At 46.6% G+C, this 144179-nt stretch overlaps 1 protein-coding gene across 1 annotated transcript; it reads right to left on the reverse strand.

Annotated features, from left to right (window-relative positions):
• Positions 1-3147: 3147 nt before the first annotated feature.
• Positions 3148-84227, reverse strand: LOC147730901 (kelch-like protein 31). Its single transcript, XM_086955793.1, has 3 exons — positions 84083-84227; positions 43742-44937; positions 3148-5316 (listed from the first exon to the last, which is right to left on the reverse strand). The coding sequence occupies exons 2-3, from the start codon at positions 44917-44919 to the stop codon at positions 4584-4586; spliced, it is 1911 nt and encodes a 636-aa protein (XP_086811919.1). The 5' UTR covers positions 44920-44937; positions 84083-84227; the 3' UTR covers positions 3148-4583.
• Between the last annotated feature and the right edge of the window lie 59952 nt (positions 84228-144179).

A 144179-nucleotide genomic window follows, 5' to 3' on the forward strand; every position in this document is an offset into this window, starting at 1 on the left:
CTAAAAGCATGTAACACATTGATTCTTTGCACAGCATTGGGGCCTTACAGTCACCTGCATCCACTGGCTCCATTAACTAAACTGCACATGATCCAACTAGCTCCAATCTCTCTCACAAGTTCCTTGGGAGGTAATATTCCTGTGGGAACTTTTTCTACTATGGACTTATTCTGCTTCCATACCCAGAGGCTGGTATGACAACAGATTATTTGGAGTATAGTTGTAAGCACTACATTGGGTACCTTGGCCATTTAATGGCTTTGGGCATCTGAGGAACTGTCCGTTATATCAGTGTTTGGTGGTCAACTCGACGTCCAGGACCTTGAAATCCTTCCACCAATTTTAGCAATTATGATCTGATTTACACAGGCAGTGCAACTGCTATGTCCTGCTTGGCCATACCAACATTTGGTACCACCTGGTTAAAGATGCTGGCCGCTGGAAAGGTGTATCTCTTTTTCAGCTACTTGCCTGTCATTAAAAATGAAGTGGAATAAAATGTGTGAAGGTTACATTACACCCATCGGAGTGGACTACTGATGATGTGGCGACGAACAACTTCAAATGTTAGTCAATTTTAAATGTATCTCCATGCTTACCAAGATAATTGTAAAATGTCAAAATACCCAGCTTTGAGCCAAGTTGTCTGGTGGATACTCTGCTTCCTCCAGGTCTGCGGAAGTTTTTGTACTTTTTTCACAGTGAATAATTATCCTGTCCCTCTGCCTCAGTTCATTGGTGAATTACTGAGCAGTTCCTTTTGCACAGTAAGGGCTAGATGTAGGTAAATGAAATTTACCGATTCGAAAATACCGAATTTTATCGATTCGGTATTTTCGAATCGGTAAATGCTATGTACCTAAAAAATCAGTCAAAATTACCGAAACGTGGAGGCCCATAGGAATGAATGGCAATTACCGAATCGGTAAATACCGATTCTGTAAAATGGGGAAAGAGTCAAGGGTGGCACCCTGTTGCACCCCTGAATAGTGCTTGTGTGCACATGTGGCACACATAAATGCCCTAAGGGCATGTATGTCTGCCACATGGCACTGGTGTAAATGCACATATTTGCATTTACAGAGGTATTCGTTATTTACCACCAACCAATAGTTGGTGGTAAATAACGAATCCTTAAAGCACAGAAGCACTCTTCAAAGTGCTTCCTACATGTCATTTAGAGATTCGGTAAATACCGAATCGGTAAATGATAATTCGGTACATACCGAATCGGTAAATACCGATTCGGTATTTACCGAATCTGTAAATTGGCCACCTACATCAGAAAAGCCTATTACCGGTCGGTAACGGCTGAAATTCGTTAATTTCGGCCGTTACTGACCGGTAATAGCCTTCCTACATCTGGCCCTGAGTGTGGTAATCTCCAAGGTGCCCAACACAATCTGGTTCATGGATTCAGGGATTGGAAAAGTAGACTTTTTGCACATGCTTTGTGAATTTGAAAACTGAGGCCTTAATCCCTGCCTCACTTTACGAGCTTGCGGCAAGGTGCTTGTTTCATTTAAATAGTGTACACACTGTTCCGGCTTTCAGAAGCGAATGTGGAAAGCTTCAATCATCAGGGCTCCTAGGTAAGAACCTTAAAGGGAACCAACTGGAAGAATTGGCTTACCATTGCATCTGCACATCTGAAATGCAGGTCAATCCACAATAGTGCCTCACAATTGTGTTTCATTTAGTTTTGTTTCAGTCCTGGATAGTCTTTTTTACAGCAAGATGTTAAGATTCTTAGTTGAAGAGCCATGCATATTGCTTCTAAGATAAAGTGCTTCTTCTGCTTAATTCACTTTTTATTGCCGCTGTTTATCAGACATGAACCTGAATGATTGGTCTTCCTAGATACATTTCTACGCCCTCGTCAGGAGTTGGCAGGGCTGTCCTTAACATGGATGTAGGGAGTGTGCTGCTTCTCTAGAGCTAACCAGTGGTGTGCATTCCCCAGGCAGATAGTTTATCACAAACATTGACTCGAACCCTGGCGAAGAGAGGACAAGTGTTTATAGTGGCTGTTGAATTGCAGTCTACTAAGTGTTATTTGCTTAAAGTGAACCACCATCTTTGGGCTACAAACGCACGCCCACTCAAGGTTAGGTACAAGGGAGCCATCTTGCGTACACCCACCTTTTCTTTACCCATGCCATTTTGTTTCCTACAGTACATGAGGAAAGAATACTTTCAAACACTTCATTTCTGGATGGCATTGCCTGCCTCCCAAGAGTTCTTATATGGTCTTATGAGTGTGAAGCGAGGGTTGATGGGACGAAAGAGGCTGAACAAGTAAAATACCTGATCGACTCTTTCATATCCTTGCTTCAAAACTACCTGCCCCCGTTCCTTAAAGCAATCTGGTCGCTGGTGCGTGTTCCTCTTGTTGGGGTCTGGCCCAACTGCTGTCTTTGGAATTGAGGCGCACCTTGTGGTTGATGTGTGTGGGATACTTCCATTGCCGAGGTGTGCAACACTTTTTTTTCTCACATGCTACCAGTGCAATATTTTACCAGCTCGCCTGTAGCTTTCTTTACATTTCATTTTCGAAGAGCTAGGAAAGATATCTGGTTATAAATCTCCAGGACGTTCACCCATCCTTCCATGCCCCCCTCCCCACACATACACACACAATTTTCCCTTTAACATAAACCGAGTCCGGCTGGAGTACAAGCAGCAGTTTTGTTCTGCGACTCTCGCATGCACAAAGGATCGTAGTTGAGGGCTCTGCGCTCCTCTGGGGGTCGTGCTGTATCGGTGTCTGCTATAAATACAGCGCTCTGCTTTCACAGTGCGCTACCTTGGTAACTCAAGTCCCTTGGCGTAAGGGGAGCTTGGCATAATGATATGCCCCCCTGACTCGGCAGCACGCTTGGTAATGTTTTCAGGTCCTTATTAATTGTGGTGTGTGCAGCTGGTGCGACTCTGCGCTGCCGTCCCCGGGGTGTACAGCAGGCGTCAGAGGATTCTTTCACACTGCAGCTGTGCTGCTCTCTTGGCCTATGCGATAAAAAACTCACACAACCATAAACAAGGGCCTTTTTGCCGAACTCAACCTAACTTCGACTGACGTCAATGCTGGAGCTGATATACATATATACTGCCACGAGGGGTGCTTAAGAAAGTATTCAAGACAAGGCATGAATTTGAATCCAATTTAATCAACTGCAGATCATCGCAGCCTCCTCTCCGACCATCTGGTTTAAATATGCGCAATGCATCCGAGTTTTTTTTCCACATAAAATTCAGATTTCTAGAGTTTCTTTGCTCTTGTTTACAGCGCACACTCCTTCCGCAGGACGTTTACTGTCACGAACTCCTGAGTCCTGACGCTGTATGGCAACGATGTCACTTCCGGGATGTGTTCTCTGTGACGTAAGGGGTGGCGTTGCTAGAACATACAGGAAGCTACCTTCTTGCTGTTGGCGAGTGGCTTTTAGGCTTGTCGTTGAAGAAGTTGACGTGGGCAGTGTCTCTTTATTAGGACGTGGGCCCTTTCTTGAGAGATATGCTGAGGATTGGTGAAAGGCCAGAGGTGGACTGTTCATTTCTGCTGGGAGAGATGGTCCCTTCTGTTGGAAGTCGTAGGCTACCTGTTGCTTTGTATTATGGTTAGGGTAAAAGTGTACTGATTTGGAGGTGTGCTGGGAGAATATATCTTGTAAGAAATGCTTCTCTCTTTGCTCTTTACTACTTGGGTAGTGTCCAGCCCTATTTTTTCAGATGAGTCATGTCGGGATGTACTTCCTCCTTTCATGGGTGGTGTATAATTTTCAAGGTGCCACAGGATCTACAGGTTGAGAAGGTACCCACTATTCTTGAGACGGTTTATGTAATAGGAATTTCCCTTCATTTTTGCAAGGCAGTCTAGATAATGGGTAGTGTCCCTTTGTCGTGATATCTTCATAAATTTAGGAAGTGCGCTCCCCCCTCTTTTTCATGAGAAGATCAAGACACTTAGGATGGTAACGGGGGGAAGTCCTATCCCCTTTTCCCAAAATGTCTCTACATTGGGAAGTTCTCATTCACTCTGTTATGAGACTGTCTATGCTCAAAAATGTTCACATTTTCTTGAGGGATTATATAAGAGGATCCGCCTTTCTTCTGTAGACAGAACATATGTACTTGGAATAAAGCAGACCCATTGTTAGATTTTATATTGGGAAGAACCCACTTTACACATGGGTTTTTATATTGGGAAATCCTACCCTTTAAGACGTGTATGTCTTATTGTGCAGCTCTATTTTCTTAGCTGGTCATTATATTTGGGAGTTGAACTTCTGGTTTGTGGATAATTTGGATAAGAACAGATTCTGAAGGTGAGCCCATTACAAGTAGCCAGGGCTTTGAGTGAATAAGGGCAGCAGGTTCTGTGAGACACCAGGTTTATTATTGTAGGCACCATAAAGCTGTTTGTTTGTGGTGCATCTTCCCTGGGTGAATATCCTCTCAGTGAAATGGTATCTACTAGGATTTCCGTGGTCCTGCTGGGTCTCAAAGTGCCTTTAGACATGCCTTTCAGCCTGCTTTGTAGTTATGGTGGCAGGCCTTTGAGTTGCTCTAGTGCTCAGCCCTCATTATAAGCTGACAGCCACAGACACCAGGGAACTGGCCCTGGAGTCCCCCTTGTGAAGGCGGGGAAGAGTGATGGCGCAGCAGGATAGACCTACCGATGCTTCTGGTAACTCTGCTACCTCTGTCCACTCATTCAGATCTGGGTTGTAGCTCTGCACACACTTTGTGTACCTCTTTCCATTTTCATTCCAGCCTCCTACTATATAGAGGCCCCCGCCAAGCACAGCTACTCCGGCGGTGCTTACTCCTGTGGGTAGTGGGGCAACGCAGCTCCACTGACCAGTGGTGGGATTGTAGGATTCCACTAGCATTACACCAATGCTCTCTCCACGGGGGCCCTGCTGGCTGCCCCCCAAGACATAGGCCCGGTCACCAAGAGTAGCTGCGCAGTGCCACCCCCGCGGTGTGCTGAGGCCAGCACGGTCTCGCCACACATCTGTGTCTGGCTCGTAGTTACAGACTGTGCGAGAATAGGTGTTGTTGACGTAACCACCAGTAATGAGGATCTTGCCACCGATGATGGTGCCAGCATGACAGCAGCGGGGAGCATCCATGGCTGCCTTGATCTGCCAGCTATTCACAGAGGGGATGTAGCACTCGGTGGATGCCAAGGGACCTTCTGCATTACGCCCACCACAGGCGAAAAGGAGACCGTTGTAGGCATGGAGGCTGAAGTGTGTCCGCTTCTGTAGCATGTGGGCCAGGTGCAGCCAGCTGTTGAAACGGGGGTCATACCTAGGAGAGGGAAAGAAGGGAAATACTGTTAGTGCCTATAGGACTGTAACCTTGATTTACTGTCATTTTTCAGTATCACAGTTTGTCGGATTCTGAAGGGTGTAACTCCTCCCCTTCCAAATGTTCCCCTTCCAATGTAAGTCATGCTCGACTGCACCCATCTGAACACATTGTTCGTCCCCAATTGATTGCATAGCTCATGGAGAAAGCAGTTGATATCTTTCATCATGAAAACGTCAGGCACCACTCTCTGGGATCTCCCAAGACACCCTGATCCCTGCTTTTAAAGCTGTTGAAATACAGGAAGCCCAGAGGTGGCGGCTGACTGAAGGATCTAGGATCCCGTTTAGGTCTCCAGGCTCTCACTGCTCTGCTATGGTAGCGTGTGGGGACAAGCATTTGGGGTTTTCTCTCCTTTCGGCTAGTGTTCAGCAAAAGCACAAGTTGCTTACCTTTGTTAAGGATGTATCTGGTAGAGACCTTATTAGTTGTAGATTCCTTACCTAAGAATTTACCCCAGGCGCCAGTCTGGGTCCAGAGATTTTTCATCAGCAATACCTTTACACGTCGTTAGGTGGCGTCGGTCGGCTCCTCGTCCGTCGTCGGCATCATGGGCGCTGGGATGACGTCTCAGGACCTATATAGATACTGCCCATGCGCCCTGACGTCTGTTCTTAACACAACTTTTCACGCCTGAAGCGCAGAGCCATGAAAGACACTGACCACTTGTGCATCCAAGCTAGGACCCTGTTGGGAAATCCCTATCCCTAGAAATCAGTTCACAGAGTGGGGAGGATGGGTGGGGCAGTAAGAAATCTACAACTAATATATGTCTCTACCAGATACATCGTTACCGAAGGTAAGTAACTTGTTCATCTGATAGAAACCATTAGTTGTAGATTCCTTACCTTTGAATAGATAACCCAGCAATACCATCCCTGGAGGATGGTCTCCCAACAAAGTTCACACCAGGAAGTCCTGGAGGACCAAACGGGCAAAGTACCTGCCCCTCCAAACTTCGCTATCCAGGCAGTAATGTCTGGTAAACGTGTGCAGAGATACCCATGCCATTGTCTGACAGACACAAAGAAGTGGTACTCCGCATACTAACGCAGTTGTGTCCGATATAGTTCTAGTGGAGTGAGCATGCAACCCCACAGGAGGTTCCTTTGTCACCAATGCATAGCAAATTTAATACAGTGGAGAAGCTATTGAGAGTTGGTCCATTTTTGCACAGCCCGACCTTTCTTGGTACCCACATAACCAATGAAGAGTTGATCATCCACCCAGAAGTCTTTGGTACGATAAAGATAAAAAGACAACGCATGTCCCACGAAAAGGGCGTGGCCACTTTTAGAAGGCACAAAAGTTTTGTTCAAAGCACCACTTTATCTGGATGGACAGACAGGTAAGGAGGCTTGGAAGATAGAGCCTGAAACTCGCAAATTTTACGTGCAGAGGTGAGGGCAATGAGGAAATCAGTTTCGAGAGTCAGCAGCCTGAGAAGACAACTATGAAGAGGTTTGAAGGGAGCACACATAAGAAAGATTAAAACCAAATTTTAATCCCAATGGGCCATTATGAAAGGAGGCAGAGGAAACAAGTGAGAAAGGCCCTTAAAGAATCTACTAACCATGGGTGATTTGAATAAAGAAGGCTGATCTGGCAGTCATGGAAAAACAGAGAAAGGTACAGGATAACCTTTTAGGGTGCCCAAAGCAGAGCCCTGCTGGGCCAAAGAAAGTATGTACAAGAGAACCTCTGACAGAGGGGCAAAAATGTGGTTAACAGCATTTGCTGTGCACCATGCCACAAATTTGTTTAATCTACAGGCGTACATCGTTTTAGTGGAGGGATGCCTAGCTGCCAAGATGACATCACAAACTTCGGGTGGAAGGTTGAAAGCTGTCAACTGCCGCCGCTCAATCTCCATGTAAAGAGGTGGAGACTGGACAGGTTCGGGTGAAGAACCAGCCACTGTTGCTGTGACAGAAGATCCTCCCGAAGGGGCAGTCTGATCGGAGCATCGATGGCCATGCTCAGAAAGTCGGACTACCAGACTCTTTGTGCCCAATCTGGAGCCACAAGAATGACTTGAGCCCTATTGTGCTTGATCTTCTTGAGCACTCTGAGCAGAAGTGGTATAGGCGGAAAGGCGTAGAGGAAGTCTTAGCTCCACTCGCAACGAAAAGCGTCGCAGAGCGAGCGCCACCTTAGAAACTCCAATGCGCAATACTGCTGACAGTCACATCCTCTTCGGAGGTTAACAGATCTAACCAAGGTTCTCCCCACCCCTGAAAGAGTCCTTGCACCACATTCGAATCGAGATGCCATTTCTGATCGACCAGGCGCAGACGGCTGACTTTGTCTGCTATGGCTTTCTAAAAACCCGCCAGGTGTTAAACCACCAGGGATATGTCCTGAAGTTCCAGCCATGTCCAGAGGTGGAGAGCCTCCTGACAAAGAGTCCATGGCCCCACCCTGTCCTGTTTGTTGCAATACCAATGGTGGTAGTGTTGTCCGTGAACACCTGCGCCATTTCCCCTTGAGAGAGGCAATGTAGGAAAGGAGGATCTACTTTCACGGTCACACCCAATTTTGCTGGTGTTATTCTGTTTTCTGACTAGTCTGACCCGGATCCTGCTAATCAGGACCCCAATCACTGTGCTTCCTCCTTAAATGTGACCGTGGTAAGTACTTTGGTACCTTCCCAATTGGCTACTGGTGTACCCCCGTAAGTCCCTAGTATATGGTACTAAGGTACCCAGGGCATAGGCACATCAAGGTTCTTCCATAGGCTGCAGCATGTTTTGTGCCGTCCATAAGAGACCACTCCAACTGTGACTACAAGCCTGCCAATGCAGCCTGTGTAAGTTGGTACTAGCACCACTTATAATGGATATAAGTTTCCTTATATCTGAGGTCACTACACTTAAAACCTATAAGTCACCCCTATGGCAGGCTCTTCAGTCCCGAGAGCAGGGTGCTTGATTACAAGTGTTAGGGTACACCTGCATGAGCAGGGCCCATCTACAAATCCCAAAGTTGATTCTCCATGCTTTGTAAAGTGCAGTCAACCATTTAATACATAAAGTGGACATCAAGTCAATTATGAGATGTCTAACTATATATTGGCAGCACCAAAACCGATCATGTTTGGTATCAGACATGTTCGAATCCTTCCCAACACCGATTCCAGTGTTAGATGTAGGATGCTATGTACTGGGGGGTTCCCTTAGGGTGCCCTCCTGTATTCCCAGTACTAGCCTTTCAGGGTTTAACAGCAAGCTAGTGCTGCTGCTGACCACAGACATGATTCTGCCCTCCTGCTTCTGAGCTGAGCTCGAGCAGGGAAGGCAGAATAATTGGTTTCCTGGCTCAGGGAGGTGTGACCACCTACCAGACAGGACGTACTGTATTGGGCTGGGGTGGGGGCGCTTGCTAGCACCACCAGACTGATTTGAAGGGCATATTTGGTGCTCTCCTTGCATACTCCAGTTTGAGCCAGTTCAGGGATCCATTGGCTCCTGTTCTGGTGCACAACTGAACAAAGGACATGGGAGCAATGTTCCCTCTAATTTGTTTCCTCTGTGTGCGGCAGTGTAGGGTCTCTGTGCACTGCAGCCATGGCTGTGTGCGCCAGGAACCAGACTGCGCTTGTGCACAGCGCCAAATAGCACTCCAAACTTTTGCTTTAAAAAACTGAAAAGATGGTGCATTTCACACATACAACCCACGCCAAGGGGCTTAAGGCAGATTTGCAATTTGGATACACACGCCATGACATGAATTGGTTTCACAGGTAAACTTCAGGTTTAGAAAAGCACAAGACTCCAACGGCTCAGGGTCCATAGACTGCCTGAAGTACGTGCAGTTCTTGAGCTGAAAATGCTATTATAACGGAATGGTCAGAATAAAATTGGGGAGAAGAAATTAGATGGGCGATGGGGAGAGCTTACAAGCTGACAGGGATAACTTACATACTTTAGTTAGACCCTCCTAGGACTTTGTGCAATCTCATAATATCACACATACCCAACAATGGAGACATGTTCTACTGGTGCACCCAATACCAATACGTAGAAAACTGGGTCCATGACTTATCTACACACCACAGTCCCCAATTCTTTAATATCTACTCACCTGGAAGGAATATTGTGGGACGGATTCTGGCTTATATGCAACTCCAATTGCTAAGATCTCCTTGCAAGCCACCTCAAATGCACTTCATAATCGGAGGGAAGTGCAATTACAGACACAATTCTTCAAGGGGGATTCAGAGGAGCTATTAGAAGAACATTATTGAGGGTTAAGGGAGGCCCGTCTGAAAGATAGTTATTTTAAGATACATCAATGGCAGTGGACCCCAAAATACTCTATGCCTCCTTCTAATCCAGCCCTTTTTTCTCTCCTTTTCTCTTTCATGTGTCTTGCTTCTCCTTTTGTCTTTGTCTCCTCCCATTGCTTCCCTCATCCTCTTCTTTTTGCTTTTCTCTTCTTCTGTCCTCACCTCTCATCTCCTTACTTGTTTTTTCTCTTTTCCAACTTTTCCTTCCTTTTCTCTATTTTTTTCTGATCCTTCAATCACACGTGATCTTTGTTTCTATCATCGCCTTGGCAGCCAGAAATACCACTACAACATTGTAGGAGACAGAATTGAAAGGTAGCTCTTGACTCTAACCCCTGATTTTAAACTTGCAGCGAAACTTCAAAACTGTATTATTTTAAATGAAAGCAACTTGCAAACTGCACATACCTGCCTACTTTCACCTGGTGTATCTCTGGTCCGCCACGGCGTGTGCCAATTGTACGGAGGGGCTCAATCACCAGCCAGACACATTTCCGGTCCCTGACACCGGTTAGCGCTCCATACTCACTGCTGCTGCGGTCCCGCCCACTCTGGGATAAAAGAGAGTGCGCCGAGCGGGCGCGCGCAGCCAGAAATACCACTACAACATTGTAGGAGACAGAATTGAAAGGTAGCTCTTGACTCTAACCCCTGATTTTAAACTTGCGGCTAAACTTCAAAACTGTATTATTTTAACTGAAAGCAACTTGCAAACTGCACATACCTGCCTACTTTCACCTGGTGTACCCCTGGTTCGTCACGGCGTGTGCCGATTGTACGGAGGGGCTCAATCACCAGCCAGACACACTTCCGGTCCCTGACACCGGTTAGCGCTCCATACTTACTGCTGCTGCGGTCCCGCCCAGTCTGGGATAAAAGAGAGTGCGCTGAGCGGACGGGGGCAGCCAGAAATACCACTACAACATCGTAGGAGACAGAATTGAAAGGTAGCTCTTGACTCTAACCCCTGATTTTAAACTTGCGGCTAAACTTCAAAACTGTATTATTTTAACTGAAAGCAACTTGCAAACTGCACATACCTGCCTACTTTCACCTGGTGTACCCCTGGTCCGTCACGGCGTGTGCCAATTGTACGGAGGGGCTCAATCACCAGCCAGACTCATTTCCGGTCCCTGACACCGGTTAGCACTTCATACTCACTGCTGCTGCGGTCCCGCCCAGTCTGGGATAAAAGAGAGTGCGCCGAGCGGACGCGTGCACCCAGAAATACCACTACAACATCGTAGGAGACAGAATTGGAAGGTAGCTCTTGACTCTAACCCCTGATTTTAAACTTGCAGCGAAACTTCAAAACTGTATTATTTTAACTGAAAGCAACTTGCAAACTGCACATACCTGCCTAATTTCACCTGGTGTACCCCTGGTCCGTCACGGCGTTAGCCGATTGTACAGAGGGGCTCAATCACCAGCCAGACTCACTTCCGGTCCCTGACACCGGTTAGCGCTCCATACTTACTGCTGCTGCGGTCCCGCCCAGTCTGGGATAAAAGAGAGTGCGCTGAGCGGACGGGCGCAGCCAGAAATACCACTACAACCTCGTAGGAGACAGAATTGAAAGGTAGCTCTTGACTCTAACCCCTGATTTTAAACTTGCAGCGAAACTTCAAAACTGAATTATTTTAACTGAAAGCAACTTGCAAACTGCACATACCTGCCTACTTTCACCTGGTGTACCCCTGGTCCGTCACGCCGTGTGCCGATTGTACAGAGGGGCTCAATCACCAGCCAGACTCACTTCTGGTCCCTGACACCGGTTAGCGCTCCATACTCACTGCTGCTGCGGTACCGCCCACTCTGGGATAAAAGAGAGTGCGCCGAGCGGACGCGCGCAGCCAGAAATACCACTACAACCTCGTAGGAGACAGAATTGAAAGGTAGCTCTTGACTCTAACCCCTGATTTTAAACTTGCGGCTAAACTTCAAAACTGTATTATTTTAACTGAAAGCAACTTGCAAACTGCACATACCTGCCTACTTTCACCTGGTGTACCCCTGGTCCGTCACGGCGTGTGCCAATTGTACAGAGGGGCTCAATCACCAGCCAGACTCACTTCCGGTCCCTGACACCGGTTAGCACTTCATACTCACTGCTGCTGCGGTCCCGCCCAGTCTGGGATAAAAGAGAGTGCGCCGAGCGGACACGTGCACCCAGAAATACCACTACAACATCGTAGGAGACAGAATTGAAAGGTAGCTCTTGACTCTAACCCCTGATTTTAAACTTGCAGCGAAACTTCAAAACTGTATTATTTTAACTGAAAGCAACTTGCAAACTGCACATACCTGCCTACTTTCACCTGGTGTACCCCTGGTCCGTCACGGCGTTAGCCGATTGTACAGAGGGGCTCAATCACCAGCCAGACTCACTTCCGGTCCCTGACACCGGTTAGCGCTCCATACGCACTGCTGCTGCGGTCCCGCCCACTCTGAGATAAAAGAGATTACGCCGAGCGGACGCGCGCAGCCAGAAATACCACTACAACATCGTAGGAGACAGAATTGAAAGGTAGCTCTTGACTCTAACCCCTGATTTTAAACTTGCGGCGAAACTTCAAAACTGTATTATTTTAACTGAAAGCAACTTGCAAACTGCACATACCTGCCTACTTTCACCTGGTGTACCCCTGGTCCATCACGGCGTGTGCCGATTGTACGGAGGGGCTCAATCACCAGCCAGACACACTTCCGGTCCCTGACACAGGTTAGCGCTCCATACTTACTGCTGCTGCGGTCCTGCCCACTCTGGGATAAAAGAGAGTGCGCTGAGCGGACGCGCGCAGCCAGAAATACCACTACAACATCGTAGGAGACAGAATTGAAAGGTAGCTCTTGACTCCAACCCCTGATTTTAAACTTGCGGCGAAACTTCAAAACTGTATTATTTTAACTGAAAGCAACTTGCAAACTGCACATACCTACCTACTTTCAACTGGTGTACCCCTGGTCCGTCGCGGCGTGTGCCGATTGTACTGAGGGGCTCAATCACAAGCCATACTCACTTCCAGTCCCTGACACCGGTTAGCGCTCCGTACTCACTGTTGCTGCGGTCTCGCCCACTCTGGGATAAAAGAGAGTGCGCGAGCGGACACGCGCAGTGGCGCGCCGGTAGCGTGCCAAAGGCAAGCCCGTCTGCGTCTGTCCGCGCCCGACCATCGCCAATCCCCCTGCCAGTTTACAACCAGACCGCCCATTATGCCAACTCTTAGACATACCTGATCAGAGCTCCTCTCATTTAACACTTCTCCACATAATAAAACCAATCAAAACCAGAACCAGACCCTGCTATCCCATCCCAAACAGTTCAATTGCCTGTATGGTAACGCCAGTTCTCTCCCAAAACACTCCCTCGAAATATGGGCACTATTAGATCAAGAAAAGTCCGATCTCTTTTTCATCACAGAAACTTGGCTCCAAGAGACATCCACCCCAGACATAGCTATTGGCCTTCCTGCTGACTACAACATCTCCAGACTAGATAGAACGAGCAAGAAGGGCGGGGGCACAGCAGTTGTCTATAAATCCTCCATGAAACTTCACATGATCGACTCACACATAGTACGTTGGGGCGAAATCCTCATCTTTTCTCTAGACCTAAATAACAAAGAGTCTTAGAAAGGAGCTTTAGTCTACAGACCCCCTGGAAATAAAACTAATTTTGCCGCACAACTATTAGATATCTTAGCTCCTCACGTCCTAGCCTGCAAGAACTTCCTCCTAATGGGGGACTTTAATCACCATGCTGAATTGCGTCAAGATCTACACACCACCGAGTTGATCACAAGTATCAATTCATTAGGCTTGACTCTATTAGAGACCGGTCCTACACATAACGCTGGACATACCCTGGACCTCATATTTACAAATACTTAGGAAATCCAGATCACCGAGCTCTATCCGGTTATATGGTCAGACCACTCTATAATCAAGTTTAACATCGTTGTAAACTCCACCCAACCATCCCATCGAAAGGAAGTGAAAATGAGCCGGCCTTGGAATAAAATTTTCCTGGACTCATTCTCAAGTAATTTTTCCTCCCCCCAAATGACCCAACTTACCGAACCAAATCAGGCGGCCAGTGATCTTGATCTGGCAATCACTGCAGCCCTAGACTCCATTGCCCATAAACAGGCAACCAAAAGTTCCAATAAACGATCCCCCTGGTTTACGCCGAATTTAAAAATAGTTAAAAAGGCCACAAGAACAGCCGAGCGACAATGGCAAAAAACCAAAAATCTATTGGACAAACAAATATACAAAACTCTACATAAAGACTATATGGACCAAATAGCATGGAAAAGCAGAGGACGGACAGTGGATCATCCGGACCAGCTCAAGCATCCTGCTGAGCCCCCATTGAATTTCGCCGCCCGACCCCAGGGTTGCGGGCCGGATGGCTGTGTACGGAACTTACGGTGGGGGGACAGAGGGTTGTGTTCCGCTGATATTGTTTATGATATGATGCTGGTCGATATTGTAACGATTTACTAATTCCTGCAATAAAAATATATTTAAAAAAAAAAAAAATGGACCAAATAGCATCTGCAAAGAAAGCCTATCTTGGAACCAGAATTAATCAAGCTGGAAACTCACATAAAGAACTCTACTCAATAGTAAAAGAGTTCACTAAACCTTCGTCATGTAACCCCCCAAGCACAGAGTCCCAAGAGTGGGCAAATGTCCTTTCCATCTATTTCAGAGATAAAATAAATGATATACCCAAATTATTTCCCACACAAACCACACCTGCCACCGGCAAAAGGTCAATAACCATATCACACAAAGAACAGCAATTATCGAAAAATGTTCTTCAAGAATTTCACACACTCCGAGGTAGAAGTAATGGCCACTATGAGTAAAACCAAATCAGGGTCCCCAGCAGATCCAGCGTCGGCCCAGATCCTGACCAAAATAGCTCCGGACATTATTACTGAAATAACTGCAACTTTGAATCTCTCACTAGCCCAATCCATTTTCGAACAATATGGAAAGAGGCTATAATCAGACCAAGTAAAAAAAAGAATAACGCCGAACCTAAACAACCCCTAAACTACCCCCCTATTGCCCTTTTACCCCTCTTTGGGAAAATCATGGAATCACAAATAAACAAACAGTTAACCTAACACTTGGAAGATAACAAGCTACTGGATACTTCTCAGTCAGGTTTCAGAGCTTTCCATAGCACCGAGACAGCCTTACTTGAAGTAGTAGACAACATTCGTCTGACAATGGACGCTAGACAATCGGCCATCCTGGTACTACTCGATCTGTCGGCAGCCTTCGACACCATCTCACACAGTATTCTGTTAGAGCGTCTGGTGGAGATCGGTGTCGAGGGCTCCGCCTTACGGTGGATCCAAAGCTACCTAACTGGCAGGAAATCAAGGGTTAAAACGTGAGCTTTCACCTCAGCCAGTGTAGACAACGATAAGGGTGTCCCTCAGGGGTCAATACTAAGCCGCACCCTTTTTAACATTTATCTGTGCCCACTGGCTAAGGTGATCAGAGCTTATGGTTTCGATACAGTGTCTTACGAGACGACATTCAGCTCCGAATCACCTTTGGCCCTAACCCCTCAAATACAAAGCTCAGATTCCAACAGTGCATGCTCTCCATAAAAAACTGGATGTCAAACAACTACTCATTGCTTAAAGCAGGGAAGACAGAAATAATGCTATTCGGAAATGCGAATAAATATTGGACAGATGAATGGTGGCCACTGTCCTGCCCCGAAAAACTCAGTAAGGAATTTGGGAGTCACCATTGATGACAAATTATCGATGTCCTCCCTTGTAAACAAAGTAGTGCACGCTAGTGTAGGAATATTGCGTAGCCTTAGAAAGGTTTTTAAATGGATACCCCAGTCGTCCCGCAAACCCCTAGTGCAGGGCTTAATTATAAGCTGACTGGACTATGGAAATGCATTACTAGCGGATATCAAGGAAAGTTCCCTTACCAAACTTCAGACCCTCCAAAATACAGCAGCCAGATTGGACTTAGACCTCCCACCTCGTACTTCATCTGCCCCATGCTTAAAAAATCTGCACTGGCTCCCCTTAAGGAAGCACATCAAATTCAAAATCTGCTGCTTAGTTCACAAATCCATAAATGGCCAGGGACCAAAATACCTGGAAAAAAAAACTTAAGAAGTACTGTCCATCCAGAACCCTCCGATCCTCAGACAAACTCCTGCTAATAGTGCCAAAAGTACGAACGGTCAAAAATGGGGACAGATGTTTTTCAAAGATGGGCCCTGCAATATGGAACACCTTACCATTATCTATCAGAGCCGATACAAACGAGAAAACATTCCATAAGAACCTGAAAACATGGCTCTTTTAAACCTTGGGCAATCTTTCTATCATATCTCTCTCCTTAATTTCTGCAAGCGCTATGAGACCTATCGGTGATTTACGCGCTATACAAATTCAAAATACAAATACAAATACTTGTTTTATCCCCTCTCCCCTTATTCTGCTTTTTATTTTGCCCGATAATTCCAACTCTTGAAATCTATGACCGTCAGGCCCTAAGGCTACTTTGTATAGTGGAGAACTCCGGAGCTCTTGAGCTAACTGATTTATGAGGAGCTTAAATAATCTACCAGTCAGTGCCCCACTTGTCCTTACATGCATTAATAGCATAGCTGGGTTAAAACTGCTGTTGTATTGGCAGAGGCTATGGGTAGTCCCAGAGCTGATACCATTTTGTAGCACCTTAGAAGGTGTTCTGGGGCTGCCTGGGGCCTGTAAGATCACCTTGCTTTGGACTATTGTAAATCGACTGGATAAGATTGCGTATGAGAATCTCTGGTCTTCCCCTAGAGAGACCATCTGTTTTAAAGCCAGAGGTGAAAAGTACCTATTGGTGCTATATTAACAACCTCTTCTAATAAAATGTGGTTTGAATTATATTAGCGTGCTGAGATCTTCACCTGCTTGCACTGTCTATCTTACAGCTGAAGTCTTAGTGTGTGTCTGGTGATCACTTAATTTTCAGCTGCGACATACAACTTAACAAAACTCGAATTGGGCCAGTAGGGGTGAGCGATTGATGGTATTGGTCCAATTTCTTTCAGTGCAGCGGTGTCAGAGCCTGGTGTAACTCTGTGACAGCCCCGCAGGTGATATGATCTGGGCCGCTGGCTGCAGGGCTGGGCTAGTGGCACGCTGACCGGGGCCGACCGCCTAGGGTAATTATTTTTATAGGGTTGCCTGTGTGTTGACTCTTAATTAGGCAGCTCATCTGTGCCACGGGGTGGGCAGGTAGTTGCGCGCTGACTGGGACGGACCGCATTGCTTGGAGTGAATGATTTTTAGGGTTGAGTTGAGTCGTATTTGAAATAAAGATCACCATAGCGTGCATCTTAGCTGTTAACAAAGTTTTATGCCTCATTTTAAGGCTTCAATGCCCGGCTATGGAGTCCGCGAGTCAGCTGATTGTTGACTCTTTAACTTTAATTATTTAGACAGCTGCCTGACGTCCATGTTTTTGGGGCCTCACATCCAGTTTTGTCTGGGTCCCACGTGGGACAGAGCGTCCATTAGTCCACATTTGCTCTGCACCTGATTGATTGGGAGAAGCAAGAAGGGCCCAGTGGGCAAAGGCTGGCTAAAGCAGGATCTGCTAACTGTTTGTCTGCCACTCTGCCAGCCCGCCCGGTGCTGAGGCACACCTGTCCGTTACTCCGTTCACGCTGTGAGCAGGCGTCCCAATACTGTCTTTAAAAGACATCATTGTGCTACTGTACTTGTCTCTGCACCAGAGACCAGCGTTGCAGGCTGTCAGCATTCTGTGCTGTGCACTCTGACTCCTTTGCCCCGAGGTAAAGTAGAATCTCCCTAATAGTTTTCTCCTTTCCTATTATAATGCGTGGGTATACAAATCCCCGAATACAAAGAACACCTAGTTTGAAAAAGAAGACTTTTTGTGATCAAAAGGTACCTTTAATTTCAGGTGCTCTGCAGCAGTTCCAATATCTTTTTAGAGTTTCTCACTGCTCAAAAGGGTATAATTTGTAATATTTAGCCATTCCCATGAACTTCATTGCTTGGTTTGGCGCTCAAGAAATTGTCACTGATGATCGTTGAAATGTCACTCATAATTGCACTGACATTAAACAAATTTCACACATAGCAATCTGAAACCTTGGCAGCTAGGTACTCTGTTACATTTTCTGAGTATGGTTTGGCCCAGGCACTTATTTTACAAATTAAGCACTTGTAAATCGCGGTGCGGGGAAGTCTCTGGGCTTTTGTTTAAGCATTCATGTTAATCACAACTCGTGAAGGGGCTGTGATTAACATGAATACTTAAACAAAAGTCCACAGACTTTCCTGCACCACGCTCTACCAACAAAAGGGTAGAACAAGTTTAAAAACACAGCGTGTACTTACATGCTGCGTATTTAAACGTGCTCTACTCTTCTGTTAGTAGCTCGGTGCGGGGAACACTCTGGGCTTTTGTTTAGGTATTCATGTTAATCACAGCTTGTGAAGGGGCTGTGATTAACATGAATACTTAAACTAAAGCCCAGAGTGTTCCACGCACAGCATGTGCCCCAAACAAACCTGCTTTTCGCGCCGCTCGCGTTTTAAAGCGGCGGTGGAAATTCTCACTTAGGATGCCCTTTGTGTGTGCGCTCCATACACGGGAGTGCGCGCTCACAGGAAGAGAGGTGCGTGCGCGGGCACACGCACCTTATTGGGAACAGTGCATGGGAGAATCCTCCCCTTTGTCCAGCTCTTCCACCGTCTGGGCACTTTGAACTTCATTAGACTTCGCCTAGGAACAGAGACTGCACCAAGGAAGACCCCTGCTGCTGCAGGTCTCATCATCCTGCCAATCTTCTGTATCGTCTGTGCTCCATTCAGGGACATCAAGGACACTCAAAGTACTCTCCCTTGGAGTGAAGTAGTCACCCCTGCATCTGCTGGCGCAAAAATCAAGCTGACCAGTCTGCTGCTCCTGATGCCCTACGGACTCCGAAAGGGTCAGAAAGATAGGTGGTGCTTCTGCATTTTTCAGTTGTATGCAGAAGACGTTGCTGAAGGAGCAGATACGGCCATGTTGGTTTTATCCTGTTAAGCGGATTAAGAAATCACTATAAGGATCCCGCATTATAATGGCTCAGAGTGAAGTTCACTCATGGGCAGAGTGAACAAGAACTAACAACACAGCACATACTTTTCAAATCTTTTGTATTGAGGTCGAGGACGTACAATATATCTAAAAATGTATATAGTGGCACCTCCCATCCATCATTACTAGAGGACGGCAAGCCAGACACGGTATAGACTCTGTTGTCTAGTTCTCCCTTATATCGATTATACATCATAATGAGTTTCAAACTCAATTTTAACTAGTACCCCCTATGTGAATTGTTTTGGCGACACTTTATCCTATTTGGGCGAGGTCCTGATGAAGGTGGTTCATGGTTTTGCTACTCCACCGAAACGCGCGTAGACCACATGCGCCCAGACCTTTTGGTTTCTGTCATCGAATCCATCCATTGAAAACGTGTTACATCTTTGAGTTCCTTATACCCAAATGTGTATAGGTGTCCTGTATGATTGTGAGTGTGTGAGGATTGAATGTGTCTGACCTTGGGTTGAGTTTTCCGTTGAGGGTCGCCATAGTCACCTTATGTTGTATTTTATTAGGTGTATTTATTTGTGTATTATAAAATGTTTTTAAAAAATGAGTCTTCTTAGTGACCAAAAAAATTATAAAATAACATGTATTGACAAACAATAGATTAAACTCAATAAGAATGAGCAATAAAACGAATTTTTATAAAAAGCAGAACATGTATTGTCGTATTAAAATGTCAAAATAATGCTCAGTTTGATTTGTATTTCAACCCATATGAGATTCAATCTCTGACAAAGAAATATAGGTCTTAGGGGAGCTGTTCTAGTGTCAATTGTTTTGTTTTTTCCTCTCCCTCCCTGACCTCATTTACCTTTTAGAGGGGGTCCCTTTATTTACAGGTGCTTCTACAACTCCCTTGAGGCCTGCACTGTCCTCTCAGCAAGTTTTTGGCCAGTATCCCTCGTCCAAACCGCTGGAACAGAACCTCTGAGCACCGTGCTGACTTGCTGTTGCCAAGGATTGTTGACTCTGTACTCCTGAAATCTTCAGGTTACAATAAGCTCCAGCCTTCAGCATCTTTTCCTGCCAAGATCCTCATCCTCCTCGCATCTTCTGCACTGTGGGCCTTCATCTTTCGTGAGCTGTTAGAGGTCCTTTTGCGACTCCTGCGTCTTCGGCCAGTGGGTCCTCTGAAGGGTCTTCTTTGGCTTCATTGGGCACCCCTGCTTGCTTAGGTCCTGCTTTGATACTCCTGCATTTTATGAGTCGCTTGGATCTTGCTTGTCCCAACACTGCACCTTCTTTGTTTACCACGCCTGTTGCTGTTCCAAGGCTTGTTCGTGCTCACGCTGGACACTGAACCCCTTGTTCTCGACTTCTGGCATGTGTGAGAAGGTGGCCTGATATGCAGTGCTCACTATTCTAGTGAACACTATGTATCAGTCCAGCAACCCTTATTGATGATTGGTTGTAAGTCAACCTTATAGACCAGCTATCCTAGTAGCGTGGATACGAGCAGTCTAAGGCTAAAGACTCGAGAGGGCGTGTTAAGCCAGCTGTTTACCACACATATACCCCTTGAACACCATTTATTAAGATTCACAACAGCCCTGTACTCTTTATGAGGACAGGGTACTAAGCACAAAACAAAACTCTTACGAAAATACTTAAGTTAGCACAGTATATACAAATGCCCGAGGGGCACGGAAAACCATATACTCTGAAAGTGGAATGCGAAATTACTAGCAGGTAAGTACAGTACTAATAGGCTTTGGAATCGCTAGATCTTGACTATAGAATCTTCAGATTACTTCTAGGAGACCCAGGGGACTCGGGTGCAGAGTGTGCACTCTCACGCGTGATGCGGGACAAAGTCTATGGTAGCTAGTAAAGACAAAGTTAGTGTTCTCGGGCGAACCCGACCTGGTAGGAGGAAAACGAAAGTGGATTCTGACCCTTGGATAGTGAGGCTATGCTGGGGCAACGAAATGCCGAAGTTACCTAGCCCAGGGGCTGCAGCTGCATAGGTCTCAAAAGACATCGGGAATCCTCGTAGACGGACCAGGAGCCTGGAAGAAAGAAGTTGCTGGCCGGCGACCAGTGAAGAAAGTTCGATGGATCCAAGCCTGGATCAAAGGAAGATGACACCTGAAAGCAGAGGGGACCAAGTTCGAGACTACTAGCCAGTAGTCAGGTGGCACCAGGAGGGCACCGGATGGTAGTCACCTCGACTAGGTGAGTGGGTGACGCTGTGCTCGCAGATCTCACGGACCAGGAGGCGTTGTCGGCGACCAGGATGGAGGAGCGAGCTGTCCCACGAAGATTGAAGCTGTCAGCGTCGCTGGACCCAGGATTGGGCAACAAAGCCTTGGCAAATTCAAGCCCACGCGGTGGACTCAAAATGGTGTCTGGAGTGGACCAGGAGGGTCCGGGGTGCTTCTCTGTTGCAAGGAAGCAAGGGCCAGCCTGGAGCAACCAGACCAGCAGCAGTGATGTCGTCGGGCGTCGTGAAGAAGGCCACAAGCCAGCCGGCTAGTAGCCACACAGCGCGGTGAGCACTCAAAAGCAGAAGGGCCCCACGCAGATCGTGGAGATGCTGGAGGGCTGATCTTCGGTGCTGGAGCTGCTCAGGGTTGGGGATTCTCGGACCCCAAAGCACTCACCAGTGGAGCACACGGTGGGCTTGTTGCAAAGAAGTCGTGCAGTCTTGGCGATCGTCGGTCCCTCGAGGTCTCGTCGCACTCACAGCTTTGCTGTAGAGGTGAGTAGAGGTCAGAGGTGCCAGGGAAGCCGGGTCTCGTTGAGCTGGGTCGTCGGATTCGTGAAGAAGGACTTGCAGCAGACCGCAGTGTTCTTAGGATGGTGCCCGCTTGATGCAGGGTGACTACTCCTTAGCCACAAGGGAGAATCTTGAAGAAGGAAATCTTGATGCCTTTCGCAGAAAGTCGGATCTTGATTCCAAAGATGATCTAATTTGAACAGGGGGCCCGCTCCCATCTTTATACTAAAAAAGGGGGCTGACCCGGTGACTAGGTCCTGCCTATGGGTGGGACTAGGAGGGGGGTGGTTACACCCCTCTGCCATGCCGGACTTTCCCCAGGCCAGGGGCTGGTGTGCCCCTGGAACTGGTTCTGACCGGCCTATGCGTAGTGAGCACCGGGGTGCCTCTCAGCAGTCACCTTCCTGTAAAGCCCTGCCTACCCAGGATACACAAAACCATGTCTGGGACGGTGCTAGCACCGCCCCTGACAGGAAACCCTTTGTCCAGGCTCCCCTCGCTGGAAGGACTCCCAGCTGCAGGGGGTCAGACTCGTGTCTGTGGTGGAAGCATCCATTTTGTGGAGCTGTGGCTTCGTTTAACTTTAACCGGGGTTCACAGTTACATACATGTCGTGTCCCTCTAGAAGGGTGGAATGCTAACCCCGTCACCAGAATTGGCGAGGGGTTAGTATTCCAATTCGTATGACACCTTACTCGACATGTTTTGATAAAGCAATACCAAAGATAGCATTTAACCGCGAGGATTATAATGCACTTAAGAGTATATGGTATGCGATATCATGGAACAGCTATTAGGACTTGATTCCGCAAGCTGCAGACAGGCTCAGCTCATGCCAGAGCACCATCTCACACGATTCCAAGCACTCTGCCTTCAGGATTGTTAAGGCCTGCCATAGGAGTGACTGATAGGAATCTGGGTGTCCATTTTAGGGTTAGATATAGGTATACTATATCTGCAGCAAAGGGTGATTACACGACTTTGCCCCAGCTGTCATGCAGCCAGTTGTGTCAAATTTAGGAGGCCAGCCAGGGGTGGCATAATACATGCTGCAGCCCCTGGCAGCCCTGGGTACACCTATGCCCTGAGTTACAGGGTCTGATAAGGTGGCCCAGTACCAATTGGTAAATGCACCTAGGGTACATGTTGTAATTTAGAGAGAGAACAGCCAGGCTGTGGGTCTGATTGGCAGGCCCACAGCCAGAGAAAGTCGTAAACCAGTGAAACAAAAGCAAAAAATCTGGGTGATCATGGGATTGCAGACCCTACTCTCCTACATGACCCCCCCCCCCCCAAACCTTGGGACAATAAGCTAACCTTGACCAGGTGAGTCTTCTTGTTCTAAGTGGAAATATCTGGAGAGCCCATCGGCATTGCCATGATCAGTACCAGGTCTATGTTCCACTGTAAAGTCCATCCCCTGTAGGGAAATGGACCACCTAAGCAGTTTGGGGTTTTCACCCTTCATCTGATTTAGCCACAAGAGGGGCTTATGGTCAGTCTGAATCTTGAAGTGAGTGCCAAACAAGTATGGCCTCAGCTTCTTCAGGGCCCAAACCACAGCAAAGGCCTCCCTCTCAATAGCTGACCAATTCTTCTCTCTGGGGGTCAGCCTCCTGCTTATAAAAGCAATGGGCTGGTCTTGACCATCAAAATTCAGTTGAGAAAGAACAGCTCCCACACCCAACTCAGAAGCATCTGTTTGGACAATGAATGGTTTGGAGTAGTCTGGACTCTTAAGGATAGGTGCTGTGCACATGGCCTGCTTTAGGTCATCGAATGCTTTTTGACAGCCTGCTGTCCACTGAACCTTTTTTGGCATTTTCTTACTTGTCAGTTCATTTAATGGAGTCACAATTGATCCATAGTTCCTGACAAACTTTCTGTAGTAACCAGTCAGGCCCAAGAAAGCTCGAACCTGAGTCTGGGTGGTTGGAGGAGCCCAGTCCCTGATTGACTGTATTTTACTCTCCAGTGGCTGAACCTGGCCTCCACCTACAAGGTGGCCCAGGTATACAACCTGTGTCTGGCCTATCTGGCACTTGGTGGCCTTGATAGTGAGGCCTGCTGCTTGCAGAGCCTCTAACACTTTCCTCAGGTGGACCAGGTGATCCTCCCAGGTGGAGCTAAAGACAGCAATATCATCTAGATATGCTGCACAGAAGTCATCCAGCCCAGTGAGGACTTGATTCACCAACCTTTGGAAGGTGGCAGGTGCATTTTTCAGACCAAAGGGCATTACCACAAATTGATAATGTCCACCAGGGGTTGAAAATGCTGTCTTGGGCTTGGCATCCTCAGCTAACCTGATTTGCCAATACCCAGCTGTCAGGTCAAATGTACTTAAGTAGTTGGCAGAAGCCAATCTATCTATAAGTTCATCTGCCCTTGGTATTGGGTGGGCATCAGTCTTAGTGACTGCATTGAGACCCCTGTAGTCTACGCAGAACCTCATCTCTCTCTTACCATCCTGGGTGTGAGGTTTTGGCACTAGAACTACTGGACTAGCCCAAGGGCTATCTGAGGGTTCAATAACTCCCAACTCCAACATTTTCTGCACTTCCGTTTTTATGCAGTCTCTAACATGATCAGGCTGCCTGTAGATTTTACTCTTAACTGGCAAGCTGTCACCAGTGTCAACCTCATGGGTACACCAATTGGTCTGACTGGGTGTCAGAGAGAACATATGTCTGAAAGACTGAAGAACCTGTTTACAGTCTTTCTGTTGATGTTCAGAGAGGCTGCCACAAAAGACAACACCATCTACTGACCCATCATCAGGATTCTGAGTGAGCAGGTCTGGGAGAGGGTCACTCTCTTCCTCCTGTCCCTCATCTATGGCCATGAGCAAGCTCATGTCCTTCCTGTCGACATATGCTTTGAGCCTGTTGACATGGAGTACCCTGTGGGGGCTCCTGAGAGTTCCAAGGTCCACCAGGTAGGTGACCTCTCCCTTTTGCTCAAGAATTGTGTGGGGCCCAGACCATTTGTCTTTGAGTGCTGCTGGGGCCACTGGCTCCAACACCCACACCTTCTGTCCAGGCTGGTAAACAGTCAGGACAGCCTTTTGGTCATGCCAAGCTTTTTGAAGTTCTTGACTGGCCTTAAGGTTTTCAGATGCCTTCTCCATATACTCAGCCATCCTGGAGCAGAGACCAAGTACATAGTCCACTATGTTGGTTGCAGGCTTTTTGAGAGGTCTCTCCCATCCTTCCTTCACCAAACACAGGGGGCCTCTCACAGGATGCCCATACAAAAGTTCAAAAGGGCTGTAGCCAACCCCTTTTTGTGGGACCTCTCTGTAAGCAAACAGAAGGCAGGGAATCAGGACATCCCATCTACGCCTGAGCTTTTCAGGTAGTCCATGAATCATCCCTTTTAGGGTCCTGTTGAACCTTTCAACAAGCCCATTGCATTGTGGATGATAGGGTGTAGTGAACTTGTAGTTGACACCATATTCCTTCCACATAGCAGTTAAGTAGCTTGACATGAAGTTTGCACCTCTGTCAGAGACAACCTCCTTGGGGAAGCCCACTCTGGAGAACACTCCAACTAGGGCCCTTGCCACTACAGGTGCTGTAGTGGTCCTAAGTGGAATAGCTTCAGGATACCTGGTGGCATGATCCACTACCACCAGTATAAACTTGTGCCCTGATGCTGTCTGGGGTTCCATTGGACCAACAATGTCAATCCCCACTCTTTCAAAGGGCACCCCCACCACAGGCATTGGTATAAGGGGGGCCTTTGTTGTGCCACCTGACTTACCACTGGCTTGGCAAGTGACACAGGAGCGACAAAACTCCTTGGTATCCTCATTCATGTGAGGCCAGTGAAAGTGTGAGACAAGCCTGTCCCAAGTCTTTGTCTGGCCTAAGTGACCTGCTAAGGGAATCTCATGGGCCAAGGTAAGGAGGAAACCTCTCTGAGACAAGGGTACAACCAGCCTCCTGGTCATGCCAGGCTTGGGGTCTCTTGCTTCAGTGTACAGGAGTCCATCTTCCCAGTATACCTTGTGGGTACCTGTGGCGTTCCCAGCAGCCTCAGCAGCAGCCTGCTGTCTGAGGGGTTCAAGAGAAGGGCAGTCTAACTGGTCCTTCCCCAGGTCTTCCCTTGAGGGTCCCCCTGAACCCAAGAATTCAACTTGATCAAGTTCAAACTCTTTAGGCTCCGTTTCCCTCAATTCCTGTAGGTCAGCCTCCTCTGAGACTTGATCCACAACCTGGGGCAAGGGGGAAGGCACAGCCTTAACCCTACTGCTCTTCTTCTTGGAAGGTGTCTGGTCCATTGTTCCAGGATCCAGCACCTGTTCAGTGGGGCATTTCCTGACCTGTGACCTGGTCACAGCAAACACATGTGCTGGCAAGCCTAACATTTCCATGTGAGTCCTCTGCTCCACTTCTGACCATTGTGATGACTCCAAATCATTGCCCAACAAACAATCCACTGGGAGGTCTGAACTAACTACAACCTTCTTTTGGCCAGTTACCCCTCCCCAGGAGAAAGCTACAATTGCCATACTGTGATTGGTAGTGACATTGCTTGCATTGGTCACCAGGAATTCTGTACCTGGCATGATCTGTCCAGGGTCCACAAAGTTAGGTGTCACCATTGTGACACTGGCACAAGTGTCCCTATAGGCCTGAGCCATTTTTTCATTAATGAAAGGTGTCTGTCTGTATTTGCCCAAAGTATTGGGACTTATATCAGGGGACATATCCACATCCCCTGTACAAACAAGGACAGCCTGAGTGAGGGTGCCAACTAAGTTGTCACTCCCCTCAGAACCCAGGGTTAACCCTACTAAACCCTTGGGAGGTGCACAACCACTGCTGACTGTACTAGGGGGCACAGGTGCCTTAGGGGCTGCAGTGGCAGAAGTCTGCCCTCCTCCTTTCTTGGTGCACTCACTAAACCAGTGAGTTTTACTTTTGCAGTATTGGCACCACCTCTTAGATTGGCCTTCTTTCTTCTTTTGGGGAGCCTGACCCCCACCCTCTTTGGGTTGTTGGGGACCTGTCGAAGACTTCTGGTCATTTTGTTCCCCCTTAGAATCTTTACCCTTCTGGTCTGCTTTCTTCTGACCACCTTGATTCTGGCCCTGGTTCTGTTTAACTCTTGTTCTGACCCATCTGTCTGCCTTCTTTCCCAATTCTTGGGGAGAGGTCAGATCTGAGTCAACAAGATGCTGATGCAACAACTGGTTCTGACAATTGTTTAAAATTTGTTCTCTCATCATCAAATTGTACAATCCTTTATAATCAGTAACCTTACTGCACAGCAACCAGCCCTCAAAAGCCTTAGTGGCACAATCTACAAAGTCAGACCAATCTTGAGACTGAGTTTTCTGGGTATCCCTGAACAGCACCCTGTACTGCTCAGTGGTTAGGCCAAACCCATCAACCAGTGTATTTTTCAAGACTTGGTAATTGTTAGCATCCTCCACTCTTGTAGTGAGGAGCTTATCTCTACCTTTACCTTCAAAGGAGAGCCACAAGATAGCTGCCCACTGACTCTGGGGAACACCTTGCACAGTGCAGGCCCTCTCCAGAGCAGTAATCCATTTGTGGATGTCATCCCCTTGTTTAAAGGGGGGCACTATCTTACCCAGGTGTTTTGTATCAAAACTCCTTTCCCTATTGCTAGGTACAATGCTGCCACCAGTGGGGACTACCCCACTTAACTGTTGCTCTCTAGCAAAGGCAAGCCTCTCTTTGGCCAGGGCAAGTTCTTCCCTTTCAATCCTCAGATTGGCTGCCCTTTCTTTAGCTTCATACACTCTCTTCTGAGGGGATGTCATCCCCTTCTGAGAGGAGTGTTGAGAGCCATTAGTTTGAAGGGATCTGCCAGAGCCTCTGGATAGAGACCTAGCTCGTCCATTCCCAATGTTAAGCTGACCTGAGAGTGGCCCCAGGGGTCCCCCAGTACTCATCTCATGTCTGCTTAAGTTGGACCTGGTTAGTCTGCTGACTTCTACCTGTCCCTTGTCTGTCTCATCCCCAGAGGGATCCTCATCCTCCTCCCCCTCTTCAGTCTCAGCTGAGAGATGGATTAGGTCAGGGTCTCCTCTGGTTCCCTCAAGGGGAGGCATACCTCCATCTGGATTAGAAGAGCTAAGAAGTTTCTCAGCTTTTCTGGCATCATAAGTCTCTAAGAGACCAATCAGAAAGGCAGTTGTGGGGTTAGACCCCTGCTTAATCTTCCTAGAGGTACACACCTGTCGTAACTCATGGAAGCTAAGCACAGTATATCTGGAAGGGAGGACCTGTGGAGGGTCCACTGACACAAGGGGAGACTCAGAGTTTCCTCCTTTGTCTGACATACTGTTTCTAGTGTGGTGTAAGTGATGCACCTACCTACACTATGTGTTTGCCTACTGATCCCTTGCTAAGAGTTGCAGCCAAGGTGTGCTAAGCCTTGAGGAGCTGCAACAGCTGGTTCAGTAGAACTCAGAGTATTCTAAGCTTAGTTATATGTACCTAACAGTACTTATGTGATCTTTCAACAAGATATTCTTAGGATACGTGTGGTAAAACAACAGCAAGCTCAGATCCCAACCGCTGCTCACCAATGTGAGAAGGTGGCCTGATATGCAGTGCTCACTATTCTAGTGAACACTATGTATCAGTCCAGCAACCCTTATTGATGATTGGTTGTAAGTCAACCTTATAGACCAGCTATCCTAGTAGCGTGGATACGAGCAGTCTAAGGCTAAAGACTCGAGAGGGCGTGTTAAGCCAGCTGTTTACCACACATATACCCCTTGAACACCAAGTGAAAGGACACCACACAAGTGTTATGAAAATAAACAAGTTATTTATTAAGATTCACAACAGCCCTGTACTCTTTATGAGGACAGGGTACTAAGCACAAAACAAAACTCTTACGAAAATACTTAAGTTAGCACAGTATATACAAATGCCCGAGGGGCACGGAAAAATATATATTCTGAAAGTGGAATGCGAAATTACTAGCAGGTAAGTACAGTACTAATAGGCTTTCGAATCGCTAGATCTTGACTATAGAATCTTCAGATTACTTCTAGGAGACCCAGGGGACTCGGGTGCAGAGTGTGCACTCTCACGCGTGATGCGGGACAAAGTCTATGGTAGCTAGTAAAGACAAAGTTAGTGTTCTCGGGCGAACCCGACCTGGTAGGAGGAAAACGAAAGTGGATTCTGACCCTTGGATAGTGAGGCTATGCTGGGGCACCCAAATGCCGAAGTTACCTAGCCCAGGGGCTGCAGCTGCATAGGTCTCAAAAGACGTCGGGAATCCTCGTAGACGGACCAGGAGCCTGGAAGAAAGAAGTTGCTGGCAGGCGACCAGTGAAGAAAGTTCGATGGATCCAAGCCTGGATCGAAGGAAGATGACACCTGAAAGCAGAGGGGACCAAGTTCGAGACTACTAGCCAGTAGTCAGGTGGCACCAGGAGGGCACCGGATGGTAGTCACCTCGACTAGGTGAGTGGGTGACGCTGTGCTCGCAGATCTCACGGACCAGGAGGCGTTGTCGGCGACCAGGATGGAGGAGCGAGCTGTCCCACGAAGATTGAAGCTGTCGGCATCGCTGGGCCCAGGATTGGGCAACAAAGCCTTGGCAAATTCAAGCCCACGCGGTGGACTCAAAATGGCGTCTGGAGTGGACCAGGAGGGTCCGGGTGCTTCTCTGTTGCAAGGAAGCAAGGGCCAGCCTGGAGCAACCAGACCAGCAGCAGTGATGTCGTCGGGCGTCGTGAAGAAGGCCACAAGCCAGCCGGCTAGTAGCCACACAGCGCGGTGAGCACGCAAAAGCAGAAGGGCCCCACGCAGATCGTGGAGATGCTGGAGGGCTGATCTTCGGTGCTGGAGCTGCTCAGGGTTGGGGCTTCTCGGACCCCAAAGCACTCACCAGTGGAGCACACGGTGGGCTTGTTGCAAAGAAGTCGTGCAGTCTTGGCGATCGTCGGTCCCTCGAGGTCTCGTCGCACTCACAGTTCTCAGCTTTGCTGTAGAGGTGAGTAGAGGTCAGAGGTGCCAGGGAAGCCGGGTCTCGTCGAGCTGGGTCGTCGGATTCGTGAAGAAGGACTTGCAGCAGACCGCAGTGTTCTTAGGATGGTGCCCACTTGATGCAGGGTGACTACTCCTTAGCCACAAGGGAGAATCTTGAAGAAGGAAATCTTGATGCCTTTCGCAGAAAGTCGGGTCTTGATTCCACAGATGATCTCATTTGAACAGGGGGCCCGCTCCCATCTTTATACTAAAAAAGGGGGCTGACCCGGTGACTAGGTCCTGCCTATGGGTGGGACTAGGAGGGGGGTGGTTACACCCCTCTGCCATGCCGGACTTTCCCCAGGCCAGGGGCTGGTGTGCCCCTGGAACTGGTTCTGACCGGCCTATGCGTAGTGAGCGCCGGGGTGCCACTCAGCAGTCACCTTCCTGTAAAGCCCTGCCTACCCAGGATACACAAAACCATGTCTGGGACGGTGCTAGCACCGCCCCTGACAGGAAACCCTTTGTCCAGGCTCCCCTCGCTGGAAGGACTCCCAGCTGCAGGGGGTCAGACTCGTGTCTGTGGTGGCAGCATCCATTTTGTGGAGCTGAGGCTTCGTTTAACTTTAACCGGGGTTCACAGTTACATACATGTCGTGTCCCTCTAGAAGGGTGGAATGCTAACCCCGTCGCCAGAATTGGCGAGGGGTTAGTATTCCAATTCGTATGACACCTTACTCGACATGTTTTGATAAAGCAATACCAAAGATAGCATTTAACCGCGAGGATTATAATGCACTTAAGAGTATATGGTATGCGATATCATGGAACAGCTATTAGGACTTGATTCCGCAAGCTGCAGACAGGCTCAGCTCATGCCAGAGCACCATCTCACACGATTCCAAGCACTCTGCCTTCAGGATTGTTAAGGCCTGCCATAGGAGTGACTGATAGGAATCTGGGTGTCCATTTTAGGGTTAGATATAGGTATACTATATCTACAGCAAAGGGTGATTACACGACTTTGCCCCAGCTGTCATGCAGCCAGTTGTGTCAAATTTAGGAGGCCAGCCAGGGGTGGCATAATACATGCTGCAGCCCCTGGCAGCCCTGGGTACACCTATGCCCTGAGTTACAGGGTCTGATAAGGTGGCCCAGTACCAATTGGTAAATGCACCTAGGGTACATGTTGTAATTTAGAGAGAGAACAGCCAGGCTGTGGGTCTGATTGGCAGGCCCACAGCCAGAGAAAGTCGTAAACCAGTGAAACAAAAGCAAAAAATCTGGGTGATCATAGGATTGCAGACCCTACTCTCCTACAACATGGAACAGCTAGTGAATGGCTCCTGGTCTTCCACAGCATTGCCTGTTCCTCAGAGCTCCAGCGACAAGGTCACTGTCATCACCCCTGCATCTCCCATCATCAGTGGCCATTGGTCTTCCGTGCCTCCTGGTCACTTCCGAGTGGCATAGGCTCTGTCCCCTTTGCTTGCAGGTACTTCTGTCCACGAATCCCTCCTTGGATTCCACCGGACTCTTTCACCTTCTTCGGCAGCGTCATCTTTTCTGAAGTCCTCCATTGTGGTCTATGGCAGTTTCTTCTCATCTATGCACCCGGCTTCCTTGGTGTGGGTATCCTAGTTCCTGGGGTATTCACTGGAGGGGTGATTCTCGAACCTTTTGCCTTCCACAGGGTTTCTTCAGGGTCCACTGGTAAGGGTCCTTCTTTTTAAAAGCTTCAACTACGACTTTCCCATTGACTTGCATTGAGTATATGCCTGTGTTCCCACTCTGCACATAGCCTCAGTGGGATTCCTGGGTACTTACCTCGGGTGGTTCCTTGTGAACCAATCTCTTCTGAGTCTTCTGGTCTTAGTCCCCACTTTGGTCACAGTTCGCATTCCACTTCTTTATCATGGTTTGGTTGCATCCTGGAGACCACTGAGTATTTGTGCTTACTTACCTATTTTACATTTCAAATATTGTGTTGATATCTCTGGTAGGAGATATACTAATGTGTTAGTGAGTGTGTATAATAAATATAACTATTTTTATAACTACATTTTGTGGTTCTTTTTTATTTAACCTACACTATATGATTAGTTCTGGTAAAACAAGATGCTTAACACTCCTTCTGGACTAAGCCTGAAGGCTGCTCTTCACCACTACCACTTAGAGAGCTTTCTTAGAGAGCTTACTATGGTTGTCTAAGACCCCTAAAATCACCATAAGGGTTGCCTGGATTTCTGCAAGCTGCTTCACTTAAATAAGTGGACACCGTGTGGTAAGTTTGCCTCCTACAGGGAAGGAATGCTTTCAGTGCCAGACTGATAGCCCAGAGCTCCAGAAGGTTGATTTGGATACCAGACCCCTCTGATCTCCATCTCTCCCAGGTGGCCGCCCCATACCAGGAGTGGCGCATCTGTCATCGTCGTTAGAAATGGTTGGGGAAGGGAGAGGGATCTGCCTCTGACCCAATCTGGGTTCATTAGTCACCACTGCAGTTGTTGCGCAGTTCCCTCTGAAATCTGGATGTAGGCAGAAAGATTTCCCTTATGCTGCACCCACCAGAACTTCAGGTCCCACTGCACAGCCAGCATATGCCATCTGGCATGATTCACCAGCAGAATGCAGGAGACCATGAGACCCAGCAGCCTCAGAGTTATTCTCTCCGAAATCTTGAGCACCAGAAAGAACCGAGAATAACAACCACGTCCTACATCTAGCACGCTCTCTATGGCCCCCTTGGACAAGAGAGCTGTAACTTCCTTGCAGAGAAGTACCAAATGATCCTCCAACATTCAATTGTAGGAGGGTGGCATGACAGGTGGGGTAATCTCAACTTGCAGAACCCACCTGCCCAACGTGATGGATTGCCAAGGGAGGAAGTGATGGCGAATCCTGTCTCCAAATGGCCGTTGATGGGTCTGAAACGTTGGAGAAGGAAGGTTTGAAGGCAGTGGCAGGGGGGAAAAGGGTACACTGGCCCGCCATCTGGTCACTAACCCATATCTGCAGCCATGCAGGGCTGGACAGCCTGCATGACTCGGTGGCTGGGCTGGACAGGACGTCCATTGACACCCCTTCCATAGCCACAAAAGGACGAAAGGCAGTGGGGCGATGGCGGTGGGTGATTTCCTTGATGTCCACAGGAGCCCCAGTGCTGGGATTGGTCCGGGTGCCCAGAAGGACATCAGCAAGGGCTTCATTGAATGGCAAAAGGGGTTCGGAAGTGGAAGCAGTAGGCTAAAGCACCTCTATCAGGAGGTTAGTCCTGACTGCCACCGAAGAGAGTTCAAGACCTCGGACCTCGGCTGCCCTCCTCACCACAGCATAGGAAGCTCCCTCCTCCGTAGCCACGTTAGGGGAGAAAGCAAGCCAGTGTCAGGGGGAGTGTCCAGACTACTGGTGTCACCCAGGTCCATCTGCCAGTCTGGTTCCTCAAGCTGATCGGTTAAAGGGTACATCTGCTCCTCCCATTCCTCTTCACCAACTTCTGGCCCAAAAGGAATGCCAGGGATGAACATAGGGACAAACGTCCCTTCCAGCATCAGAACCGATACCTTCAACATCGATCTGGCTCTGTGCCCACTTTGGACGGATCCACGGGGCCCTCTGGAGTCAGGCTGAAGCCACCGACTCGAAGGCCTAGGGCCCCCAACCAACTCCGCGGGGCCTGAAAGCGCACCAGCAGAGCTGCGATGCCCTAAAATGAGGTAGAAGGTCTCGTAGAACTTTTGTATTTGGGCAGGAGACGCTCTGGCTCCTGAAAAAGTGGGGAGGTATGGAGTCATCTCAGAAGGTGACTCCGGGGACGGAGCTTTCAAGCGACGATCCTCTGAGTCCTGTGTCGTCAGCCGACAGACAGGGAGAAGTTGAAGAACTCCTGTGCTTCTTCAACTTCTTCTTGTGTTTGCCTGACTTACCCGACTTCCCTGACGACTTGGAGTGTGACGAGAAATGTGGGCTCGGTGACAGTACTCATGACCTTCCCCTCAAATGAGAATGGGAGCAACGCAGAGCAGAGTGCCTGGCCTCCAACAGCTTTGGGGACAGCTCCCGCAAAGCCTTTGAGTTCATGGCTGGCAAGCGGAGCACAACTTTGGGTCATGGTCACGCTCCAGAGGCACATGAGATGCTGATCCGTCACGGACATCGCCCGATGGCATGAGGCACAGGGCTTGCAGCCAGTCTGACGTTGGGACATCCTTGGTGTACCAGGAGTCCAAGACTCAAGAAAAAAGTTGACAAAAAATGGCTAAGGGGTAGCTCTCTCCTAGCGTTTAGGCTAGCATGGAAAAACAAAGAACTGACATCAGCGCGCATTAGCGGCTTCTATATAGGTCATGAGACGTCATCCTGGAACCCACGATGCCGCCGAAGGACGTGGAGCTGTACAGCGCCACATACCAATGCGCAAGGGTACTGCTGATAAAAAATCTCTGAATCCAGACTGACGCCTGGGGGAAATTCTAAGGTAAGGAATCTGCAACTAATGGTCTCTATCAAATACACAAAAAAACAATGCCACTGCAGGGAACACATAGGCGAGCAGTTTAACATGTCTTTTCTAAGGTTTACACAACAGGCAATGAATAAAAAGGGGATAGTCTTTTCATTCCGAGGAAATGTTTATATATGTATGATTGATAGAGCATTGGAATACTTTTTCATTTACACTCTCCCTGTGTGGATTCTATAGGGAGAAATTGAGAAAAAATTAAGTTCTGGAGAATAGTCACAGTTTTGCTTAAATGCTACTCAGTTAAAAGAGCATCATCTCTCAGTAGTACAAAATAGGCCAGAAAAAGAAAAGGAATCAGCCGTGAAAAGCCAATCCTCTGAACTCACCTGAGTCGAATGTGGGATGCTAGACTTTTGTTTAAGCATCATAAAAGAAAACCAAGGGTTACAAACCACGGGGTAATTCTGTTTCTTTCCAGCCACATCCTGGCAAGGAGCTCGTTTCAATACTTTACCCATTAATGGGTCTTCATAGAAAAAATTCAGGACTCTTCACAAGTAGACCAAGTAAGTTGTCTCTATTAGGAGCCCTCTAGTGTTTATAGATCTTGTCTGTGGGAGTATGCACTAGTGCATGCACTCTTGCTGAGGAGAGATAATCTACTATTTAAGGGGCTTGGAGCCTGCCCAATGCTTAATTATTCGTAGGATTTATTGTCACTCTCATTTGCTGCCTTCAAATTAGGCAGCACCAGCTGGTTTCACTTCCTTTTCTTTCGGCTGGAGCATGGACTAAGTAAAAATTTCTTCATTTCAATTAGAGTCCTACCCCTGCTGGCGATGTGATTAAGGTACTATTATTATTTGCTTGATCCCCCACCCATCTACCTGTCTGTGTTGCTTCTTCCACTCTCCGAGGGCAATGTGACTTCTTCCCCTCCTATCAGGTCCATTTTAACTTGTGTCTAGTCCCTACAGAATGGCCTGCCTTGTTTTCATTTAGTTGAAGTGAATTATTATTTCTCTAATGTAGGATTTCTTGGAGTCGTTGTGTAAGCATTGATACGCTGCAATTGTTGTTGTCTGCTCTTAGAGTGATCTGAGCATCATCCACATAAGATTGAAATCCTAAATTATACTGTCCAATAATCACGGTTTGGAATAGAGGATATAGATTAATGGGGAGGGGACAGTGGGTACTGCTGTGGTATCCACAAGGGAGCATAAATGGTGAGGAGGTGTATGTTCCCATTTGTATAACTCGGTTTCATGCGACTAAAACAGGAAGAGCCGGTTTAAGGCTAGGTCGCAAGCTTCCTTAAAGTAGTTACCCAGGAGCAGCAAGTCCGCAGCATCGAACACACTGAAGAGAGATTCGGTGGCTGACACCCCTATGGGATTGTGAGCGGTCTAGTAGTTGAGTGGGCAGAGTTAGTGGGCTGGGGGGAAGGGGAGGATCCAGGGGATGGGCTAGTCAGTTAGAGTAGGGACGGGGACCTGAGAGCACATGTTGAATAAAGCTCTTAGATACATAAAGAAGTAGTCTGTCGTTATTACGAGGAAGACACGACAACTGGCGACAAGGGTGGGATGCACAGCTTGCTGTCCCTGAACCCGCAAATGACATTCGGTCCCGTTCCTAGAAATTGGGAAGGAAGTCGCTGTTGCGACGCAGGTGCCCCAAGAAAAATTGCCGCCCAGAGAAGAGAGGCCAGCAGTTCGTATCTGTTCCGTGATCGGGAGATCGCGTAGAGCCCCAGCGGAGAAGTGCAGTTGAGCATTGGTGAAGTTTTGAATTTGGCGCCGGTACGCGCCTGAAGAGGTGAGAAGCTAAGAGGCCCGGCGTGGTATGAGGCCTACTGACAAGCTCTAAAGTCACCTAGTACCACCGTGCTACGAAATCGTAAGTGTGAGATCAGGATGAATGCGCGGAAAAGTACTGAACAGATGAGATAGCCGCCACGAGTGACCCTCACCCCAAAAGCGTGCGAAGTGGCATGCGCGCGAAAAGCCGAAGTTTAAATTGCGGCCCAAGCGTACCTGGTGAAGCGGAGTGGCCGGCGAGAGACAAGCAGACGATTGGAGAGATCGTTGTGCCAGCAGTGTGGTGGCGACCGGTGAGTCCCTATTGCAACGGAAGAGTGCATATCGTCGGACGTCGCAGAGTGAAAGCCGTCAGTCAAGCGGCCATTTTGAAGTCAGGCAAGACGGGAAGGACCTCCCTGGTCAATAGTGAAGCAGCCATCTTGGAGTCAGGCATCAGTGCGCGCCATTCTGTTAAAGAAATTCGAGCACAGTAATGATCGAATAACGGCCTGTACCAAGAGCGCCTCGCCCCGAGAGGCAAGACAAAGAAGGACACGAGTGTTTGTAGTGTTGCACAGAATTGCAGACATAAAGTGTCACGAGTACAGTGTACCGACGAGTCACATGAATGAGGTGACCCTGTTGCATGAAGACAAGCCGGAGACATTCCAAGCCACACGGTAATGAACTGATGAAAACATGAATAACATGAGATGATGGCTCAGCGTGAATAAGGGCATCACTTGAAACTGTGAACAGTGAATCACACGACTGCCCAGAGGCAGCGACAGAGTCCTTGAACAAGCACAAGACAATCCAAATGACCACACGTGGTCAAGAGAGATAGAGTGTCACACTAAACAGGAACATTAGATAAATCATTCATCATGTCAATGCACAACTCACCACAAAGAGAAGCCAAGCCAATCCTGGTGGGCATGACCCACCTGAGGCCCCCAGAGCCATTGACTCTGATAGCTGGTGGAAGCATGGGTCCACGGTGGCAGGAGTGGGTTGAAGACTTCGAGGACTACATCAAAGGGTCCAAGGTGACGGTGGATGAAGACCAGTTGATTGCCTTGCGTAATTTAGTTGGAAAAGACATTAGCAAAGTAATAAAAGAACTGCCTCCGGCTGAAACCGGGACGTATGCCAAAGTTCGTGAGGCCTTAAACAAAAAGTTCCTGCACAAGCGTAATGTTGATTACGAGAGATACATGTTTCACCAGGCTCAACAGGACAAAGAAGAGCTGATGAGCACTTACTTAACACGACTGCTCCGACTATCACAATATTGCAATTTTGACACATTTTCCACTGAAGATGCCATACGGCTTCGAATCATTGACGGGTGTCAATCCGAAGCACTTAGAAGGGAGCTGTTAAAGAAAAGTCACAAACTTGATGAAATTGAGGAGATGACAAGGGTGCACGATCAGGCCGAGGAGCACGCCAAGAAGATGGAGTCAGGGTGTGCGGAGAAAAGAGAGCAGGCCAACAGAGTCCAGAATGTCAGATCCCGCATGCGTTCCAGAGAAAGGCCCAGAAGAAACAGGTCATCTGCCTGGCACCAGCAAGCCGGGCACCGGCGCCCTGAAACCCGTCGGCTAGACAAAAGGGCGGATCGTACCAAGAAATGCTATCGTTGTGGTTATGAGCTCCCACATACAGACGCCTGTCCTGTGATGGACCAGCAGTGTCGGAAGTGCAAGCACAAGGACCATTTGGAAGCTCTGCGTGGAGATCCTCGAGGTGAAATGAGGAATGGTGCAGCTCGAACGTCCAGGCCGGGTGCTCGGCATCACCACGTGCGAACCTCACAAGATCACACTCAATCATTGCCTGAGTCCCCAAACTCTAGTAGAGAGTTGAGACGATCTCAGTGGGTCTGCAGATCGTCGTCCCGAGAATTTCGGTCAGCATCTTGGGAACCTAAATACACCAATGAATACGCAAGCATGGTAGCTAACCCGGACCAGTTGAAAAAGTACCCCCGACTCGATATCCTCGTAGGAAACCATAGCACTAAGTTTGTGCTAGACAGCGGAGCATCGCTAAATTATCTCCCAGTGACTGAATATAGAAAGATGAAACCAATGCCCACCTTGAACCCAGCACATGTCCGGGTGTACACATGGATGGCTAAAGAGCCACTGAACTGTCTTGGGCAACTCTCCACGACCCTTAAATATAAGACTAAGTCCATATCAGCTGTCATACATGTTATTGAGGGTCCAGAGGCGGACTGCCTTCTCAGCTTGCCGACCGCTGAACGCCTTCGCCTAGTAGATATTCTGTATCAAGTCAAGAATGATCCTGATATAATTCATAAATTTCCAAAGTTGTTCTCCGGCCTGGGGAAGATGAATAAGTGTCATACTAAACTTCACATAAATGAACAAGTCCGTCCTGTTGCTCAACACCCTCGCAGGGTGCCATTCCAGCTCCAGCAGGCCGTCGAAGATGAACTGCAAGAGTTACTGAAAGCTGACATCATTGAACGTACGCATGGTCCCACGCCCTGGGTGTCACCGGTAGTGATAGTTCCCAAGAAAGGGACGCCCGAGAGAGTGCGCTTGTGCGTGGACATGCGAGTGCCTAACATGGCCATAGAACGGGAGCGCCATCCAGGGCCCCATCTGAGTGACATGATATCTGCCTTAAACGGCGCAAAAGTGTTCTCCAAACTTGATCTAAATAAAGGCTATCATCAGTTAGAATTGCATGACAAGTCGCGATATATCACGACCTTTGTCACACACCTGGGGTTATTTCGCTACAAGCGATTGAGTTTTGGCATATCCTCAGCAGCGGAAATATTTCAGGAAGCCATTCGTCAAACCATTCACCATTTACCCAACACCCTGAACTACAGTGATGATATACTGGTGTATGGGTCTACCACTCAAGAACATGACAAGGCACTAGATCGAGTTTGCCATGCATTGTTGGTTGCCAACCTGACCTTGAATCGAGAGAAATGTGAATTTCACCGGTCCACACTCAAGTTCTTCGGGCACATTCTTTCAGCAGCCGGGATGAAGCCTGACCCTGACAAAGTAGCTGCCATGAATGACGCCAAGAGTCCACAGGACGTTGGAGACATCAGGTCATTCCTGGGCATGGCCAGTTATTGTGCCAGGTATATCAAAGACTATGCTACCATCAGTTATCCTCTTAGAACCCTCACCAAGCAGGGTCAGCCGTTTGAATGGACCCCCCAATGTGAGCGAGCCTTCTGTGAGATCAAAAAGGCAGTAGAGTCTGCCTCCAACCTAGCATATTTTGACCCCAAGCGCAAGACAGAAATCACTGTGGATGCCAGTCCGGTGGGACTAGGTGCCATACTTGCACAATATGATAACAACACTGATCAAAGACACATTGTGGCTTATGCGAGTCGCAGTTTGACAGACCCAGAAAAAGCATACTCACAACCAGAGAAAGAAAGCCTGGCGGTTGTGTGGGCGTGTGAACATTTTCACGTCTTCATATATGGCAAACATTTCACGATGGTGACTGATCACCAGGCCCTTGTAACCATATTTGGAAACCCTCGAGCGAAGATGCCACCTCGCATTGAACGGTGGGGTTTGAGACTACATCTATACCATTGTGCATAAGCCTGGGAAGTCGGCCAATCCTGCTGACTATATATGTCACGCCATCCGCAGCAGTCTCAGATCACTGGGCCATCTATGGCTGAGGAGTATCTTTATTTTGTGGTGGATCAGGCCAGGCCACCAGCAGTTCCCCTCGAGGTCATTCAGAAAGCCACTAGAGATGATGCAGCACTGCAAAAAGTTATGAGCTGTTTGCGAAACAACCGGTGGAGAGACATTGATAAGGAAGGGGAGAGTGAGCCACAGCTTCGGCAAGAACTGCAGGCATTTCAGCACATCAAAGAGGAATTGTCATCCACCTCCGAGGAACTCCTGTTAAGGAATCAGAGAATTGTCATTCCCAAGAAACTATGCCAGGGAGTCATCAATCTGGCGCATGAGGGTCACCGTGGCATTGTAGCAACTAAAAGGGCGTTGAGAGAAAGTGTCTGGTTCCCTCTATTAGATCACATGGTCAAACTCACATTAAGAGATTGCCCTCAATGTCAATTGGTCAAGTCTGGAGATCTGCCGCCGCCACTGCAAATGACTAAATTACCTCAAGGAGTGTGGCAGGAATTGGCCATGGACTTTTATGGCCTGCTGCAATCTGGCAAATATGTCCTTGTAGTGATTGACGAATATTCACGATTCCCAATTGCTCAATTTGTATCGTCCACCAGTGCGTCCAGCACAAATGCAATGCTAGATAAGGTGTTTGCTGCCTGGGGTGTTCCTAAAGAACTGAAAACAGACAATGGTCCCCCATTCACTAGTCAGGAGTTCGAGGACTCTGCAAAGCATTTAAATTTCCACCACCGGAAAGTCACCCTGTTGTGGCCACAGGCTAACGGCACTGTGGAACGATTCATGGCCACTCTCAAGAAGACTTTTCAACAAGCAACTTTGAATAAGCGAGATCTCCAAGTGGCTCTCAATGAAGTGCTGAGGGCCTATAGAACCACCCCACATGCCACCACGGGCAAGTGCCCAGCGAAATTAATGCTGGGTCGACCTATCCGGACCAGAATTCCCACATGGGAAGGCGCGCTGAGACCCGTGTCCCCTGCCCGCATTGATTCCGAAGTCCGAGCTGCCGATGGTGCGAACAAAGAGATCATGAAATCATATGCTGATCGACGCCGGCGAGCCAGACCCTCCTCCCTGCAGGAAGGAGATACTGTTGTGGTAAAACAAGACCAACAAAAGAAAACGACCATTACGCGCCAGAAGGGCACCATGGTGACTGCAGAATCAGACAGCCGGAGAATTACCAGGAATATATCCCATTTACAAAGATGTACTCCAGCTCTGAGAGATGATCTCACTAGAACATTTGAACCAACCAGTGGTGAATGCAGTGAGAGTTGTGACCAAATAAGAGACCCTCCAAATGTGGACGCTCAGCCGGAGAGTGAGACTGCCTATTATGGAGGCTCCCAACGGCCTCGACGAGATGTTCGACGGCCTAAACGACTAATTGAGGAACTATGAATTAACTGGTTACTCCATTTTGTTAAGAAAGGGGGAGATGTGGGACTGTGAGCGGTCTAGTAGTTGGGTGGGTGGAGTTAGTGGGCTGCGGGGAAGAGGAGGATCCAGGGGATGGGCTAGTCAGTTAGAGTAGGGACGGGGACCTGAGAGCACATGTTGAATAAAGCTCTTAGATACATAAAGAAGTAGTCTGTTGTTATTACGAGGAAGACACGACAATCCCTTTGTTCACTGTTTCTAGAAGATTAACTATCATGTCCTAAGAGTTGTCTTGGTTTCCTGTCCTGACCAGCCTGGTCTTCATCAAATAGATTGTATTATTCTATAGGGATTGTAGTTGACTAATGGACACCGATACCAGCCTCTACCAATGAGTGGAAGTCTTTCAATGGGACAGAGATTAGATTTAATTATTTAGGAAGATTTCTCATGAGAGCACTTTTAATTGCTTGGGGAAATTCCTTCCCGAAATGATGAATTTATTGTTGAGGAAATGTTAGTAGTATAGAATTTATGTAAAAGCCACATAAGGGTTTATACATTACAGCTACTTGGAACATGGTCACCGGCTCTTCACACTATGCAAGTGAATGCTTGGCACAGCATGGGTGATGCACCACACCATTCCAAGCTGGATGGAGACATGGTGTCTGACTTTATCAGCTTCTGCAGGTTGAATTGAAATGCTGACTCCTCATTAGGCCTTGGAGCACATATGTCATGGCCTGGCCCTTTTTCTGAGAGAAAAAGAGGGTCTTCGCACAGCAACAGGTCAGAGGAATGTTGGAGCAGAAGGCAGTGTTTCAATTTGATCTGCTTTGGTGGCAGCTCATTTAAACTATGGCAGGAGATCCCAGAGAGCCCGGAAGGCTACTGACATGATGCATAACCCTCAAGCATCCTGTGTATAGCGTGGGCTCTTGGCAAATGACAAATAAGTGGGCTGCGTGATAGATGTAGAAAGGATTTTTTGGTTGCAAATCCTGCAATTCACAATTTCATGCTTTTTGCGACTGCAATTTTTTTTTGTTGTGTACAAAATCCATTTACCCAGTCAGAAAACTTTTCTAGCACGTAAAATGGGTTTATGACCCACACTGAATCGCAATTTGAAAGAGGTGTGAAAGAGAAGGTCCTTCCAAATTGCTGTTCAGTGTGTATGTTTCAGTGCTCTGAGATTGCCATTCCAGTTGCAATCCATTGAAAAGTTACCAACCCCTTTAAAGAGGTGACACATGAGGACAGAAGGGGAAGGGAACCCTTTACCCTTGGGAATCAAGTTGGCAGCTTCAAGGACAATAGGCGATGGTGAAGCAGATAACTGCCTGCTCTCCCTGAAGTTTTCTAAACAAAAAACTTTAAAAAACAGCACTGGTTCCTCTAAGAAACACAGACTGATAAAAAAATAGTTTTGGAATGCAATAACAGGGATGGTAGTCTGCTGTCCCTTGCAGGCCACACTACCCGAGTGATTTCAGCCAATCACAGGGGGTTGCAAATTGTAACCTGTCTAATGAATATTAGTGAGGGAGGTCGGCCTGTGACCCCCTGCGAATGGTGATTTTGCAAACTGACATAATAGTACATATTGGTTTGCAAAATTTGTTTCCATGTGCAAAAAGTTGGTGTGCAATTTGGAAACCAACTTGTGAATGGAATCTTTGTACATCTGACCCTCTATCTTTGTAGAATTATGTTTGAGCAGCAACAGCGCAGTTTAGTCTACATGCACTTGTGGCACAGCAAAGGAAGACAGTCCAGGAACGGCCCGTGCAGGTAAGAGCAGTGGGGCCGGGTAGGGGGGGGGGGGGGGTATTCGACTGACAACCATGAGGGAAAATTAAATAAATAATGAATTTCCTCTCGTCGGCGTCTGTCGAAATCCCCTCCCCCACCCGGCCCCACCGCTCTGACCTGCTAGGGTCGCTGCTGAGACAGTCCTTGCCAGCATTGGCTAGCTGTGCTTGTCTGAGAGTGAGACAATATATATGACAGACCCCATGGATTCAACCACGTTGTTGCACTGTCCAACGAAACCACAAACTGCAGAGATGGCATTACAGACAGTCATCTCTCTCATTCTAACCATGGCCTGCGTCGAATTCCAAAGATGGGTGCTTCTCACCAAGAAAAGTGCTCACAAGGGTAGTGTATTTTGTCTTATCAAAGGAACAAAGAGAAGCTTTTGAGATGGGAGGCTAAATGTACTTTTGTTTTACAAGGTATCCCAATACCACATGTGTATTCGAGTTTTGAAAGATGGGAAATTTGTAAAGGAAACACAAAGCATTACATTTTAGCTTTCAGGAGTCAAAGCCATTGAAGATTTCTGTATGTGACTGACATGTGAAACATGTGATTACGATTAAACATATTGCAGACAGCTTTATCTTCAGCATAGACTAGTGACCGAATGATGTATTTGTTTGCATGATTTACTTGTCACCAGCATTACCTGATGACTGCATTGCTGGTCTGTTAGCGGCATAAACATCTGACTCCAGGAGTTGCTTCTTGCCTACATACTGCTATCACATGCTTCTTCTGTTATATGCACAAACCTCTGACTGCATAACTTACTTGTTATCAGTATCAACTGCTGGACGCATGATCTACTTGTTATCATGAGGAACTTCTTACTGTACCTGCCAAAACCTCTGTCTACATGCTTTGCCTACATTGACTCCTGACACACGTTTGTAGGCTGACATACATACGTATATTGTTGCATACAGAAATTCTAATTGCTTCTTGATTGCTCTAGTTCTTCCACATTGTGTGAACTGGCTATTTGTGTACCCCTCTAGCCAGACACTTAGACCTAGCGTGTAGTTAGCGGTATGCAAGCTTTTACCTGCATACACTGCTGACAGCATGCTTGGCTTGGTTTCTGGCATCATTCTGGTCTTCTCCTCCAGCGACGTACAGGAATCCATCCATGACAGCTACACATTGATTGAAGCTCTTAGAAGGTAAGTCTGCCAGATTGACCCAGTTCCCCTCTGAGTCCCTGTACCTGACTTCCCGACTCAGGGATTTTTCAGATGATGCCGTGCGACCTGCAACAGCCACCAACACTCGTTGACCTCCGCGCATTTGCGTTCTCTTGGACTGCAGTGAGTTTTGCTGAAAAGGAAGTAGGTGATAATTCATGGCTTCCACCAGCAGCCGATGGCATTCAGGATCCAGCATCATTCGTGGGACTGGCTGTATGTGGGTCACCAGATCTTGTGCTGTGATGGTTCCAAATCGGACATTACTTATTAAGGAAGCAGCATGCTTTGCACGTTCTGTGTTGAAATCCAGCCATTTCATGGCAATCTGGAAGGCGGTCACTTCAGAGGGAATACACAGGTCATCATCTGCTAGAAGCTCTTGTACCTGCTCCAGGGGCAACTTCAGAAACTGCTCAGTCCCTGAAAACTCCACAAGGTTCTCCTTCATAAACCTTCCGGCCACTTGGCGGGTGTTGGCGAGTTCATACTTCTCCGAAAGGTTGGTGATGTACAAACAGTTGTCAACATTCATCTCCTGAGTTAGGAAGTCTGTACACATGACTAGTAGAGTGGTCATCTGAAGGAAGCTGGCTGTTGAGATTGTGCTGCCAATGGTGTAGAGCGAGAGGCTAAGCTTCCCTGTATAAGCATAGTTGAGCACTGTGGCCAACCCTACTGGAGACACGTCCTTGAGATCCAGGCGCTGAAGGCTGGGCTCCTTCTTCAGCAGGGTATGGAAGTAGGCACTGCAGGAAGCTAGAACAACTTTGTGGACATCGAAGTCCTTGGTCTTGGTAGAGATGGTGAAATCACAGAGGAAGAGCTCCTGCCGCATGTTGCTTATGGCCTCCAAGAGCTCGAGTCCATGCTTGGAGTTTTGAACTTCAGTGGCCGTGCAGCGAAAGCCATTAGAGCCACCATCTAAGAGGCCATTGAGTGTGTTGAGCTGTTCAATGTCCAAGCTTGTGTCATCGCCCACCAGGGTGGGGCCTGCCTCCACTTTCGGCTTTTTTGGGTTCTTCTTTTTAGGAGCCATCTTCTTAGGAAGGGGGACCTAAAAAGACAGAAAATATTCATAACTGATAAATGTGAGAGGTTTCTGCCAACTCTTTATCCCCACCCTGCCTGCCCCAGGGGCAGCAACGGTATACCCAACCAGCGACTACTTGAAGCATATGGAAATGTTAACTGAAACAAAATATTCTATGGCTCTCTGATACATGCAATTTTGTTTCGTCATTTTAATTTTCGAAAACTATGTAGCCATTGGACAATTACTCATGTGTGCCTAGTCTAGTCAGGCATGACATTATTTCTGCAGGTACAAGACTGAGCTTTGGTGAGGATGGCTTGGAATGAACATCACTTCTTTCAAGTATATACAAATGAGGTGGGCTTGTGACTAGAAAAGTCTCAATTTCCAGCAATTTCTTCTTCAACTATTTGAAATTCTCAGTGCATACTGTATACAATTTAGCACCACTACGTCCTATATATAATTTTATGTCAGAATATTGATATAAAAAATATTGATATTCTGACAAACGACTCTTAAATATTGTGACCTAAATATCGTTTACAGAACTATTGGTACATTAGGTGGAGATTTGATTAGATTTTTGTTAGCGATATGTCAGACACTATAATTTTTTCAGACCGTATTTAGGCCACAATATTTTGATACCATATCCCTTCTTGAAAGAAAAGGCTGCTTCTGTTTAAAAAAAGGAGAAATTGTGGAACCCCATACGAAAATATATATTGTAGCTTTCATATGATCAGGAGTGTATAACTGGATACTTAAGAACGTTAAATATAGGTTTTGTTCCACAGTCCCCTCAACTCTAAGGAACAGAAGTTTTTTTTATAAGAAGTTAGTTGATTTGATGTTTGGATGGAAAGCAAGTTGAGTGAAGGCAACATGGCGCTGGGAGAGTAGCCAGCAAGCAAGGCCATGCTTGAGCTCCCTGCCGCTTTTCCCCTCAATACTTCCATTATCAAGGAGAACCAGCAAAATTGCCATGACATTTTAGTGATTCCCCTAACACCCAAAGTTTCAGGCTATCCTGGTTGCTGCACGCCCATCTGGACACAGTGTTTAAGTCCTATGACTTCCCTTGGGCTCTTGTTCATTGGCTTACGCTCGCACTCTGGAGCTGTGAAGAACTTGCTCTCTTTAATTGATCTTTATTGCTTTCAATAGATTTTGATACGGCCTAATGAGTATCTTGGGTACAGCATTTCTATTACAACATGTTCATATCTGCATTTGAGGGCAACTGCACATGAAGTATACATGTTTCAACGATCACATTTGGCACTATGTGGCTAAAACCAAGCACGACAAACCTGAACCAAAATTGAGATTTAGGAAAACGGTTTATTATATGGTGTAGTTGTGGTAGTAATAAACTCACTACCTTTACTGGGTCTAGTCAGATTCATTTGAAAAATCTTAACTCAACACTGTGTGCTCCCATTTTGGGAGCATCTGTGGCTCTGAGCAGTCAGGCTTTATCAAAGGAACAAGTATATAGCAATAAAAGTACCAAAACAGCCGAATAAGAAAGACACAAGACTCAAAATAATCCAACACCAATTTGTAAAAATAGGTTGTATTGTTATCTTTAAAATGACACCTCAATGACAAAAATCTCCTAGACAGTTCTGGAGATATGAATTTTTAAAGTAACAATAAATCACTGCTTTTCCATTCAACACAATAAATCATAGTAGATCGGGCTTGTGTTCAGCATTTGTAAACTTTGGAAAACCTTTATAAAGTTGCAAACTGCTATTCCAGCTTGCTTTAGGCGGCCAACTCCTGCAAGAAGCGAGTCACAGAGGCCAAGGTGGCTAGGTTGAGCAGTTGCCTTGTATTCAAAACAATCTCTAATCCAGTTCCATGCTCTATGTGGCTACTCCTCAGTCCACAAACACAGTGGGTCAACTTTGGCCCAAAGGATCAATGTCCGTTGAAGTCCGGTTGAAGTCCAGCTAAAAAACAGTTACCACTGATATACTGGTCTCTGGTTACAGTGAAACCAGCGGTTCCCTTTCGCTGATGGTAACTTCTGTCTTGGGCAACCAGATTGCACTTCAACATCTCTCCCGGGTCTAGCAGACTCAGGTGCAACTTTTGAAGGTTAGGTCCTGGTCTCCCAGGCTGTACATTGGTGGTCAGAGGCGATCAGGCGTTCTTGCCTACCAACTTGCCATGGCAAGCTTCTTCAGCCTTTTTGGCCCTGTAGCTGTAACAAGAAGTCAGCAAACTGACGCTGGGAGTCATCTCTTTTGTCTGAGGCTCGGAGACGACTTTTCCTCAAGCAGCACAGCACAGGCACAGTCCTCTCTTTGCTAGCCCAAGGAGCAACAGGTGCAGTCCAGTCTTAGTGCAGCCTCTCTTTTCTGGGTAATCACCTCTGTGAAAGAGGCTGCATACTTAATAAGGTGGATTCGTTGTAGCAGACACAGAACCTCCTGCTCGTAAATAAAAAAAACCTTTCTCTTGAACAGAAAAAGCCTTTGAACCATGATTCCGTGGAGTTTTCAGTGCTTTATTTAAACAAACAAAGTTTGTCAGTTGCTTGCAATTGTTCTCTGTCCCAAGCAGCAGACGAACTTTGTTTTTCTGTTCAAGACAAAGGTTTTGTTTGATTTACGAGCAGGAAGCCCCCTTATTTAGTATGTGGCCTGTTTCACGGAGCATTCTGTGGAGGTGATTTACTTGTTAAAATAAGGCCAAACTCACTCGCATCAATCTTTGGAAAAGAGGGAACTTCCCAATAACAATAGCAAAGAACGAGTGCAGGAGGTGAGGAGAAATGCCCTTCTAACTCACGGATTCCAAGTGAAGTAAGATGCGATATTGATTATCATGCTACATATGCTTGCAAATCTGAGGAATTGTTATTTTATCCTGCGCACTGACTTGGCTTTTAAAAATGACACTCTGCAGTGTGTGCAAGAAGCTCAAAACGGTGCATGAAAACACAGAGGGGCAGATTTACAAGCCCCATGCGCCTCTTTAACGCCGCCGTTGCATCACTTTTGTACCAGGTACCGCCGGGACCGAGTGGAGGGCACGCAAGATGCCACGAGCCCTGCTGCATTGAAACTCATGATGCACTAGACTGCGCTCATCCAATTGCTGCGTGGTTGCACGGGTGCCGCGGCCCGACACAGCTGGCCCCAACCCTTGAAACACGCCATCCTGGCTCCTTTCACAGGGACCTAGGAGACCTTCTTTACCCTTCTTTCTTTCCAGATCCTCCCGTTGACACGGCTATGTGGCACGAACATCCTGCGGGGAGCCCTGGAACCGGCGCTGCCTAATGGATTCCGGGCCAGGAAATACTACGGGTGGAGGGGTCGAGCCAGCGCGGACTTCAACTGTGGTTGCTCCCGACTCACATAGAAAGCGGACTTTGATTATGCTGAGGGACTAGCATGCATAACACTTCAAAAGCACACTGCACTGCAGTTAGTGAAGGCCTGTTACCAGTGGCTGTATTATGCCCTGTATGGGCTAGTTTATGGAGAATACCTCTATTCTTTAGTATATGCACCGCATGGTCAACTTGTCCTTTTTCTTTCTATTCTCTGCGCCTCCTCCCCTAAACTCGACGTACCATGCGGCAGCACATCCCAGCAGCAGTCTAATGGACGGGTATTCGAGAGTTGGGAAAGCAAATGCTGGGAACTCAATGGATGCTGCAGGTACCTGGTTGCCTGTATTCACTACTCCGCTTTTTGCCTCTCATAGTGCACACCTAAACAGTTGCAGTCATAATCCCCACCAGCTGCTGTACTCACACTGTTGCACATAATCCCGTTGCCTCTTTTATGATGGCAAAGACCAAACGGACAGAGCCCAGGTGCTGCTGGCAGCATGCAAGTGACTGAAGAACACCCGATGGTCGGTGCTCCCGTGGACAAGAGGCTGGCGGCCACACTATCTGACCACTCCCGCCGATTTAATGAGCTCCTCTCATTGTTCTGGACATCAAACCACCTACACTAGAACTGAAGTTGGACTCAAAGTAGGCCTCCTTTGGAAGGATCACAAAAAACTGAAGAACTGGGTCAAAAGCTCTGAATCACTGGCCACCCTGAGACCCACAGTACTAGACTCCGGCAAACGTCTTTGGTCCATGAAGGCGGAGGTGGAGTACTTGCGGGAACGTATTGAGAACTAAGAAGGGAGAAAAAGAAGAAATAATATCCACATGGTGGGCCTTTCTGAGCAGGCAGAGGGCCCAAACATGGAACTCTACTTGGAGGACTGTTTTGTCAATACGATGCTGCAGGGCAAACAATCCACCTTCTTCTCAGTGGAGAGGACCCACCGGGTCCCGGGGAGACCGCCCGGGTTCCTCTCCGCCCCTCTGCGTCCGGTGGTGGTGCTCTTGTTCAACTACCAGGACAGAGATCACATATTACAGGTGACAAGAGCAAGGGGTCTGTGGACTATGGAGACTACCCCAGTACATATTTACCTGTACCACACCCTGGAGGTCCATAGATGCAGATCTTCCTTCCTTGAGGTGAAGAAGTGCCTACATGACCATAACATAAAATACACCTTACAGTTTCCCACCACCCTCAGGGCGCAACAAGAGGGCACCACCCCCTTTTGTGCCGCCCTGGAGAATGCCTGGAACTGGCTCGAGCATGACGGACTTGCACCCTCTGGCTTCTCCGCTCCGTGGCAGACACAGAGACAGCACAAGACATGCTCCAAACGCCGGCCATGGGTCCCATCAAAGAGCAAGCGGGAAGGGAAAGGGCCCTTGCAGTAAAGAAGAAACATGCAACAAATGTTTCTCCCTCAGCCTCAGAGGTGGAGAACAGTGCGACGACCCATCATTGCTGTCTGACTCCCAGATCGGAGCGGTGTTGGGAGATGGCCCCACAGTCACCCCCCAAAAATCAGAGGAACAGATGTGACACTCTTAGATTAGGTTTGAAGAGGGTATGAGTAGGTAGATAAATATGTTGTATCGCTGGGCATGTGCTGCAACGTAACTTACTCTATAAGCCAGGTCAAAGGAGGCGATATCTATCAAGAGGGTCTGCGCTGTTACCCTAATTACACAGAACCTTTGCATTAGACACTTTTATTGAATTGTTATTATTGCATCTCAGTGCAGATGGCCAGCTGCCCGTTGGCTTACTGGCCTGGGAGTGGGAGTTATTATTATTATTATTAATGAATTTGTATGGCGCAACAGCTACCCAGAGGTTTCCCGGTGCCCTGGACCTGCACTAAGTTAAGGAAAAGTCAAAGAAGTTATTGATTGAACAACCAAGTCTTAATGCCTTTTCGAAATTTTACATAATTCTGTTCAGAATTGGAGTTCAGAGTTGGCAGTTAATCTTGTTCTGGGTACCACATACTCTAGCTATGCCAGAGGATCACTGATCTGGGTGGTCCCCGGGACACAGCTTGAGGGCATGCGCACATGCGTTGATAATGAGGGGCGCTATGTAATACTAGGGGGACTGTTGGACGGCCTCCTGATATCGCTGGTGTCGCTGTTAGCCCCAATAACAACAAGTCCTCCTTTCTGCAGTCCCGAACACCAGCACTATTGCAGAACACACTGTCCTTAGACTGCTGGGGTGGAAATTTTACTGCACTCCCGATTTAAACGTGGACATTCAGGCCCTCCCTTCCTCGGCGCACAATCAATTGTACTTACACAGTACTTACACAAGAAGCCTGGTGCGGCTTACACACCATTACTTCTTATTTTCAAGACAATAGGGGTACCACATCCGGTTTTGGGTTGGAGTGGGATGCTTACTCCATGAACAAATGATTAAAGTGGTATAAGGTGCTCGGTTAACCTGCTGCAAGGGGCTTGGCAACTTGGAATACTAGCTACGCCGGTATGAACAGGCATCTTCCCTCCGCCCCATCATTTACAGCTGCACTGGCCCAAGCTTGGTTAACGTATAAGATGATGCTGAAACAACCGGGTGCCCTTGATCACAGGGACTACTTGGCCAGAAGGCACACAGACAGAGAGAGACAAAGCCGGCAATTTGCTGGCAAGGCTATTACAATCGGACTCGCCCAAAATCCCGGCCATTAGAAAGAATGTATGACGTTACAATGCATGCATTTACAATGCATGCTTTTACAACCTATGTTTTTACATTGAAACATCCTTTACAACGCATACGTTTACATTGCATGCCATTACAACAAATCTTTTTAAACTACATTTACAACGCATTCCATTACATCGCATTATATCTTTACAACGCATACCATTACAACACATACCATTACATTGCATTTAAGGTAAATGTTGGATAGTGTAGGGGTAAAAAAATTGTATTCTAACTCCAGGGGGTGCAACAGTAGGGTAAGTGTTGGATAGTGTAGGGGTAAAAATTACTATTCTAAGTCTAGGGGGTGCAACAGTAGCGTAAGTGTTGGATGGTGTAGAGGTAAAAATTGCTATTCTAACTCCAGAGGGTGCAACAGTAGGGTAAGTGTTGGATAGTGTACGGGTACTATGCGTTGTAACGACATGCGATGTAATGCCTGTGTTGTAGTGACATGCGTTATACTACAACGCAGCCATTACATTGCATGTTGTAGTGACATGCAATGTAATGGCTGCGTTGTAGTGACATGCGTTGTAAAGGATGCCTCTCTGTACAGAGCCCCCAAAGAGTACGACCTAGCCGAGATACAACTTTTTCTGGAGGGATTGCCCTTTCCCGAGTTCCGCCCACATAGTACACGGAGCTGGAATCCCCAATCACCGAAGCTGAGATAACAGATTCCATTCAACAGATGGCAATAGGTAATTCACCAGGGGCTGACAGTTGGCCCTTAGAGTTTTACACGAACTACCGCATGCAACTGGCCACTCGCCTACATCATATATACACTGACTCGTATGAAAAATGAATACTGCTCTCTTCTCTCCAGGAGGCAGTGTTGGTGGTCCTACCCAAACCAGGCAGGGATCCATTACTTCTTGGGTCCAAATGCCCATTGTCCCTCCTGAACACTGATTATAAAATCCTTGGCAGAGTTCTGGCTAATAGACTGATTATGGTAACCCAAATTCTATTGCACTGTGACCAGAATGGCTTCGTACCTGGTAGAAACACTTTCCTCAATCTGCACAGACTCTTCCTGTTGATGGACTGTGCGCGCATAAAGGGCGAATATTCCTGGGTTGCCTTTCATTAAGAAAGCTTTTGATATCCTGGGATGGTACTACTTACTGCCTTCAGGATAGGCCCCCAATTCCTAAAGTGGATCTCCTTGTTATATATTCACCAACACTAGTAAAGACCGGATCTATAATTTCGGATCCCTGTGCTATTAAACGGAGCACCCAAAAAGGATGCCCCTTATCACCAATCATTTTTGCGCAAGCAATGGAACCCCTAGCTTGCCCGCTCAAAGAGCGGGTCGCGTACTGGGGCATAACAGCATATAATCAATGGCATGTAGTTTCACTGTATGTGGATGACGCACTGATATACTTGGGCGGAAACTCAATGGTCCTGCCAGGACTGATGCACTGTTGGATTGGTTTGGGCATGTATCTGGCTTGAGGGAGAACTGGTAACAAATCCCTCCTATTACCTATGACATCCCTGACTCCCGACCAGAGCAGAGCCCTTCCACATACGCCACACCCCTAGACCTGCGACTCTTTCAAGTATCTGGGCGTCCAAGTATACCACTCGAATATAGACTTACTAGATGGAAATCTGGGAAAGGTAATAATCGGTGCTCGGTCCCCTCTACCATACTGGACTGAGTTACCACTTTCACCCATGGGTCATATAGCCATTTCTAAAATGCTGATCCTGTCCAGACTGATGTGCTTTTTTGCTGCCCTCCCCCAGACATTTTTTGGGGGATCTTAAGTACCTATTGATAGCCCTCTTATGTGGTAAGTGTAGGAAGCGGGTCTCTCTTGCGAAGCTACTTGCCCCACTGTCCGAAGGTGAGCTGGGAGCCCTAAATTACAAATATAATTATGCAGCCTCGCAGTTACAGTGTCCAATGCGCTAGCTAACTGGCCAGAATGTAATGGAGCAGGTTAACTGGGAGACTGGACTACGCCCAACTGCTATGCTGCATTGGCTGCTGGGCTCAGAGACCACAATCCCAAAGAGGCCAGGGAACATCCTAATGTCCACGGCTCATTCTTGTTAGTACTTTTACCTGCTTAAGAAATGCCCCTTCCTCCCTTAAGCCCCCAAACTACCTCTTTGTACCCCGGTTCCCCGAACACATGACCCCGCTGTCATGATACCGGGGCCATCTTTATGCACATGGTATGGTCATACCCGCGGTTGATGACATACTGAGCAACAACAGCCGACACACTAACGGAGGCTGCAGGCAGAGCAGTAGTGGTGGACAGCCCTCACTTTTTGTAGGGGTTCACTTCAAGTATGGAAACACGCAAGACCGTAAATGAATTCTTGGATTTGGCGTTGGCGATAGCTAAGATGAGGATTGCTATGAGTTGGAAAACGCACTTAGCCCCTCCCATTCAGCTGTGGCTCACTGGTCTATGTAGAGCTCTCATAGATGAACTTAAGATTTCCTATGGGACCATGAAAGGCTGCCCGATCACACCCAACCCCCCGACTGGAAAGCATACCTCACTGCAATTGAGGCTAAACTAGTCCATCATGACTACCGGACTCGCAGACGGCCATTACAGGAGTAGTAATGGGAAATTACCTCGGATCACTTGGAACTGACTGCAACCCTGCTATCCTCTTCACCCCTCATCCCCCAACACCACCACCCCCACTCACGACACAGTCATGTTTCGTCCACGCTCCGGCACTCTCAGATCACATCATCACCCCGCACATGCATAGCCTTGGTCCAAAAAAACTCACTAGAAAAATAATAGATCCACTCCCTCCTTTTGTTGATGTTTGTAATATTTCTTGACATGATTGCAATTTCTGCTCCTGATTGCTCAAATTGTCAAATGTGTGGCCAAACATTGTAAACTGTACTACTACTGCATTCATGTCCTACTACAGCTGCCACTGTATTGCACGCTGTGCTGATGCTACACATTATTGCATACTCCCACAATGAATGGAGTTCTGTATGTTTATCAAAACGTTTATAAAGAAACATAAAAAAAAGCTCTAAGACACCACTTTTCCTAACTGGAGAGGGTGTAACTGATGATTCGACCTTAACATACTTAGCACGTTACTTTGGTGTACAACAGTATTTTGAATATAACTATTCCTCCTAATTCCATTCGGTTGAGGGACTAACTGCACAACTAGAAAAATGGAAACTTTTACCATTTTCATGAGTCTGTCCAATCAATTTGATTCAATTGACCAGTCTTCCGAATGTGCACGATTTTCTGTGCACACTCACTCCATGTATGTACAATCTATTTAAAGTAGCTACACACTTTGGTTTTACATTAAATATGACCGGGCAAGATTCCTCACAGTTCATTGAAATTGCTCATGGTCCCTATAATCTGGGGCAGATTGAGATTCCACGATTGAAGGCATTATTATAAGGGCTTTTATGAGGCACTATTATGTTTTCTATATTCCATCCACCAGGCTGCTGGATTCATATATTTTTAAATAATAGATCCCACAATATACTAGGCAAATTTGGAAATCCAAAGATTTATAAGAAAATGTGATTCAAGACGCTAGATAACCTGAGAAAGATATTGGGTAGCAGCAGGTAATTTCTACATATTACTGATGAACTACCTATTATTATTTAGAACAAATATTTTCATAAATAATATGAATCAATGATTCATACGTTGACAGATTTGTTTCATGTCCAAATACTGCAATCTTTCTATTATAAAATCGATTTGGCCTACATAAACACGACCACTTCATATATCTACAAATTAGACGTTTTGTTAAGAAAGAGTTAATACCGACCTTCCCCTGAAGGCTGTACTGGCTGTACCCGGGCAATGGGCGTTTCCCCGAGAGGCTGGAAGGGCAGGGGGCCAAATTGGTTGGTGGGGGCTGGTTTTGTAGCAATGCAGCAGTTTTAAAAGCACTGCAAAGTTCTAGTATATCCAGCAGTTTTCGGGCAACAATAAAAGTGTCAAGCTAACTCTGGTGATTAATGTACCTTTTAGAGAGAGATGGTAGTTTTGTCTGGTGGTAGTTTTGACTTATCTAAGGTAGCACAGAGGGTTAATATGCCTGCTGGAAAGAACGTGTGCCATGCATACTAAAGAACAGTATTTTATGTACATTGCTCAGTAGATTACAGTTGTAATTAGCACAGTAAGCTATGAACTGCCATCACAGAGCTGGGTGCAAACGGTATGGCATAGGTTACAAAGTTATGTTTTTTCCCCACTCTTGTATTATCCTTATGTTGCTAAAAAGGTTTGTTTGGGTATATATAAATTCTTGTTAAAGTCAACCCTAAACATTGGGCTATGTTCTGAATCCTTAGTTGGTGCATATTCAGACAAAGCACTCTTTAAAAAATGCCTACCAATATGGATAACATGTGAATACTACACCTTGTTAATCCCCTTTGCCTTATGTATCATTTTCTATACACTGATTTATACATGTATAATTCATTGTCTCATTATGTGTATATGATGTAAAGCTCTCCCTCACCATATACTGGTTTGAAAGATGATATAAACAAAGGAAATGTATGTGAGAGAGAGGCTTTTGAGAGATGAGCGGTACTGTTGGAGGGTGATAGTGAGGGAATCATTGAAGAGAACCAACAAAGATTGTCTTATTCTGGTGCACAGTGAGGTGATCATTTACTATGCTTTAAAAGCTAATACAATAAATATATATATAGACAAATGTGTGGTAGAATGCACCATTTTTTCCCAAATTTTCTTGGGGGAGAACCCCCCAAAACCCCTTTTTAGCGGGCAGGCTCGCTCGCTTCTCCAGCTATGCACCGTATGGGGGTCTGGTCTGAATTTTGCCAGGGCTGCTTTGGGTTCCCAGTCCAGCCGTGCTTCCTATTATGCTGGTATAATTTTAAAAGCTAATTTTCAATACGACAACTCCATCTATTTCAGAGTCGTACACTTACTTAGGGCAGACTGGGACACCATGTGCTCACAAGTGGTCATTGTGGCTTTCCAAGACAATTGAGCATGATCAAATAGTCTGCAACCTTCAGAGAACTAGTAAAGACTATTGCACTTTGTTTAATTTCTATCTAACTCCATCCTAACTTGCCAGGTGCCATCACCAAATCAAACCCAGCCTTCAATTCTTAACTAAGCAAGCAGATTGAATTAATATATTAGTTAGCTGCCCTAAGTTAGTTGAGTTTTGGATCACCATTTTCCAGAAATGAGGTGTGGATATGAATGTTTATTGTTAAACAGAGTCGTGTAAAAACATATTTGCTTGCTCTTAGATTACATACCTTTCTATTCTGTGGTTATTCCACATCTAGTTATCGCTTGCTCTGCCTTCCTTTGAGTGCTGATGGCAATTCTCACTTGAAAAAATAATCAATAATTTATATGCTGGTAATATATCTTTGATTAACTTTTTTTTAAACAAATGCTATTCATTTTTTCTCTTACACTTTAAGCTCTACATTTATGTACACTGTCACTAATAAAAGCTAAACGAGAAGGAGGAGGCACACTGAAGAGAGGATTTGATAGCCCTGCCTTGTACAGGAGGGAATGAAAGTTCAATAGAGATCGATGGAGCAAATTACTTTGGATTCCATAAAGCACTGATAACTAGTACTGCCTACATTGTTTAGATCTGGCCTATGACACAGCTTTTGCTGTCTCACCAGACTATTGATTTTCCCTATAGATCACATATACATAGAGAGGCTTTTGGTCAGTGAGCGTCATCCATTAGTCTGTTAAAGTCCCTTCACATGTTGCTTCCACCCAACACAGCATTTAGCAGGGGGCAAAGAATCAGCCTACATTACTAATGACCCCTTCACACTATGGGACTGCACAGAGCCTGTAAACACTCTTCACCTCGCCTACAAATATTTCATCTCCCTTCAGTTGCAAAGCAGATTCAAAGTGTGTGTTTTCATTTAATGTTTTTTGTATTAACTTTAAATACTGTCTGTATTTTTTTAAGTTAATGCTCTAAAGTGTTTTAGTGGCACTGTAACATTGTAGCATATCCGAATTGAATGATTGATTAGGTGCTGGTTTATTCTTTTCCATAATAATAATGATGATGCAACTGAAATGCTTTTTGTTGAAAAAATAACACTATTAACAGCTGCATTGATGGCAATGTTTTTCAAATGTAAAATGTGCATTGCAATCATAAGGTGGCCACGTTGAGGTGATAGCATCTTTTCTTTTTGATTTTGTGGCATGCTCTTGCAATATAATAATTAACCAACGAATCAGCTCCCCAAAGCCAATGCTTGTTCTAAGTTGTACTTTATCTGCTGCTTTTCTGTTTTTTAATAGTGTTTGCATCTCTTTTGAAAATGTCTTTAAGTTTTTGTTATTTTTGCCATACAGATGTCTGTTGTTCCTGAACCCACAAGACATCCTCGGACGGCAAACACTCCCATACAATATTCACTTTGGTGAGAAGATTGGATGTCTAAGAGGTTACAGTGTGAGTCTGCAGCCTCATCCACCCTCACATTCGCATGGAATCAAAAGGTGGCTAGTCCTTCTATGACCAGGGGCCAAATTACAGAAGTTACCCAGGGCACAAGTGGCATTTGCGTCTGCTTTGTGTGCCCCGGGCACTTTGGAATTAATGAAAGGGCCTGCACCGTATTACCGACATTGGTAGAGGCAAACATGTTGTTTGGAGTCACACTGAAAGTGCGCCACAAAAACGTGGTGCACTGTCAGTGTGCCACCCAATGGCAGCCCTCTCAAAGAATAAAAGGGGGTCCAATGGACCCCCACACACCCCTCCACACACATCCTCCTGCAGGCAGGTGCAGTCACTCACTGCACCCGCCTGCAAGGGAATCTCTAATCCCTTTTGAAAGTCCAGTATGGTGCTGCCTGCACAGAGAAACCTGGAGCAGCTTTTAAACAGATGCTCTGTATTTCTCTTGAATGCTCTGCACTGGAGGTAACCAATTTTGCCACTGCCCTGAGGGCACTGCATTCTTCCTAATACCTAACACCTGGGTTACAATCAAACTGGGAACTGGAGTCAACCTTTAATGGGCCATTCTTACAACCGGCCGCAAACAGGGGTTTATGTTGGCACCAACGATATTTATTCTTGCAGACCTCTCCCCAACAATGGGGCATATTATCAAGAACGGCGATAATGGGCTTGATAATATGCCCTTGTGTATTCCCATAGAAGCCCAGGTTCACACCAGAACCTGGGCTTCTATGGGAATTCACAAGGGCCTATTATCAAGCTCATTATCGCCGCTTTAGCTGCAGTGTCCTGCCGTTAAAGCGGCGATAATTTTAACACCGTTCTTGTTAATGTGGCTCCATGTCCTCTATAAACTTGCATGCCCCTAAACTAGGGTCGATACAGCTGTCTAACCTTCTGTACGCTGACAGCTGTGCAGAACTGGGGTTGGGATGCAGCGTCTTCTGGAAGCGACCTAAGCTTGCTCCCTGGTAAATAGCCTGAAAATGAATAGCAAAAAATAATAAATCATAATTTTTGCTGGGAGGACCTTAAAGGGAATTTCCAGCTGGTTCCTTGATGGGAACAGGATAAGTGACAACCTATCTAGAGTGAATGAACCACTCAACCTCTGCGCACTGTTGCTGCTGGTGGATAGATCACACCAGATTAATCATAACGTTTTCATACATTCTAATCAATTTTCAATGTAACTAACTCATAACATGTGACTCTTAACCAATTTAACTCAAGAATATGATTTTTAATCATCAATTCATTTATATAAATCTCAGAAATATATTGAAAACAAATATTGACATTTCACAAATTCAACATAATCTTTCTTGGCAGTATACAGTTGACGTAGCCCGATGCATTTCGAGTTCCTTTTGGACTCTTCCTCAGGGGCCTGTAAATATGAACAGTTCATATCAGAAACTTGGATTTATGACATATATACTGTCAGATTCAATTTCGAAAAACATGGGGATGTGGGAAAGCAACAATAATCCATTTACGTTTAGTCAGGATGCTTCAAATGAGATGACCTAACCGTGAACTTGTGAAGAACATATACCACCACCACACCTCTGAAGTGGACTGTGAACCACCTAAAAGATATACTCACAACAGAACCAAAGAAACACGACCTTCCTATGAACAAAAAAATACCTTTCTGTAAACAACTGTTGTGACACGTGCAAAGACTTTCAATGGCATACTCCAAGGGGTGCCTTCTCTTACCTCAGCTCTCTAGTATGGAAACAGCCGCGTTTCCGTCTTAGTCACAGTTTCCGACCACTGCCTGAAACGAGCATAAAAACCATCCTTAACCATCACTCTCTGATTTTTAAGCCAAAAAACGGGTCTTAAAAACGCTGCTACCTACCACGAGGTTTCTGATCACTTCCTCCGTATACTCCACTCGGTTCGATATTCAATGTAAACACCGGATCTTACGGTTTAAAAACACCATGCTCATTCACAAATGCTCACAACAGTGAAAACGGACTACCCGGAATCAACCAATGTCGCCATTTTGGGTCAGTCTAATCCACATGACTATCTTTCAACTTCCAACAAATGATACGTAAACAGACCTAGTAAGCACCAAGTAAATTTGGTGATGAATATTTCTAAAACAGAGCTAACATCTGATGAACTAAAGGTCTTAAATAGAGGACTAGGTTTCGTCCCAACTTATGACACAAATATTTTGGAGTGTGAAATAGCACTGTTTAAATTCATGAGGGTTCTAAGACTCAGACATTTTTTCACCAATGTAGTTCCTACACAAGAGGTAAAAGAACCTACTGAATTAATGGAGTTCAAAGTAAAATCTAAGTATCAATCACCAGTATCCCACAAAATCCTGGATGCATTCGAAAAATCAGTACGGAATGATCTAGAGAAACTGCGCTTCCAGAGATCCAAAACCAAGAATTTATCAGAGTTTGAAAGGAATACTTTGAAAAAACTTCAAATGAATGAGAGCATTCATATTCAAAAGGCGGATAAGGGAGGAGCAATTATTGTGATGGACACGGAGTTCTATGTTAAAAAAGTCAATGAACATGTTTCCGATGAGTTAACATACTTGGAACTAGATGAAGATCCCACCAATGAACTAGAAGAAACTTTGAAAGTTATTTTGGATAAAGCGTGTGAATTAGGTTACATCTCTAATGCCACGAAACAATTCCTCACGGTACAACATCCGAGGCGGCCACGCCTTTATATGCTTCCAAAAATCCACAAGGATAAATTGAACCCTCCCATGAGACCCATCGTTACAGGTTGTGGAACGATTTTTGAACCTTTGGGGCAGTATATTGATACTTTTTTACAGCAATTTGTTCAAGAGTGGCCATCCTACACAAAATACACCAACCATTTCTTACAAAAATTGAAGAATATTTCCATTACTCAAGATCTACTGTTATGCACTATAGATGTAAAATCACTCTATACCTCCATACCCCATCAAGCAGGACTGGAAGCCGTGGAATGGGCGCTGTTGGGACTTGAAACTATCAGAGCAGAAAAATCTTTCATTCTAGAATTGTTGCATTTCTGCTTGTATCACAGCTACTTCCAGTGGGATTCTAAGTTTTTTTTGCAGCAGAACGGCACATCGATGGGATTTGCGGGGCCCCTGCATATGCCAATACGTACATGGCTAAATTTGAATCTGACTTCATTTACTCAGATGAAGAATGGCGAGATAACAGTCTCGTGTACCAAAGATTTATAGATGACATTTTTGTACTCTGGTCAGGTAACAGAGAAATGCTGGAACAAAAAATTCTGATTCTGAATACACATGTGGACCAAATCAAATTCACTCACACCATCAGTGATCACGAAATTTCATTCTTGGATGTATTACTAACATTAAGACAAGGAAGATTACAGACTGAGGTGTTTTGGAAGGAAACTGATGTTAATAATTCACTCTTATTTCAGAGTTTTCATCCTCAGAATTTAAAAGTGAACCTGCCCCTGTCGCAATACATGAGAATAAAACGCATTTGTTCAGAGTCTGAGACTTTGGGAAAACACTTGGATCTACAAGAACAAAAATACGCATGCAGAGGTTATCCAGAGGGTGTGTTAAAGAAAGCAAAGGAGAAGATTGCAATGTTCAATCGAGAGAATCTTCTGGAGAAAAAAACAAAGAAAACTTTGGACAGACAAGTTTTTGTGTCTAAATACTCCACGAGTTCAGTAAAAATCAAAAACATAATAACAAGACATTGGGAACTTCTCCAACATGAACCAGACTTTGGAGGTATTTTCTTGCAAAAACCAATGTTTGCGTATAAAAGATCAAAAAATTTGAAGGAGTTGCTGAAGACTCCAACCATCAGCAGGAGGCAGACATATAAAGGGATGAAACGGTGCATGAATTGCGTTCATTGTCATAATGTTATAGCTGGGACCACTTTACATCATCCACAGACTGGTAAGACTGTTGAACTGCATCATGATAGTGATTGCAACTCCAAGAATGTGATTTACTATATCAAATGCCCATGTGGCAAACTTTACGTTGGAAAAACGGAAAGGAAATTAAAAACAAGAATATACGAACATAAGAGTACCATTAGAAATGCCAAACACTGGTCAGAGAATAGGCACAACATTTCCCAAATGCAGTTTTCAGTCCTGGAGAGAACTGAACATCACGAAGGAGTGGATCTCACCAGATCCCTCCTGCAAAGAGAAATATTCTGGATTAGGTTCCTAGGGACACAGGAACCAAAAGGTTTAAATGAAAAAATTGATTACACATGTTTCTTGTAATTATGATACTGTATACCAGGTGAGGTACATGTAGAGGGTTTGGCAAGCAACTCTTTAGGATGAGTACACTAAGTATTGTAATGTTATACATGACGGATGCATCATAGTGACTTGTTCATTCATGTACTATGTCATTGTAATTGTTCATTGTAATTTTTTACAGATCAGTTCATTTTCGTGTTTGAACCACTATGTCCGTTAAGTAGTGACACCGTTTTTTCTTTTTTTCTTTTGCACAGCATGCTTTCTTAAATTCACCCTATTCGCGATAATTTTTTAACATTAGCGGTTTACACGGTCTTAGGTCTGTTTACGTATCATCTGTTGGAAGTTGAAAGATAGTCATGTGGATTAGACTGACCCAAAATGGCGACATTGGTTGATTCCGGGTAGTCCGTTTTCACTGTTGTGAGCATTTGTGAATGAGCATGGTGTTTTTAAACCGGAAGATCCGGTGTTTACATTGAATATCGAACCGAGTGAAGTATACGGAGGAAGTGATCAGAAACCTCGTGGTAGGTAGCAGCGTTTTTAAGACCCGTTTTTTGGCTTAAAAATCAGAGAGTGATGGTTAAGGATGGTTTTTATGCTCGTTTCAGGCAGTGGCCGGAAACTGTGACTAAGACGGAAACGCGGCTGTTTCCATACTAGAGAGCTGAGGTAAGAGAAGGCACCCCTTGGAGTATGCCATTGAAAGTCTTTGCACGTGTCACAACAGTTGTTTACAGAAAGGTATTTTTTTGTTCATAGGAAGGTCGTGTTTCTTTGGTTCTGTTGTGAGTATATCTTTTAGGTGGTTCACAGTCCACTTCAGAGGTGTGGTGGTGGTATATGTTCTTCACAAGTTCACGGTTAGGTCATCTCATTTGAAGCATCCTGACTAAACGTAAATGGATTATTGTTGCTTTCCCACATCCCCATGTTTTTCGAAATTGAATCTGACAGTATATATGTCATAAATCCAAGTTTCTGATATGAACTGTTCATATTTACAGGCCCCTGAGGAAGAGTCCAAAAGGGACTCGAAATGCATCGGGCTACGTCAACTGTATACTGCCAAGAAAGATTATGTTGAATTTGTGAAATGTCAATATTTGTTTTCAATATATTTCTGAGATTTATATAAATGAATTGATGATTAAAAATCATATTCTTGAGTTAAATTGGTTAAGAGTCACATGTTATGAGTTAGTTACATTGAAAATTGATTAGAATGTATGAAAACGTGGGGGCGTGGCTTGGACGCCGATCGGGATGGCGGCGTGAGCTCGCAGCTCCGCGCGGAATCCCGCTAATTCTCCAGTTTTCGGTACCCTGGGCGACCCGGAGGCGACGCACCTGCCCTCTGAAGTGTAAGGGGACAGCCGGGCACGATCGGCGAGTCGCTGGGGGACTGCTGGCCCCGAGGAGATCGAGTTGAGGAGACGGCCGAGGTGTTGCCGAGAGTGAGAAGAAAATGGCGGCGATGAGGCCGGGCGGCCCCGGACTTCAGTGTTGAGCCGAGTTGTCGCCGACTGGCAGGAGATCCTGCAACTGATAGTTCGGGACACTAGGAACAACGGTGCTGTGTCCAAAGACCAGGGGACGTTGACCCGTCCTGCCCAGTCCTTGGGAACCCTCGCTGGCCGCCGTCCCGAGATCTCTCCTTCCCCCTCAGGCTTCCGAGGGGGTCAGCTGAACAGGGCTCGCCAAGCTGGTCATTGCTCCTGAGGGCATTGGCGGCGACATTGGACACTGCCCGGTGCCGGGGAGCCGGCACGGAACCACGAGCGCAGACACTAGACGGGCACTTGGGCCTGTGACGCAGCACCCTGGAATGGCGGCGATCGGAGGGCTGATGGCCGAGGAGCGCGCTGAGGGGGACCCGGCGACATCGACTCGGATGGGCGAGATTCCTTCGCCGGAGTTGGACCAGGAGCAGCGTCTGAATCGACGTTTGGATGCCATACTAGATGCGATCACCTCGACCAAGGAGGCGCTGCATCAAGATATCGCCCAAGTGGCCACGGGCCTGGGGCTACTACGAGCGGACCACGCGAAGCTGGCGGACAGGGTCCAGGACCATGACCAACTGTTGCTGGACCTGAAGCCGTCGGTGGTGACGGCGGAACACAGGATCACGGATATTTTGGCCCGGCTGGACTCGCTGGAACGACGGGCGGAGGATGCCGAAGGCCGCAATAGACGGAACAACGTACGGGTCGTAGGCCTGCCGGAATGGATTGAGGGGGAGGATGCGGTGGCCTACATGGAGAACTGGTTCCGCACAGTGGTGGCGCCGGAGGGGCTTACTCCTTTCTTCACTCTGGAACGAGCTCACCGGGTGCCTGCTCGCCCGCCGGGGCTTGGCCGCCCCCCCCGACCAATGGTGGTGCGGCTCCTCCACTACAAGGACCGGGATCTCCTCATCCAGCGGGCTAGGATGTCGGACCCATATGAGGTGGAGAACAGTAAGGTCACAATTTTCCCGGACTACACCCAAGCGGTCCAGAAGAACAGGGCGTCGTTCCTAGCGGTGAAGAAGGAGCTCCGGGAGGAGGGCATCCAATATTCCCTGCTCTACCCGGCCAAGCTGCGGATCATACTGGATGGCACTACGCACTTTTTTCAGACTCCGGACGAAGTTTGGCAATGGCTGGAGTCGTACAGAGCGGGGACAGACAGGTCGCATAAAAGTAGGCGAGATCAGCCTAAGCCGCCCCGGATTAGGCAATCGCAGCGCATCAGGTCCCGCAACAGGCGCCAGCGGGAGAAGCGAGAGGCTCAAATGGAGGCGGAGAAGAGGGATGCACTCGCAGCGACGGCGGCCATTACAGGGTCGCAACAGACTAGTGAACTGGCAGAATCGGACTCAGGCGGGGAAGGCAGCAGGACGGGAGAAGAACTCTCAGAGGCGGAAAGCTCGAAGGGGCCGATAGTGACCCCACAAACATCGGATGGAATATTTTGCGGCTGAGACTGTTTTGGGACTTGATCGAGACTTCATGATAGGGTGGTATCCTGTTGGTGAAGAGCGGGTTGCTGGGTATGGGGGCTGAGTGCCTAGCAGGGGATGAAGGCGCGGGACGCGGGCTCCGCTAGCTGGGGTCGGCGGTGACTCACCCCCCTTGGGCCCTTAAGGCCTGCTGTGGTGGAGACCACAGGGTAAGAGTGTGGGAAGTTGGTTCAAGGTTTGGATGGGGGCGGCCATTGGGTTCGTGTGCTCTGTCCTGGGGAGTGGGGTTTGGGGAGTTTTTCTGTTCCGGGTGTGTTTGGGGGGGGGCAACTGCATTGGGGGAGTTATGAACCTTTATTATTTGAATCAGACTGGTCGATGTTGGAATGGGGACATTACCTAATTTGAAATGCCTGACGTGGAATGTCCGGGGGCTGCGTACTATGGTGAAACGTCACAAAGTTCATGCATACCTGGTGCGTAGGGGGGTTCAGATCGCTATGCTACAGGAGACTCATCTCACCGAAAAAGAGTGCGCTGCATTGCAAAAAAGATGGCGGGGCCTGGTAATTGGCACCACTTATTCAGCGTATGCCAGGGGGGTGTTGATCTGGGTGAGGGCGGGGATACCCTTTCAAGTGCTGAATCAAGTGGTGGACCCGGATGGCCGGTTCGTGGAGGGGAGGTTGTATGGAAGAGATGTGGTTCTCTGCTGTGTGTATGCGCCGAACACTGATCAAGCTCGATACTTTGATGGCCTCTCGGGGTCCTTGGCCTCTTTCCTGGCGGGCCCGATAGTGTTAGGGGGGGACTTCAATTCAATCACGGATGTCGCTCTGGATAGGTCCCATCCCCCCCTGGTGGACTCCCCGGTACGCAGGTTGGCCTTGCACAGGAAGGACTGGCAGGATAGATGGGGGTTGCTGGATGTTTGGCGGGAGCAGCACAGAAACGCCAGGGATTACTCCTTTTACTCTGCTCTCCACGATCTGCATGTCAGGATAGATTCGGTGCTCTGCGGAGGGTCCCTAGCCCCCTTGATTTCTCATACGGAGTACCTGGCTAGGACCATCTCGGATCATAATCCCCTATTGGTGCACATTCAGTGGCAGCGGGAGCGCTCAGCGATACCAACATGGCGGCTTCGGCCGGAGACGCTAGAGGATTCTGTGTTCAGAGACGCGGTCCAGCAAGGCATTGATAGTTATTTCGGCGTGAATGAGGGCACGGCTACGAGTAGGTCCATGGAATGGGATGCAATGAAAGTGGTGGTGAGAGGGGTGTGTCTGGGTAGGTTCTCGAATGCTCGCACGACTGTGTTGAATGCGCTCATGAAAGCGGAGGAGACTTTGAGGGACTTGGAGCGCCGCAGGCCGGCTAGGCCGGACTTGCAGACCCAGTTATTGGAGGCGAAGGAAGTGGTTGCCACTGAGACAGAACGTTTGAGGTGTTACGACTACAGGCAGTATATCGTCAGAGCACATGTGGAACGGGACAGATTAGCTAACCCGGAACTTAGGGGCTGCCCGGTCCTCAGCATTAGTAATGCGCGGGGGGAGATGGTGCACTCCCAGGCAGTGGTGTTGGAATGTTTCAGGGTGTACTATGAGGGTTTATACCAGAGTCAGCTGGGAGTGGGGGTTCAGGACATTGCAGACTACCTGGGGGAGAGGCAGCTTTCGGTCCTGGACGAAGAGGACGCGAAGGAGCTGGGTGGCCCGATCACGCTCACTGAAATACGGGTGGCCATTAAACACATGGCCCGTAATAAAACACCCGGGGTGGACGGATTGCCAATTGAATTTTACCAACAATATGTCGACAGTTTGGCTCCCAGGCTTCTGGTGGTGTATACGGAAGCTTTTAAGGCCGGGGAACTGCCTGGGTCCATGCGAGAGGCCTTGATTATACCGCTCTTAAAGCCTGGCAGGGATGCGGCGGATGTACGGTCCTATCGCCCGCTATCCATGTTGACGGTGGATTACAAGATTCTGAGCCGAATCCTAGCCACCAGACTGGCCCCGCACATGACGAGCTTGGTGCACAGGGATCAGGCCGGGTTTATACCCACGAGGAGCACGGCGCTGAACATTCGCCGCCTGGTGGGTATAATGGACGCCATCTTGGACGGGGAAGGAGCCCCGGCGGTCCTATCCGTGGACATCGAGAAGGCTTTTGATAGTTTAGAATGGTCTTTTCTGGATGGAGTGTTAGAGAGGTTTGGCATGGGAGAGGGGTTCCGCCAGTGGACGAAGGTCTTATATGCCTCGGCGACGGCGAGGGTGCGCTTGGGCGGTCTGGTGTCAGCGGCATACCCAGTGGGTAGGGGCACGCGACAGGGGTGCTCCCTATCCCCCCTATTGTTTGCTCTGGCGATGGAACCTTTGGCGGTCCATGCGAGGTCGGGCGACAGATACGCAGGGATAGCCAGCGGTGAGCAGCGGCATTATATATCGTTATATGCGGATGACCTGCTCCTGTACCTCGACAACACGGCGCGGGCCCTGGACGGAGCAATGGACCTGTTGTCGGAGTTTGGCCAGCTATCGGGCCTTAAGGTCAATTGGGCAAAGACTTGTGTGTTTCCGCTTAGAGCGGGATCGCCCGACCCTGGTGGCGATCTGGGTGTGGTCTGGGAGCCATCTTGTTTCACCTATCTAGGAGTCCGCATCTACCACGCGACTGCGGACCTATTGGAGGGCAACATTGGTCGATGTGTCCGGGCACTGAGGGGCAGCTTGTCCTTCTGGTCGACCCTCCCGCTGACGGTTCTGGGTAGGATCGCGCTTTTAAAAATGGTGGCGCTCCCCCGCTTTCTCTACTACTTCCGGACGTTGCCTGTCTGGATTCCTCAGGGGATCTTCAAAGACCTGAGGACAATGATCATTGGCTTCCTATGGGGGCATGGTCGCCGTAGAGTGGCGCTGAGCATGCTACTTCGCCCCAAGATAGAGGGGGGCATGGCTGTGCCCGATTTTGATCTGTATTATTTAGCGGCGCAGTTACAGGTCCTCACGCAGAACGTGGCTAGGGTGTTCAGGGGTCCGGAGGAGGACCGGAACCGGGGGATACCACGCCATGTGCTATCCTATATTATCATGCAACAGAGGCTCGAGTTGCGGGGCCTCACTATGGAGGAGCGGACGCTCCGGCTGTGCTGGCAGAGGAGCCTTCGGAGAGCGAAGGCGGCGCGGCCTTATGCACCGGAGATCCCGATCGGCATGCTGACGGCCTTGCCGCACGGGGGAGATTGGTCCCCATTGCTGGACTGGGAGGAGGCGGGCCTACAGGTAGTGGGCGACCTATACATAGATGGGGCCTTAGCACCGTTTGATGCGCTCCGGGAGCAGTTTGGGTTGCCCGACGGGGGGTTCCTTCTGCACGCGGCAGTGGTGGCTGCTATACAGAAGCACTGGAAAGGGGGGCTCATAGAACCGACAACGACTATGGCGTGCCAGTATGTGGTGATGGCGGCGGGTACGTTCAAGGCAGTGACATGCTTACATAATAGGATGCTGAATGAGGGACTGGAACCGCTCCAGAGGCTCAAGACTAAATGGGAGGAGAGTGTGGGCCGGCCCATACCGGACACAGCATGGGGCCACATCTTGCGGCGCACGTGGAAAGGCACGAGAAATGCGCGCTTCCAGCAAGTGCATTTCTACGTGCTTCATAGGGCCTAATTAACCCCTGAGAAAATACAGCGGCACTTTCAGGTACCGGATGCCCGATGCCCACGGTGCTCGTCTCCGGGAGCGGACATGGACCATTTGTTCTGGGGGTGCTCGCACTTGGAGGCCTATTGGGCGGAGGTGGGGGACCTCCTAAACGAAGTGACTGACAGGGAGGTGGACTTCGATATGGCGGCATGCCTGTTGCTCTGGTTCCCGCACACCAAACACACCAAGGTGACGAGCAAATTTATTGATCTGGGTCTGATACTGGCCCAAAGGGAAATATCGTGGCATTGGAAGTCCAGGGGGGGACCCTCACTGCGTAGGTGGAAGAATGAATTGCTGCGGTGGTCAGACTGCGAGAGTGTGCTCCGGATGAAACAGGCTGTCAAGACTGGGAATGAGAAGGCTTTGGATGCGGCGCGTGCATGGGAGTTAGTGGTGCAGGCCTTGCGTGATTCTTTGGTGGAGGATGAGGACGGTGGGAATTAGGCCAGCGGACACTGCGGGGCGAACACAACAGACTCATAATCCGCACTGTAGTGGATCCATCCAACACGTCGGAACGAAGCATACACCTTTCGCAGTTGCCAGGAGGGGGGGTATGGGGGGGTTGGTTAATGGGAGTTTGGGGTGGGTCGGAAGCCAAATAGATGGTTGCCCAATAGGGCACCTAGAATCCAATAGGATGGTGGAGTACTGTGCGGAGTGAGGAATGGCTGGGGGGTGCGGCCAGGCATGATAGACCTACAGTGTTCGGGGCAGGACCCGACATGGGCGGTACCACCGATAACCACTGGGAAGGCTGACGGAGTGTTGTTGAGGGTGGGGGGGTAAAAGCAGATACGTAAAACGATATATCAACCATGGTCCCTATGGGACGTGCACAGTGATGTTTTCCTATTGAGTGGAGTATCATGCCGCCCGGCCTCCGGGATGCGGGCTGAATGGCTGTGTACGATCTGTGTTCTACTATTGACCGGGGGGAGGTCACGAGTGCACTGGCTGACTACTTGTATTCTGTGGTTTCTAACTCTGCAATAAAAATATATTTAAAAAAAAAAAAAAAAAGAATGTATGAAAACGTTATGATTAATCTGGTATGATCTATCCACCAGCAGCAACAGTGCGCAGAGGTTGAGTGGTTCATTCACTCTAGATAGGTTGTTACGTTGTAGGCACGGTGTGTGGACAAACGTGCCACCTCCGCAGCACGCATGTGTTAGAAAGAGAAAAAAAAGGAAAAATAATTTCAAAAAAGAGGAGTGCTACCCACATTGAATTTTACAACAGGATAAGTGAAACATCATGCTACAAGTACCTCGGCCTCTTATTTGATAACAACAGCTCATTCAAGTCACACAAGGAGGAAACCAAAAGGAAAGGGATTGCCCTGGCAGCAGGACTCTTGCCCATATTTATGAATTTGAATGGAGGCATTCGATCATCCCGATACTAGAAATCGGCAGAGCAAACGTGGCCCCAAACCTGGCCTATGGCAGTGAGGCCCTTCGAGGCAGACACACACTGGCCCTGGACACTACGGTAGCCTGAATATATAGGCACATCTTACTGCTACTCCGACACACCTCACCAACCCAGATCAGGCTGAAGTTTGGACTAACAAAGCAATCCCACCCCAGGCGCACAGCTGTTGTCATCTTCTGCCATGAGCTCAAAAACACAGAGGAAAGATCCATCAACCATCATATCTGGGAAGAGACCACTAAAAAATCAAGCTCACCTGCCCGAGAGTATCTCAACTTGCTAGGATTGGCAGAATATGATCGATTTAAAAGAACAGTTTCAAAAATCACCAAAATAACTGCCTCACTAGAAGACAGGGCATCCTTAGAAAAATGTTCTCAGGCCTGCTTCATACTGAACTTTTAGAAGACTCAGACCACAGCAGTACTCCGGCGAAGTTTTAAACTCCAGGATAAAAAGAAACAAAATACTTGACTTACCGCCTGGGAATTCTAATGTCTCAATTGCACACCAGTCCCTGGCTGAGGGCTGAAGGGGATATGACCTGTCGGCTTTGTGGTCCACACCATCTGCCTCTGCAAGTCTTCTCTAAACATGCGGCGACCTGGCTGCGCCAGCTATGGAACCTGCAAGGGATGCGCTCCTGCAAGCAAGCCATTTTGGCCTGCCTTAACTCTTCAGATCAGAGAGCAATCTCCAGAACTGTAAAGTATATTCAGGGAGTAGAGAGAGCCCTGAAAAGGCAGCAGGTGCGCAGTCATCTTTGGACAAGCAAACCTACCCATTTCAGCTACTTGATCCACAGCGTGCTGCCAAATGGTCTTCTTCAAAAAGAACCCCAATTGCTGGTCAATGCTAGCAAACACTACTTAATTACAACAAACTGCATGTTCACATATGTAATAGCTTCTTTTGCACCAGCACTTTGATCACCGTTTTTTAATTCATGTTTTATAAGAGTTCAGAATTGTATCCAGACTTTTGCACATTGTATCGGTTTTATGATAGTTCCGATTTCTACCCAGACTTTAGCATATAGTAACGTTTTTAATTAATTTAACAATAAAGGCTGATTGGCTGCTCGATTAAACAAGTTGCTGCTTTGTTTCATTATTGTTAATACATGAAATGTTATGTATGTGGAGAAAAAAAACTTATCTCTGTGAGTTGCACAAGTGATGGTGCCTTGCAAATGATGAGGAATCAAAATGTATTGACAATAAGTAATAACATAGTTCATATTCACTACAAGGTGTATATCAATTTATGCAAGTGAACTTAAATACTTCCTATGATCTATTAATACCTATCCAATCATGGTAAACTCTATGGAGAACCATTAAATCATGGTTCTTTGTGTGTGGTATGGATTATTTAGGCTCCCGGTACTGTTCAGTGCTCTGCGGCATTATATTCTCTTCAGACACAATTTTTTATACAACAAAAAGAGAAAGGAGTAAGGTTCGTCTGAAATATGGTATAAGCACCCTAAAGGTCATGTGGCATCCCTTGCTGTGAAGAGCTAAGGTCAAAGATCATGATGATGTCACTTCTTGTGATGTTCTTAAAGTCAAGGGTCTATGATGCCACTCCTGCTACCCCTGATGTTTTGGTGAATTGACGTCCATCACCACTAGACAGCTACACCCACAAGCAGCCCACCAATTGCATAACATCATCATAGATCATGACCTAGCAGATGTGTGGCTGCTCAGACATAAAGATGCCGCTGAAGGTTCATGTACTACATATACCCATAGCACGTAGTCCCGGATAGACTACTGGTTGGTCTCTGGTGCTATATGGCCCGGTGTGGTGTGGGTAGAGCACCTGTCGAGAACGTGATATAGTGGACATTTCAGTGGAAGCAGCTTTAGTAATGTATGTGCCACGGTGTGCTCCAGAATGCACCACCAGCCTCACACCTCACCCTTACCACCCCCTGCTCAATGGGCGTGGCTCATTGCTACACTTGTTCTTTGGTGAGGCTTGGACTTTTCACAATCACTACAACTTCAGTCATGTGACAGTGATGGCAGCAGCCCCGCTCTGAAAATTCTTCCTGGCACAGGGGGTAGTCCAGGTGTGTCAGACCACACTGGAGTTCGTGTCCCTAAATAGACTAGGACTTTAGGGTGTTGGAGAAAATTCTTCCCTTTCGCAAGTTCCCTATCAGGGACTATGTGAGCCAAGCTGGCAAATGCCACTTAGCCTGGGGCCCAGGCCACGGCGAGCACACAAATGTGCGCCCTTCGAACTTCAAACACGTCGTACGTTAACCCATACCGACAGGGCCTGCGGCGTGATACACACGTGCGCTTCACCCAAGTGCCCACGGTGGCGGGGAGGGGGCTCACCAAGAAGCTATAACATGCCCCCATTCCATCAAGTGCCAAGAAGTTATGACGGGGGAAATCTTACACTCTGCAGACTGTACTATACATTCGTCCAAGCGCCCAGAAGCCTTGGCGATAGCAAGCAGGTAATCTGCAAACCTATAACATGCTATACATGTATCCACGCGCCCAGAGGCGGCCACCTTCGCCGTGAGTGCGCTACAGAGTTTCACTCCCAGCATGGCTGGTGGCAGCAGCTGTAATCTCAGCCCCGGCTCCTGGGTTATTTTTGGGCCAGTCCTGCTGGCTGAGGTCAGGAAAGTGTCCGGCCCAGGAATAGCCTCGGATCCTAGCTCACATACCTCGGGGTGAGCAGGATCTGATGTCGGAGCACAGCTAGCCCTTCACACACGTGCACGGTGGCACTCGCCTCTCACACTTCACTACTCTTACACGACAGCGGCACACTCTCCTGCGTCTACACTTATTCCCCACGTACACTCCTTGAAAACAAACATGCGCACACTCATGGTGGCGTTCAGACACACACTCACTCATACTACAACAGCCTCACGCACACACACCTGCACTGCACACATACACGTTCGCACACATCCATGGACCAAAGACCATCGATTCATAATCTAAAACGTTCACATTTACACCGGTTTAGACATGAGCACACACACTTTCACTCACGCATGTGGCAACACACAGGAGCCACATACACACACAAACACTCACAATCACACAATTCTATCTACCTAGAATCACCCTTTTCACACCTGTGTTCTTACAGATCACTTTATCACGCATGCATTTGTTCACACGACGCACTCACATTCCCACCTTATAGCTGGTTTACACGAATACCCTTCAGTGTGAGCACACTTCAGTTCAATCACACTTCCATTCACCCACACACTCCCATGAATGCACACCTCCACTCACACGCAGTAGCATTCACAAGCAGGTATTTTTACGCATGCATTCACACTCAGTTCCATTCATGAACACCTACCTTCACACATTTGCGCACGTGCAGACTTCTCTCTCTCACACACACGCACACAAACACGAAGGCTTTCGGGCATGCTGGCATTTCCCTACATTGGCCCGCACCCTCATTCACACGGGCATACCTTCCTATTTGCGCACACTTATATTCATACCGATATCCGACTCATGTTTATATCGGCTCTCATTTGTCATCGTGATCACGCACGTTTGCATTCTCACACACTAGAACCCCCACATACACCCACACTGCCTTAAATTCACCCATGCTTGAATTTGCACACACTAAATTTCACTAATTTACAGTCATTTGTACACACATCCACTCACTTTCTCTCACCCATGCATTAGCACACATTTATACTTGTACACACTTTCATTCACGACCTCTGTTATTCACACTTGCGCATCAACAAACACTTGAGCCTCCACTTTCTTTCACAAACATACATTTACCTCCCCTTTAACTCAGTGACTCACGAACCAATTCACACACCCCAATTGTCTCACTCTCTTCACACACATTCCAATGTGCTTACATTTGTTTCACAAACACTCAAGAATTCATACACATCTACATGCACACAACCCCATTTGTAAACACAGTTGCGCACACACCCCTGCATTCCCAGACACTCGAAAATTAACACACTTCAATTCGTGCGCACTTCAGTTTATACACTCTTCAGTTTGTGAATGCTTAATTTCAGACGCTACATTTGCAAATATACTACTTCACACTTGGCACACTCTCGTTACCCACACTTACATTCACAAACATACTTCAGCACAGACGTTTGGGTTCCTCTTTTGCACACCCACCCCTCTGACACACATACACTTGTTCACCCACACACTCACATTCCCACTCACGCCTACAGGTGGACACCAATCACACTGACACTCATATGTGCACAGCATGGCATGTGCACAATGATATTCCACGCCATCATATTCAACGCCATTGTATTTACATACCCTCGCGCATTTAGCCACATTTCATTTGCACACGTTCATTCGTTCACACGTTTGTGTACACACATACATGCAGTCACGGCGCTTGCATGTGCACACTTCAACTCACTTTCAGTTGCACTTTACTATCGACACACCCGTTCGCCCACAGCCACTTCACATATTTGAATTTGTAAAAGTTCGCTCACACGTTTCGCTCACACGCCAGTTTCCACCCCGTCCAATCATATTAATCAGCGCACACTCACTTATGCCCCATACTCACAATCGCCATCATAGTCCACGTCATGATATTCGCACACACTCGTTTTTGACACGTGCAACGTTGATATTTGCATTATCTTCTGCACCAAATGGAGAATTCTCTACTGCTAACCACTGGTGCAGACGGATAACGTGCATTTGTCTTCTAGTTCAAGTTTGTCAAGTGCTGTCGTTCATAAGTGACTGAGGGCCAGTGATTGGCACTTGTGAACGCTGAACACTTGCAAGCGCTTGTTGGAGAGGATGAGAGCTATTGTTATCATGTCATATTACGGCCACGGCTCCACCCCACTGGGCACACCTGCCCACAGACTCTGCGACCTGTTCCCCAGCTCCCTGCCCACCAGGATCCATTCCTGCCCGTGACGGGTTGATGGCAGTTCTGACCCTGTGCAGCGGCCCCCACCCCAACCCAGGGGCTGTGGCTGCCTGTTTGAGAGGAGAGAGGAGCCTTTAGCACGGGCTGCCACCTCAAGGTCGCCAGTCGGTCCAAATATGGGACCTGCCGTCCATCTATTTATAACAGGTTAGAGACGTCTAGTGACACGTTCTATGGACTGAGATCCCGCCTACCAAGACCCCTCCTCCTCTCAAACGGCCCCCTCTTCTTGATGGGGGAAAGTGCTGTTGTATAAAGCCCGCACTCAGCAAAAAAAAAGCAATTTTCAAAGGAATAAGAAGCTTCATTCGAAGCCATGTCCTATACTTTTCTGTACACAATCGCAGACTTGCACCCTGTGGCAGAATTTATGTCATTATTTGAGTAGAATCTACGCAGAACACCTTGAACTTTGAACCCCAAATTCTACTCCAGCCTCCAAACTACAACCTCCGCTTTCAGTCGAGTCCCACGGCCTGGTCAAACTCTCAACCCAACCCTAATCTCCAAGCCTAGCACGAATCCCAACCTCTTGAATAGGACCCTAACCCCAGTACTTAGCGCCCACCTGGAACCCAATCTCCCCAAAACCTTCAACCCCAGCATTAATCCCAACCACCTGACCTCAGCCGCAGGCCTGACTTGAAGCATCGAGCTATGCCCAACCCTAAACTCGAGCCCTCTCGCAGACCGCTACCTTCCAAGCCTCCCACCCTAAGGACACGATCACCCCATAACTAGCAGTGACCGTTCTGGACTCCCTAACACCGGCCTGAACCTTGACCTCCAGCGCAGTCCTCAGTCCCCATCTTTAACCCTGGGGTGACTCTGTGGTGCTGGTAAAACCAGAGAGTGTCCAGGAACCGCTCTTATCCCGGACTTTGGTTAGTCCCCTGGACCTCCAAGATGCCTTTTTCGAGGTCACTAATCCCACATCCCGGTCCACATGACCACAGCAGGGAGGACAGGCCCAGTGGCACCATCTGGGGGGATCCTCTGAGTCTAGAGGGTGGACTGGATTCTGGATCCTGGTGAGTACCATCCAACCGCCATCTGACATTATCCTACAACAGCCTAGACAGTTCAGTATCCTACTGCGGTCTGATACCCGCCATGTGTTATGCTAAAACAGGCTGATACTCGCAATGCAAAATCCGACCAGAGTCTGATAATCCCCCTACATTACTCTAGGACAGCCGGATGATCACAGTATAATCTCCTGCGGCAGTCTCATACTGATCCACTTTATCATACCCCGGTCTGATACGGTGCATTACTCTAGGACAGCCTGATGTTCCACGTATAATGTCCTACTGCGGTCTGATACCTGCCATGTGTTATGCTAAAACAGGGTGATACTCGCAATGCAAAATCCGACCAGAGTCTGATAATCACAGCACATTACTCGAGGACAGTCGGGTGCTCATAGTATAATAGCCTATAGCCGTTCAATAGTCGTGTACTTCATCACACTCCAGTCTGAAGCGGTGCATTACTCTCGGACAGCCTTGTGGTGCTCACAATATAACATCCTCTGGAAGTCTAATACTCGTGTGCTTTATCCTACCACTGTCGGATACAGTATATTACTCCAGGACAGCCTGATGCTCACAATGCAATACCCTACCAGAGTCTGATAATCACAGTATATTACTCTAGGACAGCCCGGTGCTCACAATATAATATCCTATGGCAGTCTAATACTCATATGCTTTATCTTACCCCAGTCTCATATGGTATACTACTCTAGGACAGCCTGATCCTCACAGTATTATATCATAGTGCAGTCTGATACTTACCGTATATTATCATGCGCAGCCAATACTCACAGTATCAGCTATTACGCCTGGATAACATGATGTTCACAGTACAACACACACAGTCTGGGAATCAGAGTACATTTTGCTAGAACAGTCTGATGCTCACAGTACAATATTCCTAGTATAATGGACGAATACTCATGGTACATTATGGTAGGACACCCTGATCCTCACAGTGCAATACCTTAAGGTAATCAGATACTTATAGTACAATATAAAAGGGCTTCTTGATACTCTATGATATACTTCTGACGGACTGACACTCACAGTAGATTGCCCTCACATGCTCTGAAACTCACAGTGGGCTACCCTCACATGTCCTGACACTCACAGTAGATTGCCCTCACATGCTCTGACACTCGAAGTGGATTGCCCTCACATGTCCTGACACTCACAGTAGATTGCCCTCACATGCTCTGACACTTACAGTGGATTGCCCTCACATGTTCTGACACTCACAGTAAATTGCCCTCACATGCTCTGACACTCGCAGTGGATTGTCCTCACAGGTCCTGACACTCACAGTAAATTGCCCTCACATGCTCTGACACTTACAGTGGATTGCCCTCACATGTTCTGACACTCACAGTAAATTGCCCTCACATGCTCTGACACTCGCAGTGGATTGCCCTCACATGTCCTGACACTCACAGTAGATTGCCCTCACATGCTCTGACACTTACAGTGGATTGCCCTCACATGTTCTGACACTCACAGTAAATTGCCCTCACATGCTCTGACACTCGCAGTGGATTGTCCTCACATGTCCTGACACTCACAGTAAATTGCCCTCACATGCTCTGACACTTACAGTGGATTGCCCTCACATGTTCTGACACTCACATTAAATTGCCCTCACATGCTCTGACACTCGCAGTGGATTTATATATGTGAGTACAACACCCAGGCAAATCATCAAATACCAACTAGCACATGAAAGGTGGCATGTGCCACACACAAATTAATAGTCAACTACTGTTTTTACACATAGAATACAATTTAATTCCTTATAAAAAACATAATATTGGATAAAATTGATACATGATTATAGACAATTGATAAATTATTTCAACATTATAGAATATGCATTTTTCTATACACAAAACACTTATTAAATAAAAAAGAACTATTAGATGGTTTCCTGTCTACGCGTTTCGACACCAAGCTGTGTCTTCCTCAGGACTGTACCATCGTTGTGCAGATCTTAAATGACGCCCAGAATGTATAGATCTTGTTTAAATCTTCACTAGTTATGCCTTGAGAAGAAGAGACATATAGTTTGCTGACATCAAATCATCGTTTACAATAGGGTAATATACCTCTGTGTGGTCACAATAGCGGAATATATTTTCTCTTTCCTATTAAAAGGTATGCTCTGTTGTTTCAGGGGTGCGGCGTCGCGTAGCTGTAGTCTAATTGTATTTGTTAGGTTAAGCGGTCTGTTATCCTGTTCAGTAGATTGCTTTCTGCAAGTTAATACAGGAGCGCCATGTAGTATTAGTCCGGATGTAGTCCATAGACAGAGTTGTCATATATATAGTCCTGATTGGAGTTGGTCCTCGTTTTACTCTATCAAAGGCGCCGTGAGGTATAAGCCCACACGAACATCAGAGGTTTTGCAAACGTTTATCTGTATTCTGGCAGATTCAAACGGACCGGTTGCGGCGTGTTTCCGGCGGCATCTAATGTGTCGGCAAAGAGTCGCAGTGGATTTCCCTCACATGCTCGGACACTCACAGTAAATTGCCCTCACATGCTCTGACACTCGCAGTGGATTGTTCTCAGATGATCTGAGACTCACAGCAGATTGCCCTCACATGTCCTGACACTCGCAGTAGATTTCCCTCACATTCTCTGACACTCACAGTAGATTACCCTCACATGTCCTGACACTCACAGTAGATTGCCCTCACAAGTTCTGACACTCACAGTAGATTGCCCCCATGCTCTGACACTCACAGTAGATTGCCCCCAAGCTCTGACACTCGCAGTAGATTGCCCCCATGCTCGGACACTCGCAGTAGATGGCCCTCACATGCTCTGACACTCGCAGTGGATTGCCCTCACACACTCTGACACTCACAGTAGATTGCCTTCACATTTTCTGACACTCACAGTAGATTGCCTTCACATGCTCTGACACTCGCAGTGGATTACCCTCACATGTTCTGACACTCTCAGTAGATTGCCCTCACAGGCTCTGACACTCACAGTAGATTGCCCCCAAGCTCTGACACTCACAGTAGATTGCCCCCAAGCTCTGACACTCGCAGTATATTGCCCCCATGCTCAGACACTCGCAGTAGACTGCCCCCATGCTCTGACACTCGCAGTAGATTGCCCTCACATGCTCTGACACTCGCAGTGGATTGTTCTCAGATGATCTGACACTCACAGTAGATTGCCCTCACATGCTCTGACACTCGCAGTGGATTGCCCTCACACACTCTGACACTCACAGTAGATTGCCCTCACATGCTCTGACACTCCAAGTAGATTGCCCTCACATGTTCTAGCACTCACATTAGATTGCCCTCACATGTTCTGGCACTCACAGTAGATTGCCTTCACATGTTCTGGCACCTACAGTAGATTGCCCTCACATGCTCTGGCAGTCACAGTAGATTGCCCTCACATGTTCTGGCACTCACAGTAGATTGCCCTCACATGCTCTGACACTCACAGTGGATTACCCTCACAATTCCTGACACTCACAGTAGATTGCCCTAACATGCTCTGACACTCGCAGTGGATTGCCCTCACATGCCCTGACACTCACAGTAGATTGCCCTCACATGCTCTGACACTCGCAGTGGATTACCCTCACATGTCCTGACACTCTCAGTAGATTGCCTTCACATTTTCTGACACTCACAGTAGATTGCCTTCACATGCTCTGACACTCGCAGTGGATTACCCTCACATGTCCTGACACTCTCAGTAGATTGCCCTCACATGCTCTGACACTCACAGTGGATTGCCCTCACATGTCCTGACACTCACAGTAAATTGCCCTCACATGCTCTGACACTCACAGTGGATTGCCCTCACATGCTCTGACACTCACAGTGGATTGCCCTCACATGCTCTTACAGTTGAGATTGCCCTCACAAGCTCTGGCACTCACAGTAGATTGCCCTCACATGTCCTGACACTCACAATACATTGCCCTCACATGCTCTGACACTCACAGTAGATTGCCCTCACACTCACAGTAGATTGCCCTCACATGCTCTGACACTCACAGTAGATTGCCCTCACAGGTCCTCACACTCACAGTAGCTTGCCCTCACATGCTCTGACACTCACAGTAGATTGCCCTCACATGCTCTGACACTCATAGTAGATTGCCCTCACATGCTCTGACACTCACAGTGGATTGCCCTCACATGCTCTGACACTCACAGTAGATTGCCCTCACATGTCCTCACACTCACAATAGATTGCCCTCACGCGTCCTGACACTCGCAGTAGATTGCCCTCACATGCTCTGACACTCCACGTAGATTGCAGAAACATGTTCTGGCACTCACAGTAGATTGCCCTCACATGTTCTGCCACTTACAGTAGATTGCCCTCACATGTTTTGGCACTCACAGTAGATTGCCCTCACAATTCCTGACACTCACAGTAGATTGCCCTCACATGCTCTAACACTTGCAGTGGATTGCCCTCACATGCCCTGACACTCACAGTAGATTGCCCTCACATGCTCTGACACTCGGAGTGGATTACCCTCACATGTCCTGACACTCTCAGTAGATTGCCTTCACATTTTCTGGCACACACAGTAGATTGCCTTCACATGCTCTGACACTCGCAGTGATTACCCTCACATGTCCTGACACTCTCAGTAGATTGCCCTCACATGCTCTGACACTCACAGTGGATTGCCCTCACATGTCCTGACACTCACAGTAAATTGTCCTCACATGCTCTGACACTCACAGTGGAATGCTCTAACATGCTCTGACACTCATACTAGATTGCCCTCACATGCTCTGACACTCACAGTGGATTGCCGTCACATGCTCTGACACTTACAGTGGATTGCCCTCACATGCACTGACACTCACAGTAGATTGCCCTCATATGTCCTCACACTCACAATAGATTGCCCTCACATGCTCTGACACTCACAGTAGATTGCCCTCACTAGATTGCCCTCACATGTCCTCAAACTCACAGTAGATTGCCCTCACATGCTCTGACACTCACAGTAGATTGCCCTCACATGCTCTGACACTCACAGTAGATTGCCCTCACATGTCCTGACACTCACAGTGGATTGCCCTCACATGCTCTTGACACTTACAGTGGATTGCCCTCACATGCTCTGACACTCACAATACATTGCCCTCACATGCTCCTGACACTTACAGTGGATTGCCGTCACATGCTCTGACACTCACAGTAGATTGCCCTCACATGCTCTGACACTCACAGTAGATTGCCCTCACATGCTCTGAGTGTACAGTAGATTGCCCTCACATGCTCTGACACTCACAGTAGATTGCCCTCACATGTCCTGACACTCACAGTAGATTGCACTCACATCATCTGACACTCACAGTAGATTGCCCTCACATGCTCTGACACTCACAGTAGATTGCCCTCACATGTCCTGACACTCACAGTAGATTGCCCTCACATGCTCTGACACTCACAGTAGATTGCCCTCACGTGCTCTGGACCTCACAGTAGATTGCCGTCACATGTCCTCACACTCACAGTATAAACCCTCACATGCTCTGACACTCACAGTAGATTGCCCTCCATGTCCTGAGACTCACAATACATTGCCTTCACATGCTCTGACACTCACAGTAGATTGTCCTCACATGCTCTGACTCTCACAGTAGATTGCCCTCACTTGCTCCGACACTCACAGTAGATTACCCTAACATGCCCTGACACTCACAGTAGATTGCCCTCACATGCTCTGACACTCACAGTAGATTGCCCTCACATGCTCTGACACTCACAGTAGATTGCCCTCACATGTACTCACACTCACAGTAGATTGCCCTCACATGCTCTGACACTCACAGTAGATTGCCCTCACGTGTCCTGACACTCATATTACATTGCCCGAACATGCTCTTGACACTTACAGTGGATTGCCCTCACATGCTCTGACACTCACAGTAGATTGCCCTCACATGGTCTGACACTCACAGTGGATTGCCCTCACATGCTCTGACACTCACAGTAGATTGCCCTCACATGCTCTGACACTCACAGTAAATTGCCCTCACATGCTCTGACACTCACAGTAGATTGCCCTCACATGCTCTGACACTCACAGTAGATTGCCCTCACATGCACTGACACTTACAGTAGATTGCCCTCACATGTCCTCACGCTCACAGCAGATTGCCCTCACATGCTCTGACACTCACAGTAGATTGCCCTAACATGTCCTGACACTCACAATACATTGCCCTCACATGCTCTGACACTTACAGTAGATTGCCCTCACATGTCCTCACCCTCACAGTAGATTGCCCTCACATGCTCTTGACACTTACAGTAGATTGCCCTCATATGCTCTGACACTCACAGTAGATTACCCTCACGTGTCCTGACACTCACAGTAGATTACCCTCACATGCCCTGACACTCACAGTAGATTGCCCTCACATGCTCTGACACTCACAATAGATTGCCCTCACATGCTCTGACACTTACAGTAGATTGCCCTCACATGTCCTCACACTCACAGTAGATTGCCCTCACATGCTCTGACACTCACAGTAGATTGCCCTCACATGTCCTCACAGTAGATTGCCTTCACATGCTCTGACACTCACAGTAGATTGCCCTCACATGTCCTCACACTCACAGTAGATTGCCTTCACATGCTCTGACACTCACAGTAGATTGCCCTCACATGTCCTCACACTCACAGTAGATTGCCTTCACATGCTCTGACACTCACAGTAGATTGCCCTCACATGTCCTCACACTCACAGTGGATTGCCCTCACATGCTCTGACACTCACAGTGGATTGCCCTCACATGCTCTGACACTCGCAGCGGATTACCCTCACATGTCCTAACACTCACAGTGGATTGCCCTCACATGCTCTTGACACTCGCAGCGGATTACCCTCACATGTCCTAACACTCACAGTGGATTGCCATTACATGCTCTTGACACTCACAGTGGATTGCCCTCACATGCTCTGACACTCACAGTGGATTGCCCTCACATGCTCTGACACTCACAGTAGATTGCCCTCACATGCTCTGACACTCACAGTAGATTGCCCTCACATGCTCTGACACTCACAGTAGATTGCCCTCACATGCTCTGACACTCACAGTAGATTGCCCTCACATGCTCTGACACTCACAGTAGATTGCCCTCACATGCTCTGACACTCACAGTAGATTGCCCTCACATGCTCTGACACTCACAGTAGATTGCCCTCACATGCTCTGACACTCACAGTAGATTGCCCTCACACGCTCTGACACTCACAGTAGATTGCCCTCACATGCTCTGACACTCGCAGTGGATTGCCCTCACATGCTCTGACACTCACAGTAGATTGCCCTCACGTGTCCTCACACTCACATTAGATTGCCCTCACATGTTCTTCTAACACTCACAGTGGATTGCCCTCAGATGCTCTGATACTCACAGTAGATTGCCCTCACTTGTTCTTCTGACACTCACAGTGGATTGCCCTCACATGCTCTGCCACTCACAGTAGATTGCCCTCACATGCTCTGATACTCACAGTAGATTGCCCTCACATGCTCTGACACTCGCAGTGGATTGCCCTCACATGCTCTGACACTCGCAGTAGATTGCCCTCACATACTCTGACACTCGCAGTGGATTGCCCTCACATGCTCTGATACTCACAGTAGATTGCCCTCACTTGTTCTTCTGACACTCACAGTGGATTGTCTCATGGCAGCTTGATCCTCGCATTCAATATCCCACACTAGTGCGAGTCTCCAGAACATGACTTGACCCTAGGAGCGGTGGATACCTACGGTGCGCACACTGTTCTAACGCGGCCGTACACTCACCGGTTAGGGTTACTCTCTCATGGCACCCCGATACTCGCAGGGCAGAATATTTAACCCTCAACACCGACTATTCTCAGAATGTTAATAATCTGAAACGTTTGCGGTTATGGCTCTACGGCCCGGCGCCGTCACCTCCGCTGCAGCGCCCCTCTTATCACGCCCCTGCCCACCACCGGAGCCTTCATTACTCATCCGGGCCCTTCCCCGGAGGCCTCTCTCTCATACCCTCCACTTGGCCTGTCTTAAGAGGTCTCGTGTAAAGCCTTCATGGAGCTCGTAATGGATGCCCCTTGAGGGTCTCCCTCGTCCAGTATGCCCGCGTGGGCCTCTTCTTTCCCTTACCGTGCCTTCACGTGGGCCTTCTTCGGGGTCTCCCTCCTGTCCAGCTGTTCAGGGATGGTGGGCTCCGTCCGGGGCACAGGGAGGGGTCGGAGCGAGAGAGCTGTGGGCAGAGGGACTGTCACACCGGGACTCCACCTCGTGCCCAGCCTGGGCCTGGCCTCCAATCCGAGCTCAGGAACTCGCCCCCCACGTGGTGCTCTGCCCGCCCCCCGTGCACAAAGTTATGGCACAGGGACAGGTGCACATGTCACTAAGCATACCCGACCGTGCCTGCTTCACAGGGTCTGTGACAGGGCTCTTCATGGATGGAACCCTGCCAGGCACTGAGGACAGCCATTCATTATGTAAATGAGCCTCATTTAGAATGATTATATGTACATTTATCTCTAGACAGTTTTAAAAGTTGCAATACCCGGGCTGGGATGGTGAGGCGCGCGGGTTGTGCTAATTAAAAACCTTTCAGAAAGGTTGGCGAGTGTGAACCTGCCTTTAGTGTAGTGATGTGGGAGGTGGCTAGGCTGCTGCAAATAACACTGGTCTAATAACAAGGCTGAATTTGTTGGGCTTAAGGTTTTTCTTATGAGTCTGTTACGAATGTTGGGATTTGACAAATGCCAAGGCAGACTATTTTTAATTCCACTAAATGCCTGTTCCGCCCTCCCTAGACTTCCTGCCTCTTTATCCTCTTGCTCTTGCAGGTTCTTTTTCATCTCTGCTGTCTCCCTTGGCCTCCGCTTTACTATCTTTCTCTTCCCCTTTCATTCCATTTGATGCCTTTCTCTCTCAAGTTCAGGGACAAAGTCTGATGAATAATAAGTCTCTATCCCCCCAAAAAAGAGTGTCAATGCCCACTACCCGCAAACACCTCCACATATTTATCCCTGCCTAATAGGTTGCAGCTACTCTTCGAGACACAGAAAATCAAGAATCACCACAAGTCTCCTTGCAGCCATAGGAAAATATTTTGCTTGTTTTTATACAACCCTATGTACTGTCCTGAAATCATCACTGTTTTGCTTTATGGCTGAAATCATGCATAAGACTTTTATTAAGCGCTCATCCTCAGGGCCTCAAAGCTGAAATGCAAAGCCATTGTAAAGCATTGGCAAAGTGGGCAATAGACATGTGCCATGCACACACCTGGTCCCAACCGCGGAGACGACAGTGGAGCTGATGCTGGACCTCTTATCCCACCAGAGGACAGCGCATGTCAAGGACTGAACCTTAAATCACACACCATTCCCTGGAGGTTTGGGGGCTTGGGATAAAATCGGAAAAGGCAGATTTGCAGAACGGGATCTTCTCCGCGCCTGTGCAACGCTGCGTAACAGGATTTGTCGCTCCAGAGACCTTATTTGTCTGCGAGGTGAATATGCACTGGACCTGAACCTCTGGTTTTACGATGATGCAGTAAACTGGAACTAACAAGAGGAAGCAGTTACCATCTGTATCTTAACATGCCTCTACATACAATGACCATATTTGGACATCAGTAACATGCACTTACATGTCTTATAAGTAAACACAGCATGAGAGCAGAACAACCAAGATCATAGATTGGAGTTTCTGGCGCTCTCAGGAATCGACTTGAAGTACAGATTGGAGTTATTGGCATTTCCAGGGATAAACTTGGAATAGTTGGAGTTATTGACACTTCCAAGGATCAAACTTGGAACACAGGTTGGAGCTACTGGTACTCCCAAAGATTACATTTGGAAGACAGGTTGGAGTTACTTGTACTCCCTTGGATTAAATTTGGAACACAGGATGGAATTACTGGTACTTCCAAGGATCAAACCCGGTAAAACAGGTTGGAGTTACTGGCACTCCCAAGGATCAACCTCAGAACACAGATTGGTACAAGGTTCATACATATATAAAACGGACGCTGTGTCTGCTAAAGCAGCCATCTACTGGGACTCGGCGTAACTGGCTTCCTTCCTTCTACCACACCTCGCGGTACCCGCTTCGCGGGTCCCGCTTCGCTTCGAGGGAAATCATCTGTGCACGGCTGGAGGCGCAAATTTTACATTACCTGAGGGAGTGCTGCAACAGCAAGCAGGGCTGCGAGTGAGCAGCGGGCCCTGGACTTCGTATCCCAGGAGCACCTGCCAGCCCTCATCATCGGCACCTGGGCCACTCTCCCTGCCTGCTCCGCCCTCTGAAATCCAAATAAAACTTTCAGTCCCTGGACACCATTTGGGATGCTGTGTCTGCTAAAGCAGCCATCTACTGGGACTCGGCGTAACTGGCTTCCTTCCTTCTACCACACCTCGCGGTACCCGCTTCGCGGGTCCCGCTTCGCTTCGAGGGAAATCATCTGTGCACGGCTGGAGGCGCAAATTTTACATTACCTGAGGGAGTGCTGCAACAGCAAGCAGGGCTGCGAGTGAGCAGCGGGCCCTGGACTTCGTATCCCAGGAGCACCTGCCAGCCCTCATCATCGGCACCTGGGCCACTCTCCCTGCCTGCTCCGCCCTCTGAAATCCAAATAAAACTTTCAGTCCCTGGACACCATTTGGGACGCTGTGTCTGCTAAAGCAGCCATCTACTGGGACTCGGCGTAACTGGCTTCCTTCCTTCTACCACACCTCGCGGTACCCGCTTCGCGGGTCCCGCTTCGCTTCGAGGGAAATCATCTGTGCACGGCTGGAGGCGCAAATTTTACATTAACTGAGGGAGTGCTGCAACAGCAAGCAGGGCTGCGAGTGAGCAGCGGGCCCTGGACTTCGTATCCCAGGAGCACCCACCAGCCCCCATCATCGGCACCTGGGCCACTCTCCCTGCCTGCTCTGCCCTCTGAAATCCAAATAAAACTTTCGGTCCCTGGACACCATTTGGGACGCTGTCTCTGCTAAAGCAGCCATCTACTGGGACTCGGCGTAACTGGCTTCCTTCCTTCTACCACACCTCGCGGTACCCGCTTCATGGGTCCCGCTTCGCTTCGAGGGAAATCATCTGTGCACGGCTGGAGGCGCAAATTTTACATTACCTGAGGGAGTGCTGCAACAGCAAGCAGGGCTGCGAGTGAGCAGAGGGCCCTGGACTTCGTATCCCAGGAGCACCCGCCAGCCCTCATCATCGGCACCTGGGCCACTCTCCCTGCCTGCTCCGCCCTCTGAAATCCAAATAAAACTTTCAGTCCCTGGACACCATTTGGGATGCTGTGTCTGCTAAAGCAGCCATCTACTGGGACTCGGCGTAACTGGCTTCCTTCCTTCTACCACACCTCGCGGTACCCGCTTCGCGGGTCCCGCTTCGCTTCGAGGGAAATCATCTGTGCACGGCTGGAGGCGCAAATTTTACATTACCTGAGGGAGTGCTGCAACAGCAAGCAGGGCTGCGAGTGAGCAGCGGGCCCTGGACTTCGTATCCCAGGAGCACCCGCCAGCCCTCATCATCGGCACCTGGGCCACTCTCTCTGCCTGCTCCGCCCTCTGAAATCCAAATAAAACTTTCAGTCCCTGGACACCATTTGGGACGCTGTGTCTGCTAAAGCAGCCATCTACTGGGACTCGGCGTAACTGGCTTCCTTCCTTCTACCACACCTCGCGGTACCCGCTTCGCGGGTCCCGCTTCGCTTCGAGGGACATCATCTGTGCACGGCTGGAGGCGCAAATTTTACATTAACTGAGGGAGTGCTGCAACAGCAAGCAGGGCTGCGAGTGAGCAGCGGGCCCTGGACTTCGTATCCCAGGAGCACCCACCAGCCCTCATCATCGGCACCTGGGCCACTCTCCCTGCCTGCTCTGCCCTCTGAAATCCAAATAAAACTTTCGGTCCCTGGACACCATTTGGGACGCTGTGTCTGCTAAAGCAGCCATCTACTGGGACTCGGCGTAACTGGCTTCCTTCCTTCTACCACACCTCGTGGTACCCGCTTCGCGGGTCCCGCTTCGCTTCGAGGGAAATCATCTGTGCACGGCTGGAGGCGCAAATTTTACATTACCTGAGGGAGTGCTGCAACAGCAAGCAGGGCTGCGAGTGAGCAGCGGGCCCTGGACTTCGTATCCCAGGAGCACTCGCCAGCCCTCATCATCGGCACCTGGGCCACTCTCCCTGCCTGCTCCGCCCTCAAACTGTACCCAACCCCTATATCTGCCAGAAGGCACTCTCGCTGCGCGAGAGCGTGCCCGGGACAAGGGCGGGGACGTCTAAGGCCGTCCAAGGACGTGCAAGGACGGGACGGGCCATCCCTCGAACATCTGCCACCTCATACTTCCTGGTAAGGATATTTGCTTTTTTCTGACACGTGTCTACTACTATTCTGCCACACAGAGACTGCATACCTGTGATAGTATACTTTCCAGCAATTTGTCGAACACTCTAACCTTGTACACTTATAAACATGGCTTCCCCCACGGGGTCAAGAAACAATATTACGGTCCAAACTTCCAAAGGGGCTGTCACTGGTACAATTGATCATTTTTTCAAACGCATCTCTACAGTACTGGAGAAAGAAATTGCAGACACAGAGAAGCGCCTCTCGCTTGATTTGCTAACGGGAAAGCATCATCACTAGGACAATTAGCCCAAGCACCCTCTCCAGGCAGGCCAAACTTAGAAAGAGGTAGCACCTCTCAACTGGCTATCAGGGAGCAGGACGACAAACTGATTTGTCTTACTGGAAATATATCCTACCAAAATTTGTTGGGGGAAACAGACTCCCCCGGCCTATCAGGTTCTCCAAATCTACTAATAATGGGTTCTTCTTCTCGTAAGAAAGGACAAGCTAAACGTATAAACAAATCAAAGGCATCAGCCCAAGCCCCTTTGCAGCAAATAGTGACTGGTAATCCCTCCTCCACTAACCCATCAGCGACACTACAAGGCCCTAACATAGAGGGTGAATTGTTATCTAAATTAGAGGTCATGGTTAGGTCCCTTTTACTCCCACTATACGAGAGAACTAGGTTGATAGGTGTTAAATTGGATAAACTAGGTGACCAGCTAGAAGGCAACAAAGTGGTTCAAGCGGAACTAGTAAAAACACACGTTACACAGCAAAGTGGAGGACTTGATGTAACGTCTAATCCGAACACAGAACAACCCTCAACCAGTAATACTGGGATGGCAAAGGGGAAAAGTAAAGTGGTGACAAAATCTGTAAAAATTCTGCCCACGAAAGAACAACCGACTCAACCCCTAAAAGGTCCCCCCAAGCAAAGGGAGACCCCAACTGATAAAGAGAAAAAGGTACCTGAAAATAACCCTTCAACAAATAAAAATAGATTAGAAAAAGAGAAGGGGGAATATCCGACACAGCGGTCAAAAAGACATATGCCTAGAAATGTAGACTTACCACCTGAATCTGCCCCTTTTACTATAATATTGACAGGAGCACCGGAACTAGCAGAAGGGGTGAGAGAAAATCACTACGCCCTAAAAAACAAAATCATTTACTGGCTAGAACAAAATAGACCACTCCCGGCCCACGTAGATGGAGAAATCTTAGCTGTAAGGCGTGCTAACTGGGTGGGCTCAAGGCCAAAGGATAAAAAAGGAGACGTAGTCATTGTAAACTTCAAAGACCACAGAACGGTGAGATGCATAGGAGACTGGTATGAGGCGAGAGGGAGGAACTCTATCTCTACCCACTATGTTAGCTATTTTTACCCTAGAGATCCATCTTCCTTCCAAAAATCTAACCAACAAAGAAATAACCCATTCCAATGGAAAGAAATGGGCCACCAACCCCTTTTTCAAAACCCCTTTAACCATCTAAATTGGGCACCATCACACAGGGGGTTTAATAATTACAACCTTCCAGTACAACAGGGTTTTAATTGCCCCACTTCAAACCGCTTTTCAATTCTTTATGGGTTAGATGTGGTGGACTGACTCACCTCGAATATAATTGGGGTGACAGTCCTCAAAAAAACAAAAAATCGAATCCCATAGAGACTTTTAATATAAGAGGGGCCAAAAAAAACGGAGAACAAGAGAAATGAGGAATTGATAGCACATGACTACCGGCCTGTATCTCCTAATTTAGTATCCCTAGAACTGGGTAAAGCCAGGATCTCACAGAATATATCTGGTGAAATAATAGACTCTGGAAGGACATATGGCCAACCTATAGCACATAGACCCTCCTTAGAGGAAGTCCCCCAAACTGAGCCAATGCAATCACATAAAGGTGGGACGGTCTCACTTCTATACTGGAATATAGCAGAACTTCGTGCTAAGATCGAGGACGACAGCGCCCGTAACTTTGTAAAAGAATACAGGGTTATTTGCTTACAGGAGACTTGGGCCACCTCGGAACACCACCTAGTGGGCTACAAAACTTATTTCTCCCCAGCAATAGCTGGTACCCATGGAAGGGCAAAAGGAGGTTTGGTTACCTATATATCAAACACTATAGCTGGGCTAAAAGTCATGGTTCTCCATACAGATTCTAATTATCAAGTAATAAACCTGTCTTTCAGGGGGAAGGAGACTGTTCTCCTAGTAAATTACTATGATAATTTAACTGGCACAGAAGCGATAAAAACAATTGGTGAGCTCCGCAAAAAACTTAGGGCCCGATTCACAGAATGAACTTAAGACTCAATCCTAAACTTACTACTATTTTGGTATTCACAGAAAGCACTTACTACTTTTGGCATTCACAGAATGCACTTACTACTTTTGGCATTCACAGAATGAACTTACTACTTCTGGTATTCACAGAAGTTAGGATTTTGTCTTAAGTTTGTCTTAAGACAATCTTAAGACAGACTTAAGACAGACTTAAGACAGACTTAAGACAAACTTAAGACAGACTTAAGACAAAATCCTAACTTCTGTGAATACCAAAAGTAGTAAGTTCATTCTGTGAATATCAAAAGTAGTAAGTGCATTCTGTGAATGCCAAAAGTAGTAAGTGCATTCTGTGAATACCAAAATAGTAGTAAGTTTAGGATTGAGTCTTAAGTTCATTCTGTGAATCGGGCCCTTAGTGATCATATAAATCAAACAAAATCTAAGGGCACACCGAATATCATTTGGGGAGGTGACTTCAATCAGCACCCCTGCCCTAAAACCAATACAAATATCAGTGGCCTAGCGGAGAATCAAGACGACAACACAGTTCATTTCAACCATTCTTTGGTAGGAGACTATTTAAATGAAATACTCTCTGAACTAGATCTAGCAATAATAAACGAGGAAAAAAATTCTCAGGGAGGATTGGACCCTACTTACCTTGGGAGAGGATGCGACTCGATTACATCATGGCCTCTAATACACTGGCAAGTAAAATGAATGATTTTAGAATATTAGTAAACTGCTTAAGCGACCACGCGGCCCTGGGAGTGAATCTATCTTTAGAACAGGGCCATCTCTCACCCCACCTCATAATGACCGCTCTCGCGCAAAATAAACTACACCTTTCCAAATTGAATGGCTACGCTCTGGCATGGGAAAAGATAGACCTAGCCGAACTAACAGCTAAGGTGGTTTGTGCGGTTTACCCGGCAATATTAAAATGCCTAGACATAGACATAGGGGAAGAGGAGGTCCTTCAAAACTTTGATTTAATCCTAGAAAGCGTGAAAAAAATACTAACTGTAAAAAACAAAGGGAACAGGGTCACAAAAAAAGGATGGTTTAATCATAAATGCACACTGGCCCACAAAAATCTAAAAAGAGCACTTTCCAATAAACCAAGAAATCAGGAAAAATAAAAATTATTAAGAAGGTCATATAGATTAGCCTGTAAGGAAAGGAAACTAGAATTGAAACACGCCTTGTGGAATCAGTTGCACGAAAGCTCCCTAAGTAAAAATAGCGAGGTATTTTGGAAAGTGATTAGAGCCCCATTTCTAGCTGATAAAAAAAATCAACCAGCGATAGAGGTGGCTATAGATGGAAATACATGGGTAAACCACTTTTCAAAAATCTTTAGAGAACAGTCAGAAACAGATCCTACAGGGGGGATAACTAGTAATAGCAACATTGAGCAGATGAATTCTTTTCCCATTGCACTGGTTTTTACATTAACTGAAGTAATTGCTGCAGTAACAACCAGCAAAAGTGGGAAAGCCCCTGGTCCAGATGGGGTACCAGTGGACCTTTTTAAACATAAACTAGACCTATGGGCCCCAATTCTGAAAAGGGTCTTCGATTCCACTATGAAGTGTGGCCTATTAAAATCTTGGAATCAATCTATCATAGTCCCTATATTTAAGAAGGGCGAAAGACAGAGTGTTACCTGCTACCGTCCAATCTCACTTCTGGACTCACTGGGGAAAGTACTGGGCAGAGATGTTCTCCAGCGACTACAGGGGTGGGCTGAGGACAGGGAGATCCTGTCGGATATTCAATTTGGCTTCCGAGAGGGCTTCGGAACCACGGAACAAGCCTTAAATCTATCTTTGATGATGGGGAAATACGTCTCAGCCAAGCGGGGTAGGTTATATATGGTTTACGTCGATCTCTCCGCAGCGTTCGACTGCGTCTCCCATTCACAATTATGGTCCATCCTCACAGAGATGGGGATGGAACAGGCCCTTGTAACCCTCCTGAGAGAACTCTATAAAGACGCCTCTGCTAGGGTACGTTTTGGAGCACAAGGCAAATTATCCGAACCATTTAGAGTAGAGCGTGGGGTTAGGCAGGGTTGTGTCCTGGCCCCCTTTCTTTTTTCCCTCTATACTAATGGCCTTGAGGTAGAGATGCTGAGAGGGGGCCAGGATCTTCCGCGAGTAAGAAACCGTCTGATCCCCGCTCTGCTATATGCGGATGATGCTGTGATTCTCGCAAGAACATCGCGAGAATTACAGAAGGCTCTAGACAGATATGCAAGGTTCATGGGAACTTTGGATTTTCGCATAAATATAAAAAAGACCTACGTCGTGGTGGCAGGAAGGAACAAAAAAGGGGGGAAAGGTATTTTTTTGGAAAATGAAAGGATTGATACAACTGCTCAATATACATACCTTGGCATCATGATGGATGAAAAGATAAACTGGAAACCAGCAATAGAAGCTAGAAAGCACCAGTTTCTACGAGCAATTGCGGCTCTTATACAATTTTCCCTAAAATTAGGAAAGAGACCACCAGTAGAACTGCTTCAGATTTTTAAAGCCAAATGTCAGTCCACTGCATTATATGGGGCCGGTCTCTGGGGTCATAAAAATACCAACTCTTTACAGGTAGCACAGAACTCCTTTTTAAGATTCTTGTTGGCACTCCCAAGAAGTACATCTACTTATGCAATGCATATGGAGTTAGGCATTTCGCACATAGCGGATCTGGCAAAAATACAACCGCTCATGCTCTGGCGACGTATATGGACCTCGACGACAAATACCTTATCGAAACAGATAATAAGAGATTGTATGTTGTTGGATCAAGTGGGAAGAATCGAATGGTTAAAGCATGTAAAAAATACTCTTACAGATCTGGGACTCAGTAAATACTATTCCGCTCCGGAGTCAATTGCCGAAATATCCAGCAAAGATCTAAAAGTAAAGGCACTAACCCACATGGAAGAGCTCCGATTTTGTACTGAGGCAAGAAAACCTTTGGTTCAACACTCGCTGGCAATTATGACCACCTTGGAGATAGAGCCTTATTTGACTTATGTTGACTCACAAATCGAGCGCTTTCTCTTAACAAGATTTAGAATGAACATCTTCCATAGATTGGTGGCATTTCCGACAAAAAATAGTTGGGAAGAGTGTCTAACTGTGTGTCCATGTGACGACACGTCAGAGCAATCCACGATGCACACGTTTTTGTTCTGTACCTTCTACTCAGCACATCGCAAACTTTGGATAATCCCACTTTTAAGAAGAATGGGCTAAGAACTTGTCGCCCCGCCATGCTACGTATGCAATTCATTGAATCAGAACTAGTTTGTAAACATATAGCGTCCTTTTTAAAATCCATTTTTAAACATAGAGTAAATCTTTGACCAAAACGTACCGCAAACAATATGAAAAACAAGAGGTTTTGGAAAAATCCCCGATTGGTCTAAGCTCATAAAGGATTAAAATTGACCTAGGGAAATGTTGTTAGTTTTAAAATGTATCGAATATTAACATGTTGATTGTACTATAATGATTTATATGCTGGAACTCTTTTATGGTTTTTAAAATTTTAAAAGTCGAATAAAGATTTACTACTACTACTACTCATACATATATAAAACGGTGTAAGGTGCTTTCTCTTGGCACTATTGTTCATCAGAGAAACACAGAGAAAAGTCTTTAGTCCTTGCACAATCACAGTTCAAGCGCCATGGTTGCAAGAGGGTTCCGGAACATGTACACACAAGAAGCACTGGAGGAAATTATGGAGAGCACATGGAGGAAAAGTCTATAGTCTTTGAAGATGCTAATACTCGGTCTTGCTTGCTACTATAGGAGGGTTAGTGTGCACTAACCTGATATCATGTACTCAGCTTAGTTCTTCCACTTGTCCGAAGTTCGAAGAAGGTCTCGAGGCTTTGACTCAGTGAATTGCAGGGGAACTGGAGTAGCTGTTGAGGAGGAAGTGATTAAGAGGCGTTGAGGGACCTGGAGTCACGGGAACCACCGGTTCAACGTGGGCTAGAGGGATTCTTGAGCACTTCTCAGTTCACGCTGGATTCGTCAGGTGAGTGGGAAGGGTGAAGCTTGTTCCGCAGAGTGTGGGGTCAAGCCATGACTCTGGGTTGGGCAGGGTTTATATATCCTCTTGAAGACTTAACTGATGTAGCTAGATCACAGGTGGAAATTGGGGCACATGGCCATCTGGAAGGTTCTCAAATCCTTGAAGAAAACACGTTAGTAGTACACTCTCTTTTACTTTACAGGAAGGGCAGGTGAAAATTGACGATCAAAACCAAATAACAGGAAACAAATGTATTGTTTTTGCTCCAATATGGATAAGAGGAAACAACACCAAGACCCCCTTGTTTCATGTAATTCTGGTGGAAGCTTGCAGAGACTCAATGGGAAACCACACTAAGGCCCTAGTAACAGTGGGTGCAAGGTACTTCATTGGTTCACAGGCTTTAGGGGATGCTTCCAGGGACTTCAAGAGCAATGGAATCACGGGCTCTGGGGAGCATCAGTCATGTATCATAACATGCTATTAAACGTCACAGCGGTACTACAACATGAGCCTTGTGCGCTAGGCTACTACACCGAGAGCGCATGAGGGGGGTCGAGACACCATGGGCCCCCACCTTCCAAGGAGCCCCTTGATAAAATGATAGAGACATTAAGAAGACTGACTCTCTCTCTCTCTCTTGCTTTCTGTATTTCAACCTCTCTCTACCTACCTCTACTCTGTCTCGCCCTCTCTCTCTCTGCCACTGCCAACCTCTGCACTCTCTGCTTTTCTATTTGCCTCCTTTTTTTCTTCCAAGCCAATCTCTCTCTCTAGCATCTTTCTCTGCACCCTGCTCACCCCCTTTTGCGCTCTATTTACCTCCATCTTTATGGTCCCTGCTTCCCATTGTCGCCTTTTCAATTGTCATTACTCTCTACCTCACCAATCACTAAATCCTTGCCGTTCTCTCTACCTCACTTCTCTACCCCTCTGATTGACCACCTCTGTCCAGTGGTGCAACAACATCTTAAGGGGCCCCCACTACAGGATATAGTGAGGGGGCCCTCCATATACAATCACCCTGCTACCCAATAAATTCAATTTCCTCATCACGCGTACCGGAGCAGCAGGAGTTTAAGTGATGCAAACAGCCAAAAAAATGTATTCATGTCTTGCTTTAGTGGGGACAGCAGGTAGTACCAAAATATGATTTAGAAAATGAGGATTGATGCACTGTGTCAGTACTTGATTCAAAGACGTTGAAATAAATGTGGCCCTTATGAAAAGGCTGCAGCAGGCGCTCTGAAAAAACTGACTGGATCTCTTGACGATTTTATCGTCCGCACCAACTCCTTAATAGACCAAGGAATTGTATTGATGAAAAGAAGAGTTTCCCAAGAACTAGTAGCAGCCAAAAGGTCATCTCTGGGCCATATCGGTTCCGTGCGTACTCCCAACACCTCTACAAGCACTAATAACCCTTTACTGATCCACGCTGAGACTCATAATGATACCAACAGCCAGTCAGCAGTATTAGACCTTACACCTCCTGATGCGCAGTCCCTGTCCCTGTCCCAAACTCAACCTGATTCTAGCCCATCAGCCATTTTGGCTGACCCCAAACACGATAATTCATCCATTCGCAAGAGGGGGAAGCGGGAGGGGGCTATCCCGAAATGTAGGCAACCCAAGCCCATTATCCCCAACACCAAGAAAGCCAGCGGAACAAAACTCAGAAGTACTGGCCTCTCTAATAACAAGAGAGACAGAATAGAAGAGGAGAGGGAACCAGATGGAGTATCCAACAGGAACCATATGGGGATTGAAGAGCCACGAAACGAGGCTCTATGCTTACCATTGAGTATGCTAGATGACACCATCTTAGACAACACCATGGCTGTCATCCTTGAAGACAGCTCTATAGCTGATGAGCCAGGAGCTGATAGACCGGGAGGTTCAGCCGGAGGGGATGAGCCTGTAGTCCACGCCCTGACCAATGTCATTAAAACCTTACTAGCTCCCCTACAGGCTAGGCTCCTAGGAATTGAAAAATTGCTACAAGAATTACAAAAGAACCCAAGACCCCAGGCTTCACTCCGTGCTAATAGGGTAACCAACGCCACTAACACCACTACTCCAGCAAGTAACCCGCAACCAGCCAATAAACGCCCAGTGGTAGCAAAAAATAACACACCTAAGACTCCATTGCCGACCACTTCTAACCCCGAGTCCAAAAAAGGGGGTGCCCGGTCCCACATATTAGCTGAGCACACTAACCAAACTAAAACAAACAATCACGCTGCCCCCACCCCAAAACCAGATTCTTCTCATCCCGCTAAGAGCCAGAAACGTCGAAACATCAACTTAACTCCTGAAGCCTGTCGCTTTGTAATCGTTTTGACAGGTGTACCGGAATTGGCCCCGACATCTTTAGAGCCTTTTTGGGCGCTTAAAAATACGGTATGCCATTGGCTAGCAAACATCCACCCACTACCACCCAATACCCACAGTAACATCTTGATGGTTAAGAGAGCCCCTTGGGTGGGTCCTAATAGAAAAGCACTTCAGGGAGATTGTGTCGCTGTGACTTTGGAGGACCCTCGCACTGTTGAGCACATATGCATGGGGAAACCCGGAACCAATGGTACTGCGATCGTGGCTAGACCGCTGTCCTATTTTTATATGCCCGGGGAGCAGTTGGATAATGGCTGGAGCTGGCTGAGGGATAATAACCATACCCGGAGGGAGGAGGCATGAGGTGCCTAGGGACTTGAACAGGTTCATCCCAGGTGGTGGGGTAGCAGAAGGATGGAATTTGTCACAGCGCAGAGGTGGTTGGCCTACCCACGGAGGTAGTCTGCGTAGCGAGGAATGGTATGGCCCCCAGTTCATCCAACCTCCCATCCCCTGTTACAATAGGTACAGTGCACGGGAGGCTGTTGGTTGACTTATGGAACCTCCGGGAACATCTTGCCCTCCTATAGCCTTAACCGAAACTGCAGAAAACCAAACTAGTAACTTACAGAGCTTTAACCTAGACTGTGGCAACCCAATGGCCACCTTTTTGGTAACCGGGGATGAGAACCACAAAGTACAGGGCAACGATTGTTCCTTATGTGAGAGAAGAATTGAGGTAGATTGTATTACACCGCAGGATACAGGTAATGCTGGGATCGAGGAGCTCATAGTTCCCGCCAGTCCCAACACTCCAATCTCCACAGTTGGTCATGGGATTGAACCTGTCACATTACTCATCAATGGTAAAAGTAGAGACTTGAGCGCTGTTTCTTGGAATGTCGCAGGTCTCGGGAATAAAACAACCCTCCCCGATTGGAACGAACTGATAGAAAGGTATGACCTGTGTATTTTCCAAGAGACATGGTGCTTGGAACCAGTATATAAGCCCGGCTATTCCACTTTCCATGTCCCTGCAACTCCCTCTAGAAGGGGTCGCCCGTCTGGAGGTCTGCTTGTCTGGGTTAAAATCTCATTAAACTGTAAGATCTCCCACTCCCCTAACATCTCCCATGACATGATGAGGTTAACAATTCGGATTCCCCAAGCCCCAGAGACTCTGGAAGTCTTTAACATCTATGCTAGAGGTATACCGGGGGGGGGGGGGTAAATCTCCAACCATAGCTCTACTTGCAGACTCACTCTGTAACTGTTCCCCGGATACACTGCCGTCAATAGCTGGCGACTACAACTGCACATTTGAGCCGCTGACTGTCGACGGCGTGGCAGGTCTACTGGAGGAAGACGCGAAATGGGGAATTCCGCAATTGACGACCGCGCCGATCAAAAAGTGGACACCTATCACTATCCAAATAAATGCCTTGGTGTTGGAACATGCTTTGGTAGCAGTGAACGGACGCACTCCGTCTGACTTCTCCGGAGCGTGTACCTACAATAGAGTTAGTTGCCCCAGTAGAATTGACTACATTCTGGTAGATAAGAGACTGTGGAAACATGTGTTGGATATGGTGGTTATCCCTTCTATCCATAGTGACCACAACCCCCTATCTCGGATTGGTGTCAGTACAACGCGAAATATTACATCGCATTCCGTTACAACGGAATTATTACAACGCAGGATCCATTACATCGGATGCCATTACAACGCATGGCATTACATAGCAGATGGTATTACAACGCATGGCATTACATCGTAAGTATAGGTAAGTATACCTTTTTTTAAAAATGTTATTAAGTTAATTTAATTAATTTAATTTAATAAAATTAAATAAAATACATTTTAAAATAGCCATTAATTTAATTTAATAAAATAATATGTATTTAATAAATGTAATTTTAATAAAAAATGGGAATAATTAAATTTAATTAAAGTAATAAAATTAACTTAAAGTACATATTTTTATAATTGATAATAAATTAAATTAATTGAAATAATTTATTTTATTTAATTAATTTAATTTAAAAATGTAATTAATGAAATAAAATTAATTTAATTCATTAAATATATTTTAATTAATTTAAAAATGGTAAATATAATTTAATTAACCCAAAACACAAACCCCTGTACCCCAAAACCCAAACCCTGCCCTAAAACCTAAAAACACCCCTGTACCCCAAAACCCAAACCCTGCCCTAAAACCTAAAAACACCCCTGTACCCCAAAACCCAAACCCTGCCCTAAAACCTAAAAACACCCCTGTACCCCAAAACCCAAACCTTGCCCTAAAACCTAAAAACACCCCTGTACCCCAAAACCCAAACCCTGCCCTAAAACCTAAAAACACCCCTGTACCCCAAAACCCAAACCCTGCCCTAAAACCTAAAAACACCCCTGTACCCCAAAACCCAAACCCTGCACTAAAACCTAAAAACACCCCTGTACCCCAAAACCCAAACCCTGCCCTAAAACCTAAAAACACCCCTGTACCCCAAAACCCAAACCCTGCCCTAAAACCTAAAAACACCCCTGTACCCCAAAACCCAAACCCTGCCCTAAAACCTAAAAACACCCCTGTACCCCAAAACCCAAACCCTGCCCTAAAACCTAAAAACACCCCTGTACCCCAAAACCCAAACCTTGCCCTAAAACCTAAAAATACCCAAACACCCCAAAACATATACATCAGTACCCCAAAACATATACTCCTATACTCATACTTATTTAAAAAATTACTTAAATTAATATATTTAATTTATAATATTTAAAAACATAAATAAATATTTTTATTTATAATTAATAATAATTAAAACAATTTTATAATATTAAATAAAATAAAAAAAAATTATATACTTACCAAAACTTACGATGTAATGGTATGCGTTGTAATACCATCTGCTATGTAATGCCATGCGTTGTAATGGCATCCGATGTGATGGATCCCGCGTTGTAATAGCTGCGTTGTAACAGCATTACGTTGTAATAGTTGCGTTGTAAGTGATACACACCCCCTATCTCTTAGCCTGTGCAATCTGATAAATGTGGGGAACCCCCCGTCCAGCAATAGACTAACAATGGCGACAAGAGAAATAGTACCTTCGAACTGCAAAAGGTTCATCAAATGGCACAAATTTGCCATCAATGAGCCAAAGATCAATGCCCTGGGGGAAATCGTTAAAGATCAGACGGAGAAGCTTTCCACACTCTGTGCCGATGATCCCGGCTCCGCCCAGGTCAATATGGTCTATGAGGAGACAATAGATAGGATGGCCGCCCTCTTCCATAACGGACGTGGGACAAGCCGGCTGAAACGTAGGAAGCCTGCTGCCAGGTGGTATACCCACGATTGCAGGGAGGCTAAGTCTAATTTGATCTGTGCTATCAAAACCCGAGATCCAACTGAGATTCGCCTAGCTCGTGCCGTGTACAGGCGCGCACTACTAGTGGCAAAGAGGGCTTGGGATGATTCCCACTGGGAAGAGTTAAAATTGGCTAGCCAGAATAGGAATGGGGAATGATTCTGGGCTCTAGTGAGAAATAATAATGATGATAGAACAGACCAACCACCTAACCACATCACGGATGGGGAATGGTTCGACCACTTCAGTAAACTGTATGCTGGGGTAGGGGCCCCCGAGAATACCGAAGCGACAGATGAATGCACACTACCCCACCATGATATAGCCCCATTCATGGATCAAATAGGGCAGAGGGAGGTAGAATCTGCAATCAGTAAAATCGTCCAAGGCAAGGCAACGGGCCAGGATGGCATCCCTGCCGATCTGTTCCGTGCCAGCCCTAAGCAATGGTCCAAATTCTTCTCCTTTTTGACCAATGCCCTCCTCCTAGGATCTCCAGTCCCAAACTCATGGAAGGGAGCAGAAGTGATCCCTATATATAAGAAGGGGCCAAGGGGTGACCCTGCCAACTATCGTTCGATCAGCCTGATTGACGCTGGTCAGAAGGTGGTTGGCAGAGTCCTCCTTGAAAGGATCCTCTCCTGGGCAGAGGAGAACAACATTATCTCCCCCTTCCAGGCGGGGTTTAGGGCCTGTACAAGTACTGTAGACCAGGCTTTCAGGCTGTTACTACTGCATTGGAAGACAGTCTCGATTAGCAATGGTGGTCTGTACCTGGCCTTCATCGATCTGAAGACCGCGTTCGTTCTGGTCCCCCGAGGGTGGCTGTGGGCGGTCCTTCACGAGATGGGGTTCCCTCTGCCCATCCTGCACCTGCTGGCACGCATGCATGATGGAACTTACGCACGCATTCGGTGGGGCACGAAGGAGCAGTTAACAGAAAAAATTCAGGTGAACAGAGGCGTCCGCCAAGGATGTGTTCTGGCGCCGACCCTCTTTTCCCTATTTGTTAATGGGGTGATTTCTTTTCTAACTGACATTGATGCTGACGCCCCTAGTCTGGCTGGCATGAAGGTCCCCGCCATGCTCTTTGCCGACAACACGTTACTAGTTTCCAAAACGCCCATGGGGCTTCAAAAACTGCTGGACCGGTTTTGTGTCTTCTGTAACTTAAGGGGATTGGTTATCAATACTTCCAAAACAAAGCTCCTTTATTTGAATCCCAGTAGAAAAGCTAATCGCACGCTTACTCTCAATGAAGAGCCGCTAGAGCGGGTCAAAACGTTTGATTATCTTGGGATTAGGATATCCGACCAACTCAAGTGGAAACCCCACATTGAGAAAATGGCCCTAAACCACAAACGGGTCGTGGGCGCCATAAGGAGGGAGCATAGATCCTCAGTTTCAAGACCTATAGCCCCTGCCCCAGAGATACATTCAGCAAAAGCAGTAGGCAGTGCACTGTACGGGGCAGAGCTCTGGGGCTTTAGTAATGTTGACCTGCTAGTAATGGCTGAAAACCAATTCCATCCCCAGGAGTTCCCCTAGCAAGCCCATTGAATACGACCTTGGACGCAGATCTATCAAAGATCTTATAATTCTGCGCCCGCTTCTTTATTGGGCTCGCCTGTGGCGTACACCAGAGCTAGAGAGCTACGCAGACTGCCTCAAAGAAATCATGAGCTTGCAGGGGTCTCATAAAATAGCCTGGCTTTCTAAAATAAAGGAACTTCTGTTGGCCATTGGCCTTTGGGTGGCATGGGAGTCCGGTGCTTCATTGTCCAAACTAGAAGTCAAGCGGGCTTATTGGCGGTGGGTCGACGCCCAGGAATCTAGAGCGGATAACTTGGGCAGACTCACCGATGAGTTTCGACTACACAAAACTGTACCCTCACTTGAACCCTACATGGACTTTATTAGAAAACCCAAAGATAGGGCATTATATGTAAAGTTTAGAATAGGAACCCTACCAGTCCGTGAACGCACCTCTAAATGGAAACCCCCCTACCAGACGCCTGCCACCTGTCCGCACTGCAGCACCGAACTGGAAACTATCCCACATGTTTTCTTTGTCTGCAGTGCCTATAATAAGCCTAGATCCAAATGGCTAAAACCTGTCTGTCTCCTTCTTGGGACCAGAGGCTATGCCCCAGCATTAAGAATTTTACAATCTGATCCTAACACAGTACTGGCGTGCGGGGTAGCCAAATTCCTTAGTTGGGCGTGGGTGATCAGATGTAAAGCTATGTGACGAATCCTCTTCTAGGCAATCCTTGGTTCCTTATTTCTTTTAAACTCAAAGCTGTAAATTGTTTAATACTGTTTTAAACTGTCTTTTTAACTATTTATTGAGTGTTTTTTAATAATATGAATTGTATTTTAATTGTCATGTGCTTTTAAGATATTATTATATCGAAATAAAGCTTTGTACCACTGAAAAGGGTCTTCCTACAATACTTTGTTAGGATTATGCTGTTGGAACTGTATTAAAAAAGAAATTGGACGAAAGCAGTGCTTAATCTGTTAATTTTGTTATAATAAGTGCCAGGGATCTCACCAGGAGGCCACTTTAACTTGCACCACACATTGCCCCTGCCATGCTGCCGATGAAGGTAACAACACAACTACTAACTATCACACTTGTACATGTGTGAGAATTTGGACTAATTCAGGCCCCCAAAGCTATCAGAATGGTTTGGGCGGTAGGTAATAGCCATTTTAATGTATATTGAATCAATAAAGGACTGTTATTGTGGGCATCTCTACATTAGCCAGAGAGCGCCACCTTGTGGCAGACTGTCACAAGCACCGGTGTTGACAATTAAGTGCGGTGCCGAGCACCGGAAACCACCGGCTCAAATTAAGCACTGGACTAAATACTTTTCTGTCAGCAGAACTACTTCACCCTTCAATTAAAAACAGTTTTGTGTCCAATTCTGCATTTTACTTTTTTTTATACAATAGTCCACCTAATGTGATACACCAATATGCCACAGGTAAATAAATATTGGCCCAGATATACAATTTTTTCATGCAATGCAATGCAACAACCACATTTGGTGTGCTGAGCTGTGCAAAAGGTAAAAACAGTGCCCAGCCATACCTCGTAAGATTGGCCTGCTTCTGCTGTCATCCCCTGTGCTGGCACTCTGATAGACCGCTCAACTCTTTGGAAGAAGCTGGCCCTTTGGAACATCAACCCAGCACTACTGAAAGCAATTCAATCTCTATACCAAAGAACGTGGGTAAGAATTAAGCTTTCGACTGGCTCCGCTACAGAGAAAATTGAAACAGACCGCGGCCTTAAGCAAGGGTGCGTCTTAGCACCGCTGCTGTTTAATTTATATACAGCAGATATGGGCCAAGCCCTGACCGGAGCCGCCCTAGCCACACCGAGGATTGGGGGCACCAAAATACAGCTTATGCAATACGCCGACGATTTGGTACTTTTAGATCATACCAAAATAGGCTTACAAAAGGCACTGTCGGCTCTGGCAATCTATGATGACAAAAATAAGCTGGTGGTCAACCCATCCAAATCCAAAATGTTGATTTTTGGACACTACCATAAAAAAACTAGCAAAATGGAGCCTTGGCCAGCTGACCCTGGAATGCACACAGCAATATAATTATCTGGGCGTTTGGTTCAACGAATCGGGGCGCCCCGGAGTCCACTTAGAAAAATTCAAACTAAAGGGAAAGCCATTATCTACGCCCTCTGCAAACTACAAGCCACTCTACTCAGCCCTACAACGATGGCCATCCAAAGAGTTTTAAGGGCAAAACTAATGCCAGCCCTTAAGTACGCCCAACAAGCGTTTCCTGGAAAACTGATCAAGGACCTGGAAAAAATCCATTGTAGTGCATACAAAAAGTTATTCCATCTACCCGCATGCACCAGAAACATTCTTGTGCGATTGGAATTTTCCCTGAATCAACAAAAGCTGGAAGAGATGGCTGCCTTGAGTAAATATTTTTACCTGACAACAGCGGCCCAAGAGAAAACAATGAAGGCAGTCCTAAAATACATCTTGCTGTGGCATCTGACCGTCTAAACTTATCTCTAGAGAACTGGGACCCTGAGTTAATTAAGTACTCTGTCATCAAAAGCACAATTAAAAAACAAGTCCGGATTTGCTCCCGCACCTCGGACTTGGAACTGCTGGCCAAAAGAGGCTTCCACGAATCACAAAGTCTCCCACAAACAGCGTATAACTCTAAACCCCACCTCACGCAGGCTGTGGGCCGCGCAGCCTTACACAGGATCCTGGCTTTCAGACTGCACCCCCTGCCCCTTAAAGAACTATACACGATCGAGTCGAGAGGAATAGTGATCAAGGAATGCCGGCTCTGTGAATACAAACGTGAGTCTTTGGCCCACCTCCTACTTTGCTGTCCGGGCAGCCTTTATCTCAGGCCTATTCTTCTTCAACTGGGCACGCGCACTGCAAAGGAGGCAGTCCAGCTACTTTACACATTGAACACAGTAAAACAGATGGCCACGTTTGGTAAATTCATCCAACAGACTCGCACAAAGCTGATGGCCATCTCGGGCCAAGTGACCTGCGAACTAGATAACGTACGTCGGGCTGAAAGTCTACGGACATTATTCCCTTTATATCACAAATATCCTGACTCCAGTTATACAGACTTTCTTTCAACATGACGATTATTCCCTTTTTAACTTTTGTATCTTGTTTTTAATGCAATGGTTTTGAGTAATCAAGCAATAAAATTATTCATTCACTCTGATAAGGCTGCCTTGCACAATGCATAGTCTCGCACCAGGGTGCAGAAATTAGTATGCTCTGTCTAGCATACATTTTGCACTGGAAGCACACTCTTGCAGTACAAATTCCTATGCGTATATAAACCCAAAAGGATCTTGCACACTGAATGTGTGCTGTGCACTTCAGCACACATGCAAGGCATGCTGCTTTGTGATAAATTAACACATGACCACATGTTAAAGTCTGCTTAACTTCCTGTCGTTAAATCAGTAGTTTTCTAAATGAATCTGGAAGTCTTATCTAAAGCTGACAGAATTTAATAATCACTTGATTTGCTGTCAACCTCTGCAACAAATAAAACATCACCAAGGAAACCATGTCTGCTTGAGATGGACCTACGGAATGAAACAAAACGAAACCCATCTTTTCCCATTAAATGCCAATTTTAAAACATTCCAAGCATTAGTTCCCAGTTCCCTGAATGGAGGCTACGAACGGCTTAATAGTTTCTCAGACACCACAGTGACTCCCCTGAGAGGCATCCTACATTCTTCATAATGTCTTCTGAAGAATCTGAATAAGTTCGACCACATCTTTCCAACAGTGAAGGAACTATACTGACTCTCCCCCAAGTCCACCTCCAGATCTCGCTGACAATTAACCACTTTAAGTGAACAACACAGTACCAGAAGCTAGGATTTTGCCTGAATGGAAACTAGGAAAGTAAAGAAAACCAGAAGGCAACCCATCTCCATCTATGCACCTAGGATCCTGAACAACATCCTTTTTAACATAAGCAGCTCCCACCTTCCTAAAATTCAGACAGGAACTTAAGACAGGTCATGTCAGTGAGCACCATCACCCTAAATGATAGGAACAAACTAGTCTGCCTCATTTCTGCCCTTTGTTCAAAGACTCTGAGGCTTGCCATCTATTTTCATACTGTTCAAAAACATTTCCATTCATGCACATGGCTTCAAACCTATTAAAGATGGCAGTGGGCAACAGGGCTTCTTTTGCTGTTGAGAGGACAGTTGCAATGTGTCAATACAGCCGATGACCGGGTCTTGCCATCTGTCTCATTCCTCAATTCCATCTCTCTAGGTCTACTTGTCATCTGGTTTCAAGAAAGTGCTAAAAGAAGGCCTGCTAAACAGTCTACATAACTTGGCAAGGAATAATTCAATAGTACAAACTCACAGTATCTAGTTCAACAGAATAACAGTAATGGAAGCTAAGAATAGTGCATATTCTTTTTGATAATCGTGAAGTTAAGAAACACCGTGAAGAAGTCAGGCAGTGTGTTCAAGTATATGTTCTGTACACGTGTATAATGACCTTTGTTGTTAATTTGCAAAGCATTAAAGCATTCTGCTGTCTTCATTATTGTGGTCCACGCGGTATTAAACTTCTAATAATAAATAAAAAATCTCTAGCTTTCATTAACAGCATGTTCTCACTATATAAAATCTTATACTCTCTCACTCTGTCACCAGGTTTACCTTTCTCGATATCTCTATTTAAGTCGTGTCTCACCATCAACTGACACGACGTGAAGCAAGGAGCAGGGCAAGCTTCCCTCTATAGTCACAGATAGCAAGGCAAAAGCTAATCCCAGGGGCAGGCTCAACATTTAATCAATAGGGCGATTGTCGGGTTATCTTAAAGTCTTTAGGACCACTTCCCTGCTGGTTTAGAGCTGCTCCCTTCAAGGCTCAGGACCACCACCGTCCGAGTGTTCACACTCCTCTTTAGTAACATCCCTGGAGATACAGATGCAGCTCCTAAAGCTGCAATTGTGTCCTGCACTGCCTCCCTCTTAATCATCTTGTAAAAAAAATGCTGACCCTTGCAGGCACCTCTCTTCATACGTCAGGTTCCCTCCTTGTAGGGACATCCGTCTGAGGCCACACGAGCGATATCCAGGCCAAGCCACCCTGAGGGACAACCAACCTAACCTGGGCAGCTTGATGCTTCTCACTCAGCACATAGCTGTGCAAACCTCTCTCTCTAAGGCATGTAGAGTATCTCAGCAGCAAAGTAAACCTATCCCACAAAACAGATAGAGCATGGGTAGCAGCGAAGAGATAGGTTTGCACAGCTTCCAAGTGGCACCTTGGCACGTGTGACTCCTGTCTGTTGTGGACGTTTTTCCAATTTAGCATTTGTATTCCATTCACGCTATCCAAAAGAACTTTGCAAACACATCTAGAAAGGTAAATAACAAAGGCGCAAGTCACAGAACTTATAGCAAAAAGCTAAGACTGGCTGAAGGTGTCTCATGTGACCACTTGGCAGCTATGTGTGTGCGCATTTATATTAACAACCCTGTCAAATGTGCTAGTCACTATTCCTCACATGTTCTAGTTAAACTATATAGTAAACATATGATGTCCCAACTGGTTTTATTTTAAGGAAAATACACTTGACATGTAAACAACATTGTCAGAGAGGAAAAAAGGATATTCATACGATGTTATGAATGTGCACATGGCATTATTTTTATCCAAAACAGAAATCAGAATTCACCATTATATCAGCACTGTACGTTAATAAATAAAGACAACCCAAGATTGTACTTGGTGCTTATGAGGGTGCAAATGAGGTGCACGGTGGCATCGCAAGTGACAATGTGCAGAGCATGAACGGCGCAAAATGACTGGTGAAAAATTATGTACAGTGAATAGAGGTAACAAAAAGGCTCCAGTTGAGTTGAGTAATTTGTTCTAAATGAACCAAATTGTATCGTTGCGCCTTTGTTTGCGCTGCGTGGTCGACGGCGTTTCGATCCTCTTAAACCAGGATCTTCATCAGGACTGGGTTGGTTGAGAAAACAGTGCTGGTCGTTCGGGGGGAATTGCTTCAAGGTGTCCGGAGAACTGGGTCGCGTGGTTCGGATCGAAGTGGGTCAGTTGACGGTGCAAGGGGTCTGGAGGACGGGCAATATCCGTGTAATCGGAGCCCTGGGAGGCGATCCAGTTAGATGCGGTCCGTAAAGGCAAGTGAGTCCTGTCTGGCGTGTTGGTGTGATTCTAGGCGGTGATCCGGCTTGGATCAGCGTAGGGTGAATTAAATCTGTCGGAAGGACGGGACAGTTCAGAGCTAACGGAACCCAATGTGCCGGTTCGATTAACCCCTTGCATGCTTATTACGGAACCGTTCCGTCACAAGCTTCGGGTGAGCTGTGCTTGTGATGGAACGGTTCCGTCACGGCCCGCTCGCCGCGCCTGTGCGGCGCGAATTCCGCGCCTGCGCTGACGATTTAATGGGCGGGCGGGTTCGTGACGGAACCGTTCCGTCACAAGCACAGCTCGCCCGCGAGCCGTGACGGAGCGGTTCCGTCATAAGCACGGAACCGCCGCACGGCCGCCCCACCCCCTTAGCGCTGCGGCGGAATAGCCGCCGCAGCAAACGGGTTGAACACGGTCTGTAATTTCAATGGCGTACTGTCTGGTAGTATGGGGGCGTCGATCCAAGAGTGATTAGCGGGGGGCTGAGAATCAATCTCTGGCAGGGTCTGCTTGAGAAATCAAAGACCCCAATCCCACCGCGGTTGATAGTTTTTTTGCTCCTGTAGTTTTTGCTAGTTAAACTATGGCAGCTTGCATTGTTATTATCACAGTGGCATAAAGTGCACTTGGATTATACACTTTAAAACTGATGTTTTGTATCTGACACTGACACTATGAAACTTTACTGTAGAAGTTAGTGTATGGCTAGCAGCAAGGAAAGTTTTTATTGCAGTCAGGACATTTTAAATAAAGGCGGTCACTGCTCTCCCCACAGAAGTGGGGCCAGCTTATGGTAATAATGCACTCCTGCCCCCATAGATGCTACTACAGATTGTGAACAAAAAGTACTATTGTTCCTACAGATACTGTAACAGATTGTGATTTAAACACACTTAGAAAGCAAGGGAATGTAAGAGAGCAACAGAGGGACAGAGACAGAGTGAGGGACGTAGTCACATAGAGGGACACAGGCAAAGATGTGAAAGGGGACAGAGAGAGGGGGTTTTAGGGACATAGAGAGCGACAGAGCCAGGGTAAGGGAGACAGACATAAAAGACAGGGAAGGACAAGGAGAGGGAAGGAGAGAGAGCACCGATAGAGGGACTGAAAGAGGCATGGATAGATATGCTTACACAGAGATAGAGTAAGATGAGTGACAGAAAGCTCGGTATAGAAAATGTACTATAGTTTGGTAGGATAGATTTAAGATATAATAGATGGATCAAATTGCTGTCCTCAGCACTCTTTTAGGGCCACATGCATCATCCCGGCCGTTTGCGAATTCCAAATTGCGAAAAATAGGGAATCGCAATTTGGAATTCGCAAAATGGGATGCATGTATATTTTCGCATAATATTTGCGATTCGTAAAAAATCGCAATTTTTACAGAATCGCAAATATTATGCGAATTCTAATTTGCGTTTTCGCATTTCCCATTGATTCCTATGGGCCAAAAGGCCCTTAGGAATCAATGGGAATTGCGAATTCGCAAATTAGAATTCGCAAAATGTTAATGCATTACATGGGTGCATGGGGGGGTCCAAAGGACCCCCCCTGCACCCCTGAAATGTATTTTAAAGTGGATGTTTCACACATACATGTCCTAAGGACATGTGTGTCTGTAACATGACAATGTTTAAAATGCTAATTTGAGCATTTTAATTCTTTTTCGCAAATTACCACGAGGTTCACCCTTATGGTAATTTGCACCCCCTAATTGCGAATTCGCAATTTTAAAAACAATCATGCATTGCTTCTAAGGAATCGCAAATTTGCGATTCCTTAGAAGCAATCGCATGTTTAGAAATCGCTAAAAATAGCGATTTTGCCAAAAATGATTGATGCATACTGAAAAGATATTTAGGAATCGCAAACGGACAATTTTACCGAATCGCACCATTTGCGACTCCTAAATACCTTGATGCATGTGGCCCTTAGTGTCCTGTGTACTCATTTTCCAAAGTCAATGGCAGAGACTGCTCATATGTATAGAGTGATTGACAGCGAAGCACCTTTTAAAACCAATCACCATGCAGGTGCGGTCACAGGGAGATTAAATTATCCAAAGAGAATGAATCACTTGTCCTGTTATTAACCAGGGTCTTAGGGTCTATCCGTCTTTAAAAACTCTCATTCAAGTACAAGCCATTGGTGCAGTATATCTTGATTATCTGCAAGCATTATGACGTGAAAAGCATCATCATCGGGTCTTATGTTATGCTTTCCTCCACCTGGAGGGAGTCCTACTGGTACTTGCAGTAGTGAACGTAGGTAGCTTGTTAGCAGTGGCAAACTCTACCCACACGCTCCAGACAACATTGTTGGCCCTACAGTGCAGGATAAGCCAGTTGGAGGCAAGGGTAGATCTAGGAGGAATAACTTCTGGTTTGTGGGGATCCTGGAGGAGGCAGAAGATGCCCACTCACCAAATTCATTGCTGAGTGGTTGAAGTCATGGCTTCTGACTGAGGTGCTATCGACTTGCTTTGTGGTGGAGAGGACACACAGGTAACTGTTGGCATGTCTGCCCTTGGTGGCTTCTTTGAGGCCAATGATCGCCATTGTCCTGAACTTTGCAGACTGATGCCATCCTTCAAGAGGTACTCAAAGTAGAGAAACTCCAGTGTGGGTTAAGGAGAAGGTTAGGGCCATGAAAATACAATATATGCTTCATATCCGGCGCTTCTTTAAGTGATCTACAAGGATAAAATCCTATTCTTTGACATGCCTGAAAGCTCCTTGTCCTGGGTGGACAAGCGCTCTGAACTTTGGCCACCAATGGTCTTTGTCCCCCCCCACCCACTGGGCTTGGTGGAGGGAGTATTGGGGTCGGCGAATGGAGGCAAGTACCTCACTGCACGAGGAGGAACAGGGGAAGATATCACACGGAGGATGCCATTCCCTTGGCTTAAAACACCCATGAAACAAAACTAATGGAGTGCCTTCTGGAGATATGGATGGGGCCACGTAAAATTACAAGGGCAATCTTTTGACTGCTGTGTATAATGAACTATTGTACCAATGACCTGTTCTCACCTCCTCCCTAGTTGGCACTGTCCACTCAGTTTTGTTGGGCCTTTTTTGTTAGACTCTCCTGTTTCCCTCCTCAGCCGTCACCTACCCAGCCGGACATTGGGCAGACCTTCCTTCGTCTCTCCTGCCGTCATCTCCCTCCTTCCCCCTACTCCCTCCCCTCTTACCCCTATCTGACCTGGAACCTGCACACCCTTCAGGACATTTACCCTGTGAACTTTCCCTCGACCGCGGAGACCTTGCTACCTGACCGATGACCGGTGGAGCTACCCCGATAGCTATAGGGGAGATGGGCTGTGGATTCCTCCTCGGCCGTCACCTACCCAGCCGGAAATTGGGCAGACCTTCCTTCATCTCTCCTGCCTTTATCTCCCTCCTTCCCCCTTACCCCTATCCTCCCTATTTATCCTTCCTCCATACTTCTTAAACGTGTTTTCGTATATACTGCCTGTACCTGCCTAAAATGACGGCTGCAACAAACCCTCCTGCGCCTTTCCTGACCTTATCTCCCTCCTCCCCCTACCCCCTACCCCTCCCCACTGTACTCTTCTCCACTTTCCTGTTACTGAGCCTTTTGCCCTCGCCTGTTCTGGCCCTTAGTCCCCACTCTGATTATCTGTGAACTTTCCCTCGTCAATTGAGATCTAGCTATTTTGTCTTATGCCCGATTGAGCTACCTGGTTTAGCTATAGAGGAGACAGGTCGGGGATTCCCTCCTTGGATGTTACCTACCCAGTCGGTCTTTAGACAGACTTCCTTTCGTCTCTCCTGTCGTCTCTTTCTGCATCCTCCCTCTATTTATGTCTCTCCTCTCTCAATTTATTGAGACAGAACTATTTTGTTTGATGCCCGATGGAGCTACCTGGTTTAGCTATAGAGGAGATGGGCCGTGGATTCCCTCCTAGGTCGTCACCTACCCAGTCTGTTTTTAGACAGACTTCCTTTCATCTCTCCTTGTTGTCTCTTCCCTTATCCTCCCTTCTCTCCTCCCCTGACCCCTCTACTACTTTTCTCCCTCCTTTCTCTCCTCTCCTAATGTATTGCCTATTTTTTGATGTATTGTGTAATTCTTGATCTTTTTCTGTTGCATTGTTGATTCTCGTGTAAAGCGCTCTGATACCTTCGGGTCTAGCCAGCGCTATATAAAACTCTTTAAATAAATAAATAAAATAAATACTGCAGAGTGTGGCGTGAAGGAAGGTATTCTGTTGCTGCATGTTCTGGATGTTTGGTCTATGGTTTTTTTCTCATAGTTCCGTTTTTAAGCTCCAAGAGCTCCTATAAGCCATCTCCCATGCACTGCACCCACCCCAGATGACTCCGCGGACCTCTAGGGGTTATAAAGCATTATCCTGGAACGTTAACAGGGGTAATGACAAACTCAAAAGGGGAGATGTTATGCTGTATGTGAAGTTGCTACAACCAGCTGTCCCCTTGTTCCAGGAAACACACCTATTGGGTACAAACTGTTTCTTTTCTGGGCAGACATGGCTACACTAGAAAGTACCATTCATGTTATATGCGGGGTTCCAGAGGGATAGCCATCCTACTGAAGAAAACATTTCCCATTATGGTTCAGAAGGTATCAGCGGACCCTTGGGCTGCTACATCATGATTTTGGGACACCTGGATGACAGCGACTTTAGCACACTTATCCATTCTCCACATGACACGGATAATCAGTTGGTGACTACTAGATCACTGCGCCTCTTTGACAGGGAGAGGGCACTGGTACTCATCAACGTTTGGCGGCTACGCCCCCACAGCACTAGGCAATACACATACTTCTCCACCCCACACAGGACCTCCTCAAGTCTTGTCTATTTTCTGTACTACAGCTGCAGATATGGGTAATGCCTAGAGGGGCTCTCAGATCATCCCCCCATGATTATGATGGTGGCTGATCGATTGGGTGGGCCTGTTTCAGTTGAATGCCTGGTGGTTGCTTGGCTGATTCTTTCAGTAACTCTCGCCATGGCACTGTTACGGGGTATTTTTTACCATAATGGTGGCTCAGTCACATCTTCCACTATACTCTGGGAAGTCTGCAAGAGAGTCATTAGGGGGGAGGCTCTATCATATATTAGTGGCAAAAGTAGGAAGTGAGAATAATGAGCTCCTGTGGCTTCAGATAGATGTCTACCTCCTTGAGCGTGCTGACTTAGCCCATTCCTGTGAATCAGACTCACATTCCCTAAACCAGGCCCATATTTTCTTCCACCAGAAGTTTCTTCATTCAGCCCATATGGACTGGTTCCCCTCACACTGGAGGATATATGAGATGGGGAACAAGGCAGAGAAGCTACTCTACTGGCTGGCAACCTGGCACAGTGTAAGTGGGATTGTCGCCAAACTTTGTACCCCTGCAGGAGAATTACTCTGTGTAGTACTACCCATAGCAGCCAAATTTGCCTCTTACTACTGCTCCCTGTATGCCTGTTAAACTCCCCTGCCCCGAAAGAGATAACCAAATTATATAGGACCTTCTGACAAGCACTTTCCCACCAGAGGAGAGAGACGATCTGGATCTCCTGCTCACTGAAATGGAGATACAGCAGATGTCTTCATGTACGACCCCGGGCCCGATGGCTTTCCGCTGGAGTTCTTCTGGAGGTACTCCTCCTTGCTCACTGCTCACCTACTGGTGCTGTATGAAGACACTTTTGATAAGCAAATGCTCCTCTATGATTTAAGAGCCAACTCTAATGGTCATCTTCAAACCTGGCAAACCCCTTGAGAAGTGTGCTTCCTACCAGCCATATCGCTTATAAATATATGATATAAAATGCACACCAAAATCTTGGTGACTCATTGGTCAAAGTGATGAACTCCTTGGTCCATGCAGACCAGAATTACTTGGTGCCCGGCAGGAGCTCCAAGCACTGTCTCCACCATCTACACCTATAAGCCCCTGTGGATGAACTTCTGGAGCCCTACTTGTGGTGGAAGTGGAGCCTGCCTTTGACATGTTCCATTGGCCTCTCTTTCTGGCGGATCTTCTTAAGATGCAATTTGGTCACTGGTTTCACCATTCGATTGAAACCCTATATACCGGGCTCTGGGCACAGGTCCGGGTTAAAGGAATTCTGTCCCCATCCTTCCCAATAGAGCGGAAAACTCATCAGAGTTGCCCACTCTCACCGTTGATGTTCGCTCTGGTAATGAAACCACTTCCTGAGCGGATATGGGTGGATGGCTAGGTACGCAGGTTTTGGTGGAGAGGAAATAACAAGACAAATCTCCCTTTAGGCAGATGATAAGTTGCTCCAGCACCCTCGAGCCTCTGTTCCCTGTCTAATGGAAATCCTATGCATTTATGGGGATGCCCCACGGCGCAGGGTGAACTAGGGAAAATCTGGCAAATTAAATAGATACATGAACTGTGTTCGATGGAGGCTAGGCGTCCGGTGGTACGGGACAAGTTCCATTTTTAAGGCATGACGATAGCCAACAGTGATATTGTGAATTAAATGTATGACTGCTACCACAAAGGATGAAGCAGGATTCCCAGGTGTGGGGGTCACTGCCACTCAGTATAGTAGGCTGGGTAGATCTATTTAGGATGGTCTCTCTTCCTCAATTCCTCTTTCTTCCAACATTACCCTTACATCTTGCCCCCTACGCTTTTCACAAATTTGTAAGCCCAGATAGGCTCCTTCCTGTGGGCAGGTAAGGCTCCCGGAGTCTTGTTCACCAAATGATGTCTGTCAAGGTATGACGCAGGGTTGGGCGGATGTTAAATTGTACTACTGGGGCCCCCATTTGGATGAAATCCGAACCACATGATTCCCCTCTATGATCAAGAGGTGCTGTGGGAGGAAGAAAGGATATCCAAGTGATGACACTGGCCTCTCTTGGCAGTTGATGGAAATTCGACTATTTCGTTAAGGTCTGTTTCCTATATGTTGCTCTTTTACACTGCGTATATTTGCTGGGTGTTTGCACACTTGTTTGTTGTAACTAATTGGTACTTGCTCCCCTTCCGTCTTTTTTGACTACCAGATTTGTTTGTAATGAGTGTTCCAAGAATTAGCCATGGACTTTCAACTCAACCACTTGCAATTTTATTAATATTTTCAGCTGAGGCATGCTCTGGAAACTTACTGTGACAAACTTACTGCTGTCCCCATCTACAACTCCTTGGAAAGTAGACTATTACTAGATATACTGGGGAAGTGAGGCATGTCTAGGCTATAAATATTTAGTGATCAATTCACCTGATCTCCTCCCTTCACATAGGACACAATAGGAGGCAGACCTGGGTGCCCCTTATAATGATGAGTGGGCAAAGGCCAAGATGATGTCTAGGCTGCTGGCAATATTGATGCGATTTCACCTTATCCAATGTAAATATTTCCATAAATTGTATTACCCTCCCACTTCGGTCTGGCCAAATCAAATAGTGCTTGTAAAGTGTGCAGCTACTCTGTAGAGTGTGCCGGCGCTACAGGTGCAATAGATCCAGGTCTTGCCACCAGAGGGATTACATTTAAAAAGGATCATTAAAAAGCCAAGTTTTCAGTCTACGTTTAAAAGAGCCCTCATCACTGGTCTCACGAAGACGCATGGGAAGGGCATTCTAACTTGCACCAGTAGAAGTGCCTTCCCATCTCTTCCACTTGTCTTAAGCCCAATCGCCAGCAATGCATCAGCTGAATGAAGGGTTCTGGAAGGATAATAATGGGTGAGTCACTTGGGTAGAAATGTAGGTCCTATACTATAGAAAGCTCTATGGGCAAGCACCAATCCCTTAAACTTTACTCCTGCTCGTATGGGAAGTCAATGTAACTCCTTAAGATGGTGCTGAACTGAAATGGTCCCAGGAATGTTGAGCGGGAGCCTAGCTGAAATTTTCTGCGCCAACTGGAGACTCTTAAGCTGGTACAGGGTTGATGCCTCGGTATAATGCATTAACGTAGTCCAGCTGAGATGGTACTTCCTAAAAAAATTGAGAAGTCCAAAGCAGATCCTAACTGTGCTCTCCACTTGTGGTTTAAAGGACAAGTTACTATTGAACTTCACTTCCAGGTTCTTAACCACCATAGTTGGAGTTAGAGGAGAGGGAGCAGAACTTGGCCAAACCTCACTACCTCATAAAGGGGGAGAGAGGGGGGCAGAACCAAAAACTAGTACCTCTGTTTTGCTCATGTTACACTGGAGGCTACTCTGACACATCCATTGAAACACTGCTGACAGACATGTTTCAAATCTGCATTGGGCAGCAGATATGTTCCAGCCCCAAATTAGAATAATCTGCGTCTCATCAGCATAAGAGATTATTTGCACTCCACCAGGGTTGCCAAAAGGGACATGTAGACATTGAACAATGTCTGGTTCAAGGCAGAGCTCTGGGGAACCCCAAACTCAATAGACTTAGAGTCTGACGCAAATGGCGGCATCCACACCAACTGATCTCTGTCGATAAAAAGGATTGCAGACAGGCCAGGGCAGGCCCGCCCAACCCGGCGTCCCACAAGCGTTGCATCAGAATAGGATGATAGACCGTATCAAATGCCACTGAAAGATCTAAAAGCAGCAAGGCCACTTTCTTCCCGTTGTCCACTGCCATTTTAATAGTGTCTGAAACCTCAACCAAAGCAGACTCAGTGAAGTGTCCATGGCGAAAGCCCAATTGGGAAGGATGCAGCAACTGGTTAGCATCAAGATAGGTAAAAAGTTGGATATTGACAAATCTTTCAAGGATCTTAGCAAAGGCTGGTAACAGGGAAATCGGTCTGTAGTTGGCCAGGACAGACTTATCGGCAGAAGGGTTTTTGAGCAGTGGGAGAATTGACGTTCTTCCAGCAACTGGAAACAAAGGCCTGGCACAATGAGTTGTTGACCAACTCATTCATGGCAGGGTTTATGACCTCTGCATAAGCACCCAAGAATCTGGGAGGACTGCGGTCCTCGGGGAACACCAACTTATAGTCTCCTAAGGCAGACTCAGAATCCGCCAATAAAATGGGGGGGGGGCTCTGTAAAGGAGCAAGATTATGGAAGAGGAACTATCAAGGGCCGGTCTAGAGACCTGACTGGCTCACTGCTATTAGTAGCAGTGAATACTCCTTGGCTGTCTGACCCATAAGAGTCAATGCTGTTGTTAGTACCGGCAGACCCAACAATGCCCAGAGTCTTGTTATCAAAAAAGCCTGGGAATTGAGAATAGAGTTTCTGTGAGGTTTTTAGGGGCTGAGAAAGAGTGTGGGGGTTGGTAAACATCTTAGTGATTTTAAAAACCTCTTGAGGTAGATTATTAAATCTGGTGATTTATTGAGTTAACCCCTTCGACGCTCATGAAGAGCTCAGCTCGTCATGAGGTACACCTCTCGTACGCTCATGACAAGCTCAGCTCGTCATGAACGCATAGGTTTCCGTTTAGCGTTAGCACACAGCGGAAATATGCGCCGCATCGATGCGGTTAAGTACTTTGCTTGGGGATTTTTTATGCCTTGGTGATAAATAGATAGCTCCTGTTTAGAGTGCTCCTTATCCTCAGGCATATAAGGCTTGCACCTAGCTCTCGCAAGCTTTTTTTTGCAATGTTGCCGCATTAGTTTAAGCTCCTCATTAAACCAATGAGCTGATAGCCATCGTGGACCACCCAAACCTAATCTAATGGGTGCCACCTAATCGGCCATATTACTTAACTTAACTAGGCATTAACTACCAGTGCATATACTTCAATATTACCAGAAAGCACCAGAGCAGTATTATTAAGGATAGAGATGGTTTGCTCAGTCTTAACCGTGGCAAGTTACAGTAAGGAAGCGTTAGGCCATCTGCATGCGGGGCCATGCTCCAATGACCAATAGAAATACATTGTAGAATGATACTACCAAGTGTTGCTCAGGACCTCTATATCCTTGATAGAGCCACTGAAGATGTGGTGTAAAGCCCAGGGGTGCGGACTTTGGAGCTGGGGAACCAGGTTCGAGCCTCTGTTTTGGTCGAACATCCTGTGATTCTGGGCAAATCAATTAATCTCCCCGTGCCTACTAAAAATGAATGCGTCCTTGTGCAACGTAACTGGTGTTCATGTAAAGCACTTTAATACATTCGGGTCGAGTTTGCACTATATATAAAACTGCAAAAAAATAAAATAAATTGGAAAAAATTGGATCACGCAGATGACCCATAGAATGGGTAGGTTTATTTACAAATTGCTTCATGTTCCAAGCGGACATAATGGCAGAGAGAAGAGGGGCATGATGGTCCTTTAATAAGTCCAAATGGATGTTGAGGTCAACCAGTACAGAGAAATCGGAATATTTTAACAGGTAGCTGGACAGACAGTCATCCATTGAGGACAAAAAAGTGGTAGCCAGACCAGGGGGACGATAAATGAATATTCCTGACACAGATATGTTAGCTGATGGAGAAAAACAAAAGCCCAAGGATTCAGCCCTGCAGAGTTCAGGAGTCTCAAAAGAGAAACGTTTAAGAGAGTGTTTAGAAATTATTGCTCTTATCCATTCTGTCATGGTGAGCGATTAAATAGCTCTCAGGGACAGTGGGAGCAATATCCGGGGCAGAACTCTAAATCCTTAGTGTATTGGCACAATGATTAGGGACCTTAAGGGGCATTCACATATGGCCAACCGCCATGCAGTTTAAAGGAACACACAGAGCAAGTGAGTGGAAAAACAGGGGAAACAGGTCCATTGCCCCTGACATATGACGCCAGGATTGAAGGATAAGATCTCCGAAGGGCAGTACCTTCATCATGGGCCTCGCTGGTTACAAGCCTGACCAGCATAGCTGACGCTAAAGGCAAACGAGTACAGACGGGCTTGCCTTAGGCGCACCTTCGGAATGCCAGCGGCGCACCCGCTGCACGTGTCCAAGGCACCTAGGCGCACTGGCCCCGCTTATGGCCCTAGAGGACATCCCCCAGAGGCAACTAGACCACAGCTGTCAAAAGATGGCGGCCTAAAATGGCCAAAACGGAAGAGGAGGCACGAACGCACTGAACACAGCGTTCTGCAAGTGCTGAGGGAGCCGGGAAAGAACGTGGCTCAGGGAAGTCAGGTGAGATTACCAAAATACTCTAAAATACTTTTTAAATGCTTCAGATGCTTTCAAAATGTTCTTTAAAAGAAGTTATTCCCCCCAAGCAAACCAAGTGAACCGTCTGAAAGGTGCACCCGCTCACCAGCCCCTCTTATGTCCCTAGAGGTCATATGAATGGGGAAAGCCGTTAGCACAGATTGTCTCCAATATATATCCTTGCTTGGCACTTTCTTCCACACTTTCTGGAAATTCCCTGTTATCCAGTGATACAATGGAATCCTAAGTGAGACATTTGGAACTCGATCCCAAGAATTATCCTGTTTGGCATCACAGACAATTTGGGTGGTCCTCGCAACACCCAAGCATTGGTGGCCATGAGTTATCTAGTGGGAAACAAAGCTCGCCATTGACGAGATGCTGTGATCCCCTCTGTCCCTAAATGGACTAGGGAAATGAACCACTGCGCTGCACTAGAAGACCTAGTCTTCAAGGACCGTGGAAATATAAGAAACAGGAACAACCAGAGGCCAGAGGTCAGGGGGTGGCCGTTACTACCTGATGCTGCTTGCTGCCTTCTGTATCTCCCGCTTCTCTATCTCCCGCTTCCAAGGACATACGCTGCTCGTGACTGAAGTGGGGAGAGCGCTCCGCGAAGGTATACGGAAGTGGAGGAAGAAAACCAGGCAATCCGACAGAGGTGAGCTACGGCAAGGGGGGCAAGGGAGGGCAAGGAGGGCGGAAAAAACAACAAGGTGCAGAATAAACAAAAAGATAAGCATGGAGAGGGAGGCTGGTCTAGAGTGTGTAGGTGCAGGTAAAAACATTGCAGTTACATTAGAGGGACAAGACAACACTGACAATTTAGGGGCCCAAGCCACACAGAGCTCTCAGAGTTCCAAGAGCTTCCCGGGAGCGATAAACCGACCTGACAACCGACCAGACACCAGAGGTTCAAGGATCAAGGAGAGGAATAAAGACAAGGAAAAAGGCAAAACCAAACCCTTGGAAAAGGTGAAGGAAAAGGGTATGGATTGAGATATAACTGGTGATATATTATTATTATTATTATTAGGGAAATTTATAAAGCGCCTGGTTACGCACAGATGGCGTGTCCCCGCGCTGTGGCGAGTGGAATCAGCAGAGTCGTACCACAAGGTCAGGTGATATAGATGGCCAAAACCCTGATAACCTTCCGAACACTGGGCATACCACAGATAAAACTGATAAGACGGAGAAGACAGAGAAGACAGACCTGATGGCAAAAAAAGCGAGAAGGCTTCAAACAATAACAAATCTAAAAAGTGCCGCAAAAACCAGTGGACAAATAACTGACGCTCAGCCGCGCATTACAAACCTATTTAGCTCTCTGACCAAAGAACTATCCGACGCGGTGGGGGAGGATGGGCCCACTGTCCCGATAAAAAATCAACTAATAAAACAAAAATTCAAGGTGCCCATGGAAGCAATCCCCCTGCAAAAACAGGGACTCAATCTAACGAGAAGGATAAGGACAAAGAGGCACCACTGACTAATGCGAGCGAACTAAACATCAAAGGGACAGGTCAGTTTAAACCCAGCACCAACACCTACACAAATATCCGCGCCAGTAGGGGAGGTGATGGAAGTGAAGGATGCACGCACAGTGCCAGGAACAGATTGGAAGGTCGGCCACAAAGGATCTTAAAAAACATAGATTCCGGCTTTGGCCCACTCACCGAAAAAAATGGACAAAGGCTGGACCATGACGCAGGCATAATGCAACAGGCCCAACAAACGCAACAAGCGTCTGAGCTAACTGATCATTGTGCCGAGGCTGGTTCTGGTTCTGGCTCTGAAATCTATGAAACTGGTGCCTCAACCTCAAGCGAGCTACAAAGATCGGGACAGACGAGTGTTGGATATCCTGAACCTACAGATCTCAAATTATCAGATCTCGAATTATCAGAACCAGAGTTAAAGAAATCAAACGTGGCATTGAAGGACAGTGCTTCAAGAAGGAAACAAGAAAGGAAAAGAAAAAGGCAAAAGAGACAGAATAAACTCATATATGAGGACACTACTGATCAAGGGAGTAACACGGATCAGACAGGTCATAGGCCCAGGACTACTTCATCACATGATACCATTGAATCAAAGTCTAAACTATGCCTCACCGGAGAATCAAAATCATCTAAGACAGCTGATACTCCGCAGTCAGATACCAGCAATAGCAGGAAAATTCAATAAAAACCCTCCTTGACCGATGTGCTTAAATCAATCAAGAGCTTCCAAGAAGATGTCAACATGATAAAAGGAAAAACCACATCGCCATCCAAAAACTCCAAGGGGCGGTACAAAAAGTTGGGGTGACCTGTCTTGAGATCTCGGAAAGAATGGCTTCAGTTGAAATACGCACGGAAAATCTCGAGAAAGATGTCTCCAATCTACAAACACTAGGGAAAGAGCAGGAGGGTATAGTCAAAGATTTAATAATGAAGGTCGAAGACCAAGAAAATCAAGCAAGACGCAATAACCTACGTTTTTTGGGGATTCCTGAGAGTGCAGAGGGGAATGATCCAAGGGGCTACATAATCTCATTGTTGAAAGAAACATTCCCAGAGCTACATATCTTGGATTTTGCCAAACAAATACAACGGGCCCATCGCTTTCCCCAGACCCTCTCAAAAAGGTTGTATGTCGTTACAACGCGATGTTTTATATTGCAGTACTTTACGACGCATGTTTTACAACGCAAGTCGTTACCACGACTTGCGTTGTTGGGGGCTGGATAGGGAATAGTTTAATTTACTATTCCAACTTCAGTCCCTGTGGATAGTAGGGAAGGAGTTGGATAGTAAATTAAACTATTTACTATCCTGGAGCGCCCCCCAGGGCAATTCGTTGTTACAACTTGCGTTGTAAAAGTTGATCGTAAGGGAACTGCGGTGTAACTTCCGCAATTGTAAAGGATGTTACCCCTTAAAAAAGCCACAGACAAATGCACAGCATCCACGAGCAATCCTCGTAAATGTTGGCAATTTCCTATTGCGCGAAGCAATTTTTGATCTTACTCGGCCCACAAATAAAAAAGAATATAAAGGATGTTGTTTCTTCTGCAGACCAGACTACACCCATGCAACAGTGGAAAGAAGGTGGAGGATGAGACAGTTAATTACACCTTTCGAAAAAATTTGTGCCACCGTATATTTGCAGAACCCGGCACGATTAAAGGTCATCATCAACGGCACTACAAGAAGCTTTACTAGCGAAGTACAAGCAGAGGCATACTTAACGAAATCACAAACTCAGACAAAAACAGGATTAAAAAATAGTGTATTCAATTAGTAACAAGCAGAATAATTATAAGTAAAATGTTTTAATGGGACAATATGCAATTGGCTATATAATTCAAGAAAAGCAAGGAAGCGAAGTGAGAGGGGCTCTTACAGTTATGTACATAAATGGGACAATTCTTTGACAAAATTACACACCTTGAATTAAAATAGCTTCACTTCCTCAGGCAGGCACAGGGGTCGGGGCTAGTAGCCGCCTGGGGCTACTGATTACACGGGTGCCCACAACGTGGTACCGCCTGAACCAGGCAACACCTCCAACCGAACTCTAATAAAGTCTACACGCCTCACTTTTTGGGAGGGGGTGGGGGGCAGCGGGGGGAGAGGGCGAGGGGAGGCGGGAGTGTGCAATGGGTTGGGAAAAAACAATAAAACAAGCAACCAAATTGGTACAAAAAATAAAATAAAATATCACCATGTTAGGCATAGGTTCAGCGAAGGCAAAAACCAGGAAAAATACATAATAGCACATTCTCATCGAAACCAAAATGGAAAAATAGATTATTGGTAAACTGAAAATATGTTCTTGGAATTTAGCGGGACTCAATGATAGGAACAAAAGGGCTCGGTTGTCTGGGATAATTAATCAAGACTCATTCGATGTACTATGTCTTCAGGAGTCCCATATTCCATGGAGCGAAAGAGACTTATTCAAGATCCCTGGATACAAAATATTGGCAACTACAACTCAGACATCTAGAATCTGGGGTGTTGCTATTTTAGCCAGACCTTTTCTAGGACAGGCAATACGTAAGTTAGTTGACCCCTTAGGAAGTGGGCTATCACAGAGTTAAAAATAGGTATTACGATCTGTACAATATACGCATCTAACCAAGATGATCCTTTTATATTTGAGGAACTGGAAATGGAATTAGCTTCATGGCCCGGAACATTATTATTCTGCGGGGATTTTAATATCTCTTTGGGGCATAACGTATTACGACTAAACCGGGACCCTTATACATATGTTGGACGAAAACCAAATATGTTAAAAGCCATCTCTCAACTAAGGAGAGTTTAGACCTAATTGATATCTGGGACTTAAAACAACAAGCTGACCCCGGCTACAACTACTACTCACACCCGCAAAAAAAGAATGCCCGGATCGATTATATTTGGTCAACCAGAGATTGCTCTGACAGGGTCCAAATAACCAAGCTCCCTAAAACAATCGCAGATCACAATCCACTGGCCCTCACACTTGATACTGCCAATCTCAAAAGGCCACGTTCAAATTGGACTTTTGATAGAAAACTATTAGTAAATAAAGAATATATCGAATATATAAAAACATTGACTCAGGGCTTTTTTGATTGTAACCGATATAGTGCATCCAGGGACACAGTTTGGGATTGCTTCAAAGCTGCTCTAAGTGGAAAGACAATTAGCTTTGTAGCTAAGTGCAGGAAAGATACTGAAAATGACCACAAGCTACAGATGCAAGAACTAGCTAATATCGAGGAGGACCATACCAATTTAATAGCAAGAGGTGAGGATGGGGGACCTACTCTAAGGAAAATGTTGATTTTAAAAACTACGATAAATAGTAGGCTTACTCAAAAAGCAGCGTAGATCTTCCAGGCAAATCGTAATAAAATCTATGAAGATGGGGAGCTAGTTGGGAAGCAGCTTGCTCTACGCACCCACCAGAAGCAGTCCCAAAGCACAATCACTAGTATTGAAGTAGAGGGAAAGGATTATACATCATCGGAAGGCATATTAGACACTTTTAGACAATAATATCAAAAACTATACCAGAATGAGGACAAGGCTGACCAAAAAGCAATAAGAGATGCCCTTAATATATGGCTAACTGGCATTGGACCAAATAAGATTATCAATGATTATACTAGGGAAGATTTTGAAAAGAATATTACACAAACAGAAGTACTGCTGGCCCTGGCAGGGGAAAGCTGCGGGCCCTGATAGGCTCCCAATTGAACTCTACAAACTTCTTCGAGAATGTATAGCACCATATCTACTAGATTTATTTATAGGGATTCAAGGAAGTGGCATCCCTACTGTCTCACGGAAGTTAACAAATATAGTTATCTTCCCTAAGAAGGGAAAACCCCCAAACTTACCCTCATTGTATCGTCCAATCTCCTTAATAAATTCGGATTCGAATCTATATTAGAAGATATTGGCAAATCGGCTCAGGAGGGTCATCGAAAACCTTGTTTCCCCATGGCAACACAGCTTTGTTCCCGGTAAGTTTACCACGGATCACACGCGTAGCTATATCACTATTTGATATCATGAAGGCAACGGGGGCCGAATGTCGATGATCCTACTCAATGCCGAGAAGGCGTTCGATCGGGTTTCCTGGAGATTCTTATGGGCGGTGCTCGAGAAAAACAACTTTGGGCCCTGCCTCTCTAAATCAATTAGAGTCATGTACCACAAACCAAAGGCCAGACTGCTAGTGATGGGACAGGAATCTAGGCCGTTCGAAATATTAAGAGGAACAATGCAAGGCTGTCCGTGTTCACCGATCTTATTCGCTATGTACATTAACCCATTGATCCTTAAATTAATAGCAAGCAATACAATTATACCTGTCACGGTAGGCTCTTACGACACTAAGGTTCTTGCCTATGCTGATGACGTCGCGGTAATAACACCTTACCCCGCCAAGGCTATAGTCGAAATCGAGGTTATTACACAAGCCTTCAGTCAAATCTCAGGTTATTCTCTCAATCGGGACAAAACCATGGTTATTTGCACTGACAATATTCACTTTGGCGACCCAAAGAAGGTAGATAATGCTGTATATGTACATCACCTAATGTAGAGATCATCAATGAGTTAAATTATGAACCCCCACTGAAAAACATCAAGAAAGATCTAAAAAGGTTGACAGTCTCTATCTTTCAATTATCGGGAGAGGACATTTTCTGAAAATGAACATCCTCCCTAGGTTACTGTATTTGTTTCACACTTTTCCCCTAGTAGTGGAAGATAAAGCTATTAAAGCAATCGAATATCCAATGAGCAAGTTTATTTGGAACTATGGGAAAATTAGGAGGTCCCTGAAGTACTTATCTCTCCCAGCACACAGAGGTGGGCTTGGAATCCCTAACATAACGCTCTACCTATGGGCTACTATGCTCCAGCAAATGTCATCCCTGTTCAATATAAATACAGCAGGTCCAACAGCAGAAGAAAGTGCTATACCATCAATGTACGAACTAGCCATAAGAAACAAGGCAAAAGGCCTGTTACTAAAACAAAAAGGCAAAGTTTAAGACTATAAATAGTAGCAAGGATTCCAGGCTCTTTTGGAAAATCATCAAGTGGGGTAGAGGAGGTAGCCCCGCAAGACCCGATAACAACGTAGCCGAAGAAGCCTGGGATGAGTACTTCAGACCACAATATGCTGAAGTTATGCAACCCGGGGTAGGGGAGGGCATACTGCCAGTCTTTGCAGCTGACAATTTGTTCACCCACAAAGAAGTTGAGAATGCTATTAGTTCGGTAAAATGCGGGAGAGCACCAGGGTTAGACGGGATTCCCCCGGATATTTTCAAACATGACATGAAGAGGTGGGTGAAATATATTTTTCTGTTAGGAAATGCCCTAGCCAAGGGGGGGGTGGTTCCCGAGTTATGGAAAGGAGCAATTATTATTCCCATTTATAAAAAGGGAGATCGTTCACTCCCCGCCAACTACAGGTCCATAAGTTTGATAGCAACCGTGCAAAAAGTAATGGGGAGAATGGTTACAAATCAACTTATGGACTGGGTGGATGACAATAACGCTCTCTCGCCATTCCAGGCAGGATTCAGGCGAGCGACCAGCACTATTGACCAGGTCTTCCACTTTACTATACTGCGGTGGAAGACGGTCTTACTTGGTAGGGGCTGCCTGTATGTCGCATTTGTCGACCTACGGGCGGCGTTTGACTTGGTCCCCAGGTTCAAGTTATGGCTGGTCCTGCAAAAACTGGGGATTCCTGCTGAACTGCTCACCCTGATCATGCCTCTGCATGAATCTAACTTTGCAAGAGTACAGTGGGGTGGGAATGGCGAGTCAACTCCGGACTTCCCGGTGGAAAGGGGGGTCCGACAAGGGTGTGCCATGGCACCCTTACTGTTCTCATTATTTATTAATGGGATTGTTGAGCGAATGTTGGAAGCAAGCGTAGATGCTCCATCGTTAGCGGACGTCAGGGTCCCGATCCTGATGTTCGCTGACGGTACCCTGATCATGTCAAAAACCCCTGTGGGGCTACAACGTGCATTAAATATATTTGATGCTTTCTGCAAAGAGCACGGCCTAGAAGTAAATGTGGGGAAGACAAAACTAATGGCCTTCTCCCCACGCCGTAAAACTTATCCTAAGGTAACCCTGAATAATAGCAAGCTAGAGACTGTCAAAGAGTTTGTATATTTAGGGGTACAGATAGCAGAGGGCCCTGGTTGGTCACATCACTTGGAAAAAACGGCCCTAAAACATCAACAACTATCAGGAGCATTGCGGGGGGAACATCGAAAATCTAAGACGAAACCGATCAAACCTGCTCTTATGGTTTATGACGCCAAGGTCTTAGGCGCGACCTTATACAGTGCAGAGTTATGGGCCTGGGACAATCTCTCGACTTTACAGACATCTGAGAACAAGTTTCTCAGAGGGATTACAGGCCTCCCACAGAGCACCCCCCTATTGCCACTGTTTCTGGAGTTGGGTAGACGTCCCATTAGTGATAGAGCGCGATTGCGCCCTGTCCTCTATTGGAGACGTCTATGGACAACCCCTGAGATTAGGCAATATGCTGAGGGTTTCCTTTCGATAATCAAGGAAGATAACTTCCACAAGATAAAGTGGCGAAAAAACTTAAGGTCCATGTTATTTAACCTTGGGTTCTCCAACCTTTGGACCAATCCACTTGGGGAGGTCTTCCCTAGTAAGGAAGCCCTCAAATTACAATACTGGGACTGGGTGGGCAGTAATTTGTTGAGAGGTGTTAGGTCTGACTCTATGGCGGGTCGCTTCCTGGAGACTAAAATCTACCCTATTTTAGAAAATTATTGGGATACTATTACGGTGCCAATGGATAGGAAGCTAGTCTTTCAGGTTAGATCTGGTTCTATTCCCCTAAAAAAACTAACCGCAGGTTGGCAGAGGTCGACCAACACGTTATGCCCAGTGTGCGAAACAGCTGAGGAAAGCCTAGGCCACTTTCTATTTGCCTGCAAAGCCTATTCTTCACCTAGGAGGGTATGGCTTACACCTGTATGTAAGAACCTCGGGACACGAGATAGTGCTGTGGCACTGAGAATTTTATGCACTTCAACTCAGGAGTCGATAGTTATTGGGGTAGCCAAATATTTGGGGTGGGCCTGGGCAATCAGGCGGCGATTTCTGGGAGGGTCCAGTTAATCATGTTTTTAGATTGTTTTATAAAATCCAAATTTATTGTGTCATATATGTAAATCTTTTTATATAGGTATTGTATGAGCTTGCACAAATGTTTACACGGATTTGTATTTGTCAAATGATATATTTTTATTTTGTCATGTTCAATTTTATGCTGTGCTTTTATGAGAATTTATCTCGAATAAAGCTTGTACAAACCGACTATAAATAGTGCTTGGAGAATCTGGAAGAAAACCTCAAGTCAACTTGATATCCCAAACTTTAACAGTTATACACCGTTATGGAACTCATTATTGCTGCCAAGACAAGCTAATGATGATATTTCCAGGCGATGGGAAAATGTGGGGGGAACTACTCTAGGAGATTTCCTTCATGGCGTCTCAGAAACTAGGTTTCAGTACCTCCAGGACAAATTTTTAATTTCAAACACAGATTTTTTAAAGTTTATCCAAGTAAATACTATCCTCATTATAAAAATCCCGAATATCTCTTTGTTAAATATCCCCTTACTGGATGGTATAGGGAAACCAGCATCCAGGATAGGCACACTATATGAAATACTGCTAGAAAGTCAGAAGGATGACCTAGAGCATATTGAATCTACATGGGCAAATAAACGTAACAATCCTAATGTCGATATTGACATGTCATTACAGCTCTTATCGGAATTATTTATTTCCTCTAACTTAAAGGCCCAGTTGTATAAGATGATATATAATTTATATTATACACCTACCAAACTGTATACTTGGGGGATAAGGGCAAACTCCGAATGTCCTCGTTGCAGTACTAGTCCAGCGCATTGGATTCATATGTTCTATGAATGTGACAAATTAACACCTTTCAGACAAATGATATCCAAATTTTGGCAAGAAGTGTTCGGCCATACCATAGCTGAATCACCTACTCTATATCTACTAGGATGTGACAATACTCTTATGCACAGCAAGGAGGAGGAAACATCCCTCTTTCTGGGGACGGAGGTGTACAGAATAATCCCAGCAGCACGCTGGAAGGAGGCAGATCCCCCTAATTTCCAAATATGGTCGACACGATACCTAGGGATCTATAATCAAGAAAAGGCAATATATGCATGTAGAGGGAAAAAGGCCAGGATGCGAGGGCAAAGAATTTGGGAGCCAATCGAGGGCTGGAATAAAATTATTAGATAAACAAAACAATTCCTATTTAGCTTATAAAAAACTTAGCATACTATAGTTTTATAAACTCTAATAGAACATGCTATTACACTTCGTTAATATAACGTGGTTTTCTTTGCCTTCTCTGTTTTTTTTTTACCTCTTTAATTTAATATTTTATGTTTATTTTTTATTTATTTTTATGTTTTGTTATATGACCTGTATTAACATTAAGAAATATTTATGTTGATACATGCGTAATTTATGTTTATGAATATGTCTTCTCTTATGTAAACATTTTGTGTGTTGCTTAATAAAAATATTTTAAACAAAAAAACGAAATATAAGAAATATTTTAATATATGGTCTCCATCTGGCCTCGGGATGAGGTAGAACTGCCAGCTGGCTGATTATTTTGCTCATACACTGTATAATCGTTTATGCAGCACTGACTGAATGGCTTTCTTGGGGCAACCAGTACTACTTGTATGTATTTTCTGCACCAATAAAAAAGAGCTTATTAAAAGAAAATTCGAAGTACCCTTATATGTGTTCCAAGAAACTGATGTGCTCTTTCTTCTCTTCAATCTTCCATTTCCCACCTGCCTCTGGATCTAGCAACACAGGACCCATCATGCTTCTCTTTTCTCAGCCTAATATGCCTTTTAAATGTTTTATGTTGTGTTGGTTTTAAGTAATCTACACAATGAACTTTTTATTGGCTTGGAACTGCCTTACTTTTGATATGTGCATACTCAACCAAATCAAAAATGCACGAAAGTAGACCCAATATGTCCAACAGATTATCCTCACACTGTTTGAGGGAATACTCTTTTTTTTTTTTTTTTTTTTTTTTTTTTTTTTTTATCCTCATTTGCCGTCTTGCCGCCCATATCTTTGTTACTTTCCCACCTCTGGGCTGTTATTGTCTCTTGGGCTGGTCTAGAGTAATGGGGCGTGAACAGCACATATTTTTGAGTCTGGTCCCCTCTCGAGACTCCTTCTTGACCACCTGACCCAAGATGTGTATTCTCCACCATCTCTATTCCTCGTTATCGATTCCAAATACCAGCGAGACAGGCACGGGCTTAATCATTGGACTTTTAAGATAAATATAACTTTAACCAAAATTTAGCAGGAAGGGTATCCAAAAACCTCTATTTCTTTTAGAGGTATCTAACATATCTAACTTTGCTGTATATCTCATGGCTAATACCCAGTCCAATAAAGTAGGACCCATAATTTACATATCTCCCGACGTGCTAATAACATAGCATAAAAGATAAGTCTTACATTATTACCCAAAACTCTATTTTGCAAATCATATCTCCCAGAAATAATTAATTCGGGGCTTACCTCAATGGGTTGATTCAAAGATTTGGAGAGGGAATTACTCACGTCAATCCAAAATTGTTTGATATTCGGGCATGATACGAACATATGGAGGTCATCAACATTTGGGGCTTTACATTTTGGACATTCCACCAATCCTCCATTCTTAAATTTAGAAAGCCTGTAGGGGGACCAGTATGCCCTGTGGATAGTAAATAAAACATTTCGCCTTAGATTGGCAGGTTTAACAATTCTATATAGCATGCTCATAGTTACTTGCCATTGGTCTTCTGTAGCAATCCTTGGCAAGCTATTCTTCCACAGGGTCTCTGGTAGATCAAATATCCCATCCTCCATCTCCAATATTTGCCAGTACCAGCAGGCAACTTCCTTCTTAAAACCCTCTCGTTCCAGTTTTAGTTCAAATTCATTTTCCTGTCCAATCTCTGATACTGCGTGGTTTGCCCAACTTTGAATCTGTACGTACTTGTATTTTGAGAAAACTAAGCCCCAATTTTGCTGACATAAACTCCATGAAATTAGTCTTCCATCTTGAAATAGATCTCTCCATCTTTGTAGAGCTGGCTCCTTTATCAAGTTTGAAGCTAACGCATCTCTTGTCCAGGTCGGAGCTCCCGGCGATTCCCATATTGGAGCCATGTAACTGAGATAAGGGATCTTAGTAATTTTTCTTATTTTATACCAAGTCACGGCCAGATCTTTCAGAGTCTTGAGTTTCACTTTTTTAAAAAACTTAGGGTCTCCAAACTTATATAAGTAACCAAACTCATGATAACCCGATACTTTCAGCATTATCTTAAAAAGTTCGCCTATCTGTGAATGAACAAGGGAACCCAATAACATCCTGCAATTTTTCAAACAAAAAGCCCATGCATATATTTGTAGATCAGGAGCCGCCAATCCTCCTTTATTTACGCTTCTTCGTATTTTCCTCCATGAAATTCGAGAGGATTTAGATGCCCAAATAAATGAAATTATCATGCTTTGTATTTTCGCCAACCATTCCTTTTTAAAACATAATGGAATAGCTTCAAACAAAAAGGTAATTTTTGGAATAATCATCATCTTTACTAGATTAGATCTCCCATATATTGACAGAGGTATATTCATCCAGCCCTTCAGCAAATCACCAACCTCTTTTTTTACTCTGTCAAGATTAGTTTTAGCCAAGTCCTCAATCTTCTGTGTAATCCTAACACCAAGATATCTCATTTCTGCTGTTGTTTTAACTCCTCTTGTGTTAAGATTCCAGGTCATTATCTCAGTCTTTTCTTGGTTTAACTGGTAACCAGAAATCCTTCCAAAATCTTTTGTTATTTTTACTAGATTTTCCAAAGAACTAACTAAATTAGTAGAATAAACAATAATGTCGTCCGCATATAAACCCAGTTTCCTTGACCAGTCCATCACTGCAAAAGGGGGTATCTCTTCTGATTCCCTAATTTTACAGGCTAAGGGTTCTATATATATATTGAAGAGTAAAGGTGATAAGGGGCATCCTTGCCGGGTGCCCCGCATTACCCTGATGGGAGATGTAAGAGTGCCATTTATAAGTACACGTGAAATCGGAGCACTGTATAGTGAGAAAATGGAGTGGGTAAATTTATCTCCTAGATTGAGATATTGCAGAAGAGTTTTTAAATAAACAAAATTAACACGATCGAAAGCCTTGGCAGCGTCTAATGCTATCGCTGCCAAGGGATAATCATACTTAGAAGCTAAATCTATCATGCCTATCAAAGAATAGGTAAGATCTTTTAAATACCTCTTCTTAATAAAGCCTCTTTGATCTTCATGTATTAATTTATGGATTATTTTACTAAGCCGGTCAGCCAAAATTTTTGTATAGAATTTATAGTCGCAGTTTAAAAGCGAAATCGGCCTATACGCATCCATATTTTGGGGGGATTTCCCTGGCTTAAGAATTAGAATAATATTTGCCTCATTCCAAGAGTTTGGGATTTTCGCTTCCCCCCGAAATATTTTATTATATAAGTGACAAAGAGTAGGGACCAACGTAGTATCAAGAGCTTTATAGACTTCTGCAGGTAGGCCATCTGGTCCAGGGGCTTTTCCTCTCTTGCTATCTTTAATAACTTTCATCAGCTCCTCCTGAGTGATTTCCTTATTAAGCCCACTCATATCCTCATCTGATAATGGTTTCATTAAAGATAGCCAGGGCTCAATCTCCCCCGTATCTGGACACAAGTCTTCTGCATAAACATTCGTGAAATGTTCCTGAAATGCTTTTACCATCAGTTTATTTTCCGATATAATTTGATCTGTGCCTGGTTTCTTGATCTCTTTAATATGATTGCGTACGACATCTTTCTTAGCTTTCCAGGCTAGTAGCTTGCCACATCCCTCCCCATATGAAAAATGTGCCAACCGACTAGCTTCCCATCTTTCTTTGACTCGTTGTGCAAGTATCGCAGTTAGCTGAACCTTTAGGTCTAAAAGTTTTTTATCCCAAGGACCATCTAAAGTAGTACCATCCTGGGGAATCCGGTTCATTTCGCACTCTCGAATCTCTTTTTCTAACTTAGATACCTGGCAATAATACAATCTTCTTCTCTTTCCGCCCTGGACTCCCATTCTGCCTCTCATAAATGCCTTGCACGCTTCCCATACTGTGTCGTCCCTGGCTGAACTCACATTTACTTCTAGGAAAACTTGTATCTCCTCTTTGAGAATCTCTAAGATTTCTGTATCGGCTAAAATTGTCCGGTCTAATCTCCAAACTGAAGTGATTTTCTCTTCTTCCAAACTCAGATTTAGACTTACCCCTGAGTGATCTGATAGATGCGCCCCTAAATGATCTACATCCGTAACCCTCTCTCTCAATCTACTATCAACCAAAAAAAAATCTATCCTTGAGTTGTGTTTATATTTTTTGTTATAAAAAGTAAACCCTGACTGTTGTGGAAATTTACATCTCCAAATGTCACAAAGCCCAAGTTGCCCCATCATTGACTTAAGTTTGGCAGTCATTTTGATATTTGTTATTGCTCTAGAATTACCTGCCCTATCCATCTTCCCATCTAGTACCGTATTAAAATCCCCTGCCATGATTACTTTGCCAGGAAAATCCAATACCTCCAATTCAACTTTCTCTAAGACTGCAGGATCATCTATATTCGGACCGTAGTAACCCACTACTATTAACGTTTCACTCGAGAGGGAATACTCTTGTCTAAACCTTTCTTTTGGTCGCTGCCAAGCTTAAATACATTTGTAATAAACTTGGGCCCATACTAGGTCTCATAGATTCTTTCTCTCTAATGATTGGACTTGAACACCCCATCTTAATAACTCTCTTGTCATCTTTTTCTAGGGGCCTTTGGATCCAAAAACATATATTCTGCAGCATCATCTAATGGCCACCAATCTGAGCTATGGGGATGGGGATCTCTTAGATTAAACAGGTTCTGACTCAAGGGGTCTTTCACCAGTATGGGTGCATCACTTCCCCACATTTCCCCACATTTATTATCTGAAAATTCCTCTGTATTCAAATCCAACACATATTGATTCAGATCCGTAATCAAATCATTCTGCATAACGGCAGTAAAGATGCCTCATCCTGTGCAGAGATATCCCTCCCAGTTTTTTAGTGATCCATCTTGGACTCTAGATCTGGTAAACCTTGACATGTCAGGGGTATGCAAGTGTTTCTTTTCTCTTGAACACTTTCCACATGGAGCATCATACTCTGGCAGGACCAGAATTTCTAATTTTCTCTCCAATGTCCTTTCTTTTGTTTTTCCAAAATGCTTTCCACACCTTCAAACCCAGAATCCCTTATTGCTTTACCAATTAACCTTTTCATTATTTCCTCTTGAGTATAACTTGAAGGGATATTACAATCCCCCCCAAACATTTTGTAAATATTTTGGCATTTTCTTAAGTAAAAACACCACAAACGATACCAATAATTTTTTATTTAAAATTAAAAAATTCTATCTCACTCAGAGAAGAACCCCTTCAAAACATGTCTAACCTAATATTAGATATAGGCAAAATTAACTCAACTCACTTCTAATGGGTACAACTGACAGGAATTCCAGAGCATAAGCAGCTGTGACCCTTCAACAGTCAAAATAAAAGGCATCTGTGTGCTGAAGCAATGCCAGTAAACAAAATGGCTTTGCGGGCATCATGCAACGAGTGTGTCATGTTTTCCCCAAGAATGCCTGCAAATGTGTGTAAGCACTCAAAACAGTTTAATGGACACTAAGCTAAGAGGGCAAATTCATCTTAAAATACAAAAAACCTGATTCTAGCTAGAGCGCAACTCAAATTCTGCTCTAAAAAGAATTTCTTGAAAATTCTGTCTAAATTGAAAAATTGGAATGTGAGCCAAACTGCACTAAATCATGACAAACAACTATCCTGTATCTTTACACACTACCATTAATCTGACTTTTTCGAATATTATATACATTTTGAGGAAAAATGGTCCTTACTTGATCCCTTTTTTTGTAACCTTTGATGTCCTACTTGATTGTTTGAATTAAATAATCACTGTTTTTTTAAACTCAATTCTGTTTGGTGGCAGTGATATTATAAGTCTGAACAGTATAGTCTGACTAAGACTGTCTATAAATAGGCGATATGACTTCTGAGTGCCGGGATATTAGTAATAATACATTGTCTATCACAGTGAATGCTTTGCAGGACCTGTGTATCTTGGCATCCAGGTAGTAGGGTGCTTGCATGTCCTTAGTGGCACCACATCTACAATTGTTGTCTGTGATCTGCTAATTATTTCTCAAGATAAGAATACCATTTAATGACCTGATCTGATTGTAGACTGAGTTGAGGTGCGCTACCGTTTACATTACTACCGTGGAATTGCTGTCAACATTCTATATTTGATAGTTCTTTAAAGTGCTGCAGAATAGGTAAATAAGAGGGATAATGCATAATGCTAGCCTCCTATCTTGCTATAAAACTAAGGAGAATTTTATCAGCTGTACCCGAATAAACGGTGATGAAATGGTGAAAATCATCAGAGCAGTACTTTGATTTTTTTCTGTGGCATTAAGAATGTCATGACAGAGCTGGGATGTAGCCTAATACTGTGATAGAGATAGAATGAATGACAAATGATGAGAGAGAAAGGTATGAAGAAAATTAAGGTGGGGAGATGAGAAATAAATGGGAGTAAATAGAAAGAAAAACAAGCATTTGCAATGCAATAGGTCTCGCATTAAGAAAGTTTGAGCTATTGGTATTGTAAATGTCAATTTATTTATTTATGTGTTAGTTTTGAAAATAGCTACATTATTAGCTTTGTCATTTACAATGCCAATAGTTATAACCTTTGCAAATGTGACACCTATAGCATTAGTAATGCAATATGTTTTGTATTTACGTGACTTAGATGTATTGATATTACAAATAACAATGGCTTTTAATTGTTTTAAATAATTAATACTTAAATAAAAGTGATTGTAATTTATAATGGCAATAGCTTAAACTTTTGTAAATAACTTTTGTGAAGATCATGTTCAGTGTATTTTATAGTGACAAAAATCCAAGAACAGAAGTGAAATATTAACATCTTTTTGTGACATTTGTAATAAAGCTTGAAACATTGAGAGAACATATTTGAACCAGTTGTTGAATGGTTGCACAGATTGATGCTGTGATAGCGCGGAGTGATGTTGCGGTGGCGACGAGTGATGCTGTGGCGTTCAGTGATGCAGTGGTAGCGCATAGTGATGTTGTGGTACCCCTGAGTGATGCTGTGGTGGCCCTGAGTGATGCTGTGGAGGCCGTGAGTGATGCTGTGGAGGCTGTGAGTGATGCTGTGGAGGCCGTGAGTGATGCTGTGGAGGCCGTGAGTGATGCTGAGGAGGCTGTGAGTGATGCTGTGGAGGCTCTGAGTGATGCTGTGGAGGCCCTGAGTGATGCTGTGGAGGCCCTGATTGATGCTGTGGAGGCCCTGTGTGATGTTGTGGAGGCCCTGAGTGATGCTGTGGTGGCGCATAATAATGCTGTGGTAGCGCATAGTGATGCTGTGGTGTTCCAGAGTGATGCTGTAGTGTTCCAGAGTGATGCTGTGGTGATGCTGAGTGATGCTGTGTTGGTTCTGAGTGGTGCTGTGGTGGTTCTGAGTGGTGCTGTGGTGGTGCTGAGTGATGCTGTGGTGGCGCTGAGTGATAATGTGGTGATGCTGAGTGATAATGTGGTGGTGCTGAGTGGTGCTGTGGTGGTGCTGAGTGATGCTGGGGTGGTGCTGAGTGATGCTGTGGTGGTGCTGAGTGGTGCTGTGGTGGTGCTGAATGATGCTAGGGTGGGGCTGAATGATGCTATGGTGGTGCTGAGTGGTGCTGAGTGATGCTGTAGTGGTGCTATGGTGCGGCTGAGTGATGCTGTGGTGGTGCTGAGTGGTGCTGTGGTGGTGCTGAGTGATGCTGAGGCAGTGCTGAGTGGTGCTGTGGTGGTGCTGAGTGGTGCTGTGGTGGTGCTGAGTGATGCTATGGTGGTGCTGAGTGGTGCTGTGGTGGTGCTGAGTGATAATTTGGTGGTGCGGAGTGATAATGTGGTGGTGCTGAGTGGTGCTGTGGTGATGCTGTGGTGGTGCTTAGTGATGCTGTGGTGGTGCTGAGTGGTGCTGTGGTGGTGCCGAGTGGTGTTGTGGTGGTGCTGAGTGATGATGTGGTGTGCTGAGTGATAATGTGGTGGTGCTGAGTGATAATGTGGTGGTGCTGAGTGATGCTGTGGTGGTGCAGAGTGATGCTGTGGTGGTGCTGAGTGATGCTGGGGTGGCGCTGAGTGGTGATGTAGTGGTGCTGAGTGATGCTGTGGTGGTGCTGAGTGGTGCTGTGGTGGTGCTGAGTGATGCTGTGGTGGTGCTGTGGTGGTGCTGAGTGGTGCTGTGGGGGTGCTGAGTGATGCTGTGGTGGTGCTGAGTGGTGCTGTGGTGGTGCTGAGTGATGCTGTGGTGGTGCTGAGTGGTGCTGGGGTAGCGCTGAGTGATGATGTGGTGATGCTGAGTGGTGCTGTGGTGGTGCTGAGTGATGCTGGGGTGGTGCAATATCCAGTGCCACTTTTTATATCACGTTGTGCTACACTGTACTTGGCTGCAAATTAAATGGGAAAGAGTTTGTTCGTTTCCTTACCTACTCAAAAGGCAGTTTATTCCGAAAATGCTAAATTTTGGAATAAAAAGCATATATCCGAAGTCCAGACAACTCAAAATGAGAGCCTTGTAAGAGAAGTAGTACAGAGGCAAAGGGGTGTTTTTATTGTAACTAAAGTTGCAAACCTGAAGAGCACACTTAATAAATGCAATAAAAGCACACTCATTCCTAAAATGAACTACTGTGCAGCATATTTAGAACAATGTGAAACGAGTGATAAGAAAAAACACAACCAGGTAGGGATGAAAGCAGTAGCCTTACCAGAAGTATGTCTCAGAAAGACAGCACAAAAACTCTTTTTGTACATACGCTGATTTTACTTTCTTAATTAGTTATAATGACGAACATTCGCCTAAAGCACAATTCGTTGGCCCTGGGACAAGATCTATTGTGTTTTTGCAGAGAAATAAAGATTTAAAGGGCTTGAACATTGGCCTAGATTGTCGCAACTATTGCTGAATATCACACTCACTGGGCTATTCAACGAGCCCCCGCCTAAGGAAAAAAAAACACTTTCACACCGGCCCATTGTATCTCAGGTGTAAATATAGCATACACCCAAATTGGGGCAAATTATACAACAACAGAGTTACTTGATGAATAAAAGTCGCACACCTTTTATTGCACAGTAAATCAAATATGGACTTGTAAATCACAAATCAGTTCAGCAGGATCAGAAAGCGGGTGACACGGATCACACAAGGCGCGTGCAAATCGGAGCCAAGAAAGGGAAGTCTTTTTTAGATCTTATATTTTTGGCGACGCTACCCCTTTAAATAGACGTTGTAAATACCTCTACCATCTCTTGATTCACGACCTGCCATACCAAAGGCTACGGAATGCTGTCTTTTCAGAATTAAACAGCAATCTTGATGGCGCAAAGCTAGTTTGTGGTTTGTAAACTACAGACGAGCTTCGCCCAGACACAAGCCACTGGTATGCACAAGCTGCATTCATGTGCAAATGGCTTCACAGGAACATTTTGTACTAGCACTGAGCGTGTGTGTGAGGGGCGGGGCTATGAGGGGTGGATGCATGTTTGCATTATCCTTGAATGAGAAATGTGGGTTCTTTGAGAGAGAGAAACTGCCTGGCCACACCTCAACAGCCACGAGAACATTCCTTTGCTATGTGAAACTGTAAAGTTTATGTTCCACTAACGCAGAGTGTGTCAAAACGTTTTAAGCACTTAAACTGTTGTGAATGCCGTGAAATGAAAATTGCGGAAGCAAATCTGCTAAAGTTTTGAGCGAAAACATTCTAAACAAACAAGGGAAAATAATTAGGGGAGAGGAGAAATGCGAGACACGGCCTTGCGGCCGTGAAAGTGCAAGTACGGCCGGCCGTGGGCAGCAACAGCAGGGGTGAATAATTAGGGGGGAGGAGAAACGCCTGAGGCCGAGCGCACGTTGGGGGAAGCTTCAGATGCCTGTGGGAGGGAGGCTGATGGCTTTGATGTGGACGCACTTTCCGCTCGAGTGCACCACACGAACTATAGGAAATCCGCGATGGTTTCAGACCTTGGTTTGGCCTCTATACTCTCGTCCTATTATCCCTTGCGGGAATAATAGGCGAGACCTAAGAAGGAATGGTGGAAAGAAGGGTGACAGTAAGGAAGATTTAAACAAAGGAAGTGTAAAATAATAGAAGGCAGGGTGAAAGAAGTAAAGGGGAACATTGAAAGGAAGAAAGGGGAAGGGAAGGGAGAAAGGAATGAAGGGTTGTAAGAAGCAAGTGTGAAAGGAGGTATGAAAGGAGGAAAGAACTGTTAAATAGAAATAAGGAAGGGAAAAAGTATGGAGGATGGATGAGTGAATGCATGGCTAGCTTGATTGATGGATAGAAGGACTCATGGATGAATGGGTGAAAATATGATATGGGGTGAAAATATTGGCATATGAAAGGACGGGTGGATGGATGGAAGGGTGACAGGATAGGTGGAAGAATGGAGGGAAGGCTAAAAGGATGGATGGAAGAGTGAAAGGATGGATAAGTGAATGACAGTTGGGTGAATGCTTTTTTAAGCTTGATTTCCGTTTGTGGGCACTAGACCTACCTATGCAAGTGAGGTACCATTTTTTCAGAAGACTTAGGGGAATGCTGGGTAGAAGGAAGCTTGTGGCTCCCCGCAGATTCCAGAACTTTCCATCACAGAAATGCAAGGAACATTTTTGTTTTTTAGTCAAAGTTTTAGGTTTGCAAGGGATTCTGGGTAGTCAATCAAACAATCAATTCATTTACAGAGCATGCTACTCACCCGTGAGGGTCTCAAGGTGCTGAAAAGCCAGGTCTTGAGGTGTTTCCTGAAGGTGAGATGGTCCTGGGTCATTCGTAGGTGTGCGGGGAGGGAGTTCCATGTCTTGGCTGCCAGGTAGGAGAACGATCTTCCTCCGGCGGTGGTTCTGCGAATCCCTGGGATGGTGGCGAGGGTGAGGCTGGCGGAGCGGAGTTGGCGGGTGGGAGTGTAGAACGAGGGGCGGTTGCTGAGGTATTCGGGGCCCATGTCATGGAGCGCTTTGTGTGCGTGGGTGAGGAGCCTGAATGTGATCCTCTTGTTGACGGGGAGCCAGTGCAGGTTTCTCAGGTGGGCGGATATGTGGCTGTGGCGAGGGATGTCGAGGATGAGTCGTGCGGAGGCGTTCTGTATGCGTTGTAGTAGTTTCTGAAGTTTGGAGGTGGTTCCTGCGTATAGGGCGTTTCCGTAGTCCAGTCGGCTGGTGACGAGGGCCTGGGTGACCGTCTTTCTGGTTTCGGTAGGGATCCATCGGAATATTTTTCGGACCATGCGCAGGATGTTGAAACATGATGATGAGACGGCGTTGACTTGCTTGGTCATCATGAGGGAGGAGTCCAGGATGAATCTCAGGTTGCGTGCGTGGTCCGAGGGTGTCGGCGCAGAGCCCAGTGCTGAGGGCCACCAGGAGTCGTCCCAGGTGGAAGGGGATTGTCCGAGGATGAGGACTTCCGTCTTGTCTGAGTTCAGCTTCAGGCGGCTGAGCTTCATCCATTCTGCGACGTCTTTCATTCCTTCCTGTAGGTTGGTTTTGGCAGTGGCTGGGTCTTTGGTGAGGGAGAGTATCAGCTGGGTGTCGTCGGCGTAGGAGATGATGTTGATGCTGTGTTTGCGTGCGATGGCGGCGAGGGGGCTCATGTTGATGTTGAAGAGGGTTGGGCTGAGTGAGGAGCCTTGGGGTATGCCGCAGATGATCTCACTGGCTTCTGAGCGGGAGGGAGATGGACTCTCTGGGTTCTGTCGGAGAGGAACAAGGTGATCCAGTCCAGGGCCTTTCCTTGGATCCCTGTGTTGAAGAGACGGGTTATTAGGGTGCGATGGCATACGGTGTCGAAGGCTGCCGAGAGGTCCAGGAGGATGAGGGCGGTAGTTTCGCCGTTGTCCATCAGGGTCCTGATGTCATCGGTGGCTGCGATGAGGGCAGTCTCGGTGCTGTGGTTGGCTCAGAATCCAGACTGGGATGGGTTGAGCGAGTTGTTTGTCTCGAGGAAAGCAGTCAGCTGTTTATTGACGGTCTTCTCAATGACTTTGGCAGGGAAGGAGAGCAGAGAGATGGGGTGGAAGTTCTTGAGGTCTTTGGGGTCCACTGTGGGTTTCTTCAGAAGGGTGTTGATTTCTGTGTGCTTCCAGCTCTCGGGGAAGGCGGCTGACGCGAACGAGATGTTTATGATGTTCCGGAGATGGGGTGCGATGATGGTGTCGGCTTTTTGAAGATATGATGGGGGCATGGGTCCTAAGGGGAGCCGGAGTGGATGGAGTTCATGACGTTGGTGGTGTCTTCAGTGCTGATGGGGGTCCAGGCGCTGATGGTGGTGGTGGAGGGCGTTGGTTCTGTGACTGGAGGCGGGATCTGGGGTCCGAAGCTGTTGTGTATGTCTGCGATCTTTCGGTGGAAGAACGTGGCGAGGGAGTTGCAGAGTTCTTGTGATGGTGTGATGTCGTTGTTGCTGGGGTTGGAGAGCTCTTTGACGATGCTGAAGAGTTTCTTGCTGTTGTGGGTGTTCTTGTCTAGTCACTCTTTGAACGATGTTCTTTTAGTGGAGCGGATCCGCTGGTGGTGTTTGCGGGTGGCGTTTTTGAGGGCTGTCATGTTTTCTGAAGTCCGATCGTGGCACCATGCTTTTTCGAAGGTCCGGCAGGATTTCTTTGATTCTTTGAGGGCGTCTGTGAACCATGATGTTTTCCTGTTGCCGGTCTTGCCTGGGGGGTTCTTCAGTCAGGGCCGGCCTTAGGCATGTGCAAGCTGTGCACCTGCACAGGGCCACCAAACCTCAGGGGCCACCACACCAATATATATCCTTAATATAATAATCCTCTGAGGATGGGTACATATTTGCGTGGTGGCACATGGCAGGTATTTGGCGGCCTCCGGCTCTGTTCCACTTCCAAGCACCCTGACTCCCCCTCTTCACTGGCCTCCGTGCTCCGCCCTGCCCAGACCCCTCTTCCGGAGCCCCCTACCTACGCTCCCTGCCCAGGGCCACCATGAGCCTAGAGCCGCCCCTGCTTCAGTGGAGCTAGGTCGTCGGCGCAGTCGGTTATCCATTGTGCGAGGTTGTGGGCTGCGTTGTTGGGGTCGGCGGTGTCGGCTGGAGGGTTCTGGCTCAATGATGAGAGGAGCTGGTCTGTAGTGATTTTGCTCCAGCATGTGCGGGGGATTTGTTGTGCGTGGTGGTGGGATGTATTCTTTTTGAAGGTGAAGTGGATGCATCTGTGGTCGGTCGAGTGCAGTTCTGTGGAGTGGCTGAAGGAGACCTGGTTGCTGGCGGAGAAGATGGGGTCGAGCGTGTGGCCCGCGAGGTGGGTGGGTGTGTCCATCAGTTGCTTGAGTCCAAGGTTGGCCAGGTTGTCGAGCAGGGTGGTGGTGTTGTTGTCGTTGTTTTTCTCCAGGTGGAAGTTCAGGTCCCCTAGGAGGATGTATTCTGGTGAAGCTAGGGCGTGCGGACTGATGAAGTCGGCGATGGATTCACTGAATTGTGTGCGTGGGCCTGGGGGTCTGTAGATGAGCGTTCCTCTCAGGGTGGTCTTGGGGTCGGTGTGTATTTTGAAGTGTAGGTGTTTGGCGGCGGAGAGTGTGTCTTCGGCATTGGTCGTGACGTTGATGGTGTTCTTGTAGATGATGGCGATTCCTCCTCCGGTTTGGTTGATGCGGTAATTCCGGGTGATCTTGTAGCCGTCCGGAATGGCTATGACGATGTCTGGGGCCGAGGACGTGTTCATTCAGGTTTCCGTGAGGAAGGTGACGTCTGGTGTTGTTGAGTCAAGGAGGTCCCAGAGTTCGACGGCGTGCTTGTGCACGGAGCGTGTGTTGAGGAGGATGCACTTGAGGTGGTTGTAGTTGTTGCTTGGTCTGGTGGGGGGGGGCAGGCTCGGAGGCAGGTGAATGTGCAGGCTTGACAGGTGAATGGTCCGTGGGTGCGTATCGGGGTGGCTCAGTAGTAGGCGGGCGGTCGTCCGGTGTTGAGTGCGTGGAGGGCGGTGGAGTCGTACCTCAGTCGGGTAGTCTGGCTTCGGCGGGGGCCAGGGGTTCTGGCGCTGGGCGCGGTCCAGGCACGGACGGGCGCACACGGTCTTGCCTAAAAGCGAGCCAGCGGCGCGCCCGCTATGCGGCCTCCATATGAGGGGTTGTGGGAGGGAGGAGCAGCTGGGAGGCGGGAGCGGGGTGGCGAATGGGACAGCGGGGGTGGGGCCGCAGGGACGCAGGGGCGGGAAAGGGGACACAGAAGTCAAAAAAAGGGGGAAGGGGGCACAGGGCAAGACGGCGGAATTAACAATGCAATACAGTACAATATAAGTAGAAAAAACACAAGGCAACAGTGAAGGGGCACAATGCAAAATGGGGGGGCACAGGATCAGAAACAGGGGGAGGGGGCAAAGAGGGTGAGAATTACGGCGGAGAGCAAAGGAAATGAAGCAGGCAACAATGAAGGGGGCACAGAGCAAACGGGGGAAGGGGCACTAGGGCACTGGGCCCAACAGCAGAGCAACGAAGGAGAGGGTTACCAGGGAGAGGCCCGGGAGGACTCACTCAGCACGAGGCAGGAGCAAGGCGGCAGGGGGCAGTGTCACAGCATTGCAGGAGGACCGAGTGGTGGCTGAGGGGCGACCTACCTGCAGGCAGGGTCAAAGGGTTCTGGTTTGGTAGTACAAACTGGTGAGAGGTACACAAGTCACCCCATGCTTGAGTCCCCTAGTTGTCTAGTTTTAAATAATGTACAGGTCTTCTAGGTTTTCTATGTGTAGGCTGAGGTAGGGCCCAAAATCCACAGCTCCCCACGTTACATTTTGGGCCATTTCCTGTCACAAGCACTAGGCTTAGCCACACAAGTGAGGTACCATTTTAATCTGATGACATGCAGGAGCACAACATAGTAGGGTATTGTAGGAAAGTGGGTTTCTGTTGCAGGAGCACAACATAGTAGGGTATTGTAGGAAAGTGGGTTTCTGTTTCAGTAACCCCCCCACTTTTTGCCAGACTACTGATGCACTTTTACTTGGTGTGCCCTGGGTTCCTGCCAATCAGGTTCCCAGGGCCTGTGTTTTCCCCCCAAAACTAACCCAATTGGCATCTCTGGCCACAGGTCAGTCCCTGGTAAAAGGTACCACAGGTACCGAGGGCACTGTGACCAGGGAAGACCTCTAAGG

Source organism: Lissotriton vulgaris, chromosome 2_1, assembly GCF_964263255.1.
Source record: "Lissotriton vulgaris chromosome 2_1, aLisVul1.2, whole genome shotgun sequence".
Lineage (NCBI taxonomy): Eukaryota > Metazoa > Chordata > Amphibia > Caudata > Salamandridae > Lissotriton > Lissotriton vulgaris.

Coding starts and splice junctions, on each gene's coding strand:
- LOC147730901 (XM_086955793.1), bottom strand. CDS start 44,919: ATGGCTCCTAAAAAGAAGAACCCAAAAAAGCCGAAAGTGGAGGCAGGC. Junction 5,317..43,741: donor GCTGTCAGCAGTGTATGCAG/GTAAAAGCTTGC, acceptor TCCCTCTCCTAG/GTATGACCCCCGTTTCAACA.